Genomic DNA, 137,519 nt, shown 5'->3' on the forward strand with positions numbered 1-137,519 from the left:
GGCATGGTCCCTGGAGTGAGCCGCAGGGTCGTAGAGCAGTTCTACGCTTAACTTCCTGAGCAGCTGCCAGACTGGCTTCTAAAAACCGCGGCTTCGCCCTGGAACTCTCCTGTGGCTTTCTGACCAGGAGATGGGGAGATTGGGCGGGAATGCGCTGGGCTGGGGGGCGAGAGTCCCAGGTTCCTTTCCCCGCGTTGCCACTCACAGCTGGGGGACCTCAGGCAAGGCGCCTCCCATCTCTGGGCGGTGTTTCCTCAAGTGAAAATCAGGGGTTGTGTTCAGCTGCATCATCCATACGTTCTCCTCCCCATCTGAGACTCGCTGGGGAAGCTGGGTTCCCGAGGGTGAGGAGGAAGAGGGTGCCTGCAGCCAACGGGGGTTGTCTGGAGACTTCTGCTGCGTGTTCAGCCCCGAGTCCAGGGACCAGTGCTGAGGCGTGGCGGGTTAAGCCGCTGCCTGGGAGACCCGGATGGAGTTCCAGGCTCCTGACTATGACCTGGCCCAGCCCCAGTCCTTGAGGCCATCTGAGGACTGAACAATAAATGGAAGATCTCTGTCTCTCCCTCATTCTCTGTTGCTCTGCCTTTCAAATAAACAAAATCTTTTTAAAAAAAATTATGAGTCCAAAAACGTCCCGAACAGTTGGACCTTCTTCCTGCCTGCGTGTTTCTGGTTCATGAATAGCTTCTGGCTTCCTGGCTCCGTCGAGATTCCCCGGCTAAAACTTCCTCCCCATGGCCGGCCCTGTGTGTCGCTCGGCAGCTCCTGAGCAAAACATGGCGATGGTGGAGCCAAGACTGGGGCCGTCTCCGTCGCCCCCGCTGGAGGAGTGCAGAGCTCTCCCCTAGCCCAGGCCCCCTGCGTGCTAACTTCTGCTGGGTGATCCCAGTCTGGCCTTTGGAGATAAAGAAGCCTAGAAGAGCACCCGAGGGCTCTGGCTGGGTCAGCGTGAGGGATGTCTTGGAGAGTTAGGACGAAGAACCAAAACCCTCCTGTGATGTCTTGGCCAATGGGTCCCTTCCGGGAAGTTGTCTGCTCTCCCATTAACCCTCTTCCCGCCGCGTGGTTTCCTGGCCAGAGGGCAGTGTCAGCACCAAGGGAGTCCTCCAGCACCTGGCACTGCCCCAGGGCCACGGCATGTGCTCTCCTGCGCCCCCTGGTGGTTGTCAAGGACACCATGAGGAGTCCAAGAACTTGGGATCCAAGTGGGTTTTTCTGTGTGTGTGTGTGTGTGTTTTAAGGATTTTATTTATTTATTTGAGAGGCAGAGTTACAGAAGAGAGAAGGAGAGACAAAGGTTTTCCATCCGCTGGTTCACTCCCCAAATGGAGCTAGGCCTCTCCAGAGCCAGGAGCCAGGAGCTTCTTCCAGGTCTCCCATGTGGGTGCAGGGACCCAAGGACTTGGGCCATCTTCGGACCCAAGGACTTGGGCCATCTTCTACTGCTTTCCCAGGCCATAGCAGAGAGCTGGATCGGAAGTGGAGCAGCCGGGACTAGAACCGGGGCCCATATGGGATGCTGGTGCCACAGGTGGGAGCTTAGCCTGTGCCACAGCGCTGGTCCCCAACTGGTTTCTTCATCCATCCATTCATTCATTTGCTGAGTTTCTCATGAATCCATCACATGTTCTCAAGAGTCTGCTGTTCAGTTACTGTGGTCAGTTCTGAGAGTGGGGCAGTCAACACGACCGGGCACTTTCCCTGTGGAACCTTCATTTCTGTGGGGCAGGCAGTGACGTGGTATTGGCACGAATACCAAGGGCACGGACCATCGTGGGGTAGGTGCAGGTGCTGAGGAGCAGAGCTGAGGGGCACAGTCACGCTCAGCAAATCCCCGCCGGAGAGGACGCACCCGAAGAGTGGCCTGGACAGGCTTGTGCAGAAGCCAGCAAGACAGAGCAGCGCGCACGAGACCTGGTGGAAGGCAGCACCGGTCACGCGGGAGGGCCGGCGACTGCGATGAGAGCCGAGACTGCAGGGGGCGCAGGGCCAAGGGCGTGGCATTGGTAGGGAGACATTCACACTTGAGCTGGGCGTGGCCTGTTGCCTCTGCTCTTCTGAAATGTCCATGGTCAGGGGCAGAGAAGCAGAGGCAACACGGGGTGGCACGGGGAGACCACTTGGGGAGCTGCTGCAGCAGCCCTGGCGGGGGAAGATGGTGCTCCAAACCACAGTGGTGGCAGCAGGAGGGGGCAAGTGGGTAAAATCCAGAAATAGACATGAGGCAGCTGCAGGGGGCGGGGGGGTGTGCGGTGTGGAACCCGGTGCCCAGGAAGGAAGCTGCTGTCGGAAGGCGAGTCGTTCGCTCGCCCCACCTCCACCTCCACCTCCTGGCACAGGGAGCTGCTTTCTGCTCCAGGTCTCAAAGGGGGACCCTGTCTCCCAGGAGCTTGCCCCGCCTCACCCCTGCCCCTCCCCGTCAGTCAGGTGGAGAGGAGCAGGGGCTCTGTGGGCTGTGGGCTTCCGGCTGCTGGGAGAGCAAGTGCAGAACTTGGAGTCCCTTTGAGAGGCAGCCGTTGGTCCAGACAGCTCAGGAGCCACCTCCTGCCTTCCACGTGCACTCAGGCCCCTGGGGGAGCAGCAGCTGGACCGCTTTTTAGGACCCCGTGGTTCAGAGCCTCACGCAGGCTTCAAGAGCCGTATTTCAGTCTCTATTGCAGACCCTTCTTGCTCTTCCCTCTCGGGAACAGGGGAATAAGTTTGTCCCAGCCCGTGCTGGGCTCCATGGACAGCCATGTGTCGCATCCCTGAGACCTTGGAGCGATTCCTGGTGCTGGAGACGGTGGTCATTGGGCTGGCGGAACGCTGCTTGTTCTGCTGACCCCCGGCATCCTGCCTCTGATCACCGTCTCAGCACTGCCGTTGGGTTAGAGGCGCATCAGGGACCCACCCCACCCCGTAGCTGCACAAAATACTCGCCAAGATCCTTCATCAAGAAGAGGTGGCCGGCGTTGTGGCGCAGCCACATTAAGCCACCACCTGGGACACCTGTGTGCCTTGTTGGAGCACAGTTCAAGTCCTGGCCCTCTGCTTCCTCTCTGCCTTCCTCGTGATGCAGCTTGGGAAATTGGCAGGTGATGGCTGAAGTACTTGAGCCTTCTCCCGCCTGCTACTCACATGGGAGACCTGGGTGGAGTTCCTGGTTCCCAGCTTTTGGCCTGACGCAGCCCTGGCTGTTGTGGGCATTTTGGGCATGAGTCAGCAGATGGAAGATTTCTCTCTCTCTCTCTCTCTCTCTCTCTCTCTCTCACACACACACACACACACACACACACTGCATTTCAAATAAAAAATTTTTTAAAAAGGCCATTGGACAGCCAAGTTTTTCCCTGACTAACCTGTGATGTGCCACCAGACTGCAGGACATCAAGGTGGTCTCAGCTCTGCGCCCCACGCCGTACGCCCTCAGCCCCAGGCACACTGGGCGCACGTCCAGAGCAGCTAAGAGACAAGAGTGTTTCTTCCACCCTGGGGCGTGGCGTCTCGAGGCTGGGCCCGTGTCTGCTTCCCTGACTGTTCTACACAGCCTCGTCCTTCCATCTAGAACTGTGGTTCTTGACAGGACACAGGTGGCAATGCCTGGAGCCATGTTTGAGGGGTGGCAGGGCTACAGCACCTGGTGGGTAAGGCGGGGGGTTGCTAAGCATTCTGCAGTGCCCAGGATGTCCCCCCTCCCCCAATGGTTCGGTCCCAGATGTCTCAGGAAATCCTGTTTTAGGACCAAGGGGACCTTGAGAGGCCTCCCAGCCCTTGTAGCATGACTACAGCAAAGCACAAGTTCAGGGGAAGCTCACCTGCTGTTGTGTCTCTTTCCACAGCTGAGCTCTGTCCAGGAGGCCCAGCTGGAGCGGCTCAAGGCAGCAAGACCCCGAGGGCCGGGGAGCAGGGAGCGGGGCCTGGTGCCGAGGATGGCCAGGCCGCAGCCGCCGCCCTGGGTCCACGCAGCCTTCGTCCTCTGCGTCCTTGGACTTGGTGGAGCCATCGAGATTCCCATGGACCGTGAGTCCCGCTCACCTTTGTCTCTCTTTCTACCGGTTGTAGGCAGAGTTGCTGGAGAGGAGGCCAGCGGAGAGGGGAGCAGTGGGCTCTGCCATTCAGAGCTGGGTTTCTCACCAAAGCGGCAGCACAGGCTTTGAGTCTGAAATCCCGCACACTAAGGGGCAGGGCTGCTGCCTCGGGACTGGTGAGCTGGGGCCTGCAGAGTCGGGGATGTGGAGCGCTGCTTGGAGTCCCGCCCTCTGCTCCCCTCCCCGGTCCCCTTTGGTCTCGAGCAGTTTTGGGGTCCAAGGTGGGTAGACTGTTCTTATTTACCTTTCGAAAGTCTTGGATAGCCAAAGCTGGACGTGTCAGGCCCTGTTGGCTGGGGTGAGCAGGTGGACGGATGGCCTGGGGTGGGTCAGGAAGGGAACATATCTTCATAGACATGGCTGAGCGAGACATTAAAATAGAGGCATCATGCCACTGGAAGAGACCCAGGCACAGGTGGCTTTTGCTGGTTTCCAGCTCCCCCACGGGAAGTGTGCATCATCCTCTTCTCGGGGGGTGGGGCTAAGATTCGACCGTGATGCCATAAGGATGTGAGCTGCTGTGCGCACCACGGGGTCCCCAGCGGCTATAGCCACTGCCACGTTCAAGAACGCCTGCAGGTCGGCAGCCAGGCTCCTTGGCCCCGCCTGTAGGCGTGTGCTGCCTGTGCCACAGCTCCGACACTTAGCGCTAAGGTGGGGACGTGACACTGCAACCTCTGGTCCCTGCTCCAGGGAAGGGAAGGGACCCATGGTGCCAGCCGACTTGGGCTCTCTCCAGGTGACAGACGTCTGGGGAGGAAGCGCAAGAGTGACACAGCCTGCAGGAAGCCCCCACCGAGCCCTCCACCGCCAGCCCCTTCTCCCTCCCAGGGGCACCAACCAAGGCTGCCCCAGAGATGCGCATCCAGCTGCAAGCAGGATGGGCAGGGCCAGCCAGTAGCCCCAAGTGTGTGTGCTTGCCTGGGGACACGTGTGCGTGTGTGTGCACCGTGCTGTGTGTGTTGTGAGGAGGGGAAGGCGGGGCAAGGAAGTGTTGCCGGAGCTACCGTCTGCGTAACTGGCTCAAGGCGACTCTCCCAAGGTTCCCAGGAGCAGTGAACAGTCCCAGGCAGACGACCCTAATCAGGAGTGTGTTAGGCCGCGTCCTGGAGCAGGTGCGGAGGAGTGTGGGTTATTGCTGCGTGGGGAAGGCGTGTGCTCTGCTGCTTCTCGCTCGTTCCCCTGACACTTTGATCCCGGGGCCAGTGTGGGAGGGGCCCCCAGGGCGAGGTGCACCCACAGAGAGAGCTTTGGCATCTGTGTGGGAGTCTGGGTTCCTGAAGCCCTCCTGGAGACAGACACACAGCAGGTGTCACATCTTTCCAAAGACCCATCTGTGGCCCGAGGGCTGAGAGGGCCGTGACCTCCCCTCCAGCCTCTCCCCATCCCAGTGTCCCTGAGGAGGGGCTGGGAGGAACCCCCTTCCCTTTCCACGTGTGTTCAGGGAAACGCAAGCCCTTTCTTGCTCAGTCAGGCAGAAAACGGGCGACAGCATCAGAAAAGAACCCGGGTCTTCGTCCCTGCCACCGAGGCGCTCAGCACGCCCACTCCTCCTCCCTTTATTCCTCTTGGAACTCACGGGCATCGCAGCTCGCCATAGCGGGCAAAGGTGCTGCCCACGTCCCCTCTCCTGTGGGTCTCACAGCTGATCCACCTGGAAATCCAGCCACTGTCGCCAGCTCACCAGCAACTAAGTGGCACGCCCAGCATGTTACCATAGCGCTTCCCCAATGGAGGGGTGACCCAGGCTGTGCCCAGGCAGGAGACTGGGCTGTGCCCAGGAAGGAGGCCCTGGGTGCGGCGGGGCTACCACAGCATCTCCTGGCTGAATCTGTGGAAGCCGAATGCGGGAAGGCAGGCCCTTCTCGGAGGCCCCGGGGGTCCTGGGAAGAGGGTCTCCTCCGACAGGTTTCTCCCTCCCCATATCAGCTGAGCCCCACCGTCCACTCACCCTGGGCTGGGCAGAGCTCAGGCCTCCTTGGCTTTCCCTGTTTGCCGAGGGGTTCGGGTGGGAGGCCGTGTGACCCTTCAGGGGACAGCGTCTGAGCTTGAGATGGGCACTGCATCCTGTCTGGGTGGCTTGGGGGCAGCAGAGCCCTGGGCCGCTGCACAGTCCCTCCAGCCCTGCGCCTGCCAGTGCAGTCACACGCACCCCACCTCCCCGGCCCGAGGAGAACAGCCTGACCTGAGAAAAGTGCCCGGGGCGGCCACAGTGGGTTTGCCAGCAGCCAGTCTGCTGGAAGCTGGCCCTCCATCTCCTCCCAGTGTCAAGGGCACTCAGTTCTCTCCTGGGAACCTAGAGGAGGGCAGTGGAGGGGGGAGTCACTTCCTCCCAGCCGCGTTCTGAGCAGCACTGTGGGATGCCGGGCTGCACGTGCACACGCACACGCATGCACACCTCACTCTCCATCCTCCCAGGGGTGTGCCCGAGGGCGCAGGTACCAGAGCCAGGCTGGGGAAAGAGGCCGGAAGCAGCAGCCCTGGTCACCCCGGCTGGCTGGCATCTGCCACCGCCTGCAGAGCCCAGCCACCGGCATTTCCTCCCCCTTGGAACCGGAAGAGCACATTCACTGCCCGGCCAGAAGTCCCCAGACCGCGCGTTCCGCAGGAGAGAGGGCAGGTGGTGTGACGCTGGACGGGAGCCGGTGTCCTTGTGCCCAGACAGGCTGTCCCCACTGCTGTCCCCTGGCAGCTCGTCTTCTGGGTTGATGCTGTCCCTGTAATAAATTCCTTGGAGCTCAGTGGTGGCTGCAGTTGTCATTGTCCCTTTAGGCAAACAAAGTCTCACGAGGCCCCGGGCCGGAGAAGTCGCTGTGGGCTGGGGACGATACCCAGCCTGCTCTGCAGCCCTCAGAGTCCCCAGCCCACCCTCTCCCTGCTCACTCACCGTGTCCAGAGTGTCGAGAACGTAGTGCTGAGGCCTCGCCAGACGAACCCACTCCTCCCCACCCCCCCGGCTCGGGATCCACCCGCAGCAGGATTCCCTCCTGTGTGACCTTCACCAAGTGGCTTCCGGCCTCGGGATTGAGGGTCCCGGACAGGGTCCAGGGTGCTCCCCAGGGAGCCAGGCTTTGAATCTACGAGAGAGCAGCCTGCAGCCCGTGCGCACAGGGACGTCCTGCATCAGGCTTCCCAGCGCCGTGAGGCCAGGGCCTCGATTGGATGTGAGGACCCCGGGGACCTCGGCTATGTGTCTCGAAATGAAGAAGCCAGGGGCCCGGGCTGTGGTCACAAGGAATGGGCTCAGGGCCAGCGGGTGTGGCATAGTGGGCTCAGCTGCCACTTGGAGCACCCACATCCTGTTTTAGAGTCCCAGCTGCTCCTCTTCCCGTCCAGCTCCCTGCTAATGCTCCTGGGAAGCAGGGGATGGTGGCTCAAGTCCTTGGGGCTCTGCCACCCATGTGGGAGACGCAGATGAAGTTCTGGGCTCCTGGCTTCAGCCTGGCTGAGCCCTGGCTACTGCAGCTATTTGGGGACTGAACCAGCAGATGGAGGATCTCCCTCTCTCCCTCTTTCTCTCTCTCCCCCGCTGTGTGTGTGTGTGTGTGCGCCTGTCAAATAAATCTTAAAAGGAGTGGGCTGAGACGTCAGCCATGCTCTCCTGGGAACGGCCCCTACTATGCCCCCCCACCCCCCCACGCCAACTCTGCTGGCTTCCGTCTTTCCAGAATTGCCTTATTTGGCCCAGGCGGGAAGATCACAGGCGAGCGCGGAGGCCGCGGTGGGGAGCCCCGGGGAGCACACGTGCAGCCCCTCACCGCTGGCTGCCCCTGCACCTTGCCTTCCTTTGTCTGCTGCCCAGGCAGCGCCAGGCAGGCGGTGAAGCCAGACCCCTCCTCCGTGCCCCCACGGCCACACAGCCGGGCCCCTGGGGAGAACCAGTTCGAGGCACTGCCGGTCTCCCCTGTGGGGTGCTCCCTCTTGCCTTCCTTAGCACCCTGCACCGTGTGTCTCTCCTCCTTCTCCTGTGGCTCCTTCTGCACCTCTTGGGCCCAGCTGTGGCCGCCCTCTCTGCGCCCCAAGGTCCTCTTCACATCTCCCTGCAGTCAGAGCAGGAGGCGTCGAGGTCACGATGGCTCTGCATGGCCTCCTGTCCCCCTAGAAGCACCTGCTCTGAACAGGTCAGCCTGGGATGCCTGCCCAGGACCTGAGAGTGCCGTGACATTCCGACCACGAGGAGGAAACACGCGTTCTCTTCCCTGCAGATGGGGTGCAACCAAGACTGCACCCCCACCCCACAAAGAACACACCAGCTAAATCCTTGCTATGCAGGGGTGGGCATTTAGCCTCGCAGGTCAGACATCTGTGTCCCACAGAGTACCTGGGTTCGATCCCCAGCTCCAGCTCAGGACTCCAGCTTCCTGCCAACACAGATCCTAGGAGGCAGCAAGTGATGGCTCAAGTCATCGGGCACCTGGCTCAGCACCAGCTGAGCTTTCTCTTCCTCTCAAATAAAAGTTTTTTTTAAAAAAAATGAGTAAAACCTTGGTATCCAGAGTGTGGTGTACACACCACCAGCATGGGCGTGGCCTGGGCACTTGTCAGAAATGCAGAGTCCCAGGCCCCGCCCAGACCACGGACTGAGAACCTGCATTTTAGTCAGATCCCAGGTGATTCATGGGCCTGGTAAAGCTTGAGACGCTGGACCTCGCCCACGTGCACCTGTGTGGAGCACGCCTGTAAGGAGCTCGTGCACATCTGACATGAGAGCTGCAGAAGATCTGTGCCCCCTGCCTCTCTACGACCTTCGTGGAAAGCACAGAGGGGGAGGGGCTGGCGCTGTGGCGTAGTGGGTAAAGCCGCCACCTGCCGTGCCAGCATCCCATATAGGCGCTGGTTTGAGTCTCGGCTACTCCACTTCCGACCCAGCTCTCTGCTATGGCCTGGGAAAGCACTAGAAAATGGCCTGAGTCCTTGGGCCCCCTGCACCTGTGTGGGAGACCTGGAGGAAGCTCCAGGCTCCTGGCTTCGGATCAGCTCAGCTCTGGCCGTTGCTGCCAATTGAGGAGTGAACCAGCAGAAGGAAGACCTCTCTCTTGCTCTCTCTAGGTCTCTCTGCCTCTGCCTCTCTGTAAATCTGCCTTTCCAATAAGTAAATAAATCTTAACAAAAAAGAAAAAAAGCAAACAAAGCCCAGAAGGGAACCGTAGGCTCTGCCACGTCCCCCAGAGTCTTGCTGAGAAGCACGGTTCTACAAGGTGGGGACCCTCTGCCAGAGACAGGGCAGCAGTGGCGCGTCTGCCCTCATTTCCCAAAGGGGGGGGAGAGGGAGGAGGAGAGGAGCGGAGAGGGGGGATGGGGGGAGAGGGGGGAGAGGAGAGGAGGGAAAGGGGGAGGAGGGGAGGGGAGAGGAGGAGAGTGTCTTTTCCCATCCTGAAGGAGGGAAGGAGAGCAGTGAGGCCTGGGCCCTCAGGGCTTCCATAGCGGGTTCAAATCCCCCTCCCAGCCTCTCAGTCTGCCTCCCCGTCTCCCCCTGCACTGTTGGCCTGGAGCCCACGTCCCTCAGTGGTGTGCGGTGGCCTTTCGGGCAGCACTCTTTGGTCAGAAGCTGCTCCCCTGGCTCCGCTGTGTGGTTTCTGTCTCCCAGGGGAGGCATTGCACCTCCCCTGAGCACTCATTGAGCCTGTTCCTGAGCCCTGCTCTCGAGGACTTGAGCCACCCTGCAGCTGGGTGCACAGTGCCCCCCCCCCGCCCCGCCTCACCCTACCCTGCCTGCTGCCGGGAGAGAACGCCTGGGCGGGGATGTTCCTATGCAATAACCATCTTCTCTTCTCCTCACCCCATGCTAACCCATCGGAACTAACAGCAAGCATTCAGAATGAGCGTAAGTCCCCCGTGTGCCTCTGGCAGGTGGGAGGGAGGAGGGGGTGGCAGGGAGAAGGCCAGGTGAGGAGAGACTGGGACAGTGGCTGCCCCCCTGGGCCTGCAGAGACTTCTCCCAGGGCTTCTCAATGCTAGGACCCCTGTAGCCGGGTCCTTACGCCAGGGAGCAGCCTGTTCCTGGGAAGGGCAGAGGAGCAGGTGCAGGGAGGTCTTTGGGTCAGAGCTGACCAACCTGCAGACCGGTGGCTGGTGCCTGTCCCGATGTGAAACTCTGGGGCTCGGGACCCAGCGTGAGAGGATCCAGGCCCTTGGCATGCAGACAAGTCCCGGGGAGCATCTCTGGGATGCTCAGAGCCCAGAGCCATCAAGGCGTGTAAGCTTGGAAGTCTGGCTGCTTTCGTTCCTGCCTTCATTCAACAAACATTTACTGAAAACCTGTGCAGTGCGCAGGGCACTGGGCTAAGAATGGCAGAAACAGAGGCCAGGCTTCCAGTTTCTCCTGGGGATCTTAAAGGGAGCCCTCTTACACCGGGACGTGGACACCTGCGCCCTGTGCTGCAGCCCCCCGAGCTGGGTCTCTAGAATGGGGCACTGTTGCTCCCCCACAAGCCTTCCTGTCCACGTGGCTCCTGAAGCTCCTAATTTCCGCCATTCCCCAAGCCAGGGCCCATGGGGGTCCCCGCCTCCCTGACCGCCCGTGGTGTGCCCTGTTACAGTGACCCAGCCTCCGACCATCACCAAGCAGTCAGTGAAGGACCACATCGTGGACCCCCGGGACAACATCCTGATCGAGTGTGAAGCCAAGGGCAACCCCGCCCCCAGGTGAGTGGCAAGGAGGGGAGCGAATAGGAGGGCACCCCCCCCCACCACCAGCAGCTTTGTCTCTCGCCTGGTGGTGCTTGAGGCCGGTGCGGCAACTGAGAAGTTAGGGCCACTCACTCCAGAAGTGGCCCCCGGGAGCCCACCTGATGGAAGGTGATGGGGAAATTTAGCTGATAAGGCTCTGGGGGCCGAGGAAACATCAGGGGCTCGTGTACATCCATGGCGACCATGCAGGACTTGGAGTTCAGGCTTCTGACTTTCAGTGTCACACCGCTGCCCGGTGTCCCCTCTTCTACCCGCGTTCAGCTGCCAGGAAGTGCCTCCCAGCTACCTCGGGTCTTCCTTTTTTAAAAGATTTATTTATTATTTGAAAGAGTTACAGAGGAGAGGCAAAGAGAGACAGATCTTCCATCCTTTGGTTCACTCTCCAAATGGCCACAATGGCCAGAGCTGGGCCAAGCTGAAGCCAGGAGCTTCTCCCAGGTCTCCTGCTGCTTTCCCTGGTGCATCAGCAGGGAACTGGATGGGAAGTGGAGCAGCCGGGACTGGAACTGGTGCCCATATGGGATGCTGGCTCTGCAGGTGGGGGCTTCACTCCTACGCCACGGCACCGGCCCCAGGTCTTCCCTTCTGAGTGTGTGGCTCATCAGGACCCAGTGAGAGGTCAGCAGCCATGTGTGGAGAGCCCGCTCTGTGCAGGCTGTGGGAGGCGTTGTGACTCACGTCTCGCCCCCTCCCCTCACCGCCCTCTGTGGCAGGACCCATGTCCTCCCCGGGGTGCATGGGCTTTAAGGGCCTTTTCCCAGTCCCAGCGTGAAGGGTGCAGATCCAGGGTATGCCCCAATCTCTGTTTGCATGGCGTGATAAGCATCACAGGTAGGGCAGGTGTGAGTTATCTGTCTCCCTCATTCAAAGCAGCACCCGGCAGAACTCGGGAGCAGCGAGGCGGGGTGCAGGCTCACAGGTTGGAGACACCTTATTCTGGCCTTGGGGCTTGCCTGAGCCAGTTCAGCGCTGAGCTGTGAGCCCAGGGGCCTGCAGGGACCCACTTACCCTAAGTGGAGGCCTGAGGGATCACTGACCTTGCCCTGAGACTTGGTCTTTCCCCCCAGTGTTGCTTTGTAGGGGCAGTGACTGACACTGAGCAGCCTGCGTGGCTCCCCCTCCCCCTGCTGCCTTTCCTGGTTCTGTCACGGGCAGGGCAGCCAAGGATGCATCTCCTGTGGCAGGTGCACATCCGCCCAGGAGAGGCGGGGAACATCCCCACTCTTCACCCAGCACTCAGTTCTAGGAGGGCTGAAAAGTTTCTGGAGAAGTAGAATTAAGAGAGAAGCTTGGGGGGCCGGCGCCGTGGCTCACCTGGTTAATCCTCCACCTGCAGCGCCAGCATCCCTATGGGCACTGGGTTCTAGTCCCAGTTGCTCTTCTTCCAGTCCAGCTCTCTGCTGTGGCCTAGGGAAGGCAGTGGAGGATGGTGCAAGTGCTTGAGCCCCTGCACCCGCATGGGAAACCAGGAGGAAGCACCTGGCTCCTGGCTTCAGATTGGCGCAGTTGCAGCCGTGGCAGCCATTGGGGGGTGAACCAACAGAAGGAAGACCTTTCTCTCTGTCTCTCTCTCTCACTGTCTAACTCTACCTGTCAAAAAAAAAAAAAGAGAGAGAGAGAGAGAAGCTTGGGGTGGGTGCTGTGGCTCAGTGGGTTAACACCTGCCTGAAGCGCCAGCATCCCATGTGGGATCCAGTTCGAAACTCGGCGCTCCACTTCCGATCCAGCTCTCTGTTATGGCCTGGGAAAGCAGTAGAAGATGGCCCAAGTCCTTGGGCCCCTGTACCCACGTGGGAGACCCAGAAGAAGCTCCTGGTTCCTGGCTTTGGATCGGTGCAGCTCCAGCCATTGCAGCCAACTGAGGAGTGGACGATCGGATGAAAGACCTCTCTCTCTCTCTTTGCCTCTCCTCTCTCTGTGTAACTCTGACTTTCAAATAGATAAATAAATCAGAGAGAGAGAGAGAGAGAGAGAGAGAGAGCTTATTTGGATGCAAAAAACCTTAGAAATCCATGCAGAGTTTTTCCCAGAACGTGTATTTTCCATGAACTTTTTGGAGACCCTCATGTTAGGCTGAGGTTCCTTTCAAAACCTCTGTCTGCTCCCAGGCCTCTGAGCGTGGCCTCTGCTTTACCCTCCACAATCCCTGAGCAGGGCGCACGCAGCCTGCAAATTCGGGAGGTGGGAGGAGCAGAGCCGGCTCGCCAGGGCGCTGGACTAGGGTGAACTGGGACTTCTGACTGCAAGAAGGGAAGGAGCTGCTGATTCTGGATTCCCGCCGGTCAAAATCCCAGCCTGCTGCCCACCTGTGCACTTAGCATAGCCCTCAGGGACCACCTGAGCCCTGGCCCCCGCCCACCACAGGCACCTGGTGGGACCTGGGACGTGGTGTTCTGCCTGCTGCTCAGCCAGGGTGGGGCCGTCAGTCTGGAGGTGCGGGGTGGGGCTGGAACCCGGGGTTTGGTGCTGAGTCGGGGCCTGTGGGTCTGGGGTTGGCCCGGAGGATGGGGGTGTCCCATCCGTCTTGGTTGCTCCTGCTCCCTCTTGGTCCACAGCTTCCACTGGACGCGCAACAGCAGGTTCTTCAACATTGCCAAGGACCCCCGTGTGTCCATGCGGCGGCGGTCGGGGACTCTGGTGATCGACTTCCGCAGCGGGGGGCGGCCCGAGGAGTACGAGGGCGAGTACCAGTGCTTTGCCCGAAACAAATTCGGCACGGCTCTGTCCAACAGGATCCGCCTACAGGTCTCCAGTGAGTGGCAGGGGCGGGGCTGGGTGGCCTGGCCTGGGGAGATGGGCGGTTTGGTGGATCATTCTAGAAGATCTGGCCCTGCCGCTGGGGGCTGGGAGCTTTGGTGCCCTCCGTCTGTGCATCTTTACCAACTCAGAAAGTCCACTGGCATGGAAACTTCCAGGCCAAAGTGTGCAACAGCCTCCCTGGCCGCTCTGTGCATAGGAGGAGGGATGGGGGAGGCGGCTTTGCAGGGGGCGTCCATGCCCAGAAAAGGCCCCTCCTCCGCCTCTCCAGGGCCGCCCCACCCCCACCTCCTTCATTCTCCTTCCCCTCCTGGAGCCCCTATCCCTGCCCCTTGGCCTCACTTCTTCCTCCTCTGCCTCTTTCTCCCCAGAATCTCCTCTGTGGCCCAAGGAAAACCTGGACCCCGTTGTGGTTCAAGAAGGCGCCCCCCTGACGCTCCAGTGCAACCCCCCGCCCGGACTTCCGTCCCCGGTCATCTTCTGGATGAGCAGCTGTGAGTCTTGGGGGCCTGGCGTTTTATTTCTGTTTTTTTTTTTTTTTTTTTTTTTATTGTTTGACAGGTAGAGTCATAGACAGTGAGAGAGAGACAGAGAAAGGTCTTCCCTACGTTGGTTCACCCCTCCAAATGGCCACCATGGCCAGAACTGCGCCAATCTGAAGCCAGGAGCCAGGTGCTTCCTCCTGGTCTCCCATGTGGGTGCAGGGCCCCAAGCACTTGGCCCATCCTCCACTGCCCTCCCAGGCCACAGCAGAGAGCTGGACTGGAAGAGGAGCAGCCGGAACTAGAATCCAGTGCCCATATGGGATGCCGGCGCTGCAGGTGGAGGATTAACCAAGTGAGCCACGGCGCTGGCCCCTTATTTCTGTTTTAGTCTCGGGGACCTGGGGGGACTGAAAAGGGAGGGGGGCTCCCAGAGCTAGCAGTCCTTGACCTGTGAGAGGCAGGTGCAGGGCGGCCACGGGGCTCCTGGGCTCATGTCCCAGCCCCACTGTGGTTGCCAGGCGGCCTCGAGAGGCACTTCACATCTCCAGGCCTCAGTCTTCTCTTCTGGGGAAAAAAAAAAAAAAAAAAAACAGTGCTGATGATTGTGCTGCTCTGATGGGATCCTGGCAGGGGTGAGTGGGCTCGTCTGTGCAGTGCTGAGCACGGGGCCAGGCACCCGGTGAGCACTTGGCGAGGGCTGTGATGATGAAGAGATGTGAGAGGGAAGGCTTGAGGAGCAAGAGCAGTCGCCCCACTTCTCAGCTGGCCACGCCCTGGCACTTGCTACCAGGCCTGCTCTTGTGGTCCACGGCTGACTGGGTCTCCTCTGATTGGCTCCTCAAGAGGTCAGAGGATAGAGGGAGCTGGGGTGTTTGGAGCAGGACCGGGTAACCACATTCAGAAACTGTTCTGGCTGAAGGGGGACTGGGGCTTGTTCAGCCTCTCTGTTTCAGTTAAAGGGAGGAGGGGGCTTCCGAAGGTAGGCGGAGGCCCACCGTCTCTCCATCTGTCTGCCTCCTGCTGCTGTCCCTCCCTTGCCGTGTAGCCATCCACCTGTCGGTCTGTGGGCCACCTCCCCCCCCCCCCGGCCCCGTTCTCACCGACGCTGAATCCTCACCAGCCGGCTGCCTCCTTCCGTCAGGAGGCGGCAGCAGGGCCAGATCTCTGGGCTCAGTCACTGTCCTGCCCTTCCCTCATCCCAGGGCAGATCTGCAGGGGAGGCTCTCAGGCCGCAGGCTGGGGCTGGTTTGTTCCTTCATGGTCCGGACCCTCCTCCCACACCCACCACGTCCCCTCCGCCGCCGAGTTGTGTCCTGCACAGATCTCGAGGCCTCCTCACCGCTCCACCTCCGTGGACGTCTCCCCGGCCCAGGCCACACTTATCCATCCCCAGTCTCCCCGATCTTTCTAAAAATCTTGAACCTGGTGATTGCATTCATGGGCTTGAAGGTCCTCATGGGCTCCCCTGTCACCCTGGGGAAGTCCGGGCTCCTCCCCGCGGTACATGGTCCCCTTCCTGCCCTGGTCCCCCTGCCCCTGTAACGTCCCCCCACCTCCCTGCAGCACCCCTGAAAGGGCTCTGTACACTCGGCCCTGCTGCCTGCGAGCCTCTGGGCTCCTGTGTCTTTTTCGCCTGGGTCAAGGCTCAGCTTGGGACCCCCTACAAAGGATCGGGGCTTTTCCGCGGCCCACCCCCTCCCTGCCGGCTGCATTCCACGTGCCGCCTCATGCCACGGTAACTTGTTTATTTGTTGTCTCTTCTGCTGGAGCCTGGAAGCTCTTAGAAAGACAGGCTCTTCCTTGGTCATCTCTCACCAGCACCTAGCACTGTGGCCGGCCCCGTGCTGGCCTCGAAGAAGCCCTTGGGGAATGATTCGAAAGACGACCCCACCCCCCGTGGGCACATTGGCATCAGTGACCTTGTGCTTTAAGCACTGGTGACTTGGGGCCAGCGCTGTGGTGCAGTGGGTTAAGCCACTGCCCACAACACCAGCCTCCCACGTGGGTGCTGGTTCAAGTCCCGGCTGCTTCACTTCTGATCCAGCTCCCTGCTAATGGCCTGGGAAAGCAGGGGAAGATGGCCCAAGTGTTTGGGCTCCTACACCCATGAGGGATACCTGGAAGAAGCTCCTGGGTCCTGGCTTTGGCCTGACCCAATCCTGGCCATTGTGGCTATTTGGAGAGTGAGCCAGTAGCTGGAAGATCTCAATCTCTCTCCCTCCCTCTCTTTCTGCTGTAATTCTGCCTTTCAAATAAATAACTCAATCTTTAAAAAAAAAAAAAATGGTAGTCATGGTAGCTACTAACCAGCCTCTGGCCCTCTGCCTCCCCATAGCCATGGAGCCCATCACCCAAGACAAGCGTGTGTCCCAGGGCCACAATGGAGACCTGTATTTCTCTAACGTGATACTGCAGGACATGCAAACCGACTACAGCTGCAACGCCCGCTTCCACTTCACCCACACCATCCAGCAGAAGAACCCCTTCACCCTCAAGGTCCTCACCAGTAAGTGAGACCCCTGCCCAGGGCTGGGGCCAGGGAGGCCGCCCACTGACCCCGAGCAGCTCACCTGGACACCTGTCCAGCTCGCGGTACCCGAGCTGCCCCAGCCATCCTGACACCACGTCCCCTGCTTCTGAAGCCACGAGGCCAACTTGATCACATCCAAGTCAGTGCTTCTCCTACTGTGGTGGGGTCAGAGCCGCTGGGGACCTGGCAGCTAGACCGAGGCCCAGCACCTGTGCCGGGGAGGTGGGTGCCCACCAGAGTTTGAGACCTGCTGCTTTAAGGGGTTGTCTGGTGTCCCGCCCCTGCACCTGTTTGTTTTATTTCTAGCCGTTGCTTAGTTATCTTTGTTTCTAAAAGAAAGCTATAGCATTGACCGTTACGGTTAGTGCACACCTCAAAGTAAAGGTCGCTGGATTCTGAGGCACGTGCGCGTGGAACCGCATGGAACTGCTGTGTTTGCAACTTGCAGGTGTACATTTGAGTTCTGATTGTTTTAGCTTTTTATCCCCTGATGCTGTGTGACTGGAACACAGGCCAAGAAGCATCTCCTGGCCCAGCTGCGTATTGGTGGCCTCTGCAGGGGAGACGGCAGCTTCGTCACCAGCACCCTCCGGGGTGGGGACAGGCCAGCCTAGGGCGTTTGTGCAAAGCCCTCGCCCGCTCGGGGTGCTGGAAGTCACTTAGGCAGGTTTTCACAGTGGATGTGGGGGTGTGCCGTCCAGAAGATCCCCCACCCCCCCCACACAGAGTCCTTTGTGTCCCTCGTTCTTGCTGCGAGTGCGGTTTCCCACGCTGTGGACGGCGAGGGCTGTGGGGGAGGCTGGGTGGAGAGCACCACGTGGGTGCTGGCAGCACCCTCAGGTCCGAGAAAAGAGGCTGAACCTTGGCTCGCCACTGCCCACGGGCAGGTGCAGGCGGGGAGCAGCCCAGGTGAGAGGGGTCCTGACCCCCACCCCTCTGTCCCCTTCAGTCCCTGCTTCAGGCCCTTCGAGTCCACCCAGCCCACAGGGGCTCCCACGGCAGTGAGATCAACCCCTCAGGCGGCTTCCCTCTCTGCTCTCTTGCTGGGTTCCTCCTTTCGTCTTTTTCTCTCGCTCCCTTCACCCCTTCCCCTGCTTTCTTGGCCCTCTCTCTGTTCTCCTTGCTTTCTTGGAACTCGGCTGTCCCCTCCTCTGGTCGCCGCCTCCTGCCTCCATGGCGTCCCCACACACTGTGACGAGCAGGCAGTGAGCTGCCCGTGATGCAATGGCCCCTGAGCCCTGCGTGTTCCCGGAGGGTGACCCCGCCTCCTCCCGCTTGCCCCTCTCCAGGCCGGCCAGCCGGGCTGGGTAGGACGGCGTGGCCCACGCAGGCCCTCTTGGTGGCTTCCATGGCCAGGACCAGGATATCAGAGCAAGCTGCTCACTGAGCAGACCCTGGGTCCTTGGCTCCTTGTCAGGGGCAGTGCTGGGAGTCAGCCTGGTACCCTTGGCCTTCCAGGGCAGAGGCCGGAAGGTGCAGGTGAGCCAGAGGCTGCCCTAAGCAGTTAGAGATGTCAACAGCATTTGCAAGCAGGGCTTTATAGAAATATCCTTTTCACCAGCAGAGGAGTCGAGGGCTGTCTGTTTTTGCTTCATTTCTGGGCCCTTTGTTCCATTGAAGACTCTTTCCTCTCAGCGACAAGAAACCCTCTAGGTGACCGAACACAACCCTACCGCTCCCTGGAGTTCTTCCAGGGGCAGCTTTGGCTGGAAGCAAGTCCTAGGCGTCCGAGCCAGCTGAGAATTGGGCACAGTTGCTGAAAATAGCGCGGGAGTGCTCTCTGCACCTCCCTGGCTGCCAAGGACACAGGCTTCCTTGTGCACTCGTTACAAGGTCCGGGCTGGGAGCTGGGGCAGAGCAGCGGGGGCAGCGGCAGGTGCTCCGGCCGTGTCTGCCCACCTGGGAGGCGGTCCCTCTCAGCACGCCCCATTTGCATCACCGGTGGGGAGACAGGCATTCACACAAGCCAGGGAAACTTACAAGGCTTTGCAAAACCAGCTGGAGATGCACCCAAAGATACACAGAGGCACCCGGCCCACTCTGCGGGCGCTGTGGCCGGCACCGAGACCCTCTCGGGGCCCTGCTGCAGTAAGAGGCGACCGTGGTGTGGAGCAAGGCTGTCCCTGGGCAGACGCTGCAACACTGCCCCTGCTTCCTTCTCACGTCCAAGTGATGCTCTTAGAGAAGCCTGAACGTCGCCCTGCAGTTCTCCTCTGTCCCCAGAATCCACAGTCAGCTCGGTCCTGGTCCTGGCTCAGCTCCCGGGTAAGAGACAGGCCTTGTTGCATCTGGTGGTTGGGAGCCTGGAAGAAGGGCCCTTTGCCCTGAGTGTGCTCTGCTCCCTCCACCCCTACACTGAGAGGGGTGGAGCAATCTCTCCCGAGCCCACCTGCCCCTGCACACCTGCCTCCTCCTTCCGCAAGGGATGGGCTCCCACCTGGAGCTCCAGATCTTCCCAGCCCGACTCCCCCCCACCCCAGCCTGTCCTCAGAGATGCTTCCAAATCATGAAGCGCTCCTCCCACCCGGGTGCGAAGCAGACTTGGGAGCACACAGTGCCAGTCCCAGAAAAGAACTCGCGCCCCCCCTTGTAGTTGGCTGTGAGGGGATCTGATCACTCTTCAAATATGCAAATGTCTTGGCGCGGCACCTGGCCTCCCTCGGGCAGTTGGAGTGCGTCCTGGGCTCCTCCGCCTGGCTGCCAGTCAGCCTCACAGCCGCCTGTGGGTGCTGCCAGCACTCGAGCCCTGCAGCTGAAGGGTGCTCGTGGCAGAGGGCGAGAAACTGCTCGGGACGGTGGCGTGATACTGTCCCTTCTCAGCAAGGAGGACACCCTGCCTGTGGGTCTTGATTACCCACGCTGGCAGCGAGGCCACCGGCCCCACCCCTGTGGGAATGCCATCGTCCCAGCACGGCCTGGGGAGCCCAGGAGGTCCCTCGTAGTAGGCGGAACTGTCTTGGTCCAGAGTGTGGACCTCACAGCTCCTCTCTCCCCTGTCTCGAGCTACCGTTCTAAATCCTAAAGCCCTAACCTCCACCAAGCTCTCCAGCCTCACTGGGCCGCTCCCAGCATCCTCACCAGGCGGCCTCAGAGACTCTGAGGGTGCCCCCTGGTTGGGAGGGTGCTGGTCGCCAGGCACCGCTAGGGGTCGCTCTCCTCGCTGTCCTCATCCACGATTGTCTCCTCCCTCACCCACTGCAGCTTAGCCTGTGTTCAGCGGGACCTTGCTCTCCCCCGGGGCTCACTAACGCTCCCTCTCCTCGAGCCGCCCCCAGAGCTCGCCTGGTGCAGAGTCCCAGGCACTAGGCCCCCGAGGAGGAGGCAGCCCGAATCTGCCGCCGCCGCCACTAATCCGAGTCTCGTCCGTGCCACACCGCAGTGGGACCAAGCGAGTCAAGTTGGAGCCTAATTTCTTTCATTTCTGTTTTACTGTTGCCTTCTTTTGCAGGATTTAACCTCTTCTTCCCTTATTTTGGGCTGTTTTGTGTTGCTCGTCCCTCACCAAGCGTGCCACGTCTTTCCTTTGCGCCCGGACCCTGGGGCTGCCCTGGTTTGTGTGTGGCTTCGCCTCCGTGACTCCTCCGTGGCCCCCGTGTGCTCACCCTCTTTTGTTTATTGCAGACCACCCCTATAACGACTCGTCCTTACGAAACCACCCTGACATGTACAGTGGTGAGTCGCAGCGGTAACCTGGGAGCAGCCCTGCCTGTCCTAACCCCACTTTGCCTAACCGGACTGATAACCGCGTCACTAACTCCTGTGGGGTGGCAGCTCTGACGCCTCCGGGACGCGTTTGCCGTGGCTCACGTGGCACAGATGGGTCCTAGCACACCAGCCTCGAGCTGCTGGGGTCTCGACCAGTTGTTCGGACCCCGGGTAGGGTTTCAGGAGAGCTCCGTGAGGATTCGGTAGAGCTTAGGAGCCAGTGGGACGGGTGGGTGTGGGGACAGGGTCTGAGGATGGCTAGTGCCCACGGCGAGCGAGACAGGAAGTGTGGTTCCTGCCGGTGGTTTAAGGAGCTCAGAGAGCCTGGCGGTGTGGGTTGCGGATAAACAGCCTTGGTTGCTGTTTATCATTTCACAGCTAGTCCTTGTCACTCTAAAGTCTCCCCTGGAGATAGGCGTGAGGGTCCTGCTCTGAGTCCCCTTCAAGGTGAGTATACAGGCAGTGGGACATCCGTGGTCCTCCATCACCTGTGCCACTTCTCTCCCAGCGGGACGTGCAAGTCCCAGGCTCACCAGCCCACGCCTGTAGGACGCGGAGGCATGGGTGTCACTCATCGCTCGAGTGGTTGTAGGGTCATTGGCCATTTCCACACCTGAGTGACCCCTCGCCGGGACTCAGGCACACCTGGATTTCCTTGAGCAGCCGGCGGAAGCGGAGGCTCTGACAGGCAGCGCCTGTCCTGTGCTGTGCTAATGGAAGCAAGGACTGGTGTCGGCGTGGGGGACGGGACGAGGGAGCCAGGGCCGCTGCCGCCAGCTTGGCACCAAGCAGCTGGAATCGCATTGAGTCTTCCAGAGAGGTCGGCCCCCCAGGGAGTGGGGGCCTCTGTTGGATTGTGGGTATCTCTCCACTGGCGTGGACTCTGCCTTCCTCTGCCCTGGGTTCCAGGCGCTGTGTAAGAGGAAGCATTCTAGCAGCCAGAGCGGCTCAGACCCAGAAGGTCCCTGGAGCCCCGTGTGACCCCAGCCCACCTTGTGTGAGATCAGCCGTGCCAGGGAGCAGGCTCGCGGCGTTGTTTTATCAACAGAGGGAGTTTGAGGGATTCCAGCCCGCTAAGGCGGCTGGTGACCAGTGGTCGACGTCCTCACAAGAGGCCAAGTGGCACTTAGAGCTCACAAGCTCCCCCATGGGGACTGGGCCCTTGTCCCCTGTCCAGCAAGGACAGGGCTGACCCAAGTTAGGCAGCCGCTGCAAAGGATGTAAAACCAGAATGAGGCGCGCGTTGAACAGGAGACAGCTGGGCTGGTGCTTCGAGAAGGAAATAGAAAATGAGCAGGGAGGAAGCAGGAAGATTCTCTCCGGAGTGCAGGAGCTGGGCGCAGTGAGAACGCCCAGCGCGCCTGCGTGTTGGCTTTGAACTATGGTCTCCACTGAGACAGCAACTTGAGATGCGCCCGGTCCACTCTGGGCCGACCGCCCAGGTGAGACCCAGGCTCCAGGACGTACCGTGGAGTGACGCGAGGCGAGTCCTCTGGGGTCTCAGAGCTCGCGTTCCTGGTCGGCCAGGTGGATGTACAGGTGCCTGACTCCTGGGGCTAGAGCGAGGCGGCAGGATCAAGTGGCTCTGGGTCCAGTGCTGCACACGTCATTCGTGCTTAGTAAATGATCAGGAACAGCTTAGCATTGCCCGGCTCGTGCGGTTCATCTGAGCGTCTGACGTGAAGGGAAGATGAGGGGAAGAGGGCAGGTGCAGCTAGAGGGAGAATTCGGAGAAAGCTCAGGGCAGGCTAGAGGAAGAAGCTGCCCAAGTCCTCGCTGTGCTGAAAGCAGGGTGAGGAGAAAGGCTCGGCTCTGCTGGAGAGAGAAAGGTGAGAAACTCCCAGACGGCGAGGTAGCCTCTTTGCTACAGAGTTCTCATCTCCGGGGATGGTTTGGTCGGCCATTCTCCACGCCAGAGAGGTAGGCGGGAGGCTGGGAGCCCAGCCCCATGCGTCTCTGGTTCTCGGTTCTGAGAGCTGAAAGCTGCCGTGCGGTCTGGACGGAGTGTTCTCGGCAGAGGTTCTTGGATGTAGCTGATGCGCGAGGCCCTGTGTCCTGACAACGAGTGCCTGGCAGGGGGAGCCCCTGAGGCTGCCAGCACACTTCCGGGCAGCAGCGGATGATGGACAGGCGTCTCCCACGGTGTGGTGGAGGGATGCCACGCCCTGAGGGCCTCAGCATCTGGCTGTGGGTGTGACCAGGTGTTAGGTCAGCCCCACCCTGAAGATCAGAACAACAGGCTCCCATGAGGGCGGGGCCAGATCCCCTGGGCTCCCTGCGTGCTCTGGCCTTGGGGCGACACTGTAGCAATCACCTTTGTCTGGGAGACTCTGCCTCGGGGACCTTCTCCAGGGAAGGCCTTAGGCCTGGCCCCTTCCTGTGGGAACAGGGGCTCCCAAAGCCACAACTGGATAATCCGTCCTAAATTCTCGCAGTCATTCCCCTGGCTGCAGCTGACCACACTCCTATTGGGCCAGCCTTAGTGGCGTTGCTGCCGGCCCCAGCCCCGATGCACCTGCAAGCTTCCTGTGCACTCCAGGTGCCCCTGGGGCCTGCCTTCTCCTCCGTGGCTGGGTCTGAGTGTGTTTGTTCGTGGCTGGGGAGAGGTGGGCTCTTGAGCCGGGCCTGGGATCTGATGGAACGCAGTGGGGAGTTCAGCAGCTCGCGAAGACAGCGTCTTTTGCCTTTGGAGTTTGGTTTAAGATGGCGCGTGCTGACTGTCAGAGTGGGGACAAGCGGAAGATCCTCGCTTAGGGGAGGCACCGAGGAGGCATGGAGCAGAGGCTTCCGTGCCCGGTGCAGAATCCAGAACAGCTCTCTGTGACACTGGGCGAGCCCGATGACCTCACAGGAACTGTGTCCCCTGCTGGACCTGGGGGCACCCTCCCCAGGCCTGCTGCGAGGACTCCCCAGGACAGCGAGCCACCCACCAGTGCTTCACCCGTAACACCTGCTCACCAAATGGTGGCCCCGTTGTTACCAGTGACTTCTAGAATGTTCTTTGCTTTTAAATTTTTTTTTTTTTTTTACCTTTGGCTTGTTTCCCAGCAGCTTCTCGTGCTTCGGGATGAATCCGTGGCTGCTAGCCCACTTCCTACAAGAGGAGACTGGCTGTAACCTTTCATAGCCTCAGCTCCAGCGGGCCACAGCACCCCCAGCTGGAGTCTCTGCTAATCTCCCTCCTCCCCCTTCTCGCTGCTTTGCTGCTCGTGTGCGCTTGTGGTGCTGCACCTATGTGTGAATTGAATGTCCACAGGGCCGCAGATGGGGCTCCGCGTGGAGCGCCGACGCCTTCCACATCAGCACAGGCTCCCAACACTTGACAGCTTCCCCAGGCTGACGCGAGAGCCTCCCGCCCTGGAATCGCCACCTCCTCCTCCTCCTCCTCCTCGTGTCCTTGACCCCCTGTTACCTTGAGTGTCTCGGTGACTCCCTGACGGTGGGAGGAAGCTATGGTTGGGGTCAGGCTTCCGTATACCGAGAGCTGGGTGCTGCAAAAACTATAGATGTAGACGGTAACCGATTAACCACATAATGGATTAACCCCTTCAGTAGCCTCTGTGTGTGTGTGCGTGTGCGTGTGTGTACATGCATGTGCGCTGTGGGGGAGGTGAGGACGCCTTTACAGAAAGAGAAATGTCGAATGGGGTAATGGCTGTCTTCTCTTTTGTTTCCCTGTCCCCTTGTAATCTGTTCACCCCACATTCGTTCAGCCCCTGCTGTGTGCCGTGTTTCCTGCCAGCAGCCCCATCCCCTATGTGTGTCCCATCTCTCCCTCCCCTGCGCCATGCACCCCTCCCCAGGGCCCCCCAACAGGAGCCCCCAGCCCGCCAGGCAGCAGCTCAGCAAGCTCCCGTAGGAGACACCAGCTGCCCGGAGACGGAAGTCCTCACTTTGCCAGCACTGACCAGGCCCCTGGGGACGCCTTTGTGCTCCCCCAGGCATCCTGAGGGCTCCCTGCCTCACCAGCTCCGCCCGGCTCGCTGGGCTGTCTCAGACCCACGGAACCCAGGCTCAGCTGATTGTCACTTGTGATTGTCACAGAGCTGTGGGGTTCCCTTTTGCCTGGGCTCCTGGTTAGAAAACCCTAGCTCCTGCCCCTTCCAGCTCACGGGTTGCTGCAGAGCCGCGTGAAGAGCTGTGGCAAGAGGGGGCTCGGGCAAGGTGGGGTCCGTCCTGCCGAGGGTGTCCGCAGACAGGCAAGACCCTGCCCACGGGGACGTCTTTCCTGACGTGAGCCTGACACCATCAGTCCCTGGGGACCACCTGGCCTTTGCAACCTGGTTGAGGGGTACACCACCTCCTCCATCTTGGCTGCCACTGTCACTCCCCTCCCCCACCTATCCCCCATCTCACATGCAATTAACACCTCCCCAGCTCCCTCCCCAAGTCATTAGTTAGGAGGCAGACCGTGCCTGGCCCCCAGTGATTTCTTGTCATCTCTACTCTCTTTCTCTCCGAGTCTTTGCTCAGCCATTCGTAACCCTCTGCGTGGCTGACAGTTTCTCTGGGGCTCTGGGGCTGCTTGTCTGCAGGTCCCAGGGAGCCAGCCGTCTGTCCTGCAGCCCTGTGTACCCCTGCTCTGTCTCCCACGTCCCTGTCTGGGGAGGAAGGACCACAGTGAAATGGCCTGGCCAGAGGCCACCCCAGGGACTGCTGGGAGCCCAGCCCAGGATGCTCAGGGGGTCAACTTCTCATCACTCAGCTCAACCCCTGCTCCAGGGAAGGGGGGGTGGGAGGAATCCCTGAACCCTCAGGGAAGCCAGGCTCCTCTCGGCAGATCCTTCCAGAACCTGGAACTGCTAGCACACATGTGCAGTGGGGCCGAGGCACCCGAGCGACCCCACCCAGCTCTCAGGGACGCCCAGGCCCTTTGGGTGAGGGGCTTTTCACCTGGTGGGATCCACCAGGCAACGGCTCTCTCTGGACGCCAGCTTTGGCCTGGTCCGCCTGGGGTGGTGGGCTCAGGCACGCTCCCTCTGTCCTGTTGCAGCCCGAGGAGTCGCGGAAAGAACCCCCAGCTTCATGTACCCCCAGGGCACCTCGAGCAGCCAGATGGTGCTGCGCGGCATGGACCTGCTACTGGAGTGCATCGCCTCCGGGGTGTAGGTATCGCCCGCGCCCCAGCCGCCCTCCGGGGTGGAGGTATCGCCCGCGCCCCAGCCGCCCTCTGGGGTGGAGGTATCGCCCGTGCCCCAGCCACCTCCGGGGTGTAGGTATCACTCATGCCCCCAGCCACCCTCTGGCAGCGTGGGGTGTAGGTATCGCCTGCGCCCCAGCCACCTCCGGGGTGGAGGTATCGCCCGCGCCCCAGCCGCCCTCCGGGGTGGAGGTATCGCCCGCGCCCCAGCCACCCTCCGGGGTGGAGGTATCGCCCGCACCCCAGCCGCCCTCCGGGGTGTAGGTATCGCCTGCGCCCCAGCCACCTCCGGGGTGGAGGTATCGCCCGCGCCCCAGCCGCCCTCCGGGGTGGAGGTATCGCCCGCGCCCCAGCCACCTCCGGGGTGGAGGTATCGCCCGCGCCCCAGCCACCATCTGGAGTGCAGGTATCACCCGCGCCCCCAGTCACCCTCCGGCAGCACAGGGTGTAGGTATCAGCCACCCTCTGGGGTGTAGGTATCGCCCGCGCCCCCAGCCACCCTCCGGCAGCACAGGGTGTAGGTATGGCCTGCGCCCCCAGCCACCTCCGGGGTGGAGGTATCACCCATGCCCCCACTCACCCTCCAGCACACAGGGTGTAGGTATTGCCCATGCCCCAGCCGCCCTCTGGCAGCACGGGGTGTAGGTATTGCCCACACCCCAGCCACCCTCCGGCAGCACAGGGCGTAGGTATCACCTGCGCCCCAGCCGCCCTCCGGGGTGGAGGTATCGCCCGCGCCCCCACTCACCCTCCAGCAGCACAGGGTATAGGTATTGCCCATGCCCCAGCCGCCCTCCGGCAGCACGGGGTGTAGGTATGGCCTGCGCCCCCAGCTGCCCTCTGGCAGCACGGGGTGTAGGTATCGCCCGCGCCCCCAGTCACCCTCTGGCAGCACAGGGTGTAGGTATGGCCTGCGCCCCCAGCCACCTCCGGGGTGGAGGTATCACCCACGCCCCCACTCACCCTCCAGCAGCACAGGGTATAGGTATTGCCCATGCCCCAGCCGCCCTCTGGCAGCACGGGGTGTCGGTATCGCCCACACCCCAGCCACCCTCCGGCAGCACAGGGTGTAGGTATCGCCCACGCCCCCAGCCGCCCTGCAGCAGCACGGTGTACGGTGGATGTGCTGTGTTCTCCCCGCGTGGGTGCCCACAGCAGCACAGCAGAAAGAGATGCCGGCAGCAGGGCTTCGCAGATTCTGGCCATCTCTGCCTGAGATGAGAAGGGAGACAGTCGGGCATCCTGTGTGCACGTGCAGGAGGACCCCCGGGGGTCTTAGCTAGGCCCGCCAGGCTCTCTGTGGACCAGTGTCCTGTCTCACAGGACAAGTGTGCCAGGCTCCGAGATGTGGCGAGCGGCCATGTGTAGCACTAAGGCTTGTGTTTCCTGCTAGCCCCACACCAGACATTGCATGGTACAAGAAAGGCGGGGACCTCCCCTCGGACAAGGCCAAGTTTGAGAACTTTAACAAGGCCCTGCGCATCACCAACGTCTCCGAGGAAGACTCCGGCGAGTATTTCTGCCTGGCCTCCAACAAGATGGGCAGCATCCGGCACACGATCTCGGTGAGAGTAAAGGGTACGTTGTGTGTATTTCTCATTATGATCCCTGGGCCGCCCTGAGCACCAGGCCCGCCCTGCCCCGGGGGAGGCCGCAACACAGCGGTTAGTGGCCAGCAGTGACCTGCCGTGGGTGGGAGGGAGGGAGTGCACCTGGGAGAGGGGGCGGCTGAGGGGAGGAGCCCACCCTGCCCACCGCCGGGTACTGCTCGGTGCTGGGGCCCCCTCGGCAGGTGCATTTCTTCCCGTGGCCCGTCGGGAGCCCACCCGCCTTTCCCGTGTTTCATTTTGCATCGCTGTTTGCGACGTGTCGTCCTAGCCCCGTGCCGTCTGCGTGCTCGTACGTGCTGCTGTGCTGCTTTTAGAAATGGGGAGTCCTCTTGGCCGAGGGACTTCCCTAGATGCCCGCCCCCAGCTGTGGGTGGTGGGACGGTGGGGGTCAGAGAGCAGAGAACGAGCGTCTCCTCGGCGCCCCCTGGTGGATCTCACGGCCGTGGTTTCACACTCAACCCAGGGGATTCTTGGCCTTTGAGGAAACTGACCCAAAGACTTCTCAGAAAAAAATTCCAGCTATTCCCAGAATTTTCCAGACTGTCAGAAGGGCTGCCCTGCTAGGAACTGTCTCCCCAAGGTTCTGGGGCTAACAGGATGAAACGAGGCCGCTTCTGGGTGGGCTGATGGTGGCTGGAGTGGCCGAGACCCGCAGGGACTGACCAGCCCCCGAGCCCTCCACCAGCCTGGGCTGTCAGCGGGCCCTGGCAGCAGGAGCTTCCAGGGTGTTCCAGGGGCTCTGCCGAGCAGCCCCACGGAGGGCTCTGTGACGCAGTCAGCATCCGCGCTGCCAGGCCAGCCACGCGCAGGCTGGGCCGAGCCTTCCCGTGAGGACGAGCCCGGCCTGGCGGGGAGGCCTGGGCTGCGACTTGGGGCTCCCAGCCGTCCCGGCACAAGCCTGCCTGACACCCCTGCCTGCCCCCTCCTTGTCTTCCAGCTGCTCCCTACTGGCTGGATGAACCCAAGAACTTGGTCCTGGCTCCTGGCGAGGATGGGAGGCTGGTGTGTCGAGCCAATGGGAACCCCAAGCCCACTGTGCAGTGGATGGTGAACGGGGAGCCCTTGCAGTGTGAGTCACGAGCCGCCCCCCCCCCCAGGCCCCTTGTCAAAGACTGCAGACCCCCGCACTGCCAGCCCTGGCTGGAAGCGGAGGGAACGAGGGTCCCAGTGGCTGCTGCTTCTCCGAGCCCAGCTCCTGGGGCCTCTCCAGCACTAAGATCCCTGCCTCTTGTTTGTGTGAGAGCTGGGGGCCGGCAGGCACTGGCTGTGTGTCCAGGCTTCGAGAATCTGCAGAGCCCAGTTCGGGTCTGTGGCTGCCTCTCCCAGGGTTTGGGCTCTGAGTGCTGGCTGAGCCCCGAGAGGTAGAAGAGAGCTCAGTGACTCCTTGTCATGAGTTAACCGAGTCCTGCTGTCTGCCGAGGTGGGGCTGGATAGGAAGAAGAGCTTCCCAGGAGCACAGAGGTACACAGGCGCCATGATCGAGCAGGTGCAGATGTGGGAAGGCCTGGGCCTGCCCACGTGCATGGGGTGGAGACTCTGTGGGCCCTCGCAGCCAGGGTCTCGGTCACGTTTTCACGTCGAAGTCTCTCCTGCGTGTCCTACCATGTCTTTCTCTGAGGGCTCAGAGGGGAGGTAACAGGACGCCGATGAAAATTCAGGAGCTGACTTGCGAGCGGTGCAGAGGTGGGCGCAGGCAGAGGGATGCCTGGGAACATGCCTTTTGTTGGTTTTTTAAAAGATTTATTTATTTGAACAGCAGAGTTACACAGAGAGAGGGAGAGACAGAGAGAGAGATCTTCCACCCACTGCCTCAATCCTCAGATGGCAGCACAGCCAGGGCTGGGGCAGACCGAGCCAGGGACCAGGAGCTTCCTTTGGGTTTCCTACGTGGGTGCAGGGGCCCAAGGACTTGGGCCATCTTCTGCTGCTTTCCCAGGCACCTGAGCAGGGAGCCGGACCAGAAGTGGAGCAGCCAGGACTCAAACCGGCACCCATATGGGATGCTGGTGCCACACGTGGTGGCTTTACCTGCTACAACACAGCACCCAGCCCTAAGAATGTACCAGGGAGACATTCACCGTGTGCCTAGCACCAGAGCCCTGTCGTCTCAAATCTCAGACGTTCACAGTGAGAAACAGGGCTGCGATTGGCACAGCGAGTCCCAAGAGCACACAGCTGCTAAGTGATGACGCCACGGACCCCCAGCCCCGTCCCCAGGAAATACAGCGACCCTGGCTGCAGGTGGAAATGGGGACACAGCCTGCCCCGTGCAGGTCCCTCTGGCCCCGGGGCACTCTCAGAGTCAGACAGTGGTGCCAGCTACACTGCGACATTGTTAAGTCAGCGCAGCCCAGGACTCGAAGCCGAGAGCCGTGGTCCGGAAGGATCGCCTGTCTGCCACTCTGCAGCAGCCCGTGAGGGAGCGCCCGCCGGGAGAGCTGGCTCCCTGCGAACTGGGCCAGGAGGCGCTGAGGTGCTGGCCTGGCTTTTCGCGGCACCTTTCTGCTGAGCGGGCCCGGGGAGGGGTGACGACACAGATGCTGATCTTGTCTTCGTTTGTCCTCTGCTGCTTTCGCAGTTCCTGGCCCAGACCCGCTGTCTGTGGAGTGGCGCCCGCAGGGCCAGACTCCTGCCCCCTCCTGCACCCTCCCCACTGCGGGTCTGAGCGAGCCATCTCAGCCTCAGCTGGAGCGCCTGGGGCAGAAGTCGCCTGCTGGCGGTTCTAGATGGAGAACGTGGCCGTTCTTTAGCGTTCTGGAAAGCTGTGTCGACGGCTCCTTGTCATTCCTGTCTCTGAGCCCTCCTTGGGTGGCAGTGGGCACAGGTGGGGGTGATTCTTCCCTGTTTCGTGGACAATGGAGCTGAGATTCCTGGCTTGCCCCAGTGCCAGAGTGGGCAGGAGGGCAGGCCCGAGACCCCACAGCCAGCGGCCCCAGAGAACTGAGAGAGAGTGACGTCCTCACGGGGTCCAGGTACATTGCCTGGGGAGATTTGAGCTTAGGCAGGTAGGAGGACCCTTGGGGCTGGCGTTGTGGTGCAGCAGGTTAAGCCACCACTTACAACACCAGCACCCCACATCGGAGCACTGGTTCGAGTCCCAGCCGCTCTGCTTCTGACCCGGCTCCCTGCTAATGTTCCTGGGAAAGCAGCAGAAGTTGGCCCACTTGCTTGGGTCTCGTGGGAGACCTGGATGGAGCTCCTGGGCTTCTGACTTCAGCCTGGCTCAGCCCTGGCCATTAAGGCAATTTGGGGAGTGAGCCAGTGGGTAGGACGATCTGTGTGTGTGTGTGTGTGTGTCACTCTGCCTTTCAGATAAATAAAATATTAAAAAAAAATTTTAGGAGGACCCTTTCTGTTTCCAGAAGGCCCTGGCTCCCAGGTCTAACTCTGAATGTCTGCAGAGGGTGGGGGAGGGGGTCGATCTTGTCCATTTGTCTGTTGCACTATGCAGAACATTGAAATAAGTGCACGCTGGATTAAAAGGGCAATAGCAGTGACTGTCAGTGCTACCGCACCTCCTGCTGAGCATTTTACATATGACAAACTCCCAAGTTACCTTCACCCAAACCGCTTGGGCGTCCTGCTCTGCCGACAAGGAGCCTGAAGCCGAGGTCTCAGAGATGGCCGTAGGTGTTGGGACCAGAATTCGACCCCCGTCCGCTTCCGGAGCCTCCGCTCTCCCCCGCGTGTGGGTCGAGCAGGGCTTCGCGTTCCCTGGGACAGAAGGAGAAACGGGCTCCAGGAGGGCTCTGCAAGGGCCCACATTCAGCAGTGGTGAGGCCAGGTCTTCGGGAACCGGCCAGCGCCAGCTTTCTAATGGTATCTGGGAGATCCATCCACAGCCCCTCCTGTCTCCCGCCCACCTGGCCTGCTGCTCACGAGGAGTGTCTCTGTCCAACCTGTAGCGGCACCACCCAACCCGAACCGCGAGGTGGCCGGTGACACCATCATCTTCCGGGACACGCAGATCAGCAGCAGGGCCGTGTACCAGTGCAACACCTCCAACGAGCACGGCTACCTGCTGGCCAACGCCTTCGTCAGCGTGCTGGGTGAGCGCCCCCACAGCGGTCTGCCCGGGGCTGCATGAGGGTCTGCCTCCCGGCCATGGGCAGGGCAAGCAAGAGGCTGGCAGGATGGGGAACTCGCCCTTACCCTCAGGGTGTCGGGTGGGAGGTGGCTCCAGGTACTTGACTGCCTTGCTGAGCCAGGAGAGGGCTATGTAGGGGCAGCTCGAGGACCTGCTGGGTAAGTTGGGGAAGCCCCTTGCAGAAGCTGGGGGGTGGGGCAAACAGGTGAGCCTCCTCCTTCCTCGCCTCCTCGGAGGACTCTTGTAGAGGGGAGGGGAGATGCTGTGAGGAGGAAGCATGTAGGCGCCAGGCCCAGGGGGAAGCAGCAGGAGAGGTAGACCCCGCAGCCAGCACCGGTTCTCACCGCAGATGTGCCGCCGCGGATGCTGTCACCCCGGAACCAGCTCATCAGAGTGATCCTGTACAACCGCACCCGGCTGGACTGCCCGTTCTTCGGGTCTCCCATCCCCACGCTCCGATGGTAAGTCCCAGGGGGCCAGGCCTCCCCCGGCAGGGCCATGGGTCTCACCTTGCTCCGCCCCAACTGGCCCATCGTGGGTATTCAGCGAGACCTGGGAGCCCCGAAGGGCCAAAACTAAGCAGAGCGCAGTAGACCACCTGGGTCAGCCCCTCCGTGTGCAGAGCGGGAAACTGAGGCCCCGGAGAGGCCCTGAGAGGCTCGGGGCTGCGGCCTCCTGGCCCGGGGCTCCCGCGGCAGCCCCCTCTCAGTACACCGTGTGTTCTGCTGCTCCGTCGTGAGGTTTAAGAATGGGCAGGGGAGCAACCTGGACGGCGGCAACTACCACGTGCACGAGAACGGCAGCCTGGAGATCAAGATGATTCGCAAGGAGGACCAGGGCATCTACACCTGCGTCGCCACCAACATCCTGGGCAAAGCCGAGAACCAGGTCCGCCTGGAGGTCAAAGGTGAGGGCCTGGCTTCCCAGGCACAGCCAGGACCACGTGTGGTGTTCACGCGGGAAACACTGCCTCCCGTTGACCCCACATGGGCCCTCAGCACCTGCACATCCTTCCAGGCTCCCAGCTGGCCCCGGGGCAGGGTCTTCGATTCACTCTACCACCAGCCCACCAGCCTGCCCCAAGGGGGAGGGGGAGGGAAACTGCTGCCGCACCGACTCCCACTGCCACCCCAGAAGCCCCAGCCTGTGCTCCTGAGCCATATGGAAAGATCTGGAAACTCCTCCCTGTGACCCCCCGCCAGCCCCGCCCCCGGTTCCCACCAGCTCCCAGCGTTGGTCCAGGGCCTCGGGATCACCCTCCATGGTCATATGGGGGTGCTGGGCAGAGACAAGACCCCTGGTGAGCTCCTTGGGCTTTCTGCAGACCCCACCAGGATCTACCGGATGCCAGAGGACCAGGTGGCCAAACGGGGCACCACGGTACAGCTGGAGTGCCGTGTGAAACACGACCCCTCCCTGAAACTCACCGTGTCCTGGCTGAAGGACGAGGAGCCGCTCTACATCAGCAACAGGTCTGGTGCTGGGGCATCACTCTTGGTGCCGGACACCTGTTCCCTCTTCCCCTCTCTTCCCCCAAGCTCCCCTTGCTCCAGGTACCACTGCTGGCAGCCCAGCTTGCAGTACTCGTGTTCTCCAGCAGAGGGCAGGGTTGGCCACTCCCAGCTAGCTTTGGGCCTCAGGCTGGCTGCTGAACCCCTCGCCCCACACTAGGACCCAGGTGTTAAAAGTAGGTCAAAGGCCCTGGCCTGCAGGCAGGGTTGAGAACCCCTGGTTCTCTCTGGGGCCCCCTCTCCTGGGGCTGGTGTCGGGCCTGGGCTCCCACAGTTCCCAGCCACATCTGAGCATGGCTGGGGTGGGCAGCCCTCCGCTGGTGCACACAGTGATGTCGCTGGCTCACCCTGCTCCCCTGGGAGACAGTCCAGGGGGCCTGAGACAGGCTCCCCTGAGCCTGGTGACGGAGGGGAGCCACTGGGCTGAAGACGGGCAGAGCCACGAGGGAGGCAGGGGAGAGGCCCCGATCCGCTCCTGCCTGGAGGTGCCCTTGTTTGGGGCGGGGTGCGGGGAGGGAGCACAGAGCCCAGGAAAGCCACGGAGGCAGGCACAGGCCAGGGCACCGCTCCGGGCCACATGAGCTCTGCCCCTCAAGCCTGGAAGTGCCTGTGGTGACAGTAAAGGCCCGGCCTGTCTCAGAGCACAGCGCTGGCCTCGGCCCCCTGCCTGGGAGAAAGCAGCACCCTGCCCCCACCTGCCCCCACCCGCCCCCACCCGCCGTCCTCCTCTCATCCCCACGGCATCTTCATCTTCGCAGGATGAAGAAGGAGGACGACTCGCTGACCATCTTTGGGGTGGCCGAGAAGGACCAGGGCAGTTACACGTGCGTCGCCAGCACGGAGCTGGACCAGGACCTGGCCAAGGCCTACCTCACCGTGCTAGGTGACTGCCGCCCACGCTGGCCCTGACCTCCTTCCAGCCTCAGGCGTCCCGCAGGCAGCACCTGCCCCGGGCTGGCCCGGCCAGGAGACCTCTGGCCCCTTGACCTCAGGGTCAGGAAGCTGCCTCTTTGAGCAGACAGTGCTGGAGCCGCTGACACCCCCACATCCCAGCTTCGGGGTGCCCCAGCGATGGGGACAGTGGAGGGAGACTGCGTTCCTGCTTCACGCCTGGCTCCGCCCCCCTGAGCCGGCTCAGCCCTCCCAGCGTTAAAGCACAGGGGGGTTGCACACAGCAGGTTTGGGATCCTGCTTCAGTCCCCTCCCTCCATCCCCCCTTCCTCCCCACACCCCCCACCCTGCTGGCCTTCCTCCCCCTGCCCCCACTCTGGTGCCATTTCCCAGTTCTCTGCTCACTGAGCGAGACGATGGCACTGTCCTTGTGCCCCGCCAGACGCCCCACCAGGCCGTCCCAGACCCAGGAAGGAAGCAGAGCCCCTCCCGCCCCCCTCCTCCGCCCTCTGCCCCACACCTGCCGCTGTCAGCTGCGGGTGCGCTGCACCCCTGCCCCCCATCCCCTCGCAGTGGAGGCGCTGTGGCTGATGGCCGTGGTGTGGATCAGGGCAGGAGGGAAGCGGAGCTCCTGCCCCAGCCGTGGAGGCGCCATGGAGGCCTCTGTGAGGGCGGGGCCTGTGGAAGGGAGGGGGAAGCCGGGCCTGGAACGCCTCCTTCCCGGCTACCTAGGGCCCCCGTTCCAGATCCTTCTAACCTGCCTAACCTGCTAACCTGGATAACCCGTCTTACCTTTGCAGCTGATCAGGCCACTCCAACTAACCGTTTGGCTGCCCTGCCCAAAGGTAATTTGTACTAATCACCGCCAGGCACCGGGGGTGGGCCCAGGAGGAGGAAGGCGCTGAGGAAGGGCCGCCTGGGTGCTCGCATCCGCCCTCCGAGCCAGCGTGCCCGGCCCCTGCTGCAGGTGGAGCCAGGTGGAGCCTGGATGCCTTCCCTGCACCCGTCCCCTCCCGGCCTGGCCCCAGCCGTGCTCAGGTCACCCCATCATCGGCGGCCGCCCCTGTGGCAGCCTGACCATGCTGCACCCTCTGTCCACGCAGGGTCTGCCCTGCACCTGCTCACACGCGTACGGGGCTGGTCCTTCAGGTGCCTCTGGTCACCCACATGGGAACAGCCGGTTCAGGGAGCAGGAGGAAGGCACAGCTCTTGCCTCCCATCTCTCCTCCCCCACCAGCCAGTGGCCATCTGGCTTTATTTTATTTTATTTTATTTTTTTAAGATTTATTTATTTGAAAGAGTTACACAGAGAGAAAAGGAGAGGCAGAGAGAGAGGTCTTCCATCCACTGGTTCACTCCCCAATTGGCCGCAACAGCCAGAGCTGCGCTGATCCGAAGTCGGGAGCGAGGAGCTTCTTCCAGGTCTCCCATGCAGGTGCAGAGGCCCAAGAACTTGGGCCATCTTCTACTGCTTTCCCTGGCCACAGCAGAGAGCTGGATCAGAAGTGGAGCAGCTGGGACTCAAACCAGAACCCATATGGGATGCCAGCACTGCAGGCAGTGGCTTTATCCCCTATGCCACAGCACCGGCCCTGGCCATGTGGCTTTATACCTGGGCCGGGACAGCCCTCTGCCCTGTAAAGCAATCCCAGTGGGGCTAGAGCCCCCCAAGGTGCTGCCCCCACCCCATTTGGAAGCCTACTGGGGCTCCCAAGCACTGTACCCACGGCTGACACTCACCCCTCCCTGGTCTGGCCCTCCCTGTCCGCCCTGCCCCGGGCATACACCTCAGGCAATGATTGTCACAAGAGTGGAGACAGAAGTCCAGGCTCCCTGGCCAGCTCGTGCGACACCCTCGGGACGCCCACCCTCGACTGCTTCTCCCCAGGCCCCGCGTGCCCCGTCTCCTGCCCCCCACCCTTTGATGTTCTTTTTGGGTTTATGCTGAAATGTGGGGTCTCCTCTTTGTTCTTCCTTGGCCCCAGAGGGAAGGGTCCCCGCACCGACCCCCATGGCCTGCCAGGGGCCAGGCCCTGCTGTAGTGCAGACCTGGGCCTGGCGGGGCCGTGCGGGGCGGGCGCTGGCTCGGGAAGTGCCGCCTCACTCAGGACTTCCTCTGGTGTGTCCTCCCTCTGCTGCCAGGGCGGCCAGACCGGCCCCGAGACCTGGAGCTCACCGACCTGGCCGAGCGGAGCGTGAGGCTGACCTGGATCCCGGGGGACGCCAACAACAGCCCCATCACAGGTCAGCCCGCACCCCATGCCCCAGAGCCCAGAAAGAAGGCTGAGAGGAGCTGCCCTGGCTCCAGGCCCCGCCTTGCTACTGTGGTCCCTGGGACACCTGGAGCCCAGGTCTCCCTTCTGGGGGGGTGGGGGGAGCCGGCCCTGTGCCCCTGTCACCGGCTGAGGGCTCTGGCATGGAGGGGCTGGAGCCAGAAGCCCCCCACAGCTACTCTGTCTCCCTTGCTCACTCAGACTACGTGGTCCAGTTTGAAGAGGACCAGTTCCAGCCAGGGGTCTGGCACGACCACTCCAAATTCCCAGGCAATGTCAACTCGGCTGTCCTGCAGCTGTCCCCGTACGTCAACTACCAGTTCCGGGTCATCGCCATCAACGAGGTCGGCAGCAGCCACCCCAGCCTCCCGTCCGAGCGCTACCGAACCAGTGGGGCACGTGAGTACCAGAGGGCTCCCAGAGAAAGTTCTGGAAGCCGCGTGAACGTGGGCAGGTCACCATCCCGAGGTTCAGCTTCTTCAAAGGAACGCTGGCCACCCCTGCATCACAGGGTCAGTACCTCTTGTCACTCATGGCCTTGATCCTTGGTTTTCTGCTTGGGGGGGGGGGGGCCCGCGGGGAAGTGTGGCAGGACTCGGTGACGGGATCTCACATCAGAACTCAAGCACGTCAAGTTGTGAGCTTGGGTGGTGTGCACCAGTTCCTAGACGTTCCCCCGGGTACTAACCACCAGGGAGGAGCCGGTCTGAGTTGAGACACAGCGACAGAAGGCGTGGTCCACCTGTTGGCCGTCCTCAGCGTGGAAAACCTTGTGATGGACGCTCTCTGCCAAGGGAGTTCAGCTGAAGAGAAATCAGCTGTGCTTTGGGGGGTTAACTTCTAGCTGGGGAGGTGGGCTTTGGACCTGATGTGTTGAGACACCCGCATCCCATAGGGGAGCGCCTGGGTTTTAGCTGTGGCCCCACTTCCAACCTCAGCTTCCTGCTAATGTGCACCCTATGAGGCAGTGGATGGCGATGGCTCAAGTACTCGGGGTCCTGCCCCCAGGAGACCTGGCTCCCAGCTTTGGTCTGGCTGTTGTGGCTATCTGGGGAATGAGCCAGCAGATGGAAGAGATCTCTCTCTGTCTGTCCCTCCCTCCCTCTCTCTTTCTCTTTCCCTCTCTCTCTCGCTCTCGCTCTTGCTCTGAATCTCTCTCTTCCTTTCAAATCTCGGGACTGGTGTTGTGGCACAGCCGGCTAAGCCACCACCTGCAACACCAGATCCCATGTAGCACCAGTTTATGTCCCGGGGCTCCGCTTCTGATCCAGCTCCCTGCTAATGGCCTGAGAAAGCACCAGAGGAGGGCCCAAGTCCTTGAGCCCCCGTCACTCATGTGGGAGACCAGGAGAGAATTCCTGTCTCCTGGCTGCAGCCTGGATCAGCCCAGGCCATTGCTGACATTGTGGAGAGTGAACCAGCAGATGGAAGATTCTGCTCTCTCTCTAACTCTGTCTTTCAAATTCATCTTTTAAAAAAGAAGCGAGTTCTAGTGAGAAAGGTGATTGAGAAGGGAGTTGAACCGTTCTCGGGACAGAGCGTGTGTATAGATGCTAAGAGGAGGCAGAGTGGACCCGTCAGCCGGGAGGGCGGTGGGTTGTGTGCTGTGCTCTGGAAAGACATGAATTGGACTTGAACTTTGCATTGGTTTGGGTTCCAGCCCCTGAGTCCAACCCCGGCGATGTGAAGGGAGAGGGGACCAGGAAGAACAACATGGAGATCACGTGGACGGTGAGTCCCCCACCCCCGGGCCTTGCAGCTGGCCGCCCTCTGCCCCTGCACCCCCAAGACCCCGAGGCCACCCAGTGGTCCAGGCCGTCCGCTGGCTTGGGCGGTCACTCTTCTCTGAGAAGCCAGGCTCCTCTTGAGCTGGACAGCCGGGAAGCACACAGGGCAGGTGTCTAGGAACCAGATGGGGGCGAGGACACAGAAGCAGCCGTGCCGTAGACTGCCAGTGTAGCAGAGGTCGGAGAGGGCGCCAGCGAAGCGAAACGGGCATCGGGGCAGGCCGCGGGACCGGATCCAGGGGATCCGCCTCGGAGACCTGCCTGGCCTGCTCCTTCCTTGTAGCCAGGGAGTGCGGTGCGGGGCGCGGAAGTCTCCCTCCAGGACAGGTGTAGAATCCCATCTTTGTCCTGGCTCACTGGCTGCATTTTCCAAACCCAAGCTGGAAGGGGTGGTCTCAAAATGACATGTTTTTCCAAACCACGTCCAAGTCTGAGTGAGGCAAACCTGGCCACAGTCACACTTCCGAGCTGCTGCCAGCAGTGACGAAGCAAGGAGACGCAGCACTCGGGTGCCTGCCCGTCCCCGGCTTCCTGTGGGCCTGGACTCAGACGCCTGCCCTGCAGGCTCCCGGGACCGCATCCTGGCCCTGGCCTTAGGGAAGGGGACAGGACCACGCCCACCCTTAGGGAGCCTGTGGGAGGGGCAGGATGGACACAGGTGGGCTTGGCAGAATCCGGTCAGCTCTGGAAGTTTGAGTTCACTGGCAGCAGGGACGCTGTGGCTCCGCCCAGACTCGCACTCTCTGGTTTTGGAGAAGATTCTGCCGTCCTTGCCCGAGCCTGGTTTCAGTGTGGCCTCTGGCACAGGAAGAGTTCTGATGCAAATAAAAGCGCTGCTCCCTTTGCATCTGCAGATGTGGGTGGCTCTTGGGGTCCGAGTGACTAAGTCCCAGGGAAGGTTTCGTCGCAGGAAATCTACTCTCCACCAAGTTGATGGGGCTCTGGACTTGGCGGGCACTCAGCAGGGAAGGGGGCTGGCCAGCCCGTCGTGGCTGGAGACAGCCTGCTCTCCCGCACCTTCTCCACCCTGTCCGTCTGTCTGTCTGTCACCCCGCGCAGCCCATGAACGCCACCTCCGCCTTTGGCCCCAACCTGCGCTACATCGTGAAGTGGCGGCGGAGAGAGACGCGCGACGCCTGGAACAACGCCACCGTGTGGGGCTCTCGCTACGTGGTGGGGCAGACCCCGGTCTACGTGCCCTACGAGATCCGAGTGCAGGCCGAGAATGACTTTGGGAAGGCCCCCGAGCCGGAGACGGTCATCGGTTACTCCGGGGAGGACTGTGAGTACCCTCCCCTCGGCCCTGGCCGGGCCCCTCGGCCGCTCGTGGGCCAGAAACCTGGAGGCGGGTGGTGGGAAGGCAGCCGCTCCCAGGAGAGAGAGACGCCCCAGCTGCCGATGCCAGGAGTGGATCCGGGTTAGAGCCACTGTGCCACGTCGCTCAGCCACTGCTGACGTCGCACAGACGTGGAAAATGAGACCCCAAAAGAAGCAGCCCTGGCCAGTGTCGTAGACTAGCAGATGCCAGGCTCAGAAGCAGAACCCGGGTCTTCGGATCCATGGGCAGGCGACAGCACTGCCCAGCCAGGCAAGCTTGAGGGAGACTTGGGGACCGGCCCTCCCCTGCGAGCCCTGCCCCTGGGTTCCCCTTCCAGGGGAAGTCCTGAGGGACGCAGGCCAGCCAGCATTGCTAGTGCTGCCCGAGCCCTTGGAATTGGCCCTAAAAAGGAAGCTGGCACCGGGCAAACCAGCAAGATTCTGGAAGTGTGGGAAGACGGATGCTGCCTGCTTCCTGGAGGTGGGCTCTGTCCCTGGCACCTCCATGCTCCAGGCTCCTGAGAAAAGCAGGCGCATCCATGGGGTCCCCTCCCGGCTCAGGGTGACCCCTGCCCTGCTGGCCCTGGGTTTGATCTAAGCAGCAGCCATGGAAGTCGGTGGGGGGAGCAGAAGAAGGAGCGAGGCGAGCCCTGCAGAGGGGTGACCTCAGGAGCAGTACAGGGTCCAGAGGCCAGTGGTCTCCCCTCGGGGAGCTGGAGGGAAGGGAGGCGGGGCCCTGGAGGTGATTATGGGCTGGACCCACAAGGGAGATGAGCAGGGTGGGTTCCAGGCCCTCCCTCATCTCCACGGCGGCAGCCACTTCGGGGTTGGGAGCCCGCCGGGGATTCTGGATGGTGAGCGTGGTCCCGGGCTCACGCACCACCAGTTTCCCTTACTCCTGCCTGCCCGGCCACCTGTGCGGTGAGGGGTCAGCAGGCCGGAGCAGACTTGGCAGGAATGAGGCAGGAGTCCAGGGAGTCCAGGAGCCGTGAGACTGGAGCCCTTCTGAACTGGCTCAGGCAGTTCGTCCGCGGGTTCCCCGCGGGCAGAGAGCAGATGTATGGCACATAATGTGTGGACAGGGCTAGAGAGCCAGTGGCAGGGCCCGAGAGCCACCTCACGGCCAGCAACAGCAGGAGGCCCTGGCGCCATCCTGAGCCTTGGTGGAGCAGGGGACAGTGAGTCACCACGACTTCACCCCCAGCCATGGCCTTGGGTGGAAGAGGGCGATGCTGGGAACCTGTAGCCTCTCACAGAGGAGCCAGGGGAGCTCACACCCACCCTCCCTGTCCTGCTGCCCTGGGGACTCGTTGGCACCTGCTGCTGGCCAGGCCCAGCTGGAAGCCTGAGACAAGGGAGCAGCCCTCCCAGGTCGCTGTGGGGGTGAGGAAGGGTGGGGCTGGGAGGGCTGTACCCAGACAAATACGTGACTCTCGTCGTCATGCCCAGAGCGTGTAGGGGGAATCCCTACTCCTGGACTGTGCCTTCCACCACTCCCCCCAAGAACAGCCTGAGGGAGGACCCAGCGCACAGTGGAGGGGAGGCCCGGGGCAGGGCCAGGGGCCAGCCCTGCTGCATAACCAGCTCTCTGTGCCAACGCCTTGCAGATCCCCGGGCTGCACCCACCGACGTCAAGGTCCGAGTCATGAACAGCACAGCCATCAGCCTGCAGTGGAACCGTGTCTACTCAGACACGGTGCAGGGCCAGCTCAGGGAGTACCGAGTGAGGAAGCCAGCTCCCGACCCCTCCTAACTGCCCAGCTCACTAACCAGGGTCGGGGGAGCGGACCGGGCCGCAGAGATTCCCAGGAGGCCTGGGGATAGTTGCTACATAATGAGTTAATTCAGGAAGGGGTAGCAGTGCAAAAACACATCCCGAAGAAGGGGTGTGTGTGTGTGTGTACACACCCACTTGGGCCGCCGTGTCTGTGGCTCCCACACCCACAGGTGACTGTCCACCCGGCACCTGTGTCACATGCGGTATCATTAGTAACCCAGAGCTGATGCAAAGTGGGCAGGAAGGGGTGCTGGGTGAAAGCAGGTGCCACGCCCTTTATCTAAGGGACCTGAGCGTCCACGCCCCCTCTGGGATCTGGAGGGCCCGGAAGCAGTGTGGACCCCGTGTCCTGTGACCGATGGGCTGCGCACTGCAGGAAGCACTGTGGAGGCTCCGGGTTGGGTGACACAGCACAGCGTGCGTGCACACACACCCATCTCAGGCACCACTCGGCGACTCCTCCTCCCCTCCCCCCGCCTCCCCCATCCTACAGCCCCTTCTGGGCCGCTGCCCCCCGACCCTGCGCAGCCTCACAAAGCCACCACTGACAGGCAAAGCCCCCGGAAGGTGCACACGCCCTCCCTGTCGCCACAGCCAACTCTGGGGCACCCAGGCCCTGGGCCCCCCTCCCTGCCCTTGGGCGATTTTCTGCTCAGCCTCTCTGCGGAGCTGAGCTCTCTGCTGTCTTTGTAAAGACAAGGGGGAGCAGAGGCGGGACGAGGGGAGCACAAAACACGGGCGCCCGAGGGGCCTGCAGCCCAGGAAAGAGGAAGCCACGGAGCAGCTCTGTGGGAACGCGGCTGCACGGGAAGGGGGCTATGGCCCGGGCCTGGGACCTCTGAGATTTTTGCCAAGAGTTGGCTGAAGACTGGTGTGGGCAGAACAGAGCGGGGAGTCAGTGGAAGGGACAGCAGTGCGTTCGCCTGGCTGTCCTGCACCCTTGACCTTGCCTGGAGGTGTTTCTGGCTAAAGCTCCCATCAACGCCCCCTCTAAAGCTGGACTCCTGACCTTGCTGTGGGTGGCCTGGGTGACGCTGGTGTGGCAGCCTGACCTGTGGCCTCCCACCCACTGCTAACTGGACCTCACGCTGCCCACTCACGCCATGGTGCCCCGTGGCACCACTGTCCCATCCTCGCTCTGCCACCGCACAGCCTGGCACCCCGCTGGCTCGGGCGCCTGTCCGTCCCCGGACCCCATCCTTCAAGGTCTGCCAACAGAGTGAAAGGAAACCGCTTGACCTCGAAGGATGAAAGCTGCCCTGTCTCACGTCAGACACCCGCCTCCTGCCTGCCACCCACCTAAACCCTACTAATCCCACCCGAGGGGGCGTGGCCTGGGAGCCTGGCCCGTCCTCGTGGTCCTGGCACAGACTCTGGGCAACCTGCTACCCAGCTCGGAAACCAGTCTCCTACCGGAGCGGCTCAGATGTCACTCGCGTGTTCCCAAAGACGCGGCATCACCGGCCGCCTGGCGCTCGGAGCCTGTGGCAAGCCCACGGACGCGCGGGTACTGCCACCACCACTAACGGCTAACCCGGCTCGGCTGCCGGCCCCTCACCAGCCCGCCTCTGTCCCAAAGGCCTACTACTGGAGGGAGAGCAGCTTGCTGAAGAACCTGTGGGTGTCTCAGAAGAGACAGCAAGCCAGCTTCCCCGGGGACCGCCCCCGGGGCGTGGTGTCCCAACTCTTCCCCTACAGCAACTACAAGCTGGAGATGGTGGTGGTCAATGGCAGAGGCGATGGGCCTCGCAGTGAGACCAAGGAGTTCACCACCCCGGAGGGAGGTAGGTGTGACCCCGGCGCCGAAGCTGAGGACCCACAGGCTGCGCGCTCGCGGCCCAGGTGCCCTGCCTGACGGGAGTGAGCGGCGCCAACTGCTGACTTCACCACGGACGGACGCCCAGGGGTGTGGTGGGAGCCGCGGATCTGTTGAGCAGAGCCTTAGGCTTCCGCGGCCTTGGCCAGCAGCTTTCATGGAGACACCTGTGCAGGATATGGGGGCTCCCCTGGGAGCTGCCCAGGCCGGGGTGCAGGCACCCGCGAGATTCCTGGTGTGCACCGGGCCAGGGTGCAGGCGCCTGCGAGGTTCCTGGGGTGCCCCGGGCCTCCTCCCACTCTGGCCAACTTTGCCCTCTCGTTTCTACCCCTGCCCCCCATTTTCCTTCCTCCCTCCTCTCCTCTCCTCTGGCCGTCCCTCTCGCCTGTCTCCCTCCCTATCTGGTTTTTGTCGTGAGCCTCTTCCCAGGGCCTCCGCCCTGCCTGTCCTCCCCGGGCATTCCCTCCTGGATTTCTTCTCTCCCTTGAACCTTGCAGTCCCAGCCCAGGCGCCTGGGCCCCTGGTGTAGGTCCGCGTGTGTGGGCTGGGGTCCGGGGCCTCTCTCGGAGCAGCCAGGAGTGGCTCTGCTGGGAGGCGTCTGCAGGAGCAAAGCCTGGCGGGCTGAATCCTGGGCAGCCACTAAACTGGGTTTGCTTCTCCCCTCGTAAGCAGCAGAGTCTGACCTGGGCACAATGACACTGTGTCTGGGGCAGTGGCTGCGGCCCCCCACGGGCTCTGCCAGGTTCTGGGCTGGCGGCTCCTGGCATGGGGGCTGCCCGGAGGTCCTGGCTCTCACACCTGTGCTTTGTTTTCTGTCTCTCCTCTCCTCTCCTGCCCTCCCCTCCCCCCCCTCCCCCAAGTTCCCAGCGCCCCCAGACGTTTCCGAGTCCGGCAGCCCAACCTGGAGACAATCAACCTGGAGTGGGACCACCCGGAGCACCCCAACGGCATCCTGGTTGGATACACACTCAAATACCTGCCCTGTGCGTGCCGCCCCGCCCTGGGTCCTACGTAGTCTGGGGGTCAGACCTGTTCCCTTTGCTCGTACGACAGGACCGAGGCACAGAGCCCACGGCACAGAGGGCGTTTTGGAGGGGCAGGGGCCAGGGGAGGCTCCCCAGGACTTGGGGAGATGGCTGAGGCCCCCTCCCCAGCGTTGCCTGCAGGGAGCTAGGCTGGCGGCGAGGCCAAGGGCGCTCCGGTCTAACGCGGGACGCTGCCCAGCCCGCACTTGCATACCTGTGGTTCCATGCCTCATTTTTCAGCATTTGCAAAATCCGCCAGCTTTCCGGTGGCCACTCACGTGTATGAATTTCAAACGTTTTTGCACCAACATAAACTTAGCTTTTCACTTCCTTTCCGTGAACCTTTCCAAGTCCCTTCATTCCAGTCTGGGAGAGAAAGTTCCTAACCTAACGGCACTCCCATCAGTGGGGCAGGCAGTACCTGCACAGGAGCCCACACCAGGAGACACCTTAACATTTTCTTCAACAATTTATTTCTTTAATTGAAATATGACAGGAAGAGAGAGAGAGCGAGCATGTGCTTCCATCCCCTGGTTCATTCCAAATGGCTACAACAGCCCGGGCTGGGCCATGCTGAAGCCAAGAGCCAGGAACTCCATCGTGATCGCCCACGCGGGTGGCAGGGGCCCACAGACCTGGGCTGTCATCCACTGCTTTCCAGGACTCATTACTGGGGAGCTGAATCAGAAGTATATTAGCCGGGACTCACAAACCTACACTCTGATGTGGGGTGCAGCGGCTTAGCCTGCCGCACCAGAACACCAGGCCCCAAAAAGTGTCATTTCAGTAAGGCCGCTGCGAGTGACTGAAATGACCCAGATCAGAAGGCTAGGTGGGCTTGGCACAGGGAGCTAAGCTGCCACGTGGGATGCCCGTCTCCCTTGTCAGTGTGCCTGGGATCGAGTCCCGGCTGCTCTGTTTCCAACCCAGCTTCCTGCTAATGTGCCTGGGAGGTAGCTAAGCATGGCCCAAGTGCTTGGGTTCCTGCCACCCACAGGGAGTGGCAGAAGCTCCTGACTTCAGCCTGGCCAGGGCCAGCCCCCAATTCTGTAGGCATCTGGGGAGGGAACCAGTGAATGAAAGGTTCTCTTTCTCTCACTGCATTTCAAGTAAGTAAATCCTTTGTTAAAAACCACCATACACACACACATTTTTAAAAACATCCTGAGCCAGGCACCTGCCTCAGGTGCTTGGCGCCACCTTGTGGCAGGCAGTGCCACCGCACACTGGCAGGTGCGGAGGCCGGGGTGGGGCCGTAGCCAGCCTTGTGCTTGTGTGCCGGGCTGACTCCATCACTTGGCCTGACCTCTTTACCCTCTGTGGTATATTAAACAAGCCATGTACAAAGGGACGTGAGCATCAAAAGCCCAAGTGATTTTGCCCTAGTTCTGTTTGAAAAGAAGGAAAGAACTCGAGATGTGTCCTTGTTGAAAGGGCTTGGGAGCTATAAACGGAGTCTTCCAGCATCAGCCGCACCGCCTTGCAGTGAGCTGGAGACCGTGCCGTGCGTGGAGACCTTGATCCTGGCGGGAGGGGGTTCTTGCCCAGCGTGCTAAGCTTTGAACCAAGACTTTAAGGCTACCGGGCAGGTGCGCCGGTTCCCTGCCCAGCACTGTCAGAACCGTGGCTTCCAGCTGCAGGTTGTGTAACCCATGCGGTAAGCACTGCTGATGTTCCAACCCCCTCACCTGTCTCTCCCCAGTTAATGGAACCAAACTGGGGAAGCAGATAGTGGAAAACTTCTCTCCGAACCAGACCAAGTTCACGGTGCAGAGGGCGGATCCCGTGTCACGTTACCGTTTCACGCTCAGCGCCAGGACGCAGGTGGGCTCTGGGGAAGCAGTCACAGAGGAGTCACCTGCACCCCCGAACGAAGGTAGGCACACGGCACAGTCCCTGGGGTGAAAGGTGCCAGCTCTTCCAACACCTAGGGAAATGCTGAGAGCTGAGCCGGGCTTTCTGGTCTCCGGGGGAGGAGAGGGAAGAAATCCTCAGGCCCTGAGCAGGAGAGAACCGTGCGAGACAGGTCTCCGGAGAGTTGTGGTCAGACGTGAGCCCGTGCTTGGCCTTGACCCGCATGGCCATTGTCCTCTTTCCTTCCATTGGTGGAGACCAGAAGAGAGCAAGCATTAACTGAGAGAGGAGGAAGCGCCAGGGAAGTAAAGAGATAGCCCCCTGTCTGTCGAGGGAGGCAAGGGGTGCTCCAGAGGGCTCCTCGATGGCCCTCCTTCCCCAGGGACAGGCAGGGGAAACACCGTGATGGAAGCTGCTTGCCTGGCCTCCTTGCAGCCTGAAATGGCTGAGTCACCAGGCCACCAACAGCAGCCCCTGCCAGAGCTGCACCTACCTGAGGACGCCACCTGAGGGCGCTCCGGGCTCAGCCACGCTGCGCTGGCTTCTGGTGATGGCAGTTCCGGGCCCTCTGGGACACCCAGTGGGAAGGCAGGCCTCTGCCTCTCCTGAGGCCCCATGACCTGTTCAGGGGCCTCTCCCACACCCTCAAGTGCACAGCGCCATCCACGTGCCACAGAGCCAATGAGAAGCCTGTGCAGTCTGGGAGGGGAGGTCTGGGGTGCAGGGAGTTCCACAAGGGAAGACCCCAGAAGAAAGGGCATAAGGGGGCAGCCTGAGGACCATGGCGAGCTTCCCTGTCCACCGCTTTCCCGGGCAGGCTCAGGGTCAGGGACTGACCTTGACCCAGAGGGGGTCTCCTGTGCCACCCCAACCTCCACCCCCACCCCACCCTCATCCCAGAGAGCACCGGTGCTTCCCACACCCAGCTCCTGGGCAGGAACTGGAACAAGGCCAGCCATCCTCTCTGGTCCTGGGAGCTCCCTCTCCCTGGCCCTCGGCACGTTTAGTGGGGCTGGGGCTGCAGGCAAGTGGCTGACGTAGGCGGTTGACAAAGGCCAGCCCAGGCCATGCCGCGCCCTGGGTTCCATCAGTGCAAACACGAAGACGGCCTCATCCTCTCCCCGCCTCCAGCCAGTACAGAGAGAAACAGAGCCTCGTTGTCTGGTGCCCGCGGCCACCACAGGGCAGTCCTGCAAGGGCCAAGGGAACAGAGAGAGATCTCTTCTCCGCTTCAAGATCGGCAGGGAATTCGGGAGTTCCTCTGGGGCGTCCGTCCACACTGGAGGTTTTCAGTCCCTGGAGTCCAAGTGGTGGGAAGGAGTTGGGTCAGTAAGACGCCAGGCCGGGGGCTTCAGTGGCCCTGGCCTGGCAGGACTGGCATGCTGGGGGGATGTGCTGAACACGCTCCCCCACCCCTAGGCTGCCCAGTGTCTTGCCCCAAAGACCCAGGAACCATCCCTCAGCTGGGATGGTGTGCGGACACCCCCACTCCTGGTATCAGGGAAGTTCCCCAACCTCCATAAGGGCCAGGTCACCCTTGGGGAGAGAGTTGCAGGTGTCACAGCTGCTACCTAAGGCGGAGTGACAGAGATCTGCTGGTTTACTCCCCAAATGGCTGCAATGGCCAGGGCTGGGCCAGGCCAAAGTTAGGAGCCTGGAACTCCATCCGGGTCTCGCATGTGGGTGGCAGGGACCCAAGCACGTGGCCCAACTTGGCACTGTCTTCCCAGGTGCGTTAGCAGGGAGCTGCATCGGAAGTGGAGCAGCCAGGCTCAAACCAGCACTCTGAGATAGGATGCCAGCGTCGCAGGTGCAGCTTAACCCGCTGCGCCATGGTGCTGGCCCCAGGGGGAAGGTTTTTAGGAACAGGCGTGACCCCCACATGCACACTGAGGGGCGTCCTCAGGGCGGCCACCGCTCTGGGTCAGGTCTGAGCCGGCCCCTTTGCTTGCCGGCCCCGTGGTTTCGCCTTTCACCCGTGCTCTCTTTTCTCTCTCCTCTCCCATCCTTTCCTCTTCTCTGTGGCCATGTTGGGTGCTGTGGTCTGAAGCTACTCCAACGGCAGGTACCGTACTGGTGGCGGAGGTAACGGGCATGGCATGGGGCGACGCAGGTGGAGCCCAGGCAGAGGCAGAGGGAGCGGCTCGGGCTGCAGCGCGCTCCAGCCTCACCCTTTCAGGGGCTCCTTAGCCTGGGACCCGGAGAGCAAGGCGAGGCCCCCCTCCCCTTGGTGTTTGCCGGCGTGGAGGCGGCCCCCCCGCTCAGGGCTCCTGACCTGCTCCCAGAGCTGCGACTTTGTGTGAAGCTCGGTGGGTGCTTCCTGTGAACCACCTGCCCAGGCCTGACAGCTCGGAGTGTCCGGAGCCCTTGGGCGGGAGGCGGTGGCTCCTGGGCAGGCTGCCGGGCCCCGAGAGGGTGAGCGCTGTGCATGCTGGCTTTGCATGCTGCATGGGGGCCCAGCCCCGGCTTTGGCAGCCGCCTAGGGAGCTAATCGGTGAGAATGAGCGGCGTGTCCTCCAGGGGGCCAGGGGCTCCAGGACCTAGAGTCTCAGTGGGCGCTGGGGGCTCATGGTCCCCTCAGCTCCAAGTCTGCAGCCTTGAGAACCGTCTCTGCTCTCGGGGCTGGGAGGGAGACCCCAGCAGGACCCAGGAGCTGGGCGGGCAGGTGCAGGCATAGGAGGCCTGTCCCCACATTGGGGACACTGGGCAGGGACTCCCCTGAGCCGCGGGTGGGAGACGAGAGCAGGACTCGCTGGCGGCACTATTTAGGCTGTGAGCAAGGGCCTAGGGGCAGAGTAGCCTTCAGCTCTGGGCAGCTGGGGCAGAGCGGAACCAGGCCAGGATCCAGGGCTTGGCTTAGGAATTTCACTCCACTTGGTTTCCTCCCCAGCCTGCCACCCCCCTTCTAGGTTGGTTCTGTTTCTGTTGCACACCCTGCTTCCTTCAGTTTGCCAGTGTTTTGTCAGACCTCGCAGGTGATGAGCAGACCTCAGCCCTCCCCCAACCCTCCCTACCACCCGCACCCCAGGAACGCAGTGCAGCCGAGCCTCGTGCCTCCCCACAGGGTCTGAGGCCCGCTGCAGATGTGGGAGGCCCAGAGGTGGCCCTGGACCCCGGGGACCAGGGGCAGAGCCATGCTTGCCATGCGGGGGTGTCCCAGGCCTCCTGATTACATGGGTCTTTCTCCCCGTGACGTCTGTAGCAGGTGCTCGGGCAGCATAAGGCAAGGTGCAGGTAGGGCAGTGGGTGAGACGCTCGCTGGCAAAGCCGCTCCCCGCCCATCTCCCTCCCTGCTCCTGGCAGGACCCGAGGCAGGTAGACCCAGCAGCAGGGAGCCTGCCTTGTGCAGGGGGCGTCTCTGCCTGTCTGCGCCGCCCCTCTCAGGAGTGGCAGTGTGCAAGGGGGAGGGAGGGGTGCCATTCCCCACACCCCACTTCCGCTTCCCATTTAGGGAAGATCCAGGTCATCATGTTGTATCTGTAGAACAAGCCGAGCATCCATCCGTCTGTCAGATGGTTTCCTGGGCTCCGGCACGCGCGTGGCACAGTCCTCGAGGCCGCTGGCACGTCTTTGCCAATGAGATGCACTGATTTCATCGGCCGCACTCGGCTCACACATGGACGGGCCTTCTGCACAGGCGCAGGTGCCAAGCCGCACAGCTCAGGTTCTGCGTTCTTGACGTGGGCCTGGCACCCGGCCCGTCAGCCCCTTGCCTCTCCTCTCCAGACCTGGGTGCTTCTCCCCCCGAGCCGATCTGTCGGTGGCTCAGGCAGTGGAGATAATCCCTCCCATCCACCTGTATCTGCAGCCTCTTAGGACCACTGCCCATCTGCCTGGCCATCTGTGGCTTGGCCAGGCTAGTCCGTGTGCCGTGTGGACATTTTTGGACTCAACGTTCCCCCTTGGAATGTCTGCAAATGCCGTGCTTGTCTTCGACTCAGCTCGGGTTGGCAAATGGCTGGGCTCCTGATCGGTGCTCGCTCAAGAGGGATGAGTGAGACCTGTCACCTTTCCTCACCCATCTACAAATGCCCCCCAAAACCCTGGGGCAAACCCTCAGGCCTGAGCAGGGTGCCTTTTGGGGTACAGTAGGGCCAGCCGTGATGTTGACACTGCCTTCTGTTTGGGTGGGGTCTGTGCTGCCCAGGCTGGGGTCCCGGCCAACTCCTCTTGGTCGCCAGTGGTCTCTGCTGAGCACCTGTTGGGACTGTTTGCACACCTACAGCTCTTGATGTCGCCCTAAGGGGCATCCCCACCCAGCCGGCTTCCCTGCCCCACTCCTGTCTCCCTGCTCGGCTGCAGGGCTGGAAACAGCTTGAGCCCCTTGGCCCTGAGCCCTTCTCGCCACTCTGCCCTTGGCCACCTGTGCCAGTCCTGGCCACTCACCTGCCGCCGTGTCCTGGGCCTTCCCGCAGAGCCTGCTCTCGCTGTCCAGCCTTGGGACAACGATGCAGCTCACGAATGGGTCAGATGGAAGTGACTTCACCCAGCTGAGGTGACGTCCTCCAGAGTGATGCACGCCAGGCACTGTGGGAGGCTGTCCTCTGCCCCATCCCTCTCACCACTGCCCTGAGGCTGTGTGGGAGGGAGGGGAGCACAGCCGGGTCACCATTGTGGCGGAAGTGACCGTCGGAGGGGACAGACTCAGAGCGGTTTCTCCTCCTTGTCCCACCCCTTGGCATCTCCAGGGCTGCTCACCAGAGCACCCTGGGAAGCACGTGTCCCCCTGGGAGTGTGGCGGGGACATCTCTGCCTGCACGAGGCCCGAGCAGCCACGTGACAGTGTGTGCAGCTTCGGGAAGGCTGCCTTGGCGACAGGGGCCTGGGAGATGGCGCGAGCGTGGGACCTGCTGGGAGGGGCGCCGTGCAGTGCGGTGGCTCACGTTCAGAGGAAGTGAGCCCTAGTGACGTCTTTTTCACAGTCGTGGACAGGGGCCACGTGCACAGTTTGTTTGCTGGAAGCGATTAGAAAATAGGCCATGATAAGGACCTGAATCGGAGCGGTCCTCCCAGATGGAGCGCAGAGCCGCGGGGCGGGCCGGTGTGTGTCCAGTCTGGGACGGAGTTTGCCTCAGGGTCTCCCTGGCTGTGGGTCTCGCTGTGAGGAGTGGAGGAGGGGAACTCCCTCGTGCAGGGCTGGGTTGGTCACTCGTCAGCTTGGAACTTGCTCGGGCACCTCTGGACCATTAAGGCTGCCCGCAGAGACTTCGGGGCCCAGTCGCGCTTCAGATCTCACAAGCAGGGCAGCCAGTGGGGCCCCGGGGACAGTCCTTCCTTCTCTGGGTGGGGTGTGTAACGTTGGAGACCCAGGTTGTTGGTCAGGCTTGTTCTGCCCTGAGAGAAGCTCCCATGGTTCTCCCTGGCTGCCTGCCCAGCCTCCTTCCTGCAGGGGAGACAGCCAGCAGGACCGTTTGCAAAACTGCTGTAGGCTTGAGGCAAGACGTTACCTGCCTGTATCTAAGGGCCCCCCTGGTGCCCCATCGGGGTCTGCAGTAGATGGTGGACCCATCATAGCCAGATCCCAGGAGATGGAGCGCAAGGAGGAGGAGTCGCCCCCTCACACTTGCCACATCTCTTTCCTCTCGCTCTCAGCTGCCGCAGATACAGGCTCTGTGAGAGTCAGGGCAGGGCAGCCCTCTCTTAGCGTCCATGTCCTGCAGGACAGGAGGCCTTGCAAAAGTGTTGCCTCCAGAGACTGGGTCCCTAGGACTGAGCTGTGTCAGAGGTAGCTTCGGATGGGAGGTGGGGGCTATGGGAGAGTCACCGGGACCTCAGCCCCCTGTGCCGCAACTGGAGGTCTGCACACAGACACCCCACCTGTGTCTGGCTCACGGCCTGGGATTTCTTTTTCTCTTTTTAAGATTTATTTATTTATTTATTTGGAAGGCAGAGATAGAAGACAGAGAGTCAGAGGCAGAGACAGAGAGAGATCTTCCATTCACTGGTTCACTCGCCAAATGGCCACAATGGCTGGAGCTGGGCCAATCTGAAGCCAGAAGCCAGGAGCTTCCTCCAGGTCACCCATACAGGTTCAGGGGCCCCAGCACATGGGCCATGTTCCACTGCTTTCCCAGATGCCCTGGGGTTTCTGTGTCTACCTGTGGGCTGGGAGCATGGTGCTGTGAGCACAGGCCATGCTGTGGTCACTGCCCTCGCCCACATCCCTACCTGAACAGGAAGCACTTGGAGCACCTGCACCATGCCAGTGGGCATCTGGGGGCGCTGGAGCCATTGCAGGAAGGACCACCAAGGGCAGAGAAGGGAGGGGGAGAGGAAAGGTAGAAGGTGGGGGCCTGGCAGGCTGGAGTGCGTCCTGTATCTGGTGCAGGGTGTGGGGGGCTCCTTGAAGCCACACAGCGATGGCACAGGGTGATTCTGGAGAGCAGGGTTGGGAATGGCGGCTGCTCTGTGCCCCGGAAGGACAGGGCCCTGCCACCTGCCCGCTTCGTGAGGCTGGAGCTCCAGGGCTGGACCCAACTGGTGCTGCTTGAGCCTGTGTCTGGGGGCACGCGGCCTGGGGCCCCACGTATCCCTGGGGGTCTGCGGTGTTCGGCGTGTTCCCCTCCCATCCTCATCCTCCCCTTGGCTGGGTGCATGCCGGCTGCTTGGAGCCACACAGACCATGAGAAGAAAATGAAACACACAGCGGGCTTCATTCTCTTCCTCTGCCATGGTTGTGTTTCCTTCCACTGCGATCCGTCTGAGCCACTCCGTTCGCTTGTGGTGGCTTCTGGTCACCCAACCGCATCACCTCACCAGCCACTGCCGTGCACGCAGCCACATGTGTGTCCGGGCCCGCCCAACCAAACCAACTGGACTCGGCTGTTTTACATTTCCCCCCCAGCTCCTCCCACGTTGCCCCCGACTACCGCAGGTGCCACGGGCGCCGTGAGCGGTACTGACGCTACTGCCATTGGCACCACCACCGAAGCCACAGAAGCCCCCACCGTCCCAACTGCCACACCTACCACCATCGCCACCACCACCACTGTCGCCACAACTACTACAACCACCGTCGCCACCACCACGGAGAGTCCTCCTGCCACCACCACCAGGACTAAGATCCAGGAATCCGGTACTGCGCGAGGCCCGCGCTCCCCGCCTGCGTCCCACAGGCCACCCCAGAGGGGAGGTGGTGCCGAGGTGGTGCCTCTGTCGCCTCCCTTAGCTCCCACTTCACACACCCACACGTGTGTGGACTCCCAGCCAGGCCCAGGGCCCCCACGGCACACGCCGCTCAGGACCCCTCGTCCCAGCCTCCGAGCCCTGTGCTTTCACAGAAGGCTTGGCTCCTGGGACAGGGACCCCCAAGACTGTAGGGCTGCTTCTAGCTCAGGGCTGGCCCTGTCGGGGGACAGAATGAGGAAGGAAAAGCTGGCTTCAGGGCTCCCCGCTCCAGCCATGTCGCATCCAGCCTTGTGGGCAGAGGCTGGGGAACTTGTGTCCCTTCCCTGCCTCGATTCTCCCCAGGAACACTTGCAAACTTGTAAATTGTCAGAGCTCCCAGAGGCCCGCTGTGCCTGGGCTGCTCCCTCGCTCGGCCCACTGATATTCCCTGAGCCCCCACGCGTGTGCGTGTGGGAGAGCTGCAGCTGTCTCCGGGCCCCTGGTAGAAGTTGATCCAGTATCAGCCTGCTGAGCCAGGAGAGTACGCCATCCCTGTGTGGGCAGCCAGGCCAGGCAGCTCTGCTCTCCCAGCCTGAGGAGACCCCCAGGGTAGTTGGTGACACTTCCAGGCACTGGATATCATCAGTTTGTACCCTGCACGGGGCAGGGTCTCTAGCCTCCCATGTGCCTGGGCAGCTGCAAAGTCCATGTGAGGCAGCCGGGCAGGCTGGCAGGGAGTACCTGGAGCTCTGTTCCAGCATTGGTAGAATTTAGGCCTCTCCCCATCACTGCCTGTTTCCTGGGCAGGTCCCTCCACCCTCCAAGGGCTCAGTGTCATCCCCTCCCAGCCACCTGGGCCAGGGTGGAGACTTGGTGCCACGCAGGTGCCTCATTAACCCAACAGCATGGAGTTAAGTGAGCGGTCAGGAGAGGCAGGTGATCCACAGCTGACGTCCTGCCCCCCGAGACGTCACAAACCCCGCTTTGCTGCAGAGGTACAACAGCTGGAAGTTAAACAACGTGCATTTTAGGGACGTGCCAGCCCAGGAGAAGCCTGCTCTCCTGTTAGGAGCTGCCGTCGGCCGCTTGGTGGATGGCACTCTGGGGCCACAGTGAGGCGGCTTTTCCGGAAGGTTGGGCTCTGTGCCCTAAGACCACCGTGAGCTCTTTGCAGCCGTGCACCAAGAGTGAGAACAGGGAGTCGGTCCGGCCTCCCCTGCAGAGTCTCTGAGCTTCCAGGAAGGTGGCCCTAGCTGCCACTCAGAGCTAACCCCAGGGAGACTCCCACCCCAGCTGTGCCCCACACTACAGAGGCCCTGGCCATGGTCCTGAACTTAGAGAGCCTGGAGGGGGAGAGTCCTCTAGCATCCTCGCTTCTCTTGACGATGCAGAATGGCTCTGCCATCCAGGAACCATTGCTTGGACATGGATTTCCATGTTTCCCAGGTCTGACGTCTCAGGACGGAATGTCTCCCGAGTTCATGTTACTCAGGGTGGAACGGGCCCTTCTCTCTGTGCCGGCCGTGTTTGGGTGAAGCCGTGCCTGCCTGGCTCTTGCTTTTGTTCTGAGTTACTGACAGTTCACCTTCCTGGTCCTTTTCTTGAAGCTTTCTGGTTCTTTGGGGCCACCGTCTTGGTCTCTGCGTGGGGCAATGCTTCCTGCACGGCCTCCTCTGAGCCATTCCGACCTCTCCTAACAGAGCCCCGATCCTTGTCCACAGCATGGGTCTGTGTTACGTTGCCTGACCCCTGCTGCCACACAGGTCCTCTGGCTGGGTTAGGGGACAGAGCTGAGGAGGAAAGAGACTCGAGTCCCCAGATCCTGGCCAATCGTAATTCCCTCCCAGCAGCGAGAGCCATGGAATTCCAAAGGGCTGGGGTCTGAGCAGCCAGCTGGGAACACCTGGCAGATAAGAAGCCCCCCCGAGCCCCTCCCCACCCCAGAGAATGCTCTGTGGGGCCATCAGCGCAGCCGCTTTCTCTCACCCAACATGAATCACAGTCACGGGGCACCCCGCACCTGTCGAGGCTGTAGTAGGAGAGGCCGTTCTTTGAAGTGAAGGCCAGGAGATCTTTCATCATTTCCCCAGCCCGGCAGATTCACTCACACGTCACATAGACAATGCATCAATGCCTCACCAACGTACTCTGTTCATTTATTTTTGACAAGTGAGCTGGTGACAGTGCCCCTTGCATGCAAATAAAATACCCAGGAGCCGTACTTGTGCAGTCGTGGAAACACGAGGCTCCGTATTAGTCCTCTACTATTAAATCTTTGCTGGGGAATAGGGTAATCAGACCGCCGGGACTCCTGAAATGCGTACGTTTGAAGATCAGTGCCATTCGCCCATGCACAGGCTGTGGTTTCAGACAGCGCCACGGCTTCCGTTCTGTAACGCGGCAGCTGGCTCATCCAAATGAGATCATCGGTGTTCTCTGCGATGCCCGGTCGGCTGGCCTTTAAGGCTGAGGGCTCTTCTGGGGGCGGGACCAGTGAAGGCTGAGTGGCGGCAGGGAGCTGTCCTCTCTGTAACCCCCAGAGGGAGAGGCGGGTTCTTGCTGTCCGCACTGGGGACCCTGGGGTTCTGATGTGAGGCCGTCGGCTAGGCTCTCCCTGACCAAGCACAGCCCCAGAGGCACCTTGCTGGATTTCTGCTCCCTCCTCCAGTCTCAGGAACCCAGGAAGGGTCCCCAGATTTGCCCCCACCCCATCTTCCCTGCAAGACCCCCACTTGGCATTCAGAGATAACCTCCCTCCTTCCTGCAGAGCTTCCACGGGGGAGGGGAAAGGCTAGCGTGTCCCCCTTCTGTCGCCCTGGCCATGGGCCTCTTTGCTGGCCCTTTTCAACCCCCTGACAAGGGCTCCCGAAGCCCGGGGGAGAGCCTCAAAGGGTGTAGAGTTGAAACGCCCTCTTCCGTTTGTAATCTCACCTGTGTGGGTACACGGCGGCCAGCTTCCTCTGTGTACCTGCTCGTCCTTGGACAGTGACTTCTGGCCTGGCCACCGAGGCTGCAGCTCGGAGCGCTGTCGGGGCTGTGCACAGCCACTTCGGCTCTGCCCTTCCCTCGCTGACTGTGTGCCTGTGTGCATGTGCGTGTCTCCCCCATGACTCCGCTTCTGCCTCCCTCCTCATCACTAACTCCTCTTCTAGCCCATCCGCCAGCCCCCGACGAGCAGTCCATATGGAACGTCACAGTGCTCCCCAACAGTAAATGGGCCAACATCACCTGGAAGCACAATTTCGGGCCCGGAACTGACTTTGTGGTTGAGTACATTGACAGTAAGCATTGCTGTGCGGGTGGTGGCGTGGTGGCGGCGGCAGCGGCAGCACCGGGTAGTGGGAGATGCCGTTCCAGAGATCCTGTGGACTCCCCCAGGCTCAGCGAGGCCTTTTGCCTTGGCTTCATTGTGGCTTAATGAAACTGATAGGTTCCCCGGGCGGCAGCGAGATGGGAGGAGGAGCCTGCAGAAGGAAGGGGCTCGCGGAGCCATCAGCAAAGGGCTCGCGTTGCATGCGTGGGGCAGGACTTTGTCCATCTGAGAAGCCCCCACCTGAGCCGAATCCCACCTCAGACCCCATCTATTCCGACGTCTCCACCAGAGACGGAGCCCACCCACCCATGCGGGCTGTAACCACTCTGTTTGCAGAGAACGCGGGTGGCCCATGGTGGGAGACGCCCTCCGAGCCGTCTGCCCGTTGAGCTGCCTGTTGGCTCCTTGGGAGATCTTGGGAGTCAGGGAGGAGGGTCCGACTGCACTCTGGTCAGGTGCTCTGCCCCCTCTCCCAGAAGTCCCCTGCTCCGTGGGGTCAGCCCCACGCCGCCGGGCCCCTGTGGCCTGTGTGCTCCAAGCCGACTCACCCAGGCAGAAGTCCCGGGGAAGCTGGCCTAGGGAAGAGCAAGGTCAGCTCCCAGCTGTCCGTGTCCGGAGGAGGGATTCACACCCACAGAACCTGGAGTGCCTGAGGTGGGGGGCTGCCCTTTCTCCACTGCTGTACCCCATTCACCCGCAGCCCAGACACATGGGCACCTGCTTCTCCTGGTGGTGACAAATGAGAGGGCCAGGTCCCAGGAAGGATGCTGCCTGGCACTCCGACCCTCCCCGGGGAAGATCCCAGGCAGTTAACCGCCTCCAGGGCCCCAGCGTGTGGGCTGGCAGGCTGGGAGCGCAGGAAGTGGGTCAGCGTTTAGGGCCAACACTGCGGCGAGGAACGGGCGCTTTGGGAGAGCGAGTCATGCATGGAGGGGTGTGAGGGAGCTGCCTGTGTGCGCGTGTGATGGACTGGACCCGCGGTCCCCTGGCCATTCCCCCACCCTCTCTGCCGACCACAGGTGACCGGGGACCTAAGTACTGTCTCTCCAGCTCCTGGGGCCTGGCTCTGGGCTGACTGAGGTTTCTGTTCCCCAGGCAACCATACGAAAAAAACTGTCCCTGTTAAGGCCCAGGCCCAGCCCATACAGCTGACAGACCTCTATCCCGGGATGACGTACACGTTGCGGGTCTATTCCCGGGACCACGAGGGCATCAGCAGTACCGTCATCACCTTTATGACCAGTACAGGTGAGAGGGGAGCTGGCTGGCCACCCCCTACGAGCATGGGGCATCTCATTCTCCTCCTTGGCCGCCCCACTCCCCACCTTGCATGGTGCATCCCGGCTCTCGTGGTCCATCAGCCAGAGGCGGCCAGGAAGCCGGGGGAGCTGCTGTGCTTGCACTGTGGAGAGGAAACCTCGGTTTTGACCCCACGGGGCGGAGTGGAGGTCAGGTGCAGACAGAGGATCGCGTGGTGAGGATGACAGCATTTGAAACAGAAGGACTTGGCATCCCTGCACGCTTGGGTGCTATGTGTGGGCCCAGGGCGGCTGTAGGGGAGTGCAGCAGCCTATGCATGAACAGGGGCTTGCTTCCTCCCTGTGGGATCGGGAGGTGGACATCCCAGGGTCTCCACGCAGAAAGCTCCCAAGAGCCAAACCAGTGGCGTGGTGCTGCCTCTCCCCCATGACCTTTCACCTCCCCAGTGGGCAACACAACTTGTTGGGAGCTTTGTTTTTGATCGAGTTTTGGTCCTGAGTTTCTCTTGGCCAGGAAGCGGGTGGCGTTTGTGGCGCTGGGAGAGAGGGGCCACTGTGGTCAGAACTGTTGCGGGCCTGGGGGCAGGACTGCTGCTCCCAGCTTCCCCTGGTGATGGAAAAGCATTTCCAGGGGCCCCAGCGAACCGGCCATCGGGACTCCTGGAAGGGAACAAGGCTTGGATGTCTCTGCTGCCCGGGGTAGCCGGCTGCCTGGAGCCCGCGAGGGCACTAGCTTGTCTGAGCGAGTGTGGACGGCTTTGAAACCAGCCAGGCAGTTGCCAAGTTGCCCTATGTGCTGAGCCCTGGGGCCCAGAGTAGGGTGGGGGAAAGAGATTAAGAGGGAAAAGGATGAGCCTGGGGCCGGATGCCCTAATCAGATGCAGGTTATTAGTCATGCAGGATGGGGGAGGGGACCTGCAGTGATTTATATGAACTCTGAGTGTGGCTTAAATATTCATGATTCTTCTCGTGCCTTGTGCCTGGTTTGGCAAGGCTGCTCCTTGGGAATTGGTCCCCATCTGCATAAATGGCTCTCCCGCCCCTTCCTGCCTGCTCTCTTGTGGTCCACTTCCTTATGCCTCCGCCTACCCTGTACATTTCCGTGCCCTAGAGACCCCGGGGTCTCTGGCTGCCTGCGTGCAGCTGGCGAGGCCAATTCCAGCAGCGTGTCTGAGTGAGTGGTCAGACCGTGCAGTTCCAAGGAGAGCCAAGCAAAGGAACCGGACAGGTGACTGGCAGGGCGGAGCAGGTGGCGGGACGCCCTCTGACCCAGTTGGAGTCCCAAGCCCTTGCGCATCAGTGCCTGCGTTCGTTTGTGCTTTGTTACAAACTTGAGCCTCGCCCAGGGGCAGGCAGCAGCGATGTTTGACAGTGGAGTTCCATCCTGGGGAATGCTGCCAACACAGTCTGCTTTGAGACTTGGGCTTGTCCAGATGCCAAGCCCCAGGGCTATGGGTGCAAATGAGCGACAGAGAGCCAGAGAGGAGAGGACCTGCTTCGAGGTGTTAGGCACACAGTGTACGACTGATACATGCTTTGTCTCTTTTTTCCTGTGCTGGGTCTGGGGAGCCTCTCTGAGCCTCTGCACGCATGGGTCTCCCCAGACGCCTCCCAATACAAGCAGGACTGGGCAGGCTTCTGCCCCTGGCTCTGAGAACACCTCATTTCCTCCCAGGGTAGCTGGAAATTGCTGCACAAACCACATAGAGAAACCAGAGGTTTTCACGTTCTGAGGTGTGCGAGCGCCCGTGAGTGGGGTCCGCGTACTGTGAAGAGGCACCATTTCCTGTGGGCGGACTGTAGCGCCAGGGCTGCAGTCTCCCGGGTCCCTGGGTCTCATCAGAGCAGGGATTTCTGAGCATCCCTGGGCTCCAGCCACCAGTCACTTGGGCAGCCTCAGGCCATCACTTAGTCTGCAGACTCAAACCAGCCGCGGCTGTGCAGGGAGGAAATGGAAAGAAACTGCTGGCAGCGCCTGGCCCTCCCCAGAAAGATCCCAGCAGAAAGCGCATCACCTCCTTGAAGCTTTGGAAGCCAAAGAGTCCTGAGGGGGCTGCAGACACATAACCCTGGACCCCGAGGGCCCCTCCGCTCTTGCACACTGGGGTGAGGCAGCAATGGGGCAGGGGCGGGGACTGCGGTCAGCCTTGTTGCTGGGTGTGGGGGAGACACCCTTCCATCAGGCCAGGGTGAGCTGGGATGAGAGAGGTGGGGAATGGTCTTCAGTGAGAGCAGTCAGGCCAAACTGCATCTGAAGAACCTCCAGCCCTGTTAAGCTCTTCCGCCATCCCTGTTTCTAGAATATTCTTCTCCAGACTCCTGAGCCTCTTCCATGCTCACACCAAATGCCCCCAGTTAGCACCAGAGGCGTCAAGCTGTCTGCTTTGCTGGTGGCGTGTCGGGTTGGGGCGGCAGCCTGTCTGGTCTGCGGTGAGAGGCATTTGGACCTGCGTTTGCCAGGCCCATGGGCCCGGTGAGAGGATGCTGTCTGGCCCCGGTCCACTCAGCTGAAAGCCCTGATCCACACATGTCGGTCGTTGAGTGCCGATGTGCCGGGACCCGCAGGGATCTTTAAGGAAATTTGCGGATCGATCGAGAGTGGTGTTGGCAGTCAGATGTAATCGCCTTCCTCTTGGAGCCCATGCCGTGGGGTCGCGCGATCAGTGACATCACTGTTCCCTGAGTCTTGGTTCTCGGGATGCTAAGGGGGTGTGGGTGAGTCCACCTCACCCCCAGCCCCATAGCCGTCTGCATCCCAACTCCTGGGCGTTTCCATTAGAGGTGGAGGGGGTGACAGCTGACCTCCACCTGGTGCCATTAGGGACAGAAAGCTGCACTTCCTCTCAGTTCCCTGGGGTCACAGCTTTCTCCCCCAGAAGGCGGGTCTTGGGGAGACGCTGCCGGAGGCCGACAGAAGCAGCGTCAAGAAGGTGGTGGTGCAACGGGCACCGCCCCTCTCTGTGCACACACAAGGGAGCTCGGTCGCACACCCCAGTGCGCAGGCATGGTGCACGGCGTGGGCACACCCAGAGTGGATCCCGGGCTAACCACGTTCTCAGGATCAGGTTGCTCCATTCATCGGTAAGTAGTCTGACTACCTGTTTTTGTTTTTAAAGATTTATTATTTATTTTATTTTACTTAAAAATCAGAGTTACAGAGAGGCAGAGAGAGAAAGAGAGGTCTTCCATCTGCTGATTCACTCCCCAAATGGCCACAGTGGCTGGAGCTGGGCCAACCCGAAGCCAGGAGCTTCTTCTTGGTCTCCCACGTGGGCGCAGGGGCCCGAGAGCTTGGGCCATCTTCTACTGCTTTCCCAGGCCATAGCAGAGAGCTAGATTGGAAGTGGAGCAGCCAGGACTCGAACCCGTGTGCATATGGGATGCCAGCACTGCAGGCGGCAGCTTTACTCACTATGCCACAGCGCTGGCCCCTGACTACCTGTTTTAGGGCCAGCATCATACGGAGTCCTGGGAGGTTCAGAGAGATGTCTGGTCTCAAGGCTTTAGTTGTATTCAGTTGTCCCTCAGTTATCAGTGGGTGTGGGTTCCAGGACCCCCCATGGATGCCAAAATCCACAGATGCCCGAGTCCCAGGTGTAAAATGGCACAGTATTTACGTGTAACCTGTGCACATCCTCCTGTGTCCTTTCAATCATCCCTGGACGACACCAGCACAAGGTAGACACTGTTGACACAGTTGTACTGTAGCGCTCAGGGCACGATAACGAGGAAAGCATCCATGCTCCGTGCAGATAGGACCGTCAAGGGCCTGATGGTCCGTGGTGGTTGAATTCACAGCAGTGGCCTCCTGGGAAACATAGGGCTGAGTGGGACTGCACACTAGGACCGGGAAACATGGTTAACGTTAGGGCTATGTGGAGCCGTTGGGAATGGAATCGAAGGTGAGAGAAGGCATGAGCTGGAGCGCCCTGAGACTGAGGAAGGGGGAGGGGAGAATGTGGGAAGAGCTGAGCATGAGGGTGTGGTGCAGGGTGCCTGGGCAGGAAGCGAGAGGCACAGAGACAGCACGTGGAGCACCCAGAAGGCCCAGCTGAGGACCCAAACCCAGCGTGGAAAGGACCGAGAGGCAGTGGCGTGTTCCTAAGTGGGGTGAGGTGAAGGCGTCCTCGGGCTGTAACAACATAAAGTCTAGGGGTCCATGGACACCAAGGGGAACGAGTGAGGGGACCCCTCCAGAACGAAGGGGAGCCTGAGCACGCGGGGGCTGGGCGGCGGCTTGTTGGAGTGAGGACAGGGTAGGCAGGGAGTGGACGCCATGCGCGGTGAAGGAGGCTGCTGTGGAAGGACAGCGCGTGAGCCGGAGCCGAGGAGAGCCTGGAAGGTGCCTCGGGTTGGTTTGAAGACGTAGGAGCCCTCCACGTGTTTAACAGCAAAGAGGAAGAAGATGCTAGGGAGGCCAGAGATCTGTATGGGGCCAAGAGGCTGAGGAAGGGGTGCTGGGTCCCCCGTAGGAGGGAGGAGCATCTCTGGAGGGGGAAGGAGAGCCCCTGTTGGACACAGGAGGAGGAGACCAGACAGAGCTGTCCGAGGTCATTGCTGATGGAGGGGAACAGGCGCTTGGGGGCAGCCTTAGGGACGGAGAGGAATGACAGGCTCCCGTCTAGGGCCTGGGTCTGCTTCCTGCCCCAGCAGAGCTCCCCGGTGAGAGCAGAAAAGATGCAGGACCGGCCAAGGAGCCCCACTCGGAGAACTGCGCTGAGTTCAAGTGGGTGGTGTGAGAGGCGGGACCAGGTCAAGGTCAAAGCAAGCGGTGGCCCCACAGGCCGGGCTGGGGTGGGGCGTGCGCTGCATGGAGGGGAGGAAGATGAGGGCTCCTTGAGCAGGGGATAAATTGAGCACCTCTGACACCCGGGCTCTGCCTCCAGCCCCAGGGAGCCACCGGGGAACCTGGCCGCCCCTCCCTCCAGGAGCCAACCTTTGCGTGGGGGACGAGTAGGGTGGCCTGTAGCACAGATACTCCAGAGTCACATCCCAGTGCTGCCCTGCGCTCACCCTGTGACCTTCAGCAAGTCACTCGACCTCTCTGGGCCTCGGTTTCGTCATCTGTAAACTGGGAACGAAAGGGAAACCCCGCCAGGTGGGGTTGTGATAAGATTAGGCTGGCTGATGTGTGGGAAGGTACCTAAGGCAGTGCCTGGTCCACAGGAAGTGCTTGTCGGCGTGAACTGTTAGTAGCGATAAACCAAGTAGGTACGGGTGCTATGGGAAAGGTAAATCAGAGTGCTCCGGTACAGTGCTCCTCCCCTCAGGGGCAGGAGGAGGGACTTGCTTAGACTGGGAGGTTCTGAGGAGGTGGCACCTGCTGGCAGCAGCGGCAGGAGTGACAGCGGCCCAGTCTGGCGGGCACATTGAGGGTGCGGTGAGCGTGGTGGGAGGTGGGCTGGAGGGGTGGCCAGGGCCGGCTCCGGCAGCGTGGCGTGTTGGGCTGAGGTATGCAGCGTTTCCTCCATGGTGATGGGAAGTCTTGGGGGTTGCAGCAAGGAGTGGTCGGAACCCGGGAGACTCCGGGAGGGGGCTCTGACCACCAGGGGGATGGGGGGTGTTTACTCCATGGCAGACACACATCAGGGTGGTCTTTGGGATTCCGCTGCTTCTGAGGCCTGGGGGCAGCCCTGTTGTGCAGAGAGCACAGAAGTGCTCGCTTGTCCATGCTTGCCATCCACGGAGAGCTGTCTTGGTGCAATGCCATGGGTTAAGGAGATGGTCTCTGCCCCCAGGCAAACAGAGACCCCTCCCGTCCCCACAGAATGGCAAATGACGAGGGTCTGGGAGTGCGGGGGCTGGGGTGGCCCCCACAGTGATTGTCGTGCTTGTTCGCAAGTAGGGGTGGCCCGCTGCCTCGGCTCGTGGGGCTCCAGCTGCCGTGTGGCTGTCACCAGGCAGAACTGCTGGAGTGGGTTCTGCTCCTCTGACCTCCCTCCCCATTGTGGCATTTTAGGAGCTGCCCCTTTGTTCTGTAGCCATAACCTCAGCCCCCCCCCCCCCCACTGGCCCAGAGGAGACACCTGTGTCATCTGACGCCTGAGGTCCAGTTCTCCGGGCCCACCCATCTGTGCCCCATAAAACAACCGGGCTCTGCCCCCTTGAAACAGGTCTGCACACAGGCAGGGACTGAGGGGGCCTCGCTGCCATGGGGCCAGGCGGGGGTAAGTCTGCTTGTCACAGGCCCCAGGTGAGGGTCTCCCTGCGTGCAAGGTGTCTGGCAGTGTCCTGGGGCGGGAAGGAAGGTACAACTCCGATAGTGCTGAGCCCGTGGGCCTGTCTGGGGTGCCCGCACCAGCACTGCCTTTGCTGCCAGGGAGCGTATAACCTGGCTGGGGAGACAGAAGCCCCTTGGACCTGCCCCCAGCCCGGGACTCAGTGCCAGGAAGCCTCCAGGCCACGTGGGCACCTGCACAGGCACACGGAGGTGTTCTTAGAGCCCCTGCTCTCTGAAGAACAGCGCGTGGGCCCTGTCTCCACTGTGGCTCACTTGAGGGGACTCGTCCCTCCATGCCATCTCCACCCACCCGTGGGTCTGCAGGATCCGTGCCTGGTCCTTAGGGGACATTTCCCTCCCACGGGCACCTGCACAGCTTTCTGCTGCTTATCCGCTGCCCCGCCCCCTTTCCTTTGCTTCTTTGCTGATCTTTTAACCTTGGCTCCTGAATGATTTTCTTTCTGCCCCTTTCCTGGGATAGTTTGGGCCAGAGGGCTGCCAGGTGGAGCGCTAGGCTCCAGGAGAAAGACCACGTGAAAGTCGCTGCAGCCCCCCCCCCAACTCTCCCTCCTCACCTTGTCCCCCACGAAATCACTCATGGCTCTTCTTCTGGCCTCCCCCACCCCCCAGCCTACACCAACAACCAGGCCGACATCGCCACGCAGGGCTGGTTCATTGGGCTCATGTGCGCCATCGCCCTCCTGGTGCTGATCCTGCTTATCGTCTGTTTCATCAAGAGGAGTCGTGGTGGCAAGTACCCAGGTGAGCTGGGACAGAACCCGGGTGAGCCGGGACAGAACCCGGGTGAGCCGGGACAGAACCCGGGTGAGCCGGGACAGGACCCGGGTGAGCTGGGGACAGGACCCAGGTGAGCTGGGGACAGGACCCAGGTGAGCCGGGACAGGACCCAGGTGAGCCAGGGATAGGACCCAGGTGAGCCAGGGACAGGACTCAGGTGAGATGGGGGTCAGGCACCCAGGTGAGCTGGGGGACAGGACCCGGGGGGACAGACACTCAGATGAGCTACAGACAGCTCTCGGGATGCGGAGCCTTCCCAGCCAGGTGCTGGGACTCTGTTCTCTCCCTTGCCAAGCTAGCAGCACAGCCCTCCGCCTGCTCTGGGCATCTTAGGGCTTTTGGGTGAGCTCAGTTTGCCTGAGGTGGTGGGGTTGGCGTCACCCAGGCAGCTCCAAGGGCGTGGAAGGAAGCCGGGTTTGGTGAGGAGTGAGCTTCCCTCTCTGGGCCCTGCCAGCCATCTGCTCACCGCCTTGGCTTTTCCAGCCTGGATCTCATTCGGCTCTTGTGTCCCAGGAAGGGAGGAAGGAGAAGAGGCGTTTTCTCTAATGTGTCAGAGCAGAGAAAGGAGGCGCCTCGGGAGAGAGGCTGCCTGGCGAGGAGGGTGGGGGTGCAGGCGGAGACCAGGCGGGGCTCCCCCTTAAAGGGCTTTGTCCTCCCCTAGAGTCCCAGGGAGGCGTTTCTCTTCCATAGGCCTCGAGAGCCTTCCAGCTCAGGCACGCCAGGGCCAAGGCCGGGGACCTCTGGCCTCCGGTTTCTGGAAAGACTGATAGCTTTTCAGACAGGGGCAAGCAAGCCATCTTCTGTGGCAGGTGGGGAGGGTGACGGGAGACAGGATAATGGATCACCCTGAGAGTGCACGAAGCTGCTCCCCTCCCCCCAGCCCCCATCTCCAAATGTGCCCCAGGGCCCCTTAGAACTCAGCACAAAGGAATTGAAGGGAGAGAGGGTCTGCTTTGTGTCCACAGCCGCAGACCCTGCCGTTCTGAAGGGTTCTGAAGTTAAGGCCTCTGCCAACGGGAGGGAGCAGAATTAGAATCCTGGCTGGCCGGTGATGTTTGCCTTTGCCTCATTTGCTGGTTTCTCCGTAAGAGAGAAGGCCAGGGTCCGGGAAGGCGGCCTTTCATTGCCGCTGGGTCTGGGGCAGACTCACTGAGTTCCTCCCCGATCCATTGCATCCAGGGGTGCCGATGAGCCCTGAGCCTTCCTTTGCCCATGCAGAAAATGCCCCATTCCAGAAACTTCTTCACAGCTGAGTTCCCTCCCCGCAGCTGCAGGTTAAGCCCTGGTGCACTACAAAGACGAGGAGCCAGGAGTCCTGGGCTCTGAGCCTCACTCAGTTGCCAATTAGTCATGGCTGTGTCCTTACCTCTGAAAGCCTCAGTTTCCCTCACCTAAAACTGGCCTGATTATCCTGCCCTGCGCCTCAGAAAGGACACACGGAGTCCTTCATGCCAGTGCTCGCCACATACCAGCCCCTGGGACTCGGGGGGAGGGGTCTTGCTCCCCCAGGGACACAGCAGCCAACACAGCACAGCAGACAGGGCTTCCTCTGGGCGTCGACACACCAGGGGGTCCCGGATAGGCGGGCACGTGCCACCCACGGATGGGCATGGAGGGCGCTCCGCTGGGAGCTCTGAGGAAACACCCGGGCCCCACCGTCGGCAGAGCGCCAGCCTCCGTTAGAGGCCTGCGAAGTGTGCACAGCTCCCTGCTGTGGAGAGCTGAGGGAAAGGTGTGCACAGCGGAGGGTTTGCCTTTGGATCACATCTACTGGGGGCTCGGGGGAGGCCCTGAGAGGGGGTGGTTCCAGCTGTGAATGGAGCTACGAACGCCCCACCCCGGGCGAAGAGGAGAAGGGGCAGCTCGGGCATGGCAGCTGGTTGAGTGCAGACAGCGTGGCGGGCGCCCTGGAGTGCGGGGCCTCCTGCTCACTCATCGTCCTGTGTGTCTGCTCCTCCCACCAAGTGCGAGAGAAGAAAGACGTTCCCCTTGGCCCCGAGGACCCCAAAGAAGAGGACGGATCCTTTGACTACAGGTGCGTGAGCTCCCCTGCCCAGAGCAGCTGCTGCGGCTGCGTGCCTCCGTGTCCCAGCCCACCGGGCTGCCCCTTCTGCCCCTCTGGTGGATGGAGCTATGGCAGGGGCTGCAAGCTGCCTAGGGTGCACACAGAGGGGGCTCCCCGACACTGTTCATTTGCTCCATGCCATTCATTCGACCCACTGCCCAGCTCAAACGGTGAGCTCCCAGTTTGCAGTTTTATACATTTTTATTCTGAAAACCAGCCCTGGGTCCCCTTGCTGCAACTCATTCAGCCTCGTCCCCCCCCCCCCCCCGTGCCCAGCAGCAGCCCGGCAAGCAGGATCAGAGGAGTGGGTCATGGCACCGTGGCCCACCCAGGAGCACCTCTGGCAGCCTAGGGAACCATGACTCTCCACCCAGTCCCATGTCCCCCACAGACCTCCCAAAGGGCAAGCCCAGAGTTCCCGCCCCTTTTCCGCGGGCTGTCCCCAGCTTCCCCGTGGGCTAAGAGCCAACCCCTGGCCTTCAGCTCCATAGGCCACAGGGCCTTCCCTGGCCCAGGCCCCGGGGCAGCCAGAGAGCAGGCTGAGGAGCTCCTCCAGGACAGGGCCCTGCAGCCTGCACCGGGAGACGCTGCTTCCTCGTGCACTTCTTCCCCAGACACAAAGCCACGGGGCCAGTGCACGTGCCTGCTCCCCTGAGACCTGGAGGCTGGATGTGTGTGCACGGGAGCCGGCCGGCCTGCACACCACACGGCAGCCATCCTGGGACCTCCACTTGGATGGGTCTGGGGAAAGGTTGAGACCAAGATGGACTCAGCATCCAGGGGGACCGGCGTGGCTCATCTCTCCACCCTGTGGCTCAGGGGCCAAGCACCTTTCTCCTTGGAGCCTTTCTGCCCCCTCCCCCATGTATGCCCACAGGACCCGGAAGCTTGCTTGGAGCCAAAGCTGACAGGTGGCTAGACCAGGGCACCCTGGATCATTCAGGTTCATTTAGGAGAGGCCTGTTCCTTCCAGACTCCCAGCTCCCCCAAGAGCCTGGCTGGACCCCTCCCCTGGCTGAGCCATCCCTGCCCAGTGATTGCAACTTGGCTTAGTGAGCTCCACCTCACTCTCTGTGCACAAGTTCAGCACAGCCCTGGTTCCAGCCATGCCTCTCACCGCACTGCCCGGCAGAGAGCACCTCTGGGCTGGTTAATGGGGCCCCACCACTCCATGCACTGGGCCAGGGGGACCGGGCTAATAGCTTTCCATCCTCTAGCACCCAGCGGCCCTCCCCCGACAGCCACCTTTACCGACCCTGCTATTAAGTGGAGAGCACACTGCCCGCCGTAATGGCCATCCAGTCGCCCGGAAGAACTGAGTGTGAGCAGGGGAGGGTGGGGCACGTCTGCTCAGACTGCCTGGCACCGCTGTGGGCCCACCCTCAGGGATCCAGACTCCCGCTGCTGGTCGGGGCTGCCTCCTGCCTGGGGGTGTGCTCCCCTCTGAAGTGCAGCCCGCAGCACCTATTCCCCTCTGAGCCTAAAGGCAGCCCCGGGGAGGAATGGGGTACCTGAGCAGATGATGGTGCAGGGGGCAGCCCCTCACCTCCCGGCTGACATGCCGACGGGTGTCCGTGCCCAAGGGCCGATGCCACCTGACCCACCAGGCCTCCCTGCTCACTCCACTTTGGAGTGTTGCCGAACAACACTCTAAATTGGTTGGAGGTATTGCTCTAGGACCCGCAAACGGGTCGGCTTGCCCAACGGGCAGAAAGCCAGTCACTGACATCAGGGTGGTGGGAGGAAGTAGTTGTTTATTGCAAAGCGCAGAGCAAGGAGCTGGGCGGCTGCTGTTCAATTCCCAGGCTCCCCGAGGAGCCGGGGTGGAGGTTCTTACAGATTGAAATTGAAACTGGGGCGGCAGGTGCATGATCTGCCCGTGTGCAAGTTCCTAGTCAGTCCGTGGTGCTCATAACCCTCCCTTGGTCGGTGATGCTGTACTCTGTAGGGAATTTATGATGGCCAGGTGGGCGCCAGTGGTCTGGAGGGATGTGGGGGGATACGTGTAGTGGTATTGAGACCTGGAATTGCCCTGCCTGGACCTCGAATTCCCTAAACAAACCCCTTTGGACCGAGCTGGCCAGCAGGGTTTTACTCATTGGAGAAGCAAATGACTTCTTGCATCCATTGATTAGACCCTTCTGGGGCCAGCTGGGTCACTCCCGCAAGTCAGAGAATTCCTTTTGGTAAAGGCCAGGCAAGGACTCCTTGGGCTAAGGGGGACAGCCAAGAGGCTGGGCAGTGCCTTTCCACTGTAGGGGTTCCATCTCAGGAGGGGCTTGAGGAAGGGCCTGGCACTGCTCTGGGTCCCTCCCTCCTGCCATCACACACTCGTTCACCTGCTCGGCCCCAGCAGCAGCGTCTGCAGACCCAGCAGGTGTCGGAGGAACAGCAGGGAGGTGGGGAGGCGGGGGCAGGTTTACCCGTCAACGGCAGAGCCTTTTCCTATGAGTCCCAGGTCGCAGTAGGTCACAGCCAATCCAGGCCCTCCTTGATGGACAGGTCATCAGAGTACACGGTGACACACTTGGGATTAGAACCCCCCAGCTTGGCCGTGGCTCAGTCTGTGGCCATGCTCCCCTGCCTGCTCCCACTCCTGATGGTAGCCCAGTCTCATGGAGGGGACCCCTGACCAGCAGCCCAGAAGTGTGGGCTCCAGGTCCTGCTCTGAGTGACCCAGCACTTCACCTTAGAGAAGATGCTGGGCTCTCTAGGCCTCAGTTCCCCTTTGGCAGGCCCTGCCGGCAAGGGAGGGTGAAGCGGACTGTTCAGTGCACTCTGCGGGCGCCTGTCCCCTCCAGCTGTGCAGGGCACACACCCAGCCAGAGGCGGCTACCCTGCCCCTCCCTGCCAGGGTATATGGGCAGCCCCTGACTCTCTGTCTCTCTGTGGCCAGTGACGAGGACAACAAGCCTCTGCAAGGCAGCCAGACGTCGTTGGACGGCACCATCAAGCAGCAGGAGAGCGACGACAGCCTGGTGGACTACGGCGAGGGCGGGGAGGGCCAGTTCAATGAGGACGGCTCCTTCATTGGGCAGTACACGGTCAAGAAGGACAAGGAGGAGACAGAGGGCAACGAGAGTTCGGAGGCCACGTCCCCCGTCAACGCCATCTACTCCCTGGCCTAACCGAGCCCGCCGGGGCTCCGCCACTACTTTGCGAGTGGGAGGAGGGGAGGGGGAGACGAAGCCGCTGCAGACCCTGCCACACAGCCGCCGCCACCTTCAGGGACATGGGTACAGCATGGGGGTCTCAGAGACCCCCCCAGCCACCCACAAGCCCCCTCCCAATGACCCCCCCACACCCCCGGGTGCCACCAGTGTGGGAGCGCTCGAGCCATGGCTAAGCTCGCTGAAGGGAGCCCTGGCCCCTTGCCCGTCTCCCAGCCACCCTGGACCCTGGCACCGGCGCACACCGAGTCTGCTGGCTGTGGTACTTCTCACCGTGTTTATTTGGGCTTTGTGCTTCTTCCCCTTGGACCCAGTGTCTCCATTTCCTTTTCCTTTTTGAAGAAGTGTCCTTGGGAAAGAGGGCCTGGGTGGCTCCTGCCCCAGGAAACCACCACGGTAGGCGAAAAGGAGTGACCCGAGAGTGGACGGCCGGACGGGAGAGCCACAGTGTGGACACGGCCGCAGGGCGAGCCTTCTTCCCAAGGATGCCTTTCTCGCCGCGCGCCTCCCTCGCTCCCAGCCCCTGCGCCTCGGGCCTGGCAGTCACTGAGCTGGGCTCAGCTCCGTTCTGGGAAACAACAGTATTTTTGGCAGGAGCAGCTGGGCAGGCCTCCTTGCCTCTCTGTGGTTCGCTTGGGAGACGAGTTTACCTCTAGCTCCTCCATCTTCCCCCCCAGGGAAGTCAGGATGCGAGCTGCACAGACCGTACAGGTGTGAGGAGCAGGAGTGGGCTCTGGTGGAGAGGATGCCAGCCCCGGGGAACGAGCCTCAGGCAGGAGCAGACCCGTGTCGGTGCTGGGGGAACTGTGCTCCCCTGTAGAGAGAAGAACAAGGCTGGTTCGGACCTCCCTCCTCTGCCTGTGCCGGCAGTGAAACCAGGACGCAGGGGAGGGGAGTAGATGGCGCCCGCCCACCTGCCAGGTGTCTTCGCTGCTACCCTCGAGGCGATGGCGCCCTGTGTTTGGGGGTGTAAGGCACTGCCCCCCCCCCACTAGCTCTAGCAGATTTCCTTGCCTTGGTCAGCTCTGAATGACACTAAGACTCCCATTCAACATGGTGCGTGCATGGGGACCTGCCGCCGAGACGGAGGGTAGACACGTACGGGGACCCTGAGGTGGCACCATTCTGGCCGTGCTGTGATGCCCCTGCCTGGGCTCGCAATGCTCTTTGTATGCCTTATGCAGTTCTAATCTGTCGTTGGAGCTCCCAGGGGCCCAGCCCACCCTGCAAGCCTCGCAGCCTCCAGTGACCTGTGTCTGTCTCAAGTTGTTGGGGGCAGCCCCTGCAGTGCCCCAGCAGGACTGAAGCAGCCACTCACGGGCCCTCAGCCTGGGCCCCTGGAAGAGACCCTCGCAGACCTGCAGTTCCCAGAGGAAGGTGCTGCCTTCTCCCTCCCCACCTAATCCTCTTTGAAACCAAAGGTACCTGGCGTCCCCGGTGAGAGCCAGGGGGAGGTCGGGAGCCTATGACGGGCCCTCAGCTCTTGCTGCAGCCCGAGTTGGTCCCAGGAGGATGAAGCTGTCCCCAAGAAGGGGCCTCCAGCTGCTGGCCCAGGGGCCCAAGCAGGTCCAGGCCGGTGTCCCTCAGTGGCTTTGTGAAAGCATCGTTTGCCATGTATTGAAGCCGCAACGGTATTAGCAAGGCTTGCATCCCTTCGGAATCATTCAATGAAGGCAAGCCCAGAGACGCAGGCGTTCTAGCCGCAGGAAAAGGCGCTGTCGCCCAGCGCCGAGCCGGGGCGGGCTGTGAACCTGAGAGGAGTGCATGGTGGCCCTGGGGCCCGGGCCACGCCCAGGTGTGCAGCACCCAGGTGTGCACTGGGAAGCCCCAGGGGCCGCTCTCGTGCTGAAAGGGGACAGGGTAAAGAGCTCAGGACCCTCTCCTCCGGCTCTCTTCCAACACCTGCCACCCCAGCCCAGTGTCGCTGAGGGGGGCATCAGGGAAGCGAGGGTGGGGGCCGAGTGAAGGACTGGCCTTTCCGGAAGCAGTCTGGGTGTACACACAGTGGCCGGGTTTCTCAGGCATCTGTCCGTGCTGCACGGCCATCTAGTGAGCCCCTCACCAAAGGCAGGCTGCGGGCAGGAAGGGCTGATGGTGCCATCGTAGCTGTCTCCCTGCCTCTTCTGTCTGCAGGGTCCTGGGAGAGGTGAGTCTACTGCTCTGTGCACCCTGTTCCAGTGCCCTGCTGGGCTCTGAACCGTCCTCCATGTGTGTTTCAAGAGAATAGAATACTGCTGCCCTCCTCTCTCTCTCTCTCTCTCTCTCTCTCTCTCTCTCTCTCTCTCTCTCTCGGGCTATTGTTCTGTGGCTGCCAAGAGCTGCCCCACCCCCACCACAACTGCCACACAACCACAGCCCTCCAGGCAGGAGCAGACTGGGGACTGGAGAGCTGAGTGTTCTCCCCACCCCAAGATGGTGCAGCAAGATCAGAGCCCAAAGTAGGTGGCTTGCAAGGTTAACCTAAGAGGCTGCCCCTCCCAGGAATGGGTGAGGCCTTTTGCTATGGATCCCATGCCAGAGTTGCCCCAGCTCAGCAAGAAAGCAGTATTGCCCAGCCTTCCCTGCCAGCTGTGTGTCTCGAAGTGTACCAACAGCCATGCCAGGAGTGAGCGATAACTCTAGTGCTTCAGCTTGCCTGGCGGGGGAGGAGGTGTAGTTGTAGTGACTGTGGAAGCTGCATTAAGCGGGCCGCAGACCCAGCTCTGTGCTCTCGTCTGAGCCAGGGCCTGAGCTCTGGGTACCATGGTGACTGAGTCAGGTGTGGTGCCTGCCCTCCTGGGCTGGCCGATCTGGGACCTGAGTCTTGAGACACTGGCCCCTGAGTTGCTGAAGCTGCTGATGGCTCCACGCAAGCAGAGAGAGGCTGCAGAGGCAGAACTTGGCCTATGTGGCCAACAGGACTTGTCAGAGCTGGGCGGTCACAGCCCACAGGGTGGGGTTGAGAATGGCACTGCTTCTGTAGCCTTTTTGTTCTGCCTCTTGGGGCCACTGCTTAACCTGTCTGTATTCAGTGCCTCCCCAGTTAGGTTCCTCTTTTGAATACCTCCCCCTGCAGAGGGGCACGGGCCCACCTGAGGGGCAAGGGAGGCCAGAGTTTGGAAGTACACCACCACAGGAGGGGACAGCCACCTCCTGCCTTGCCTGGGTTATGGTGGCAGGGCCCCATCTGTTTCTTTGAGGGCATGGTTGAGTCTCAGCTCTCTCCCTTGCTCATCTCCCTGGCCTGGAGAGGTTGCAGACATCTGGTCCTCCCTCTTGCTGGCACATGCTGAGGTCTGGAGAAGTGACCGCCTGTCTGAGAGCCAGCCAGTGCCAACAGCATCCCTGCAAGGTGCACCTGCCGCCTGGGCCCGGAGATCCTGTTCTGACCACAGTTGGCCTTTGGAAGAGGGGGAGAGAGATGTGAGGGTGTTTGTGGGTTTTCCAGCTAAGGGACAAGTGTCCCTGCCACACCCAGCACCTACACAGAGACGCAGACCCCAGCACCACTGCAGAGCAGCAGTTCAGGGACAGGACTGACGGTCTGGATGATGTTGTCTTGGTGCCTTTGAGCCTGCATGAGAAGTGATGTAGAAGGTGTTGCATGGGTTCGGTGCACAACGTGGACCCTACTCAGGTGGCTCCAGGAACAGTCTAGAGACAGAATGGCCTGCAGGGGAGAGAAACCCCCCAGGGGCAGCACGGACAGTGGCTGATTATGGTCCCTGCTAAGCCCCAGAGCTGGAGCTAGGCCAAGTCCCCGGGCATCCCCGGTGTGGATGGAGCAGGGCTATGACCAGGCTGTCTCTGTGGGCTGCTTGGCTAACACCTTGAAAGGGTGCGGGTTCGTGGGCTGCGCCCTGGCTGGGCTGCTCAGAGAAAGGACAGCCCACAGTCTGGCCCTCATGACACCTTGGTGCCACTGCAGCCAGCCCCTGCGAGACGCGCCCAAGCCCATGGTGGGGTCAGGCCCAGCAGAGCGTCCTGCACGGGGGCTTAGGAGTAGATGGAGGAGGTCCCCAGCTTAAAATAAAGGAAAGCTAGAGAGGACTTGGTCCAAGGGAGCGAAGAACTTGGAAGTGTTGAGAGGAGACGCCGTGCGCTGGGAGACTTCTGCAGCCCCTCCTGTGAACTGCAGGGACCACCCTGTGTGTCTCCCCCCTGCATGGCCCACGCCCAGGACCTGCCCTTTCTTCCCCTATACTAGGAAGGAACCGCCCTGAACCCACGGTGAGGACTCCCAGCAGGGCCTCCCACTGGTGTCTCAAGCCAGAGCCGAAGCCGGTGCTCCTCCTGTGGGGGCGTGGGTATTAAGTGGGCGGTCCACAGCGACGGGAATGGAAATGAGTGTGTGAAGGTGTCCAGCTGAGGATGGAATCGGACGTCAGCAGGTGCTGATGGAACCGACAAGGAGAGGAGGTGGCAGGGAGCTTCTTAAGCACGAGGCTGGTCAGCTAAGGTCAGGGTGGGGCCTGACCTTGGCCTTCTGCTCCTTGTCCAGTGTTCTTTCATTTCACTGCCGCTGCCTCGTTTGCACGGAGGTGTGACTGCGGAGCCGTTGTTGTCCAGGTCCGCCCTTGGGCACCTCTCCCATGTCTCCCACATCCCTGTGCGCCTCCCACAATGGGATCAGCCAGCGTGGGACAGCCTGTGGTTGCCCGAGCCGTGCAGCGTAGGAGTGACCGGGACTAAGGCCGAGAGTGACAGGCTGATTGATGGGTGGCATTACTGTGAAGCCGAGACTGCGCCCCCTCGGGTGGTGTCTCCCGTGCGGTGACACCAGAGCCCTCAGCTTGCTGCGATCCGCAGAGGGAGGGCACAGAGGGTCTGTGTCTGTCCTGCCAGCCTGGCAGTCGCCGGGCTGGCGTTCAGCAGATGAAAGACTAACGTGAAGCAATAAACACAAAAGTCTGGGAGAAGCTCTCCGGAGTTTTGTGTACGACTCTGTTTTCTTTTGTTCAAAGCGCTGCAGATCAGCTGACCCTGACCTGCTGTTTGTTCTGACTCCCAAACGCCATGTCCCCAGGCAGTGTTGTCCCTCTGCCCGGCTCCCCACCCTCCGCCGGCTTCCTCACACCCCTCGTTGAGCTGAGCGTCCGTCTGTCCGTCTATCGCCTGTGCCGCCTTCTGTCCTGGTCCCACCCCCACCCCACGTGCACCTGGAGGACCTCCTACCCTGCCCCTCCCCAACACACATCCCCCCACCATTCCAGTTTGCTCTTTTCAGTGGGAAAAGGTTTTCCCAGGGCCTCCATCCCTCCCCACGGCCCCACATGCCCACTGGCTGGCCTGATTTCTTTCTGTTGGTGACACAGTTAACTCTCCGCGGGCAGACCTCGACTTAACCCTTCTCACAGCGCGTTCTTTCCTTTGGGCACGATATTTCGCATTAACCCACTTCGTCAGCGACAGGTGCGTGTCAGGGCGCTGGGGCCTTCGGCAGGGAGGACTTGTGGCCACGGAGGACCATCTAATACCCGGACTTATGAACTGACTGCATGAGCAACGAAAAGGCCAAATTATTCAGAGTTTTTTTCCGAATCACTGTAAAAACTGATTTCTTTTGTATAGAGAACACTAAACGTATAATCAAAATTGTTCAAAGTGGATTCCAGCCGTGTGATTTGTTCATTTTGCCTCGGTTAATGTGTGGGAGAGGAGTGCGAAGGGGTGGCAGAAATGAATCCGAGGTCTTTCTGGAGTGGGGGTGTGGACTGGCAGTTAAGACACTGGCTAGGGCTCCCGCGTCGCCCATCAGTGTGCCTGGGTCCAATTCCCAGCTTTGGCTCCGGACCCCAGCTTCCTGCCAGCGTAGACCCTGGGAGGCGGCAGTGCTGGACCATGTGGTTAGGCTCCTGCCACCCTTGCGGGCGATCTGGATTGAGTCCCCACAGCTGCTGCTGGCATTTGGGGGAGTGAACCAGCCACAGTGAGCTTGCTCTGTCTCTCTGCCTCTCAATACACAAATACGTTCTAAAGATAAAAGGCTTTCCATGGGCACCAGCGTCGTACCCTCGGAAGTTCTGCCAGAGCTGCCCCTTTCTGGAAGATGGTTCTGTTGGACAAGCTCGTTCGCACGATTTGTGTTTTAGACTTAGAGGGACTGCTATAGGGAGGCGCTCAGTCCTGGAGACCCTCCCCGTCCAGCATGGCCGTGCGTGCACACGCGCAAGCAGACATGCTGTGCAACGCCCAGACAGGACTGGTGGTGAGGGAGCCCCGGACGTCGTGACCCCCTCCCTGTCTTCAGGGTAGGGTGAAGGTGGGAGGGAGGGCAGGGCTGGGAGGCAGTTCCACTCTTGCAGAAAAATCACTGGGACTTTGTGGGTAGTAACAGAAATACAGGCAAAGGCACTCCCCCGAAATGCAGACCCAGCTCTGTCGGACAGAGAACCGTGTGTGGGGGCAGGCACGGAGATCTTATTTCCAAGTGCGGCTCCTCCGGGATTCTTGGGCAGCTCACAGTACGTCGTGCAACACCCTGAACCTCTCTGCTGGCTCCTAGGAATATCAGAAATATCCCTTCGAGGCCAGTGTTGTAGTGCCGTGGGTTAGGCCACCGCTTTCATCCCCTACCGGAGCGCTGGTTGGAGTCCTGGATGCTTCACTTTGGATCCAACTCCCTGCTACTGCACTAAGGGAGCAGCAGGTGATGGCTCAAGTGCTTGGGCCCCTGGATGCATTTTCAGCCTCATAGTTTTGACCTGGCCCAACCCCAAGCTGTTGCAGGCATTTGGGGAGTGAACAAGTGAATGGAAGATCAATTTTCTCTCTCTCTCTCTCTCTCTCTCTCTCTCTCTCTCTATCCCTCTCATAGATGAAAATAAATAAATAATGAACATTTTTTAAAAAGTCCTTTCTCATCACTCTCAAGTCCCCAGGCTGTCTCTGAAATCCGACCCCCGTGTCCTTGTGCACATTTTCCCCCTTGGTCCCAGCCCTCGTGGTCTGACCTGCCAGTGTCCTTGCTCCTGTGCTCCTGCTCCAGGGTGACATTGCAGCCAGAGTGTTCTAGAAGGCACCCAAACCTTCCTTTGCTGCAGTGGGACAGAATCCAGACCTGGGCTCGGTGGGTCAGACCTTCCACAGCTGACAGCTCTCCAGTTCTGCTCCCACCACACCCCGCGCACACCCTAAATCCCAGCCGCTCCTAGCTATTTCCAGCTCCCCGTGACATGCACAACTTTCTCACATTTCCCAGGTTTGGCAGTTCAATTAAGAAGGATGTATTAATAACCTACTCCGTGCCAGTTAGTGACGTAAGAAGGGAGGGTAGCATTGCAGGCCCAGGGACAGGGACAGGCCTCAGGGACAGGCCAAGCTAGCAAGAGTGAGTGGCATGGGCAGGCAGCTTGGTGCGCAGCCCAGCGCCCGGAGCTGGCTCTGTTCAGAATGGCGCCCTCCTCACCGTCCACTCCACTGCTCTGGACACTGGAGCTGATGCTCACAGCAGCCTTGCCGCGCCCGAGCCCACACGCTCTGTCCCTCTGCTCCTTAGAGCCCAGCCCTCCCCACTTCCTGGAAGACAGGCTGTGGGCTCTGTGCTGGCTGACACATGCTCACTGTCAGCTCAGGGGCCGCTGTCTCAGGGCGTGTACAGACACACACATACACGTCTTCTCTGACCCCCTGTGCATGTACACACACACACACATGCACACATCTTTCCTGACCCCCTGTGCATGTACACACACACACACACATGCACACATCTTCCCACCCCCTGTGCATGTACACACACACACACATGCACACATCTTTCCTGACCCCCTGTGCATGTACACGCACACACACACATGCACACATCTTTTCTGACCCCCTGTGCATGTACACACACACACATGCATACATCTTTCCTGACCCCCTGTGCATGTATACACACACACATGCACACATCTTTCCTGACCCCCTGTGCATGTACACACACACACATGCACACATCTTTCCTGACCCCCTGTGCATGTACACACACACACATGCACACATCTTCCTGACCCCCTGTGCATGTACACACACACACATCTTTCCTGACCCCCTGTGCATGTACACACACACACAAATGCACACATCTTCCTGACCCCCTGTGCATGTACACACACACACATGCACACATCTTCCTGACCCCCTGTGCATGTACACACACACATGCACACATCTTTCCTGACCCCCTGTGCATGTACACACACACACACATGCACACATCTTCCTGACCCCCTGTGCATGTACACACACACATGCACACATCTTTCCTGACCCCCTGTGCATGTACACACACACACATGCACACATCTTTCCTGACCCCCTGTGCATGTACACACACACACACATGCACACATCTTCCTGACCCCCTGTGCATGTACACACACACACACATGCACACATCTTCCTGACCCCCTGTGCATGTACACACACACATGCACACATCTTTCCTGACCCCCTGTGCATGTACACACACACACACATGCACACATCTTTCCTGACCCCCTGTGCATGTACACACACACATGCACACATCTTTCCTGACCCCCTGTGCATGTACACACACACATGCACACATCTTTCCTGACCTCCTGTTCATGTACACACACACACACATGCACACATCTTTCCTGACCCCCTGTGCATGTACACACACACACATGCACACATCTTCCTGACCCCCTGTGCATGTACACACACACATGCACACATCTTCCTGACCCCCTGTGCACACACACGCACACACTGGCACGGTCTCCTTTGGGTCCCCTCACTGTGCCTGACAGCACTGGTTTTATGCCTCAAGGGTCCTGGTAGATGACAGTTGTTGTCTACGTCCTTCTGTGAATCGCGAGCGTCCTGGGTGCACTGCTGCGTTCAGAGCCCTGTGCCAGGCACCTAGCAAGCCCAGCCGGAGGACCAAGTGCGTGAGCGAGGCAGCCACTCGTGGCCAGGCGGATTCAGCTCTTTCACGTCGTTGCATGTGGATCCTGAACTTGGGTCTGACATGTCAGGGTCAGGGTCCACCTGCCCAGGTCTGGGAGCAGAAGCCCCCACCCTAGGGGACAGAGGTAGAGGGAGCGAGTATCTCGAGTATCTCATGTGAAGAAAGCCAGCCCCAGTTCAGCCTTGGCCAGACAAAGCCACTGCCTCTCGGGGGACCCCCAGACTATCTGTCTCCTGAAGACTGCGCCTCCCGGCCCATTAGAAATGCTAATCTTCGGCGTGGCGCTGGATTAAGGGACCCAGTGGGGAGGCGACAAGTCATCTTCCTGTCTTTATTAAGAGTGAAGCCTGCGCCCTTCTTGCCCAGCTGCCCCCAAAGGGCCAGGATGTGGAGTCGTTCTCGCCCCTCTCATCAAGGCAGCCATCATTATATCAGGTGGGGGTGGGCTCAGCCCCCCCCCTTCATGCATCAGAGCCCATTTGTTTGATGTCAGTTCCTGCTGGAGCGGGACCAGGCAGTGGGCCTTGGAGCAATTTGGAGCCACAGCTGCGGCCCGGCAGCCCGGCCCCGCCCCAGAGCTGGCGGCTGATTAGCCTGAGACCCCAGTTCAGAGAAGCCTGGCTTTGTGCTGAGCCTGATGGGGTCCGCACACCCGCCCCCCTGAGCCCCAATAGGAGTTCTTAGCTCTCAGCGTCACCCTGGCAGCCACGGCAGAGAGCCAGGGCAGGGGACTGTCTCACACTGAAACCAAGTTCCACGCTAGGTATTTAAAATCCAAATTGCCCGTGTGAAGACCGAATCCCATCCAGGGTGGGCCCAGGGTGGCTGTGAGAGGGGATTCTGCAGCAGCAGCAGCAGCGAATCCTACGCCAAAGAGGGGGCAGGTTTCAGAGCCCAGACACAGGTCAGAGCAGTGGTTCTCAAAGTGTGAGGTCAGAAATGCACATTCCTGCCCCCCTCCCCGCCCGCCCCGTGGTCTGCATCAGAAACCCTGGGATCCAGCATTTGAACAAACCTCCCCGGAGGTTACACCCGGCACAGGTGTAACCCTGAATCAGAGGGACACACTGAGAAAGCTGTGTTCCCTGGGAGGTGACCCTCCTCATGCCCCCAAATTGGTGCCACGTCCGCTCAGCACGCGAGCTTGCACCTGTGAGTGGATGTCTTGTGCAAACCAGCAAAGCAGGTGAATTCACATCTAACCAATGCCAGGTGAAGCTGAGATGGCTTGAGAATGTGGAGAGGGGCCAGTGCTGTGGCGTAGCAGGTAAAGCTGCCACCTGCAGTGTAGGTATCCCATATGGGCGCCGGTTTGAGTCCTGGCTGCTTCACTTCCCATCCAGCTCTCTGCTATGGTCTGGGAAAGCAGTAGAAGTCGTCCAAGTCCTTGGGCCCCTGCACCTGCGTGGGAGACCTGGAAGAAGCTCCTGGCTTCAGATCTGCTTAGCTCTGGCCATTGCGGCCATTTGGGGGGTAAACCCTCTCTCTCTCTCTCTCTCTCTCTCTCTCTCTGCCTCTCCTTCTCTATGTAACTCTGACTTTCAAATAAATAAAACAATCTTAAAAAATAAAAGAACGTAGGGACCAGAGAGTAAGTCCCCAACCCCCGGGAACCAGCGTGGGAGGGGCCCGGCTTTCACACACTGGGGAGGGGCGGGGGCCTGAGCCGTCTGTAATGCCGATGTCGCTGAGGCAAGAGGGCACCAGATGGTGTTTGGGTCACACTGCATTTACATCAAGTCATTGCGGAGGAGAAGAGGAACTAACAATGCTGACACCGACTGCGGGACGCACAGTGATGAGCACTTGACGCAAACCACCAGCCCTGGGAGGCAGGTAGCTTTGAGTCCCCATTCGCAGAATAAGTCAGTGACAAAGCTGAGCTACAGCCAGGCCTGTCTGATTCAGACCTCCCAGCTTCCCCTGCCGCCCCTGGGATGCGTGAGCACCTGCCTGCAGGCCTCTCCTCCTCCCTCCTCCCGGCTCTGCTCAGATCCCACCTTTCGTAAGCACCGTGGCCCAGCGTGGGCTCCCTGATGTTGCTGGCACTTGGCTCTCCCCTGCCGGGCCACGCTGCCGATCTCCAGAGGCCAGGGCCAGTGCCCCCTGCCCCGTGCACCGCTGTGCCACCCCGCCCTGCAGCTCATACACAGGGATGGGTCCATTAACACAAGTCGCCTGGAACTTTGGGCCCCAGAGGCCCCTGCAGGGACCCAATGTGTACCAGAGCAGTTCCTGGAAAGCAGAATTAAAAGACACACTTATTCTGGTGCCAAAAAAAAATGTGAAATCCACGCAGTTTTTTCATAGCACACATTTCCATGCGCTTTTGAAGCCAAGGTTTCTGCACTACAGCTGTTACTGCCCAGCTGGGGGTGTCGGGGTCGGCGGGCAGGGCAGCGTCTGTCCTCCTGAAAGCACAGCTTACCAGGTTCCAAGAGGCTGGAGGTGCGGGCTGGTGGGACAAGTGCTGAGAGCCACACGGCCACTCCACAGCTCTGTTAGTTGATTTCCCTAGTGCCCCCTAAGCTCTCTGCGCTCTCTTCAGGGCCTGGGCGTCCACTCTCCGTTCTCAGAGGCATCGTCCATCCCTCACTTCCCTCCCTCCTGCTCCTCCGAGCTCCAGCCTGGCTGGCAGGATACAGCACGGCCCTCCAGCCCTGCCCCGCCCCGAGACAGAAGGCCTGGGTTTGCCCCCAGAGAGAACAACCACAGTCAAGGACTCAGCAAGTGTCCTGGGGCCCTTTGATACTGAGCCTTAGGGGCTGAGCTCCCAAGCTCAGGGCCCCTTCCAGGCCACGGAAGTGAGACCCAGGCCTCCTTCCTGGTCAGCACTGACCGTGCCTGTTCCCAGGCGAGGGGAGTTTGCACACCAGCGTCAGTGCCACCAGCTCTGAGGGCCACAGGACCAAGAATCCGCCACCCCTCCCTCTCCCAAGGCCCATATCAGTCTCCGGGAAAAGCAAAAATGCCTGCCCCGACGTGGACATTATGGCACAGCGGGTGGAGTCGCTGTGGACACTCACTTCCCATACTGGAGTGCCTGGTTCGAGTCCCAGCTCCTACTCCGTTTCCAATCCAGCTGTTTGCGAACGTGCACTCTGGGAGGCAGCAAGTGATGGCTCAAGTATTTGAGTCCCTGCCACCCAAGAGGAGACCCAGACGGAGTTCCTGGCTCCTGGCTTCACCCTGTCGCTGCCCAGCCGTTTCGGGCCCCAGATCTGAATCTTGGTTTCTCTCCACCACGCCCTCCATCGTGCCGCCTTTCAAATAAGTAAATCTTTGTTTTACACAAAGTCCTTCCTTAGGAGCCACGGTGCCAGCCTTCTGCGTGCATTTCCTACAGGCCCATGTCCTGGCGTGGCCGGCTGTGTGGTCCAGGCCGCAGGCTTCCTCCAGGGAGAGAACACAGCTGGGCTGGGGGGGCCCAGAGGCCATGCTCCTTGGAAAGGCCCCAGGGCCCTCCCAGTTCTGTGCGTGGGACTCAGACCCCCTGCATATCAAGGCTGCAGCGAGCCCAGGCCACGGCCCTCTATCTGTAGGTCCCCACAGCAAACACCAGGCCCAGAAGAGGCTCGCCCCTCCTGACCGCCTCAGCTGGTGCGACCTCGGGGGAAGCAGGTTCCCATTTCAAACCAGGGCCAGCCAGACCACACCTGAAGAAAGGAGGGGATACACAGAGAGCCCCAGCTGCTGCCACTCCCCCAGCCCTGTGGCCTGGGATCAGAGCTCCGCCCGGGGTTCCCGGAAGCTGGGGGCAGGAAGAGGCCCCCGGGGTTACTCTCAGGGCCTCAATCGCTAAGCTGAGCCGAGGCGTGTGTGGGTGTAACTGAGGTATGCAGAGGCAGACCCCAGACCTAGAGGGAGCCCTGGCCCCCCCCTCCCCCAGCCCCTCCACTTCCTTCGGAACCGGCAGCCTCGCTCTCACGGGTCCATCAGGGGCTTTTCACGGAGCCCCCGGCTTTCATCCTATTAGTGAGCCTGGGAGTAATTACGACTTCATTAGCCAAATAGGTTCTGAGTTCAGAGACTCCCTCCCACAGAACCAAACACACACCCGCTTCCCTGCATCTGAAGTCGGTCCCCGGGGGCCTCTGCTAACAATGCAGCCGGCTCCGGGGAGAGCCGCAGGAAGGGGGAAGAAGCCGGGACGGCTGGCCGGTGGGGAGCAGGCACATCTGCCAGCTGGCCCCCGGGACACTGGACGGCGAGCGGACGGCCCTCCCGCAAATGAGGGCCGTGACCTCGCGTCTGTCTGCTGCTCCTTGCCCCCTGGCCCTGCTCGCCCTTGAGTCGCCAATGGACAAGACAGCCCCGGCTGGGGGCTCCCAGAGCCAGTGCCCAGGTGCCGGCCGAGCATCGGCCGTCCCTGCTGCCCCACCCTGTCTCCCATCCTCCCCTTCAGTGCTACAGCGCCAGGGACAAGGAAGCTGAGCCTGGAACCTCCTGACCGGGAGCCCCCAGACCAGGCAGGCAGATCCCCGACACCTGGGGGAGACCACGCTCCCTCTGATGGCTCATTAGCGTCTCAACCTCAGCTGAGTTTTCTTTGGGTCTGCGCTGACTCCACATTGCAGTCGGAGCTGTCCTTTTCCTGTCCCTCCTGCCTGAGCAGGACCTAGCTAACCATCTCTACCCAATAGCTTCCGGGGTGTCTGCAGCCACCAGGTGCTAACCAGGGGCTCCTGCCTGTCAGGGAGGCCAGGTAAGCAGCAGCCCGAGGAGGCACAGGCTCCCCGCGGCCCTCACGCACCTGCTCTTTGTCCTTGACGCTTCCACAGAGAGCTGGCCGCTTCTCTCGGGGGCTCTTTGAGCAGCAGCTGGTGAATCTCGTTCCTGCTGAGGGCCGCTCTGCCTGGGCCCTCCACCGGCAAGATGCCATCTGCTGGGGCTGGACCCAGGAGCAGGCAGGGGGATGCACGGAATGACCTCCAGTCAGTCAGTGCTGCCACGCGGGAGACTCCCGGCTCCGTGCAGCTGGGCCCTGGCTCTGGCTCTAACCTGATCCTGTTCTGCCCCAGGCCTGGCCACTTGGCCTCTGCCCTTGCCATCCCCACCCCAGGCCATCCCCAGCCCAGAGGCCAGACAGGAGGAGCCCTGCTCCTTGCCCTTCTAGGAAAAGGAGTCTCCAGAGGCCAGCCCAGCTGTGCATTCTGCGTCCCATGCGTGCTCCCCGAAAGCAGCCGTCCTTTTGTTAATTCTGCCATTTCCCCAAGTGCCAGGAGCGTCTCGTCTGACAGCGCGGCATCTGCTCCTCTCACTCTCCAGAAGCTGGGGTGGGAGTGCTGCCAGCCTCTCCCTGAGGCGCCCCCAGCCTCACGCTCCTTCCGCCTGCGTTTGGGCTCCCTGCTCACCTCGCCCCCCCCCCCCCCCGACCCCGGGAGCGCCTCCCGCTCCCTCGCTGCAGCCCTGGCCCTGGCCACGCTGGTCCCTGTGCCGGCCAAGCTCACCTGGCCAGCAGATGAGCACCTGCTCTGTCCCTCGGGGGACTGCGGGCACAGAGGCCCCCCTCCCATTGGAGGGCTGCCCAGGGCCCCTCGCTGGAACAGGAACCACAGGGCCTGGGCCGGGGGAGGCCTTGGGCCTGGCCCTTCCCGCCGCCCCTCCCTCTGTGTGCAGTGTCCCAGGGTGCTGGAGCTTCTGGCTGAGACTTCAGCCCTGAAGAGCGACTGGGAGATGCCCAGGGTTTGTCTCGGCGCTGCTGGCATTTGGGGCCGGCTGCCTCTTAGGTGTGTGGGTCTGGCCGGGGCCTGTAGGATGCTTGCAGCATCCTGACTTCCACCCCCGGAGGGGAGCAGCACCCCTCCCTCCACACACCACCCATCGTGGTAACCAAAACTGTCCCCTAGACTTTGCCACATGTCCCCTGGTTGAAAACCACTGAGCTAAGGCCAAAAAGCAGCCCAACTCCTGGGCCCAGCAGGCACCTCCCTCATCACCAATCCCCACGCTCCGGGTGACAGAAGGGTGGCTGAGACCAGGGCTCAGAGGAGAATCAATCTCCGTGGTATGACAGCCACGCAGCCTCCACCCCAACCGCTCACGGCGCAGGGGAGGCTTCAGAGCCGCCCAGACATCGCGGAAACCAGCAGTGTAGCCGGGTTCCCACAGTATCACTCATGAACCTGACATCTGGTGTTCACATGACTTTCATGACCATATGATTGCAAACATTTGAAAACATAGAATGCGTGGTGAGCACACGGGCTTTAAGGGACCTCGAGGGGTCAAAACACCAGGAGCCCTGTTGGCCGGCTCCTGTGAGCTTAGCAACGCCATGGGCAGAGGCCAAGGTTGGCAACAGGACCCTGCTTCTCTGGGGATGGCAGCGGGGGAACACTCACCCCAATTCTCCGTGGCCCAGTAACTCCAAAGGCTGTTTTCAGTGGAGCCAGCCCACGACCCTCAGCCAAGAGAGTGTAGCTTCAGCACCCAGAATGCTGGGTCCCCTTCTTAACAATTATTCTCAGTTTCAGGAAGTAGCAGAAGGGCACTGAGCCACATACGGGGCCTGTTGAGCACATCGTAAAGCCAGCCCCAGGCCTCGGCCTTCCCCCGGGGGAGTCTGGGCCCAGTGGGTCCTGGCACATCAGGCAGGCTCTCGGACTCTGGGGACAGTGTCTTCAAGTTCAGTCACCACATAGGATTGTGCTCTGCGTGACAACACCTGGTAGCGAGTGGGGCCTTAGACCCAGCCCACACAACCCTCACCAAGCCATGTGCACTGGGGCAGTGCTGCACCTGCCTGGAGGAGCCTGCACTGTGTGGGCTGCACTGGCCCTGCCTCCCGGGCACCCAGAGTGGAGAGAGGAGAAGCCAACCGTCCCCAGCATCGCCCCCCATCGCCATTCTGAGCCCCAGAGACCCACTCATCAGCTCATTTTTTTAAAAAGATCTATTCACTTATTTGAGAGGCAGAGCTAGAGAGAGAGAGACAGAGAAAGGGCTTCCATCCTCTGGTTCACTCCCCAAATGGCCACGAAAGCTGGAAGTGGGCTGATCCTGGTCCCCAACACAGGAGTAGGGCCCCAAGCACATGGGCCACTTTCTGCTGTTTTCCCAGGACATAAGCAGAGAGCTGGATTGGAAGAGCAGCAACCAGGACACGAACTGGTGCCCATATGGGATGCCGGCATTGCAGGCGGAGGCTTAGTCTACTACGCCACAGCGCCAACCTTCATCAGCTCATTTAACAAATCTGCATTGAGCTCCAGACACCATGCTCAGGGTGCAAACATGCAAGACACAGAGGTGGAAACCCCCAGCTCCACACAGATCAATAGGCAGGGATGGGGTAAGGGTACCACGAGGACCTCCTAATTCCCAGCGAGACTGGAGCAGGTCTGGAGGGGGTTACTGCTGGGCTGTTCTGTTATCATTATTGTTGTTGTTGTTTTGAGGAACAGAGCAAAAGATGGAGATGGAGAGCGAGCCAGGCAGGCAGAAAGAGAAAGCTTCCACCAACTGGTTCAATCCCCAGATGCCTGGAACAGTCAGGGCTGGGCCCGGCTGGGAGCTCAGCCTGGGTCTCCTACGTGAGTGGCAAGAACCCAGCTGCCTGACCCACCACCGGCTGCCTCCTAGGGTTCACGTGAGCAGGAAGCTATTCTGGAACTGGAGCTGGAATTTGAACCCAGGCGTCCTAACAGGAGTCTTAATTGCTAGGCTCAACGCCCTCCCTTGTTCAAACTTCCAGATGGCGAGAGGGGTGTAGCCAGGTGTATCTAAAGGACAAGATCGTTATTCCAAACCAGAACAGCTCAGAGAGGGTAAAGGAGAGCACCCGGGAAGGGCAAGTGCATGAGTTAGGGAAGGACGGACCAGAGTGGCCAGATCACAAGGTCACCCCCGTGTGCATGGACGTGGCCTGGGGATGGGGAGCAGAGGCCGCCAGGGCAGTGGTTGGCCGGTGGTGGGTTTGAGGGGAGGGAGGGGTCACTGAGGATGGGTTAGTCTGGAGGGTGCCACTCGGGGAGGCGGCCTGAACGTTTGTGTCCCCTAAATCCATCACACTAACACCTAAGCCCTAATGTGTTGGGACTGGGGGGTGCTGAGGTCCTGAGGGTGGAGCCCCCGTGAGTGGTACTAGTGCCACCGTCGGGACAGGAGAGCTTGCTCTCTCGGCTCTCAGCCAGACCAGGGTGAAGGAAGGAGGCAGCCGTCCCGGACCCTGGACCTGTGGCTGCCTTGATTTGGGGCTTGCCAGCCTCCAGAACCGTAAAAAAGAAAGTCCACGGCTTCATTTCAGCAGCCTGAGCCCATGAAGACAGCAGGGAGCCCAGGGGATGGAGAGGGCCAGGCGGGCAGGTGCCAGGCAGGGCGCTGCAGAGCAACACGGCCAGGGTGTGTGCGTGTGTGTATGTGTGTGTGTGAACACACCTACACAGGGTGTGCATACAGAGCTTCAAAAAGTTCAAGGACAACGTGCCTATATTTTAATTCTCTTCCCACAAACTTTTTTTTTAAAGATTTTATTTGAAAGGCTGAGTGACAGGAGAGAGATAGGGAGAGAGAGAGAGAACACGCCAGGGCTGAGCTAGGCTGGGGGTGGAACTCTATCCAGCTCTCCCAAGTACAACGTTCCGATGTGGGATGCCAGTGTCCCCGCGTCACAGTGATGGCTTACCCCGCTGTGCCCCACGCCAGCCCCTCCCACAGACTTTTTGAATCCCCTCCTGGGTGTACTTTGAGAGCTGACTTGCACCCACGGGGCCTGGCCAGTGCGCTGTCTGTGGGGCACCCAGCAGCCAGGAGCTCTCTGGCGAGTTTCTCCTTGCTCAGTGACACCTCAATTTGTGCTCCCAAGGCTTTTGAGCGCTGGGAGGGGGGAGGGAACCACCCACATGCTGAGAGTCATCTCCTTGTTTAGTCGGCTGATGGCCACATCTCCAGCCTGCTCTGCACGCCCTGGATTAGTGTCCGAGTCACGGGGTCCTAGAGCCTGGCCATGCCGATCCACAAAACCCACCAGCACAGCTGGGCTTCAGGGGCCCTGGGGTGATGGGAGAGACCCGTGGGCATCCAAGGGAAGACTTCTGGGGCCAGCGCAGTCTGAGCTCCATGCCGGAGGGCCCCTCCCCCCAGGTCCCCATCACCTTGCCTCTGACCGTCGGCAGTGGCTGGCCCACAGCTCCCAGCCTCCCCACCGCCCCAAAGCTAGCTTCCCATCTCTTCCAAACTCCGATTCCTCCGACAATTCCCACTGTTCTCAGAGAAAGTCCCGGAGGGCGTATACGGCCCGTTATGGATCAGGCCCAGCTGAACCCTCTGGCCCTGACCCTTAACTCCAGACATGCTGACCAACCCCCTCCCCAAACACATCATGCGCTGCCCTGTGGCCACCTTTACAGCTGTACTTCTTCCCCCTGCCGCCTCCCAGCCTGCACCACCATGTACACCTGGTCTACCCCGTGTACAAAGGGTTTCCTGGGCTCAGTTCAAATGCTCCCTCTGTGCCTGCGCCTCACTGGGCCAAGGCAGGTACCCTCCCATGATCCTTTGTGCAAACTTCAGTTAGGCACTTGCCAGATTGCATTTTGATTTTTGTTTTTAAAATTTAATTTTGTTTATATGAAAGATAGAGAGAGGACTCTCATCTGCTGGTTCAACAACCCCCAAATGCCTGTAACAGCCAGGGCTGGGCAGGCTGAAGCCAGGAGCCAGAAACTCCATCTGTGCCTTGCACACAGATGGCAGGGAACAAGTACTTGGGCCGTCCCCAGGTGCCTCCCAGCATGCACATTAGCAGGAAGCTAGAACGGAGAGCAGGGCTGGGGCTGGAGCAGGCACTCCGCTATGGAATGCGAGCATCCCAGAGGCAGCCTAACTGCTGTGCCCCACAGCCACCCATTTACACATTAGTCCCATCGTGGGATGGCGAGTGCCTCAAGAGTCCACGTGATGTCCTGCTCTCATCAGTGTGCCCTGCGTTTGGAACAAAACTTGAGGCAGGAGGCACTCATGGTTTCTTGTTACATGGACAGGCGGGTGGATGGATGCAGTATTTTCTAACCATCTCCAGCTACCATTTTAAGCACTTCTTTTGTGCTAGGCACGGTGCTAGGAGCTGCAGCTCCGGAATCGATCCAGGGTCTTGGTTGCAGACAGCAGAACCGGACCGTGGCCATCACAAGCAGAACAAGGACTCATCAGAAGATACCAGGCGGCACCGAATCAACGGGAAGACTGAAGATGTTGACTCAGGGCCGGCGCCGTGGCTCAACAGGCTAATCCTCCGCCTTGCGGCGCTGGCACACCGGGTTCTAGTCCCGGTCGGGTCACCGATCCTGTCCCGGTTGCCCCTCTTCCAGGCCAGCTCTCTGCTGTGGCCAGGGAGTGCAGTGGAGGATGGCCCAAGTGTTTGGGCTCTGCACCCCATGGGAGACCAGGAGAAGCACCTGGCTCCTGCCATCGGATCAGCGCGGTGCGCCGGCCGCAGCGCGCTACCGCGGCAGCCATTAGAGGGTGAACCAACGGCAAAGGAAGACCTTTCTCTCTGTCTCTCTCTCTCTCTCACTGTCCACTCTGCCTGTCAAAAATAAAAAAGAAAAAAAAAAAAGAAAGAAAAAGAAGATGTTGACTCAGAAATGGGAAGGCATGGAAGGAGGCTCCGTCAGCAGAGACACTCAGAAGTCAGGCACATCCTGGGGACAGTCCGGTGGGGACGCCACCGCTGGCATCATCTGCACCAGACACTACTGCCGAAGCCAGGGCCTGGAGACTCCCGCTGTACCCCCACACACGCACACACGCACACACGCAGCTTCCCGGAGGTTGTCCGTGAGACAGCTGGGATCCTGGAACACGGGGCACTTGGCTGAGGCTCAGGGAGTCCTGCAGAATCTGATAGACCAGCGCTCCTGTCCCACGCCCTTGGCTATCATTAGCCACCGAGGTGGACTTAATCAAGAATGCCCCAGAAGCACCTGCTCTGCAGCCCAGTGCGGTCTCGGGGTCACAGGCGTCCCCCCACCAGGGATGACCCCCTCAGACCCAGATGCTCTGGGGAGCAGAGGGCAGAGCTGCAGGCAGGGAACGGAGCACCCAGCCCTGGTCCCAGATCTGCTCCCGCTGCCCTGTGACCTTGGCACCATTGTTTCACCTTGCTGAGCTCAGCTTTCCCCGTGACCCGATCCTTCTCGCCCGACCTGGCCACCACCCTCCCACACCAGCCAAATCATTTCAGAAAAGAAAAAAAAAAAAAAAAAAAAAAACAGGCTTCTGTGAGCTCTTCAGAGGCCACAGAAACGCAGGGCATTATTAGCATCATTACTATTAAATATTAATAATGACATTAGCATTGTCTATTATAAGCCTGAAAAAGAAGCTGCAAGAGCCCTGGGTTGAAATGGCAGAGAGAATAATGAGGCCCCTCTGGGCCGAGGCCCCTCCAGGCCCTCCCGAGAAATTAGGAAGGGAAGGCAGGCTGCCGAGATCTCCCTCGGGCACCCCTTGCTCAGGCCCCAAACAGATCAGGTTCTTCCCGGGCCTGGAGTTTTAGCTCCTGCCACACCCCATACCCCAGGCCAGCAATGCCTCCCTCACCTCCTCTCTGTCTCCTCTGTGCACCTCTACCCCCTCCGATACCCAGCACCCTCTCTCCCCATCCCTGCAACTGTCGCCATGGTTCCCCTCCTCCACTCACTGCTATGGTGTCCAGGCACCTGCTGTGCAGCAGGGGTGGGGGCTGCGGGGCATGGACCAGGAGAACACAGGCACTGGGAGGGGGTCCCTGGTCCCAAGACCACACTGCTTGGGGAGCAACACTCACTGTGCAGCTCCTGGTCTCTCACTGTGTGCTTTCCAAACCCGCTGCCTTCACTCCACCTACCCTCACCAGCATCCTCAGGCGGGGGGCCTGGTCCCATCTTACTGATGAAGAAGTGGACTCTGGCGCAATTAAGTTCATTCAGGGATCTGCCCAGTGTCACCCAGCTACGAGGGACAGAGCTGGATGGAGCCCAGCTATCCTGACTGCAAATCCAGAGCCACTCCAACCAGCGCAGCTGAGAGGGGTGGGGCAGGAAGGCCGCAGCCCTCTCTCCACCTGGATGTACAGATGCGGAGCCCCATAAAGGCCACAGGGAAACACTGCATTTATTGAGCACCTAGTGTGTGCGATTCTCCACGTGCACCTTGGTCGCTCTGTGTGGTGTGGGTCTTCATCCACCCTCTCCTGCGGCCACGGGACTCCTCACGGCACGACTGGGTGCCACGGGCGGGGCGTCCCACTGCTGCCCCCAGAGCTCATCCAGAAAGGGAGCAGCCGCCCCCTTGCTCTTGACTTCCCCACCCTCCCAGGCAGGGAAGTTGCTCCAGGAATGTGTCTCCCCCACAACGCAGTGTACAGTCTGTGATCAGAGGCAGAGACGCTGGTGGGTGCAGAGGGGTGACGTTAGGGGGGGCGAGCCTGGCCGCCAGCACCCTCCCCACATGCACCCTGGGCCTGGGCCCCGTGGCCACCCCCTGACCGCTCCGACATCCTATGTACTCCGTCACTGTTGACCTGGGTGGGGGCTACAGCAGGGGCAGCAGATGGTCTGGGAAGGGCTGGGTGGCCCCCAGAATGCCCTCTGAGTACCCCAGGGGTGCCATGTGCTCATAGCAATCTTTGGCCATCTTTGGCCGGCCCTTCCTTGCCCTGGTGGGAGTCGGTGAGGATCAACTTGGAGAGCAAGTGCCCCCACTCTGGCCAGCAGGAGTCACCCCCACGAGCCACAGAGAGGAAAATTGCCCCGAGGGTCACTCCAGGCTCGGGCAGACACCAAAAAAAGAGGAAACTGTCCAGTCTGCGGCTCTGCACCCCAGAAGAGCCACGGCACTAGAGTCCCCAGCACAGCGGCTGCCCCTGCCCCAGGGAGCACAGCAGGTGAAGCAGTTAGCACGGGCCCTGGAAGCCCCGGAAATGGCATTGTTTCTGTTATTAGCAAAGACCTCGAAGCACCCACCCCCCTTCCTCCTTAGGAGCGGGAGCATCTAAGAGGCTGGCACTGAGGGCCCCCATCACCCCCAAAACACCTCTCTAGCGGGCTCAGCTGACGGGGTCAGAGCAGGGAGAAGAAACCTAGGGAACTATCTCCCGAATCCAGGTGCAGGCTCAGTAAACACCCTTGTTTCCAGTTAGCGCTCCTGGGAGCCCACCTGAGGTGGGGCTGGCTGGGAGCATTGGGATCCCGGTGTTTGAGACTCGAGTCACCTGTGCTAATGGCCCTCCGCCAGGACCCAGCCCGTAGCCCCCACAAGGGCAGCAGCTGTCCCAAATAGATCCACAAAGACAGCTGGCTCCAACTAAAGCAGTCCGTGCAACTGCTTCCAGACCCCGGGCTCCCCCGGCCAGCCCATCTCCTGGCCGGCCTGTCCCGCAGCTGCCGGCCGGCAGACGCATGATCCCTGCTCTCGGCAAGGATCTGCACCTGCTTGGAAAGAACACGCGGGGCCTCTCCTCGGGGCCCGGGCTGATTGGGCGGCGTCAGGGGGCAAGGTTCATTTCAGGGGCTCAGGGCCTACGCGCAGGCACGCAGAGGGACAGAGAGGCGAAGTCAATGCTGGCAGGGCAGAGGGGAAGGACATCCTGGACGTTGTCCGTGTGCCTGTCTCTGTCCAGCACCACCCCAAGTGGCCCCCGGCATCTCCCGCAGGGACAAAGAGGACCGGCTGGGGAAGCCCTGAGAGGGGGAGCAGAAGGAAGGGAGGGGAGCGCCTGTGGGGCTGGCGGCAGGGCCTCCCGCGCTCCTGCTCGAGCCTCTCACGCCAGCCACGCTCCAGGCTCGACAGGTATGGCCAGCTGAAGCTTGGAGGCCGGCCTGGCCCTGCCAGCTGCTCGGCATCTGACCGCTCCCCAGTCCTGCGTGTGCAAGCTGGACAGCAGGCGGACCAGAGCGGGGCGAGACGGCAGTGGCAGCCTGACAGGCCGACTGGTGCTGCAGATGGCTGGGCCCCACCCAGCCCCCCGCCCCCACCCCTCCAGGCCCCGGCTTCATGCGTGCATCTCCACGAGACAGGAGCAGAGCAGGAGAGACGCGCCGCTGGCCAGGGTAAGCACCTGGACTCTGACCTGCCAGGGGCCGTGGTCACCTGTAACTGCTTCAGTTTACCAGGAAGGCTCAGAGAGGGCAGGGCGCTTGGCCAAACACACACAGCCAAGCAGAGGCAGAGCCCAGAGAACTCTGTAGACATTGAGTGCCTGGTCTGGGACCTGTTCATGACGTCACATTGCTAGGGGGTTAGGAATGAACTGGCCTGGACACACATGTACTCATGGGGAGACTGATGACCCGGTTACAAAGTAGCCGGCAGATGGTGATGCACTGTGGAACCCCATGGTCACAAACCCCCCACGAATTCCGCACACCAATAGCAAACCTGGGGCGTGGGCTCCAACTTGCTCAGGGCAGTGGCTGAGGGAATTTTACTACCTATTCTAAAATTTTCCCTGACGTTGGGCTGTTCTGACCAAAACCCCAGTGCTATTTTTGAGCCCGGGAAACAATGGAGAGGAAGGTGACGCGGGGTGAGCGGCAGAGGCGGGCGCTCCGTCCCACTCGCCGCCCGCAGCAAGCTGGGGACTTCAGATTCGGATCCGTGCCTCTAACGGGCGACTGGGGGAGTCGGGGCGCCACGGGTCTCCCGGGTCGGAGGAGCAAGAGCCACTTTCCGCCTCTTCACCCCACCCCTCTGCAGCCCCCCAGCTCAGGGCTGGGGGAGGCGGAGGGGGGCTGGGCAGGGGTGCGGAGGGCGGGCGGCGCTGGCCCATGCATTATGGAAGACGGTGACAGCAGATGAGGGGAAGCCGGGAGGGTGGGGACGGGAGGGGCGGGAGGGGGCAGGAGGAAGCCATCTCCAGGGCCCGGGCGCCGCCGAGGACCGGAGCCAGCCAGTGAGCGGAGCCGGCGAGAGGGAGGAGCACATCTTGATGCGGAGATGCTGCAGTGGCTCCAGGCGCGCGCACACACTCGCACCCTCGGCCGCCGCCGCCGCCGCCGCAGCGCCCGAGCCGGCGGGCGCCCGGAGGAGCTGGCCCCACGGCTTCGAGCCCGGCCGCCGGGCTCGCCCGCTCGGACAGCGTCCACCTGCGCCAGCCCACACCCTCCTGTCACCCCAGGTAGGGGCCACCCCTTTTTGTCTCCTCCAGCCCCGGGGCTGCCCCTGGCACTGCCCACCGCGGGCAGGGGCTTCTGGAAACATCCTTCTTGTAACTTGGGAGGGGCCGGGAGGGGAACACCCAGCCGGCCAGCAGGGGCCAGTCTGACTTCTCAGCCCAGCCCCAGGGTGGCTCCCCACCCCCACCCCCACCCTGTGTGCGTGGGCGGCATCCTGCAGGGCCTTCACAGCCCGAGCTGACCAAGAGCCTGCCCCCTGCAAAGTGTCCAGGAATTCCTGCTGGCCGGCTGCTCAGGGAGAGGGCAGAGGCTCCTGGGCCATCCCCCCCGCCCCGTGGCCAGGTCCGCCAATCTCTGAGGCTGAGCCCTGGGCTCTGGCCTGCCCGGGACAAGTCCAAGCTTGGAACTGAGCTGGAGCCCCTCGGATATGGGGTCACCCAGGGCTGCCTCTGCAGGGTTGACCTCTGTCAAGTCTGGCCTCCGCTGGAGGTGGGGGTGGGGGCTGTGTGAGAGAGGAAAGAGTGGAGCGCAAGTTTGGGCGAAGGCCTGACGGGGCCCTGGGACTCCAGGAGGGGAAACTGAGGCAAGTCACATCCCCGAGGGTGAGGGGCCAGGGCTCCTTCCCTTCCCCCTCCTCTCCTCCTCGCTGGTGGGAGGGAGGGCTTTGCCTGAAGTTTGCCTTTTCAGCGAGGCAGGGGGCTGGGGCCAGACAGGTGTGTGGAGGGGGAGGGGCACGGTGGGGGGGCTCTGGAAAGAGCACCTTGGGGCTTACATAATGAGCCAGAGGTGTCCAGAACTGAGTCCTGCCACTTTCCCCAAGGGCTGGGAAGCCAGAACAGGGCTGTCGCGAGGCAGCGGCTGGGGAAGGGGAGCGTCCGGTGCTGTACCCTTCAGTCTGGGTCTCTGGGGGAGCTCTGGGTCAGGGCTGTTGGGTGGTCTGGGGATGGGGTGCCGGCAGTGCGCGCCATGGACCTCAGCTCCGGGCAGCAGTGGGTTGGAGAAGAAGGGGGCCAAACGAGCACCTGCTCTCCATGTCCGCCCGGGAGAGCCTCTCAGTCCACTTAGGCTCCGAGTCCCTCTGCTGCCTCGTCCCATGTCCCACCCAGAGGGACGGAGACCAAGGGCAGCAAGGGGTGGACACCTGTGGGAGAGGCCGGTCTGACCGCACTTCCTGGGGGTGGGGCAGGAAGACAGCTGGGAAGTCCCCGGAACAGGTGCCCGGCCTTGGGAGAAAGAAGTGCCTGCTAGTTAACCCCTTCCTAGCCAGGCTGCTGAACCTTGACAGGGCTTCCGCCACAAGGTCATGGGGAGTCCCTCACCAGTAAGAGGAAGGCAGGAGGTGAGACAGATGGGAAGGGGTCCCCTGAGCTGATGGTATCCATCACACCCAGGGAGCGAGGGAAGCAGAGGAGCACTGCCCAGGAGATGTTCCCAACCCCGCCAGCTGCACGAACACTGACTCTGCCCTCCCTCCGCCTCCCGCCTGGCCGAGCTCTTTCCTCGCACCCCTCCCCTGGTCCCAAGCCCAGCTCCGGCCGCGGCCCACACGCCCCACATTGTCCCCGCCAGATCTCACTCCCTTATGCAACTCCATTCCAGCACCTTCTCTCCAGCCCTCATTCAAATAGACTCCCGTGGGAAGGGCTCGCGGGCATTGTGCTTGTGGGATGGCGGGAACTGTGGCCGACCACGCACCCCACGGCATCCTCTCCGGTTCTGAGCCCATTGGGGGGGGGGACCACACAGGTGGGATGGGGTGGAGGGTGTGGGTTCCCCGCCAGGAGCCTCCTCCTGAGCCAGTGTTGTAGAGAAGGTGAATTTCTGGGCGATCTGTGAGCCTGGGTATGGGTGGTATTTGTGTTCTTGGAGGGACTCCTAGGGCAAAACTAGGAGAGCGGTAAAGAGGTGGTGGATAAAGAAGGCAGAAGCAAAGCTGCCGTGAAGCAAGGTGCATTTGAGTTAGACTGCAGGAGACGCCTCCTGGGCAGTGGCCATGGGTGGGGGGGCACTCTCCTTCAGGATGGGGTCTGGTCCAAGGTTAGAGGCAGCTGGGACAGGGCAACCTCTCCCAGCTGCCAGTGATCCTCTCTCAAATGGCAAAAGGTGGGTGAGCCTAAGGACCCCCTGAGAAGCCAGGCACATTTCCGCCCCTCCAGCTGGCTACCTCTCCCCTGGACCAAACCCCCAGGGCTGTGGCCAAACCTGCAGCACTGCAGGGTGTTCTGGCCTGCTCTGCGGCCTGGTGGTCACCATCCAGAGCCAAGAGGTCCTTTCTTTGGTTTGCTAAGTTCTGGCTACAGAATTCACCCATTTGCTCTGTCTCCAAAGAGGAAGCAAGCAAGCAGGCACAAGGGCAGGTCACGTTCTCCAAAGCCCAGTAGCCCACCCCGGGATATACTGGAGCCCCGTTGCACCCCGTGGGAGTCCTTCCTAGCTCAGAAGCCTTTTGCCTCCCATGGACGTCCATCCTCGCCCGCACTCAGGGCACCCCGAGAACTTCCCAACACACATTCCCCTACCCCTGCCAGCTGAGCACCCCAGCAGTCCCCACCCGGGCCCCTGCAGAGCCTTGGCTCCAGGGATGAGTCGGACCTTCCTGCTAGAGGCGCTGCCCAGGGTGGGTTGGCGGTTCCTGGCCTGGGCAGAGGAAGGGCGCTAAGCTCCAAGCTTAGACCCGCCCCCTGGCTGGAGGCGGCCAGCTGAGGAGTTCGTGCTTGGGTGTGGCTGGGTGAAGGGGTTGAGTGCGGCTGTGGGGCGAGGGGGGCTCCTCCTGCCCCTCTCTGAGTGGCCAGGTCTGCTGCACCTGCCCAGGCAGCCTGCGGGTTTGCGATGGTCTTAAGCGTGACGCGGTGCAGCCTGGGTGTTGTGACTGTGTGGAGGTAAGCCTGGCGCTGACAGGCACAGGGTCCCGCTGGCTCGGGCGCGGGGGCAGGAAGATGCTTGACTGGGAGCGCTGGTCTTTCCTGGGCACACATGCAGGCCCGCTGTGGGCTGGGTCCTGCTCTTCTCCCCGTCGTACGGATGCGAGACTGAGGCTCAGAGAGGTTGAGCAGTGAGCTCCATCACCAGGGTTGTGCTGGCGGGGTAGCCCCGCGTGAGCTATGAGGACCAGGCTGGTTGAGTCGGTGGCCTACCCTGTTAACTTGAATGCTATGATACCAGATGGAGGCCACGGCGGGGACGCCAGGGCCCCCGCAGCCCTTTGTGAGCAGATGATAAATCACTCCATCTCTGTCTCCCACTAGGCTTGGTGCCCCCCCCCCACCGCCACCCCCAGGAGTGGCCAGCTCAGACCCCACCATGCTCCATTCCCCATCTGTGGGGAGGAGAGAGGGAGAGGCTGGGCCAGGAACTGGGCACCCTAAGAGGCAGTATGTGGAGAGAGTGGTCTTTCGTTTTCTGGTGGGCTCTGTGCGAGACTCCTTAGCCCACAAGTCCTTGTTGTGCGCTGTGCCTCGTACCCTTTGTTTCCTGTGCCGGGCTACCCAGCCAGCTCCCCTGGTGCCTCTGCACCCCCAGGTGGCCCCGTTCCCCCATGTGCTGTGTCCCTCCCAGGCCCCGCCCCTCATGGGGACAGCCTGTGCCAGCCTGTGCCCGCCTGTCCCTGCACCCCTCACCAGGGCAGCTGGCCCGAGTGAGGCTTGGCCAGCTCAGGGTTGGCAGGGCCGGCTCTGGGCCTGGCGGAGCTCCACTGCAGACTTGGTCTGGACGAAAAGGCTGCCTCCATCCTGGGCATTCTAGAACGCGTGGGGGAGGGGTGGCTGAGCTGTGAGCGCAAGAGTGCGTTGTCAGTCGAAAGCGCCTGGTTAGGGAGCGTCAGGCAGCATCTTTGCTGTCTTCCTGTGCTTGGCGCGGTGCTCAGTGTATGGTCAACAAAGACTGTGATGGAAACAGGTGCCAGGCCTGGCAGGGGGCTGATTGCCTCACCTTCAAGGGGGCTGTCAGCTCTGACCCTTTGCCCAGAATCGTGTGCGTGTACCCAAGGCCCTGGTGCACAGTGGAGCTCAGCGTGCACCTGTTCAGGTGCATCTGAGGGCAGCCCCTCCCTCACACATCTCTGTCCTCAGAGTGTACCCAGGGCCCTTGGGCTGGGGAGTTCACTGATTTTTTTTTTTTTTTAATCGGGATTGCACTGGAGTTTAGGAAGAGCAGTAGGATTGGATTGTCTGTGACCTATGGTAATGACCTCCAGTAATAGAAGTAACAGAATTCTGACCATGGTGGGAGTCGGGGTGGGGGGCGACCATGCGGACGTCTGTCTCTACCTCATCCCAGCACACTCTGGGTAATGCCAGCAGCCCCATGCTCCCAGGCTGGTGCCTGGCCCCGCACTGAGCTGCCAGGATAGGCAGGCTGGCAAGGGGCAGAGAGCAAGGCCAGACACTCCGGGGCAGCACAGCAGTGCCCAGGGCGTGGTTCTCAACTTCCTGGAGGAGGCTTCCTGTGTGGCTACCTCGTGGCAAAGTCCACGGTATCGGTGAGATGCCTGGGCTGGAGCCCCCTCCTCTCTCCACAGCTCCCCACTGCGGTCCCCAGACCAGTGCAGCAGCCCTGAGGCTGCACAGCTTCGAAAGCCCTGCTGGGCGCTCCGTGCCTCCTTCACCCTCAGGGCAGCTCTGCCAAGCGTCCTACGCTCTCGACTTTGCAGACAGGAAAACGGAGGCTTCACGGGGGAAGACGCTGTCCGAGCTCACGGGGCTGTGTGGAGAGGAAATCGGTGCTGGAAGTCCTGTCTGTTAGATTTCATGTCCCGGGGGCCCCGCGGTGCCCCAGCGCCTTGCTGCTCCGCGGAGAACACCTGGCATGCACAGGGGTGTGCTTTTAGGGTTTCCTACGACCCACGCCCTGCTGAGTGGCCTGGGCGTGTGCTGCCAGTTTGCCTGGGTTACCTCTAGGGAGCGCTGGAGATCTGTTGGCCTTGCGTGTGAGCATGCGTGTGCATGAACATGTGTGCGTGTGCCCCCCCCCCGGGGGGGGGAATAGCCACACTTGTTCCCAGTTGGTTCAAGTCATACCATGTATGCGCCAGGTACTTCGCTGAAGCAGGTGCCATGGTCAAGCCCCTCTGGGAGCCCACGGCCTTCTCGTGCAGGCAGACGCGGCTCTGTGGGTGGGGCCTCCAGGTTGTGGTCAAGAACAGAGCTGAGCGTGTGCCCCAGGGGTGCCTAAGGGCTTCCTGGCAGGGGCAGGGGTGACCAGGGCCTTTGACTCGGTCTGTCAGCAGTGCCAGGATTTCACCAGGGCCCTCTTCGTCCCTGTGCCCTGTCTGGTCAGGATCATTGCTAATGGGGGCCGAGGTCATGACCCCGTCATTCAGTGCCCCTAAGGTACCTGGGAGAGTTGGGGGGGTGAATCAGCGAGGCCCCTCTCGCTGTCAGGAAAACCAGGCTGGCCCCCGGAGACTTAGTGCAGCTCCCAGAGGGGCTTATCAGCCCCCACGCAGGCTGCGGGGATACAGTGGGAGGAGGAGAGTGGGTGCCAGAGGAAGATGTTATGGCTCCCCACGACAGCTCCCGGCCCCATTCTCTTTTGGATCCTATATCAAGAGCGCGCACTAGTGCGGGCAGGTGGATTCTTGCTTCCCAATTAGTCACTGCCTTTGCTTCCAGAGTGGCCCCCCTGCTGGCTGGAGGAGGGCCGGGTGGGGTACAGGGTAGACCCAGACTCCCAGGGGGCCCGTAGGAGGCACTCAGCCGGGGGAAGAGCTCCCGGGTAATGGCCAAGCCCCCTCCCCTGGGGCCCTGGGAGGATTAGCACTCCGGCAGCTAGCTCCCCCTGCGTCCCCCCCCCCCCCCCCGCTCTCCGCCACCGCTCTAGTCGAGGTGAAAGCATGACGGCCCCAGATGTGCCTGGGGCTGGGAGGGGTGCTCTCGGCTCACCACCAGCTGGCTGCCTCCCCAGGTCCTTCTCAGCCTCCAGCCAGACGCTGCCCGAGCTCGGCTGAGACTCCGGCTCTCAGGGCCGCACCTCTGCCTGCAGCGCCCACCATGGGGACACCTGCCAGGAGGAAGCCCCACCTGCTGCTGCTGGCCACCGTGGCCCTGGTCTCCTCTCCAGGTAAGAGGGTCCCTGGGCTCGAAAGCCCAGTGGGACCGATTAAGTTGTCGCGTCGTCACCATGGTTTTGGTGTGCTTTTAGGGATAATAGCAGTGTTGCTGTAGCACCGCTGGGGGCATTTCCTTTGGAACATACGTGTGGGTCTTCCCTTCCCTTGGAGGGAGGCACAGGAGGAAAGCGCTTCTGTGCTGCTCACTGTAAATGGAGGAAGAGAGGTGGAGAGGTGCGTGGCTCACCACGGCCACACAGTGAGATTCTGGTACTGCCGGGTCTCCACCCTCTGGGCCCGGGTTGGCACCCCCAAGGCCACCTCTGCAATGTGGGGCCACTGAGACTGAGCCACACTTATACCTTTGTTTTGTTTTAAAGATTTATTTATTTATTTGAAAGTCAGAATTACACAGAGATAAGGAGAGGCAGAGAGGTCTTCCATCTGCTGGTTCACTCCCCAGATGGCTGCAATGGCCGGAGCTGCACTGATACAAAGCCAGGAACTAGGAGCTTCTTCTGGGTCTCCCATGCAGGTGCAGGGGCCCAAGGACTTGGGCTATCTTCCACTATTTTCCCAGGCCATTGCAGAGAGCTGGATTGGAAGTGGAGCAGCCGGGACTTGAACCGGCGTCCATAAGGGGATGACAGCACTGCAGGCGGCAGCTTTATCTGCTATGCCACAGTGCCGGCCCCTTCACTTATAGCTTTAAAATGATCTCGGATGCACTGGCCACATTTGTTCTGGGCCATCCTTGCACAGACTCTAGAACATTCCATCAAATCCAGAAAGTTCTCCTGGGTAGAGCATCCTTGCAGAGGGACTGACTGGAGCAGGAGATGGGGCATAGCAGGGAGGTCAGGCAGAGGGTCTCATCCCAGAGGAGGCCGGAGAAGGTGAGGGAAGGGGGCTCTGGGGGCCCCCGTGTCCTGGAACAGGAGGGAGGTGTCCGGCGCCTGCTCTCTGAGGGCTCTGCTGGGACCCCAGCCCGATCGACGGGCGTCTCTTTCTGCCCTAAAGGAGGAGGAGCATGCTCTGTGGTCCTCTGGAGTGCCACCCGCCTGGTACCCCACCTCTTCCCCTCAGTCCTGGCAGGGCCCCAGCCGCCGTTCTCACTGGGGGCTGCCACGGGTGTCCACCCAGACCTCCTTGTCTGTCGGAGCTGCCTCCTGACCCTGCTGGGAAATGGGTGGAGTGGGGAGCCCTGGTGCACCAAGAGGGCACAGGAGAGGTGCACAGGCCTCTCACACGCCCTAAGTCGGGGACAGAGCAGTGCTGGCCCCACCCCATCAAAGGCAGGGTCCTGGGCAGCCCCCAGGGTCCTCAGATCCAGAGGTACAGAAAGGCGACCCCCAGGGGCCAGGGCCCGCTTGGCCACCTCCCAGAAGTCAGGGAAAGACAAAAGGACCGAATGCCGGCACTCGTCCCCTACACCTGCCGGCAAGGGGCCGCTGCTCTCGGTTTCCTTGCAGACTTTCCCTAGGGACATAGCTGTGGATCCCAGCACTGCAGTGCTGGGTGGGGCGGCCAGGAGTCCCCCCCCCTCAGCTCTGTAGCCCCTCCCTCAGCAAGGCCTCTGACTCCGTGTTTGGGAAGAGTGTTACCCGCACAGGGAACCGGGGAGTCGGAGGATGCGGAACAAGGACGGCGGGGAAGGGCTGGTCTTGCCTGGGTGTGCGCGTGTGTGCATATATGGGGAGAGAGCACGTGCGGGGGTGAGTGCCATGGGATAAAGTGGAGGGCCGTGCGTGTGCAGAAGTGCACACGTGGGGAAGGTGCGTGTGCAGGTGAGTGTGAGTCGTTGTGGAGGACGTGGGGGCGAGGGTGAGTGTGAGAGGGCGGAGGGGGAGGCACTGCATGGGGCTGCTCCATGGGTGGTGGCGGCCATCTGGAGGGCCTTCAGCCCCGTGGCCCTGCACAGGCCCCGAGGCCGTTTTTCCCGTGTGGATCCCAGGGCCTCACTGTGAGTGACTCTGACCCCGCACTTCTGAGCTGCAGAAGGGCCTGGCGTGGTTCTGATGGGAAAGTGAAGTCGAGAATCCTGGATGCCAGGCGAAGAACGCTGGGGAGCGGTGGCGTTGGGCTCGGTGGGTGAGACACCCTCGTCCACATTGGGGCATCTGCATTTGATGCCCAGCCCCAGCTTCCTGCTAACGTTGACCCTGGGAGGCAGCAGATGATGGCTCGAGTACTCTGCTCCCTGCCACCCCCGTGAGAGACCTGGGTGGGGTTCTTGACTCCTGACTTCCACCTGGCCCAGCCCCAGCTGTTGTGGCTATTTGGGGAATGAACCAGCGGATGAAAGAGCTTTATCTCTTTCAAAACAAATTTTTTTAAAGATTTATTTATTTATTTGAAAGGCAGAGTTACAGAGAGGCAGAGGCAGAGAGAAGTCTGCTGGTCCACTCCCCAAATGGCCACAATGGCTGGAGCTGCACTGATTGGAAGCCAGGAGCCAGAGCTTCTCCCAGGTCTTCCATGCAGGGGCAGGGGCCCAAGGCCCTGGGCCATCTTCTATTGCTTTCCCAGGCCATAGCAGAGAGCTGGATCAGATGTAGAGCAGCCAGGACTTGAACCAACTCCCATATGGGATGCTGGCCCTGTGGGAGGCAGCTTTACTCGCTACGCCACAGCGCCAGCCCCACAAATAAATTTTTAAGAAGTTTTTTAAGCAGGATGCAGGCTGCAAGGTGAGGCTACCGAGGCCAAACCCCCGTGCCTGCTCCATCTTGCCGTGAGACTTGGGGTGCATTACTTTAACGTTTCTAGATCTCAGCTTCTACATCAGTAAAGTAAGAAAATGGCAGCATCTTGTGGAGGGGTCTTGACAGACCTGGAGCCCGGTGTCCGACACAGGCAGGAAGCTTAGCTCGCACAGTAGCAGCGATGCTGTCTGTTACTGCCTTTGCTCTTATGTGATGATTATGAATAATGGCACCTGCTTATGATTGCATGTCCACACACGTCTGTGAAGATACACAGGGCCGTGGATAATGTGTGTGCATGGGGGACGGGCGTGTGTGTGTCCCTTGGAGTAGCATAAGGAGGGCCATGTGCACCTGAGGGTGATGCTGTGTGCAGGTGTCGGCTGAGTGCACAGGAGAAAGCTTTTCCAGAAAGATAGACGACCTTGATGCATCCGTGCCCCCAGCCCACTCAATGCCCCCCCACCCCCGAGCTGCTGGTGCTGCTGTTGTACAGGGTGATTCCCGGCAGCCTGGCTGCCTCCCTCCCCTCCCAGCAGGCTCAGCTGGGGCAGGGGTCCCTTCCCTCGGCCACCATCATTAACTTGGGATTAAGCTGGGCTCTCCAACAGAGATGAGGCAGCCTGGGGCGGCAGCGAGCGGGGGGCTGCCCGCACTGGGCCATTTCAGGGAGCCCTGCCTCCTCCCTCATTCTGAGAGCTGCTAAACAGCTGCCCCCTCCCCCAGGGGGCTGAGGGCTGGGCCTCAGCTGCAGCCTGGCTGCCCCCCGCCCCCCACCCCTGGAAGAGAGCTGATAGCTGGATGCTCTGAGACAGGAGGCACTAATTGGTTGGGGGGAGCCCTCCACCCACAACCCACCAAGGAGGGCAGACAGGCAGCTTCACAGAGAGGTAGGAGCCAATTATAGGGGCCTGTGCCCACCCAGTGCCACAGCAGCCAAGTGAACTGGTCCCGCCAGTCTGCAGACTGAGCCACCCTGCCCCGGTGATGTAGGACAATGGTGCATGCAAAGAGAAGCCCGGGGCTCCGTCTGCACGCGGGCTGCCCATCTGTTCAGCACTCAGGAGACCCGGGGTCTGGACCGACCGTGCCAGACCTGCCAAAGCACCGTGGGCAAGTCACTCCCTCTCCTGGGCGTCCCTTCCTTGATTTGCAACACTGGGATTTTGTAAGAGGGCCACCCGCCCAGCCTCCTCCCGGCCTCCATCCCCCTCCCGGGCTTCAGCTCAGCCCGCTGGTGGGCGTCTCCTCTCAGGGCCCTGGAGGTGAATCTGGAGGTGGGTGGAGACTTCTGCTACTTGCCCAAGGTCAAGCCTGGCTCCAGCCGAGCACTGTTGGCTGGGCCTCGTTGAGGGACATTGGATTCCGGGAACACACAGGTGCACCTGCCACGCACCCCCTGCCCTGCGGATTTTCTCTGGAGCTCCCCAACAGCTCCCCCAGGGCGGTGGCCACTGCCTCCACTCTGAGGACCCCAGCATATTCTTGACCCTAAATGCCACCGCGCCACTTGCCACTTCATACTCTCGGCACGGTGTCTCCCTCCCTGGACTCGAGCTCCTGGGGGATGAAGGACTGTGTCTCGGTCATTTTTGCAGCTGGTCTCTAGCCCAGTGCCAGGTACACAGCAGGTGTCCCATACCCGCAGGTGTAGGATGGGTAATTGAACTAACGTGACCAGATGAGGCCTGTCCAACCCATTTAAGTCCAGTGTTAAATTCATTAAAATAAAACACACAGCTGGGCCTCTCTGCCTCACTAGTCCCAAGGGCCCGGGGGCTCCCGCTCTGAGCTGTGCAGGACACGGGACACCCTAGCCATTGCTTTGATGCAAGCCCAGGCCAGCTCGAGCGGGGCCCCAGGCGCTGAGGCGGTCTCTGTCTGTGTCCCCCTCTGCAGCCTGGACCGCGGCCCCGGGATCGCCCGCCACCTTTGGGCCCGTCTTCGAAGAGCAGCCCCTTGGCCTGCTGTTCCCTGAGGAGTCCACAGAAGAGCAGGTGATGCTGGCGTGCCGCGCCCGGGCCAGCCCCCCGGCCACCTACAGGTGAGGACCTGTGGTGGCTGCGGGCAGCAGTCTGGTTCTCCCTCCCCCCGGCCCAGCCGCGGACACACAGGTTCCGCTGCCTGTCCCCTGCTGCAGGTGGAAGATGAATGGTACCGACATGAAGCTGGCGCCCGGCTCCCGTCACCAGCTGATGGGGGGCAACCTGGTCATCATGAACCCCACCAAGGCCCAGGACGCCGGCGTCTACCAGTGCCTGGCCTCCAACCCAGTGGGCACCGTCGTCAGCAGAGAGGCTGTGCTCCGCTTTGGCTGTGAGATCCGGGGCGGGGCGTGGGAGTGCAGGGCCATGATACGGAGGGAAGAGGGGCTCTCCCGCCCTCCCGCCACGTGTCCTGGTGAACTGCCACTTCCCAGTGGAGGATGCCTTGGGGAGGGGGTGCCCAGGCTTGGGGGAAGATGCCTGAGCCCCTGCTGCCCCCACCCCCCCTCCAGTCCTGCAGGAGTTCTCTAAGGAGGAGCGGGACCCGGTGAAGACCCACGCGGGCTGGGGGGTGATGTTGCCCTGTAACCCACCTGCCCACTACCCAGGTGAGTCGGGGCCCTGGGTTGGGTTAGGCGGAGGGCACAAGAGGGCCTCTGGCTGCTCAGTGGAGGATGGGCTGACAGGTGGAGAGTGGCCCCGCGGAGGGTAACAGACCCCGGCCCTGGGTGAGTCTGTTTCCAGCTCCATCCCTGCTTCCCCCTTCAGCCTGGAAGTCCCTGAGGGCTGTGCTCCCTGGGGACATCTTCCTCCCAGGTGTCCCCTTAATTCAGAGCACCGGGGGCTCTCAGCACTGGGTCTGCAGGTCCCACTGGCACACTGGGGTCCCCCTGCGCCGTCCCGTGAGCCCAGCAGCCCCTGGTTTCCTCACCCTCCCACCATTGCCACCCAGGCTTGTCCTACCGCTGGCTCCTCAACGAGTTCCCCAACTTCATCCCCACGGATGGGCGTCACTTCGTGTCCCAGACCACCGGGAACCTGTACATCGCCCGCACCAATGCCTCAGACCTGGGCAACTACTCCTGCCTGGCCACCAGCCACATGGACTTCTCCACCAAGAGCGTCTTCAGCAAGTTTGCGCAGCTCAACCTGGCGGCTGAAGGTCAGGAGGCAGCGCGGGCGGGGAGCCAGGGAGCTGGGGGCAGCTGGACACAGGGTCCAGGCCTGGCCCCCAGTCCTCCTGCCACACAGGGCTGGAGACTCCCCAGCCGTCCAGACACTGTGGGTGCTGATGGATGCTGAGGTCCTAGGCGCAGGTGCACCTGCCCTGGCAGCATTGGTGCTTGGTGAGCAAAATCCCTCTCTTCCCCAGACCCCCGGCTCTTTGCGCCCAGCATCAAGGCCCGGTTCCCTGCAGAGACCTACGCACTGGCAGGGCAGCAGGTCACCCTGGAGTGCTTCGCCTTTGGCAAGTGAGTGGAGGAGGAGGCAGTCCCTGAGGTTGGGCACAGTGATGCCCAGGCTGAGGTCAGGCTCAGTGCTCGGCCATCCTGGTGCCTCTGGCAGGCTCCTGGGGCGTGCTGGACACACAGTGGGTCTGGCCCACACTCGCCAATGCTCTGGCTAAGGCATCACATGTCAGGGGCCTGATCCCGATTAGAAGACCTGGCCCCTAGCAATGATGCAGGCTCAGATGGCTGGGGTAGCGCCTGCAGGCTCCCACCCACCCAGCCTGCCCGGTTCACACCCCAGCTCTGCCACGGGCTGGCCGCTGGCCGGGCCACTGTGGGTAAGCTGCCTTGGGCTCCTTGCTTGCAAATGTTGCTAGCAGGACGCACCTCCCAGCACTGGGATGAGCAGTGAGTGAGCCCATGTGGGTGGGTGCTGAGGCGAGTGCCGGCATTTACCGAGTGTCCTGTGGCTGCTAATGGGGACTTGCTGGGGTTTTAGCCCAGAAAGTTCTCTGTCTTGCTTTCTGAGGGATGGGATTGATTGGCACGCATGTGCTCCGTGAGGGTTTGTCGAATGAGCGAAAGAGCAGAAAGTGTAGCTTGGCCCACTGTTCTTCCAAGCATCTCGGGATGGCCACTGCTTTGTGGATGGTCATGGGAAAAGCACACAGAAGGACAACACAGTAGCCCCTTGCCACTCACTGATGCCTCAGTCCCTGGCAGTACCCTGATAACTCATAAGAAAGTCTCTTTGAAAAGTGGGGTGAGGGGAAGAGGGTCCCAGGAAGACCTAGGCACGGGGCACCGCTGGCAGGTGCCGGGTGTGGGCTGGCCCGCTGCAGGGCACCGACCCCGCCATGGGCCTGCGACATCATTGCCGCAGCAGGTGGGTACAGGAGCCATTTCTGGCCCCTTTCCTACTCGTGTTCGGTGGGTGTCCTCTGCCCCCGACTCCCCAGCCCAGACACTTGCCCTGATGCATCTCAGGAGGGTCCAAAAGTGTGGGTCCCAGGAGCAGCAGTGCTCAGCCCATCCCCTCTGGCTTTGTCTCCCCTACCAGCCCTGTCCCCAGGATCAAGTGGCGCAAAGTGGATGGCTCCTTGTCCCCGCAGTGGGCCACCGCTGAGCCCACCCTGCAGATCCCCAGCGTCAGCTTTGAGGACGAGGGCACCTACGAGTGTGAGGCGGAAAACTCCAAGGGCCGTGATACTGTCCAGGGACGCATCATCGTGCAGGGTACAGGGCCAGGACATCCCCCCCTGCCTCCCCTGTCCCTGAGAAGGGACCCCAAGGGCTTCACTGGGTGTGGGAACAGAGGCTGGCGCACGGCTGGCTCGGAGCACCTGTCGGGTGCAGCACTAGTGGGTACTAGTGATTGATGGCCCTAGAGGGCCACCATGCTTGTGCCTGCCTCCTCCTGCCCTGCCCTCCTTCCCACCCTAGAATGTACATGGCGCCCCCTGCTGTGTGGCACGAGCACTGCACCTAGTCATTCGGTTTTGTGGAGGCTCCTCCCAGCTCTACCAGGTTTTCTCTCCCCTCCTCCCCACAGCTCAGCCCGAGTGGCTCAAGGTGATCTCAGACACGGAGGCCGACATTGGCTCCAACCTACGTTGGGGCTGTGCGGCTGCCGGCAAGCCCAGGCCCACTGTACGCTGGCTGCGGAACGGGGAGCCCCTGGCCTCCCAGGTAGGAGACCCAGGGCCCCTCACCCCTGCCCCGTGGACGGCCCCTCTGGGTTCTAGGTGCCTCTTTCCCGGAGAGTCCCATGGCCACCGGCTGGAGCCGGACAGAGGCCCAGAGCCCTGGGTCCAGGTGCAGCCACAGAAAGGGCCGTGGCCCTGCGAACATCCCCTCACCCCTCTGGGAAGCCCTGGGAGTCTGAGTGCTGAGACCCAGGAGCCCACTCTGTGGGGCTGTTGAGGTCTCCCCTGCATGTGCCCCTGCCAGCCCCTCCTCCCTGATCCCGAGATCCTGATCCCCCTGCCCTGCTGGGCCGGGCTCTGCTGCACAGAACCGGGTGGAGGTGTCGGCCGGGGACCTGCGCTTCTCCAGGCTGAGCCTGGAGGACTCGGGCATGTACCAGTGCGTGGCAGAGAACAAGCACGGCACCATCTACGCCAGCGCCGAACTGGCCGTGCAAGGTGGGGCCCTGAGCACACGCGGGGGTGGGGGACGGCTCCGGTTCCCACCATGGCGGTTCTTTCTTTAAAGAAACTTTTTAGATTATCTTTTTATTTCAAAGAGTTGGGGGGGGGCGGGAGGGAGGGAGGGAAGGAGGAAGAGGAATCTTCCATCTGCCAGCTCCCAAAACGGCCACAAAGGTCGGGGCTGGGCCAGGCCAAAGCCAGGAGCTTCATCCAGGTCCATACGTGGGTGCAGGGGCCCAAGCTCTTTCCCAGGAGCGTTAGCAGGGAGCTGGATGGGAAGTGGAGCAGTTGGGACTTGAACTAGCGTCCACAGGGGATGTCGGTGCTGCAGGTCTTGGTTTTAACCCACTGCACGCCAGCCCTATGACCAAAGCACGTCTGAGCTCAAGTACACGCGCACATGCATGCCTGGAACCTTGGTTCCCATCAGCTGAGTGGGAGCCCGGCGCTGCCTTCACTGCTGCACCGAACGCCCACCCCGAGTTGCTCAACTCCTGGCTCCGTGTCTCAATGTATCTGATGTGGGCGGCACAGTTCTGTCTGGAGGTGGTTGAGAGGAGTAAACGAGACCACAAAGGATGCATAGAGGGGGAGGGGCAAATAAACACAAGATAAAAAGTAAATCAATTCAAAAGGCAAGAAAAACACAGGATGTGCAGGTGTGTGGTGCAGCAGCTGACTCCTCTTGGGATGTCGGCATTCAAGCCCCTCCACCTCCCGACTCCAGCTTCCTGCTAATGCGCTCAGGAGGCAGCAGGTGATGGCTCAAGTGCTTGGGTCCCTGCCAGCCACATGGGAGACCCGAATGGAGGGCCAGGCTCCTGGCTTCAGCCCGGCCCGGCCCTGGCTGTTGCAGGCATTTCAGGAATGAACCAGAGAAGGAAGGTGTGTCTCTCCCTTTCAAATCAATGAAAATAATTTTAAGATAATACAGCATAAAGCAAATACAGGGGAGCAGGGGGCCAGGAGGGCTAGCTGGTCAGAGAAGAGATCCCTGAGGAAGTCACGTCTGGGCTGACAGAGTGGTGAGAGCCAGTCACGTGAAGATCTAGGAATTCCTTTAGAAATAAAAAGTTTATTTATTTGAAAGGCGGAGACTGAGACCTTCCCTCTGCTGGTTCACTCCCAAAATGGCCACAATGAAGCCAGGAGCTTCATCTGGGTCTCCCATGTGGGTGCAGGGCCCCAAGCACTTGGGCCACCTTCCACTGCTTTTCCCAGGCCATAGCAGGGGCTGGCTCAGAAGCAGAGCAGCCAGGACTTGAACCTGCGCCCTGCTGTGGGGTGCTGTCATTGCACGTGGAGGCTTTACCTGCTGAGCCCCACATTTTGGGAATTTCCAGGCAAATTTTTATAGCAAGGGCGAAGGTCTCGAGGCAGAAAAAGATGTGGCAACTTCAAAGGACCAGAGAGTGGCCAGCTGGCTGAGCACAGGGAGGGAGGGCGCAACGGAGCCAGGGGTGGCTGGGCTGGGCCCTGGGGAGGAGTTGGACTTCACTCTGGGGTCCAGGATTGCACCTGCTGGGTGGACTGCAGAAGGAAAGCACAGCAACAGGAAGGCCCCTAGGGGGCGCAGGAGAGGCGGTGGCTTGGGGGTGATGAGAAGGGCTGGGTCCAGACTGGGTTCTGGAGGTGGCCGCTCCGCTGGCCTCAGGCTGTGTAGAGTGCTTAGTGTGGCAGTGAGGTCTCCATCAGCATCACGGGGTTACTCCTGGCCGGGGTACTATGCAGCTCTCCCCTTTCTTTCCAGCGCTGGCCCCTGACTTCCGGCTGAATCCTGTCAGACGCCTGATCCCGGCAGCCCGCGGGGGTGAGGTCACTATCCCCTGCCAGCCCCGGGCGGCCCCCAAGGCTGTGGTGCTGTGGAGCAAAGGCACAGAGATCCTGGCCAACAGCAGCAGGTAGCCACCACGCCCCTCCCTGAGCCCCGCCCCCTGCCTGTGGCTCCCATGAGCCCCAGGGAGGGCCAGCTCCGCTTTGTCCATGCTGCAGAGTCACCGTGACTCCAGACGGCACCCTCATCATCAGAAACATCAGCCGGTCGGACGAGGGCAAATACACCTGCTTTGCGGAGAACTTCATGGGCAAAGCCAACAGCACGGGAATCCTGTCTGTGCGCGGTGAGGGCTGTGGCTGGGCTCGGCAGGGTGCTGCCCTCGCCACCCTTCTGCCCTCGTGTCCCCATTTGACTCCTGGTTTGGTTCTGAGGCAACCCCAGCACTCAAGGTTTGCTTGGGACCGCCCACTCGCCACCATCTGGAATCTGGTGCTCCCTGCCTGCCTGGCCCACGTTCCTGGGGCTGCAGAGGGCTCGGGCCATCTGTGGTGACACTGCCTCTGCCCCGCCCTACAGCCCCCCACCCCGCCTGGGCCCTCCTACTCCCCACCCCCCACCCAGGGGACTTGTTTTTCTCGGCAGATGCAACCAAGATCACCCTAGCCCCCTCGAGTGCTGACATCAACCTGGGTGACAACCTGACCCTCCAGTGCCACGCCTCCCACGACCCCACTATGGACCTCACATTCATCTGGACCCTGGATGACTTCCCCATCGACTTCGATAAGCCCGGGGGTCACTACCGGAGGGCCAGCGCGGTGAGTCCCAGGCCCACAGCCCCCATGGAGTCCCCACTCAGAAGCCCCGCCCCAAGCCCAACAAGCCCCACCTTGGATTGATACCCCGGGGCTGGTGCCACCCACAAAACATTCACTTGGGAGAGGCTTGGGGACAAACCTAGCATTCCAAGTGCCTGAAGACTTCGCTCCCCTCTGCTGCTCTCACTGTTCCGCTCCAGTGCGAATTCACTTGGACTGGCATCAGCCCCTGTAACTTAACTTTGTGGGTCTCCAGTGCTAGTAGGCGGGGAGTAGCTGACTGCTCCCACTGAAGACAGGAACACGGAGATGCACAGGGCCCCCGGCCGTCACCGAGCAGGGCTCCCAAGCTCTGCCTCCGGTCCGCTGCTCTGACTCACGCTCCTGGCTGTCCCTGTGTACAGAAGGAAACCGTCGGGGACCTGACCATCCTCAACGCCCAGCTGCGCCATGGTGGGAAATACACGTGCATGGCCCAGACGGTGGTGGACAGCGCATCCAAGGAGGCCACGGTCCTGGTCCGAGGTGACGGGGCTCCCATTCCACCCCCACCGCAATGGCCCAGAGGCCAGCTGGGCTGCTCTCGCCTCCCTCCACGGCCCCCTCCCCCCACGGCCCTGGGGAAGGACTTCCCATGGAGCCTGCTGAGCTGGAGCCATGCCTCGATTCTTCCCAGGTTCTCAATGAATAGGAGATTTTTCTGCCAAAGCCAAACTTTACCACCACCAGAAGTTTGGCTCGGCAGCTTAGCTGCCACTTGGGAAGCCCACAGCCCTCCTCGCAGAGGGCCTGGCTTCAAGGCCCCGCACCATTCTCCATTGCAGCCTCCAGCTAACACACACCCTGGTGGGCAGCTCAAGGGGAGACCCACACCCAATTCCTGACTCCTGGCTTCCACCTGCCCAGCCTTGGTTTTTGTGGGCATTTGGGGATTGAACCTGTCTCAAATAAAGCACATTCCAAGACAGGACTCCTTTGCTGAGCACAGTGCTGAGACACTGTTCCGCCCCTCTGGGCGTGGCCTCTGTGATGCCCCAGCAGGCCCTGCCCTGCCCCATCCTCCCGCCCTGGGGTGTGCTCACTGCACCCTCTGCCGTGTTCTGTCTTACTACTGCACCAGCCTCAGTGGGGCCTGGAGGCGGGCTCAAGTTTGAAGCAGCCCAATTCTTCCTCACCGTGTTCTGACCTCTTTCTTGGTGCAGGTCCACCAGGTCCCCCAGGAGGCGTGGTGGTGAGGGACATTGGCGACACCAGCGTCCAGCTCAGTTGGAGCCGGGGCTTCGACAACCACAGTCCCATCGCCAAGTACACCCTCCAAGCACGCACTCCGCCTGCAGGGAAGTGGAAGCAGGTTCGGACCAGTAAGTAACGAGGCCCTGCTGGGGGCAGTGCTGAGAAGGCCTGGCTGCGTGTGGCAGGTGCGAGGGGCCGAGAGTCAGGGCTGAGCCACGAGCTTCAGGGCGAGGCAGTGGGGAGCTGGTCCCCAGGAAGCAAGGGGGGTGGGTCAGAGGCAGCAGTGTTGTTTGTGCCCTTGAAGAACTTGCTGGAACAGTGAAAACATCCAGGAAGGGGTGGGGGCGCACACAGCAGTAACAAAGGCACCAGGATGGGGAAGCCGCCTCCTTTGAAAAGCGGAGACGGAGATCTCCCTTCACTGGTTTACCCCCAAATGCCCACAACAGCCAGGGCTGAAACGGGGTGTAGTCAGGAGCCCAAAAACGCAATCCAGCCATCACCTGCTTCCCAGGGCGGTGTCAGCTGGAGCCCAGGTGTAACTCCCACCCCTCAAGCATTCCTGAGGTGTGTGCAGGCCCCGCAGTCGGGGCTGGGCGGAAGGGGCAGTCCAGGCCCAGTGCCTTCCTCTGCGTCCATGAGTGACTGCTGGTGCAGTGAGGCCCTGGTGCCTTGCAGATCCTGCCAACATCGAGGGCAATGCCGAGACCGCCCAGGTGCTGGGCCTCACGCCGTGGATGGACTACGAGTTCCGGGTCTTAGCCAGCAACATCCTGGGCACAGGGAAGCCCAGCGGGCCTTCCAGCAGGATCAGGACCAAGGAAGCAGGTCAGTGTCGGTGTCTCGACAAGAACCATCGCCAGAGCAGAGAACCCAGGGCCGCTTAGAGGAGTCTCGAGCAAGCAGCCGGTACCCTGAGTTCCAACTCGCACCTGACCTCAGAGTCCCTGAGAAAGCACCACGTTAGGGCCAGGGCCACCGCTAGACCATCGCGGCCAAAACCCTCGTTCTAAAACTGTCAACCTGACTGCGTGAGAATCCACAGATTTTTTTTTTTTTTTAAGCTAACTTTTTAAACTGAAAAAAGACATGAGAATGAGTCAAAGGCTGAACTTGAACCCGGGACCTCGGAAGGGCACAGGCCGCAGTAATCTGTTCCTGGGGAAGAGGAACACGAGTGTTAGACTGTTTTAGGGGAGGTCTGTGTGGACCTTTGGAACGGTCAGCCAGCAGCCTTCAGTGAAAGGTGTGCAGGGAGGCACAGGTCCCAGCAGGCACTCGCCAAGGGCTCCTGAGTGTCTCCACTGCATTTGCAGCTGGGGACCCAGAGTGCGTGCCCTGGAGCCCCGCCCCTCCTCCCGCGGACGCAGACCGCGAGGCTCTGTGCCCACGAACACGTCCAGGGAACTCTCCTGAGTCAGAAATTCCAGAGGCTGCGCTGTCTCTGGCCCTCGAGCTTCCTGGAGAGTCGAATGTGGGGTGGAGAGGGGGTCTCCTCTATGCTGGTGTCCCAGGAGTTGGTGGGCACAAGACTGCGGGGATGCACAGGTATGGCTTTCAAATCCCAGGTGCTGGGTTCAAGTTCAAGTTGTGCCACGTATCAGCTTGCTGACTGGGGCAAGCCATTTATCTGCTCTGAGCCTTGGTCTCTCCTCCCATAGAGGGCGATAATAAGGCCCGCCTCCTCACGGTGGGCGTGTTTAAGGCCTTAGGAGACAGTGCAAAGTCTCCAGTTGCTGGATTCCCTGCAGAAAGATTCTGACCCCCGCCGAGCCGCGAAAGCTCATGGAACACATCCTTGTTCTAGTACCAGCCTTGCCTAATACTGGAGACAATCAGGAAATTAAATCTGCCACTTACACAAAAAACAGTCATAAACACCCTAGGGACCAAACGACATGCATTTTTTCACTCATTTCCTGCATTAGCTGCACTTCTGAGCTATTTCTCACCCTAATTTAAAGCAAACTGGGTTGGTCCCTGGGACTCGGCTTACGTCGACAGGGGTGAGGAGGAGTCACTTTTGGGGCTGCTACTGTCAGCCAGGGCTTCTCTGATCTTCCCACGCTGGCCCTGAGGGAAACATGGCCAGAGCAACAGCTGCAGGATGAGACCAAGGCCCCAGTGACAGGGTGTCCCATCCCAGGATGCTCTGCCCGGACAGCCTTGCCACTAACAAGTCGCATCTGTGTCCCTGGCAGCCCCCTCAGTGGCACCGTCAGGACTCAGCGGAGGAGGGGGAGCCCCTGGGGAGCTCGTCGTTAACTGGACGGTAAGCTGGCAGGGACAGAGGCAGGCGCATGCCTCCTGTCCCCGTGCTGTTGGGGTCAAGGCCTTCCCTAGCTCCTGCTTTAGCGCAGCACAGAAAGGACCCCTGCCTGGTTCAAACTCAAAAGCTGACAACTTTCCTGTCCCCTCCCCTGGCACCTGCCGCAGGCACAGGCATCCTGGGCTGCCCCACCTTGAAGGGCGGGTGGAGCCAGCGGGTGGGCAGGGAAGCGCGCCCACGGCCCCGCGCCCACGCCACGCTCTTGCCCCTCAGCCCATGTCACGGGAGTACCAGAACGGAGACGGCTTCGGCTACCTGCTGTCCTTCCGCAGGCAGGGCAGCGCCAGCTGGCAGACCGCCCGGGTGTCTGGTGCCGACGCCCAGTACTTTGTCTACAGCAACGAGAGCGTCCAGCCCTACACACCCTTTGAGGTCAAGATCCGCAGCTACAACCGCCGTGGGGACGGGCCCGAGAGCCTCACCGCGCTGGTGTACTCTGCGGAGGAAGGTGGGCTGCCCCTGGAACTGCCACGTGTCCCCAGGGCTGGGCAGGGCGGCGCCACTCAAACTCCAAGCTCCATTTGCTAGGAGCTGGCGAGGCCCTGGGGTCTAAGCCCCAGGCCTCACTTCTGGCCCTTGCTACCCTGGCTCCTTGCAGGGCCAAGGCAATGGGAAGCAACGTGGGTGCTGGGGGTACTCTGAGAGCCCCCTTTGGCCTTCTTTCTGGGCCCTGGCCTCTCCTCCAAAACCCTCAGCAAAGGCTGCCCCCGGAGGGCAGTCCCAGGAGGCCCTGGGAACCCAAGCCCAAACGCATTCTGCATCCATCCCCAGAGCCCAAGGTGGTGCCTACCAAGATCTGGGCCAAAGGGGTCTCATCCTCCGAGATGAATGTGACCTGGGAACCCGTGCAGCAGGACGTGAATGGTATCCTCCTGGGGTACGAGGTGAGCAGCAGCTTGAAGCCTGGGAGGGGTACTGGGATTCAAGGCGGAGAGGGAACCCCCGCCAGCTCACTCAGGGTTCCCCCTGGACTCGCCCACTGGCTGCACACTGCATGGCCAGTCTGTGCAGTCACGCGTATGCAAACTTCACCGAGACCCCACAGCTGATGCCCACTGGGGCAGCGAGACTGGGAGGCAGCCTTGAAGTAACCACTGGGCTACAGCTAGTCCTGGAAGCCAGGAGAAGAGGAGTGGGCGTGGCCTGCCCCTTTCATGCCAAGCCCCTCCCGCTTGGCATCACCTGCACAGGGACCACCGTGATCCCCTCTGGATGCCAGTCCCGAGCCTGGACCACTCTGGGCCCCTCTGGGAGGAGACATGGTGTAAGAAGGAGGGATAGAAGGAAAAGCAAAAACTGTCAGCGCCCGAGGGAGACTCCAGGCGGGGTCCACTACTGATGGAATAAACTCATTCTAGTGAGGTCAGCTTGCCACTCACTCAGCGAGGAGATCCTTGATTTGGGAGAGTACGCGGCAGATCTACCAGTGTGGTTACTACTAAGATGGGCCTGCGTTTACAGGGCAGTCCTCATAAGCTGGCTGTGGCTGGGGGCTGCTTTCCAAGTACAAATGCGCATTCACATCCCCTAGCAGAACCCACTGGGCGGAGCCTGTGCCCCACCCCCCACCTGTGCATTAGGCACCTCGGACTGGGTACCAGGCGCTGCAGGGGGAGTCACACTGGTGTGGCCTGGCTCCCTGGGATCTCGGGATTGGGTCCCGCTTCTGAGACCTGAAACAGCCACAAGCCTCCAGGTGAGCAGGAAGGAGAACAGAAAAGCGGCAGTCAGGGTAACCCTGAGACCCTGGGCTTGACTGCTGATTCTAGGGTCCCCCTGCTCTTTCAGATCCGATACTGGAGAGTTGGGGACAAAGAAGCAGCTGCTGACCGAGTGAGGACGGCAGGGCTGGACACTAGTGCCCTGGTCACTGGCCTGCATCCCAACACCAAGTACCATGTGACCGTGCGGGCTTACAACAGGGCTGGCACTGGGCCTGCCAGCCCTTCTGCCAATGCCACCACCATGAAGCCCCGTGAGTCTGGCTGCCTGGGGAGAGGGTGGGGCCAGGGGATGAGGGAAGCGCTGCAGCGGCCAGCCCTGGGCTGCACAGAACAAGGCCGCAAGTGGAAAGAACAGAGCGAGTGGGAGCCCCGGACTCTGAAGCCCCTCTTTCCTCGCCAGCCTTTGGACCTGCATGGGCTTCGTTTCTTAGGAAGTGCAGAATTTCTGGGTACAACTGCTGTAGGCAGATACCTGGGAAAGGGCTGGCTGAAGGCAGGGGTGGGTGTGCAGAACCTCCGGAAGTCTCCCCAATGCTCCCTCCCTCCCTGGCAGCTCCACAGCGCCCTCCTGGCAACATCTCCTGGACCTTCTCCAGCTCCAGTCTTAGCATTAAGTGGGACCCTGTGGTCCCCTTCCGAAACGAGTCTGCCGTCACTGGCTACAAGGTGAGGAAGGGGATCCACCAGGCCCAGGATGGGGAGGAACAGCCCCTCTGTGGCTCCAGGGAACACGGGGAACTGCAATCTATAGCAAGAGACCTGGCTGAGACAGTGGCCCAGGGTCTGTGACTATGAGAGGCATGCGGTACATGAGTGGCTCTTGGTGGCTTGCAGCAAAAACCATGAAGGCAGGGCAGGGACAGTTTGGCGGAGCAGTTAAGGTGCTGGGTAAGACGCCTACGTCTCCTCTTGGAGTGCCTGGGATCAAATCCAAGATCCATTCCGATTCCAGCTTCCTGCTAATGTGACCCTGGGAGGAAGCTGGTGATACTCACGTACTTGGGTCTGCATGTGGATGAAGTTCCTAGCAGCCTGCTTCTGCTCCTGGCTTGCGGCCGCTGTAGGCATTTAGGGAGTGAAGCAGCAGATGGCGTCACTGAAGAGAGGCCCAGTTCATGGGGCAGCGATGGCCTGGGTGGCACCTAGGGTCCTTCTAGCTCAAGGTGCTGGCAAGCACAGGTCGGCTGCTCGCAAGCTGTCTTCCCATCAGCGGGGAGCCTGGTCAGCAGGAAACTGAGGGGGTGTGGAGGCAGGGCCTCAGAGGTCCACCCCAGTGACCAGAGCTGGGAAGAGAAGGGTCAGCCCCGATGTAAGGAGGGGCCACCTGGAGACCTCCCTCCCACAGATGCTGTACCAGAATGACCTGCACCCGGCGCCCACACTCCACCTCACCAGCAAGAACTGGATAGAGATCCCGGTGCCCGAGGGCATCGGCCACTCCCTGGTACAGATTCGGACCACAGGGCCTGGAGGGGACGGGGTCCCGGCTGAAGTCCACATTGTGAAGAATGGAGGTGCTGCCCGTCCCTAAACCTTGTCCCCAGATACCTGATGAAGGGCTCATTCCCACCCAACCTCACTCCAACCCCAAGGGGAAGGCAGGCAAGAGCCCAGTGCAAAGCAGTCCCAGCCTAGGTCCCTTCCTCCTCCCCACATCCAGATGGCCAGGGAGTGAGCGTGATCCCTTTACGGGCAAAGGCAAAAGTCCTGCCATGCACTATGCTAGCCAGACCCAAAATACCACCTGGCCACCTGCACTCCCAAGGCAAGGGCCTGTCCCGAGGGTGGGGGCTGAGGCCCAGCCAACTCAGCTCCCCCCCTCCCTGGTTTCAGGCACAAGCATGATGGTGGAGAACGCGGCTGCGCACCCAGCCCCACAGCCCAGCACCCTCCTCTCCCGCTCCGTGGTGATGCTGATGCTCTTCCACTGCCTGGAGCTCTGACCTCGGCGCCCACCTCTGAAGGACTCAGCCGCCGGCCCAGGCTCCTTCCCGGTGCCAAGGTGGCCCAACACTGTGCCCGAGAGCGGTTGGCTTTTGATCCCTACTTCAAACAGTGCCCTTCTTGTAGCAGGTGGGGTATTTCATATTCTGCCACAGGACAGAACCCACCCAGACTGTTTTCTTGAAATCATGAGGCACTGGGCCTCCCAAGATGATACTGAACCCCCTGCCCGGGCCTTGGAGGCGGTCTGGCTGGACAAACGGGCATCTTCAGATTCACAGAGCTGGCACCCTGAGGCCAGAGCCCCACGCCCAGCGGAACAGTGGACACTGAGGGCTGAAGAGGGACAATGGGTAACAGCCGACACCGGGCGCTCTCCTGCATCTTCTTGGCATGCACGGCTGGACCTCCACCACCCTCCATGACTCCCTGGAGGCCCCCGCCTGCGCGGGCAGCAGGGAACCGGTGCCTGATGCCCGGGGCTGGAGCCTGTGCCCCTTCAGTATCACGGTGGGAGCTGCAAGGATCTAGAAGCTGACACCTGATGCAAAGGGGCGCCGCCTTGGCTGGAGGCAGGGGTCAGGAGCCAAGTGACGCTGCCCTCCCAGTCAACACTGCCAACCCGCCCCGTCACCCCCAGAGTGACAGGGCCACTGCAGGTGATGAAAGGGCTTAACCCCCACCAAGACCCACCCTGCACAGCCCCTGCAGGGTTTGGGCAGAAGACAGGGATCGTGGCCCACCCTCTGCCTCCAGCTCTGCTGCCAGACCTGGGCTTCTCCCACCTGCAGGCCCCGCCATCTTGTGCCTGTGAGGCAGTGCAGCATTAACTCTGTCCTAGAGTCGGAGGCGAGGGGTCAGCGTGGCCCTGCGTGTTCCCAGGAATGCCCCGGATCACCTGGCAAGATCTGCCCCAGACTGGCCCGCTCTTGCGCATTTCTCCGGAAGAAAAAGGGTTAATAAAGGGGACCTCTCTGCTGAGCTCTGGGTACATAACCAGTCACAGACATCAGAGCTAGAAGAGGTCTTAGCTGATTCGCACGGGCACCTCACTCCAGATGAGGAAAGGGCAGCGCTGAGGGGTTGGGGACGTCTGCCATCAGCCTGGAGGTGAGCGGGCTGGGAAAGAGCGCCAGAGGAACTCCTGCCTTCGGTTCAGAGTGTCCAGAGCAAGGAGGCAGTGCTGCACGTCCAAGACCTGAGGAAGAAGGCGGTGATGGTCAGTAGCGGGAGCAAACTCTGCTTCAAGAGGTTCAGGCTGGCGGTCACCAGGCCTGGCATGGATGGGGCCAGCCCAGGACATGGCATGTTCCAAGAGCCATCAAGCCCTTCTTGCCTTGCGAGCCCAGCTTCTGCTGTGACCTCCAGGTGGCTTGAACCTTCTTTTGCCCTCACTGTTGCTCCAAGAAGAGAGGCCAAAGCACGGACAGGTCCCCCGAATCCCGCAGCAGTGGCAGCATGACCCAGAGCCCAGAGCCTGTGCTCCGACAGGTGGCCTTTCACACGAGGGAGCGGCGGGTCAGCCGTGGCCTGCACGCCCCCTGAGCCTGTTCTCTGTAGTTTACAGTTAGAGTTCTATTTTGTTATGGTTTTTTAAACTTTGAAGTCCTGCTCTTTTCCTGGGCAGGTTTATGTTTTCCCACGACGATTTTCTTAAACTGGAAGCTCCCACACCTTCTCCCTGCCACCACCAGCCCCCTTCCCTGGAGCTGTCACACACGTTCCTAATCCCTGGCGAGGGTGCTAGGGGCTCAGCTATGGGGCCTTGAACTCGGCCTGGCGTCCCTCCTGGTCCTACAGAAAGGGGACCCATGTGCAGAAAGGCACCTGGCTCCACGGTAGGGAGGTGGGGGATGAGGCCGTTTCACAAAGGACTGAACCAGACAAGTTAGAGGCTGCTGCCCTAAGCTTGCCTGAAAAACATACTTGTGATTGAGACTCTGAACTCTAACAAGGTCCACTGGGGAGGGGAGAAGGCAGCCCTGCTGGGAGGCCCACAAAGGGGGCCAGAAAAACCTAACCACTGAGCAGGTAGAATTCTGGGATATAGAACCAGATCACGGCCGCTATAATCCCCCGCAGAGGTCAGGGAGGTAGTGACTAAGGTTTAGTAAGAGGGTGGGTGACTTGGGGATGTACAAGACAGTAGAATGGAACAGCTTGACAGGGTGGCTTGGAGAAGACATGAGTAGATAGATTCCCTTCCCTCCCAAGGGTCCTCTGATTTTGTGTTTTCTGCTCAGATGGCTGGGGGAGTGGTACCCCCTGCTCCAGCCATGACTCAACTCATTCAGAGGGGACAGTGAGGGCCATCACCCATAAACCAGTACCTTGCCCTGCAGCTTAGCAGCCAGTTAATGTGAGGACTAGGGACAGATGTCCAGCCTGGGACAACTCTTCGGGCTCAGGGAGACACCACCCCCCCCCCCCCGACTCTGCACACACCTGAGTTGAGCCTACAGAGCCCTCTGCCCCTTAGTCCTTGTTGCTTTGTCAGGCAGATGTATGCCGGAGTCTCAGAGCAGCAAATGGTAACAACGGTGCTAGGTGGGGAGTGCCAGGGCCAAAGGTACAGTAGGGGAAGGAGGAGGTGTCTCTTAATAAACGGGAGACGCTGAGGCTGGACATCAGGCAGAATTTCTGCAGCTAGAATGAGTAGAAGACTTTCGAGGACCGGCGGGATTTGGGTAGCCTAGGTTGAGTGAAGTGATTAGAAGGGGGAGATGCTGTAAATGACCCTCCAAACTGAGACTCCTAGACTCAAAAGGTGCTTTGGCCAAGGAAGAGGTGTGGACTCCCCATCTGCTATGGGCCCTGTACCACGGAGGGAGAAGGCTCACCCCAGGAATTCTGGCATAGCTCAGTGCTTTCCCCAGCTCATCCTGCCCCGTGGAAGCCCAACAGCCATTGCACCTGTGCCCAGGGCAGCTCAGAATGTCGGGCTCCCTGGAGCTCCTCCCTAGCAGAAGGCGGCTTTCTTCCTGGTGTCCTCTAGGTCAGGGGGACAGCAGGGACTCTCACCTGCGCTCCCTGGCACAGGTGCGCTGCTCTGCCTCCCTAGGTCAGACCTTACCTGGGCTTCATCCTGTGTATGAAGGGAGTTGCCACGGAGGCTCCTAGAGCAGTGGCACTTCCCTAAGGGACTCCGGTGAACTCCATGGAACAGGTGCCTGGCAGCTGTGGGGTGCTCCGTGGACTTGTACATACGGTCATGGGTTTGGGGAAGGCTGGGCAATAAAGGAAAACTAGAGAGGAACAAACTGGCTCAGAGAGCTTTGCCCAGAGCCCCAGGCGGCCACAGGGGCGGAAGGCACTCAGTACCCTTCAGTGGGGTACATCCTGCCTTGGCCCCGAACTCCTCCAACTTACCCACTCCATCCGGGGCGTGCACAGCATAGAGAAGCTCACAGCCAGGCAAGTGCTAGAGCTTCGTCAGACCCCTGCCTTGACCCATTTTTGTTCACACAGAGCCATTCCCCGGCCCTGTTTTTCTCTTGTGTAACTTCTAATGGTAGTTACTTCCTGACTCTGGTAGCAGGCAGTTCTTAAATAAAGAAGGTTTCTCAACCTGCGGGGCGGCGCACACAGCTGTGGGTGCTCTTCTCATCAGGCCAAAGCCTACCTCCGCGTCCTGCTGCTTAAACCCAGATCATGTGTCCCGGTCTTCCCTCAAGGGGACCACGCTGGCTCCACGATGCTTCGGCCAAGTGTCCAGTACTGGACTAAAGTGCGACACTAACTGCCTTCCCTAACTCGAGTCCAGGACTTCACAGTCCACCGTGCACTGCCCTGTCTCAGAGGTGAGGCGGACAGGCAGGCAGCAGAGGCTGGACTAGAACTCGGGTCTGGCCGGCGCCACGGCTCACTAGGCTAATCCTCCGCCTGAGGCGCCGGCACCCCGGGTTCTAGTCCCAGTCGGGGCGCCGGATTCTGTCCCGGTTGCTCCTCTTCCGGGCCAGCTCTCTGCTATGGCCCGGGAGTGCAGTGGAGGATGGCCCAAGTCCTTGGGCCCTGCACCCGCATAGGAGACCAGGAGGCGGCACCCGGCTCCGGATCAGCACAATGCGCCAGCCGCGGCGGCCATTGGAGGGTGAACCAATGGCAAAAGGAAGACCTTTCTCTCTCACTGTCCACTCTGCCAGTCAAAAAAAAAAACCCAGGTCTGAAATCCACCTATTTCCTAGGAGGAGAGGATGTGTATAAAACTTATGATCTTTCCAAAGTAATAGCAGTGGTTAGAAGGCTCCTGTGCGTGTGTACAGGCCAGTGTTCCCCACCTTGGCTATGTATCAGATCAGCTATAAAACTTCTTTAAAAAAAAAAGATGCTTGGCCGGCACCGTGGCTTAACAGGCTAATCCTCCGCCTTGTGGTGCCGGCACACTGGGTTCTAGTCCCGGTTGGGGTGCCGGATTCTATCCTGGTTGCCCCTCTTCCAGGCCAGCTCTCTGCTATGGCCCGGGAAGGCAGTGGAGGATGGCCCAGGTCCTTGGGCCCTGCACCCGCATGGGAGACCGGGAGAAGCACCTGGCTCCTGGCTTCGGATCAGCGAGATGCGCTGGCCGCAGCGGCTATTGGAGGGTGAACCAACGGCAAAAAGGAAGACCTTTCTCTCTCTCTCTCTGTCCACTCTGCCTGTCCAAAAAAAAAAAAAAAAAGATGCTTTGAATTCATGATTTACACATATAAGTTGTCTTCAAAAATCCATGGAAAATCTGCGTATCTTTTAATCCCATTTTCCATGAACTTTTTGAAATTAAAATTATTTGAAAGGCAGAGAGAGCTTCCATCCTCTGGTTCACTCCTCCAAATGGCTGCAACAGCTGGGGCCGAGCCAGGAGCTGGGAACTCCATCCAGGTCTCCTACATAGATGACAAGAACTCAAGCACTTGTGCCATCGTCCACTGCTTCCCAGGCACGTTAGGAGGAGGCTGGATCAGAAGTGGAGCAGCTGAACTTGCACTGGTGCTCCAACATGGATGCAAGCATCCCAAGCTTACCCTGCTAAGTCACAGCACCCGTCTCTCCCATGAACTGTTCACAGCACCCGTGTCTGTAGGACACTGACAGGGCCTAGGAGCAACGACTGCCAGCAGGTGTGGCACATCCAGGGCACACACCTTGGCTTCCAAATGCTGCTCCCCACACCAAAGGAAACCAGAGTTCCTTGGAGAAATGGCAGATTCACATTTGAGGCAAGGAAAGTCCAAGTGTGGCCCTGAGATAGCTTGAACAAGAAAGCAGGAAAATGCTAGTCAAATCAGACCACACCAAAAGTACAAAACAGCTGGCTTAAGCCGGCACCGTGGCTCAACAGGCTAATCCTCCACCTTGCGGTGCCGGCACACCGGGTTCTAGTCCCGGTTGGGGCGCCGGATTATATCCTGGTTGCCCCTCTTCCAGGCCAGCTCTCTGCTATGGCCCAGGAAGGCAGTGGAGGATGGCCCAAGTCCTTGGGCCCTGCACCCGCATGGGAGACCAGAAGAAGTGCCTGGCTCCTGGCTTCGGATCGGTGTGATGCGCCGGCCGCAGCGGCCATTGGAGAGTGAACCAACGGCAAAGGAAGACCTTTCTCTCTGTCTCTCTCTCTCTCTCACTATCCACTCTGCCTGTCAAAAAACAAAAATAAATTAAAAAAAAAAACAAAACAAAACAGCTGGCTTAAAGCTAGCCAAATCAGACCACAGCAAAAGTTCAAAACAGCTGGCTTAAAGGGACTCCTACTAGGGCTGGTGTGGTGCAGTGGGTTAAGCTACCACTCTGGACACCCACATCCCATATGGGTGCCGGGAGCTCCTGGCTCCTGGCTTCAGATCAGCGTAGCTCATTTGGGGAGTGAACCAGCAGAGGGAAGACCTTTCTCTCTCTCTCACTGTAATTCTACCTGTCAAATAAATAAAAATCTTAAAAAAAAAAAATAGAATTACAGAGATCTCCCATTCTCTAGTTCATTCCCCAAATGGCTCCAATAGCTGGAGCTGGTCTGGTCCAAAGCTAGGAGTCTCTTCCAGGTCTTCCACGTGGAGGCAGGGGCCCAAGGAGTTGTTTTCTCAGGTGCATTAGCAGGGAGCTGGACAGGAAGTGGAACAGCTGTCACAGGTGGCAGCTCTACCTTCAATGTTGTAATGACAGCCCCTCTCCTCCACTTAGGATCTAGCTTCCTGCTAATGTGCCTGGGAGGGCAGGTGATGGCTCAAGTACTTGGGATCTTGCCATCCACATGGGAGACCCATATGGAGTTCCAGACTCCTGGTTTCAGCCTGGCCCAGATCCAGCTGTTGCAATATTTGGGCAGTAAACCAGCAGATGGAAGACAGCTCTCTCTCATCTCTCCCTGTCATTTTGCTTTCAAGTAACAATAGAAATGACAACAGTAATGGATTCTATACTGATTGACAAGAAAAATCAATTGAGACCTCAAAAACAGCAGGTAAAAAGCAGCAGCCTTTAAAGAGAATTATATAAGCTATCACATACAGAAACGAACTCAAAGAACCCTTTCCTTTTTTTTTTTTTTTTTTTTTTTGACAGAGTGGATAGTGAGAGAGAGAAACAGAGAGAGAGGTCTTCCTTTTTGCCGTTGGTTCATCCTCCAATGGCCGCTGCAGCCGGCGCATCTTGCTGATCCGAAGCCAGGAGCCAGGTGCTTCTCCTGGTCTCCCATGCGGGTGCAGGGCCCAAGGACTTGGGTCATCCTTCACTGCCTTCCTGGGCCATAGCAGAGAGCTGGCCTGGAAGAGGGGCAACCGGGATAGAATCCAGCGCCCCAACTGGGACTAGAACCCGGTGTGCCAGCGCCGCAAGGCAGAGGATTAGCCTGTTAAGCCACGGCGCCGGCCTACGAATTCAAATTCACAACCAATCCCCAACATGTAATAAGGCAAGGATCATCAACAAATGCCACATGGTTCATGTGAACAGTTTTTAGAAAACGAGACAATCACAAGGCATCACCCCACAGGGTGTTCTCTACCAAGAGGAAACACACATGTGCACACGCACACACACAGCCCTTAGAAGAGATCTGGCAGCTACCACCTAAGCAAGTCGGCAACCTCCCTGTCAACAAGAGAGTCACCCTAACACTGTGAGCCTCCCAAAGTGACGCAGAAAGCACGTCCCCCCATCAAAAACACTCACGAGCCGGTCTCCGTGAGTCTAATCAGGAGGAAATGACAGATCCAGACAGCCACGGTTCACTACAGCTGGGCCAGACTCTGCAGTAAAATCAAGTCATGAAAAACGAAACACAGGGGTCTGCGGGAGAAGAGAGAGAACCACCGTCAGGACCCATCCAAAGGCTCTAAGGTTTTAGAATTCAGAGAAGCTGAACGTGAGCTGACTGGAGAATCAACTTCTGAGCTGATAAAAGACAGTGCAGGTGAATGGGGGCGTGACCCCAGAGTGCAGGACCATGACGCAAGCCCAGCTGTCACGCAGCTGAGCAAAAACCAGTATGTGTTTAGAAAGCTAATTGTGACAAAATGCTCACGGGTCAATCTAGATAAAGGGTCTGTGAATGGTCACTAACCTCTCCTTCCAACTTGTCTCAGGCTTTAAAACTTTAAGTTAAAAGGAAATCATAGCCTTTTGACCATAATTTAAACTGAATTAGCATCAGCAGGGTCAGAAGCTCCCGCAGGTGACCCTGACCCAGCTTTAGAGAAACTCTGGGCTTTGGTTTCTGCTGCTGCTCCGGCAGCCGGGGGAGAGGGAGAAATGCCGTCACGCTCTCAGGGTCAGCTCAGCCGGGGGCCAACAGCCTTTCCCCTGCGGCTTCCACAAGCCAATCACCCAGAGCACGGTGCATGGCGGCCCCCGTGCCCCTAGGCTCTTAAGCCTGGATTTCTGATGGAGGACGTGCCCTCCCTTTGGGGCCTTGGCTGCTTTAGGAGACCAATACACTTGGCCTTTCCAGGAATAAGCCTCAGGGAACTCAAAAAGCAAAAATGAAAGGGGCAGCAAGCAAAGCAAGGAACTGTCTGGATGACCAGGAGAAGGACCCAGTGCTTTGCCAGGAAATTCAATTTTACACGGAACACAGGCTTCACCTGGGGAGTGCAGGGCTGTCACTTACACACCTGAGTCACAGGTCGGTCCTAACAACCTCTGCCCAACCTGGGTACACGTCCACGCAAGAAGCAATTCGAGTATCATCTATCCTGAAGGATCTGGGGAAAACAAACCAGACTGACGATTACGGGGTAGCTTAAACACCAGAATTTTAAAGAGCAAGAAAATGTTGTTTCCATACAGCTACTGTGAATTATTTTTATTGAAGAGGGAAAGTAATATTTTCACTAGAAAAGCTGTTACTAAATCCTACAGGAACGCACTGCTCAGAAGAGAAACGCAGGCGGGAGGCACACAAGTCGTAAAGCACAGACAGAAAATGAACGCGAGCAGAGGTCCCTTCTCAGGACCGGCACGATGCCTGCAGTCAGCTGCCTGGGTGCCCAAGGAGCAGGGTGTCAGGACAGAACCCATCTAGGACGGAAGTCAGAAATGACCGCTCACAGCTCCCATGAGCTTGTCCCTGCCCCACCCCCACTCATGCTCTGGGCAGTGGGGGACCTCCCTGTCGGCTGACCCATGATCAGGCCAGGCAGCCAGGACACGCCCCCTAAGGAGCTCCCGTCAGTCTTTCAGGAGCAGTCCTGGTTGGAGGTGTGCCTCAACGCCCTGCAGAGGGCGATGCTCACCAACACCCCACCAACCACTCCACCGCAGATTCCTAGGCCCAAGGCCAACGCCACCTTCTTTTTCCACTGTGGGTGGTGAGGCATGGAATGGTTGCCCGGACTGACTTCCAGGCCCTCAGCCACTAATTTCTGATCATCAGTAAGGGACTGATGGAAATTCAGGTTCACCAAGTTAGGAGGAAGGACCCTCAGCCCAAAATACAGCCTCTTGACGAGCTTCAAGTTTCTTAACAGCTGAACATCACAGCGGTAAGTCCCAGAGTCGTACTCCTGGGCAGATAAAAACCTCACAAAGTAGGAACGGGCTTGGAAGGGTCTGAAGACCTCATCGTTAGTTGAGATGATACCCCGAGCAAGTCTCCAGGTGAACCGGAAAGCTTCCTGCCCGACCTCCAGGATCTCCGGGCTCAGGCAGCTGAGCTCCAAGTGCTGGCCGACGAGCAGGGTGAAGTGGAGCATCCCGCAGATCCAGTTGGTCAGACACTCCAAGCGCTGCGATTCACACTTCCTTCTCACTCCGTCGGGGCCCACCTCACACACAGTCTCCTCCTTGTAGCCGAGGCCACAGGTGACAGTGCAGGCGGTGGCATGGACGACCACTTTCCCCACAGCTTCTCGCAGCTTCTTAGGGATGGCCAGTGTGTTGGGTGACGTCAGCACCAAAGGCAGGCAGGAGGCCAACACCAGGCTTCCAAGCAGGAAACCAGAGGCCAAAGTCTTCTGGTCTCGGCAGGCTTTCGCCAGCCTCAGCCGGCACCCTTTAGGCATCCCAGGTGAGTGCTCCCGGCTATTGTCACCTAACGCCTTCAGTGTCAGCCAGGGTGCAGCGTTGTCAATAAAACAAAAGTCCGGTCCTTGCAGTCAAGGCGAAGCCCCAAGGCAGGGGGAATCACAATGCTGTTGCTCCCTATCTACACCTGGTAGTGACCACTGACCTGTATTCATTCTTCTCACATCTTTCTAACGCATGCAAGTCCAAGTCTTGGTGAGACAAAGACGAAAAGACTTCAGAAACAGTGAATTTCCAAACTGCCTGGAATAGTTAAGTTCTATTCTTCTCACCTACATCCTGCCCCTACAGTGGGTAGGATCTTAGTCCAGGGATGGGGAATGTCTGGCCGCTGGCCACATAAGACCTGCAGAAGTCATTTGGTCTGGCCCAGTCAGGGCAAATGCAGGGGGGACTTGAGATTCTATAAATGTATAGCAGGCTAATTTCTGAGTTGATCATCTCGCATGGCCCGCAAATGATGTTATAAATATCTAAATGGGCCTTTGCAGAAAAAAGGTTCCCTATACCTAACGAGCTTCAAGACCCCAAGTTAAACTAACCGTAGGAAAAAAAGGACATTAAAGTCTAAAAACGGGAAGAATAATTTGAATTAAGTTCAGTAACTTGACTTGCTTACTTTGCTCCTAGACCTTTTATAAAAAGGATTGAGGGTGGGCAGCGCTGTGGCATAGCGGGTAAAGCCACCACTTGCAGTGCCAGCATCCCATAACGGTGCATGTTCAAGTCCCAGCTGTGCCACTTCCAATCCGGCTCCCTGCTAAAGTGCCCGGGAAAGCAGCAGAGGATGGCCAAAATCCTTGGGCCCCTGCACCCGTGTGTGAGACCCAGAAGCAGCTCCTGGCTCCTGGCTTTGGATTGGCCCAGCACCAGCTGTTGCAGCCATTTCGGGAGTGAACCAGCAGATGGAAGAGCTCTCATCTCGCTCTCACTCTCTCTCTGCCTCTGCCTCACTGTAACTCTGCCTTTCAGATATATAAATCTTTAAAAAAAAAAAAAGACTAAGGGGGCCGGCACTGTAGCACAGTGGGTTATGCCACTGTCTGCAATGCTGGCACTCTATTTTAGTTCCAGTTACTCTGCTTCCAATTCTGCTCCCTGCTAATGTGCCTGGGAAGGCAGTGGAAGATAGTCCAAGTACTTGGGCTCCAGCCACCCACATGGGAGACTCGGATGGAGTTCCTGGTTCCTGGCTTTGGCTGGACCATCTCCGGCTTTTCAGCCATTTAAAGAATGAATCAGGGAATGGAAGATCTTTCTCTGTCTCTCCCTCTGCCCCCTGTCAATCTGCTTGTCAAATAAATCTTAAAAAAATAAAGAAATCACCTCTTTGGACTGAGAGGCAAGTGACTTACCCTTCCAGAATTTGTATTTCCTTCTTTGTAAACTAAGATCTCCTTGCCCATTTCCCTACTTTGAGTAGCAAGTGATACGTTGCACACAGAAACACTATGTGAACCATGAGCCCTGCTCCTGTGTGACGAATTTTAAATAGAAATGCAAGTTCATTAAAACAAGAGCCACAGCGCCCTTTTAAAAGCGGAAGCTTCATCAGCAAGACAGGCCACGCTAAAAGCAATCACACTGTTTCAGGTGTTTTCTGGGTTGGACAATGCGCAAGGCAGCCTGACTCTGCCTATGCCTCGTCCCCACAGCATGGCGGAGCTCATCACTGGCTCAGATGGAGGTTGCTATGAAACAGCTATGATGTCAGAAGCCAGCTCTCCATCCCACAGATTAACACACAAACACTCTTCCACTGACGAACAGCAGGCTCTGATCTCTGAGACATCTTATTCTTTAGGAGACGATGAGTAGTCAATGGATTTTAAAAGTATTTAATGGGGGGGGGGGCTAATAAAGAAGACTTCATCTGTACCTGGACCAAGAAAGATCTCTTGGCATTCGTTTTTGTCACCTGCAGAACGCCTAGCACAGTGGCCACTTCAGAGAAATCTCAGAAAACCTACACGGGGTAAAGTCATCTTAACAAAGATCAATCCTACATGATTTTTGATTGGCACCAACTTTTGCTAAAATTGCTATTTATTTGTAATCCTATCTAGACATAGGAATGTCCCTTCTAGCTCTGGATTTCCACACAGAAACGTCTTAACAGCACAGTAAGCCACACTCTCTGTTGTACAAAGGCACAGTGGCTGGTGATCAGTGTTTACAAACAAACATTTACACTTGTTCTTTAATAAACATCCGATTTTATTTACAAAGCATTAAAGCTTCAGCAAGAAGTACCCAAGGCTATGTCTCATCTTGTACAAAACTACAGAACATTTTAAAAAACAAAACGGTGTTGAGCAGGGTCGGGGGGGGGGGGGGGGATGACAGACGGGAAGAAGAAAATATACAGATATTGTACAAATCAAGAAACTCAAACTGAAGTGGACAGACGGCCTTAGGAACCAGAAACACATTCCCAAAGCATTGTGAACTGTCAGGAGCTGCTCCCGGAGGCAATGTGACAGGGCGTAAGCTGACTTACTCAGGAGCCAGTTAGGAAGTAACAGAGCTTAGACATCTAAATGCCAGGTAGAGGAAACCAAGCTACTTCCCACATGGAAATAAGGCAGAAACCCTGGCACCCCGCAGTGTGCACACTACTGCAGTGCACAGCACAGGGGGAACTGGAATGGATATGAATTAGTCTGCGAGAGAGAAACATGTCTAGTGAGCCACCTACCAATTCAACCAGTCGTCTAACTTGGAGGAAATTCACAAAATGAGCAGTCAAGGAGAAAGTAGCGCAACTGAAAACAGGCATTTTGCAACTGAGGGAGTGCTCTTTCTTGTTACTGAATATCCTGGCTCTAAAAGATGGGACGGGACAAGGAGGCTCCTATGATGTGTTCTACTCTGATTTCTATCCTAAAGTCTACACAGCAATCAACATGTTTGGCTACCTACAGCAGCATCCACCAACGGACAGGGATTTCACGATTAGCCCAGGATCTGAAGTCTCCCTCGCTCCAGCGGATGCATTTCCTGCTCGGCTGAAAGCCCCACGCAGCGAGGCTACTGAGCCCTTTCCAGACCTGGCTTCCTGACTCGGATTCTCAGAAAATTCCAAACACCTAATATACACATCCATCCAATCTGCTACTTTTTATATAAAGAACAGCAAAGGGGACAGGAAGCTAAGCAACCTTTCACAGAAAGGAAGTGACTGAAAACACAGCGAGAAAAAGGGGCGTGGACATGGGCAGGGGAGACGCAATGACAGGTGGGGACAGATTTCCACAGGCAGTGGTAAACTACACACCTTGGTCTTGGATGTGAACTCTGCTGCTGCTGCTTTGATTCTGGATGGCTCTACTTTAGTCCTTGCATAGACTCCCCCACCCCAATAAAAAAGTTTGCTGAGAAATACCTTGGTTTGTTTCCATCTCCAGAAGCCAGCACAGAAAAACAATATCAACTACTGATGATTCTTTGCTAGAGATGGGTAAAATTAGCTATCTTCAAAAACCATGATTAATGAGGATGAACTGATACTTGAAGAAAACATGCAATGAACAAGGAAAAACCCTGAATCGCTTACTGCCCATCTTCTGGAGAAGAATGGGGTGTGGTAGGAGTGGGAGGAGCGGCTGCCTCCTTTATCTTCCCTTTCCAAAAATGTTAATCTTTCAAGCATTTTTCTTTCCTGCCCATCCTTTGTACCCAGTAGGAAATGCAGGAGGTGCCCGGGGAGAGAGTAAGTTATAAATGAAGGAGAATATGCGAACCACGTTCTCCTAGGCTGCAAAACCTCAGATAAGGACAAGTCACCTGGGGACATGCACTGAGGACAGAAAGCAAACAGGAGATAGAAAGTGACATGTCAGAAGGCTGCTGGGCACAACACAGCTGGATGAGCAAAACGCAGGTGTCTCTTCTCCAGCAACACAACTAAGCCTTACGGTTTAAATGACACAAAAACCCCTATTTGATGTCTTCACAAATCCTCATTCCTGAGAGCCTATTTGGACTTACGCTTGAAAGGGAAGGTAGGGGACATATATTCTTCCATAATTCACTTCTTCATTCAAACATAAACGCGCTCCTTCCACCTCCAGGATGGGTGGCAGAGGCCTTTGTTTTAAATTAAAGTCAATCTCAAATGACTGACCACACTGTCCAGAGGCCACATGATGGCAAAGGGGGCAAGCACGAAGAACTTCAGGGTCTTCACAATAGTTCTGAGATTGCTCCTCCTGCTAAAGAAATCAGACACAAAGAGCATCACTTAGTCACTGACAAAAACACCGCTGGAGGCTGGCTGATGCACTGCATGCAAACAGGCAGGGGTCAACAACTTCCCCCTTTAAGAAAAGGTCTAACCAACTCCCAAGCACTCTTTAGTGAAGCAACAGATCATCCAATCCCAGCCCCACCCCAACACACAGCTCCAGCCTGCCCCAAGAGAGGGAGGAAATGATCAGAGGTACACATTTGCCAAGCTGCAAACCATCTTCCAAGATGTTAACAAATAATGCTTTAACAATTCAGAAAGTGACAGAGGACAGGACATTCCAGGGCTCTAAGCCTTTCACGCTGCAGCCTCATCAGTTACCAAACGATCAGTGGTGAGCACGAAGCTCTTTTCCAGGCGCACCTGCTTCTTGGGTAACACCCTCACTACCCTGGAATCCCGGCAAGGGGAAATGGTAAGGAGGGCCTCCACCTGTCTCTATGCACTCAGCTGATCATCCTAGAAGGTAAAACCAAACGGACTCTTCCCTGATTACTCCACAGAAGCTGTTCAATCTGCAAGGGACATCCTTAAGTGGGCTGCTCTGAAAATTAACTAGGAAGTGTAAAAGAGAACACGGTGAAAAAATCCTCCCAGATGTCACTGGAATGGGATAGGACCTGCTGCCTGATACGTAAGGGTTAGAAAATACTGGAAAACAAGAACCCAATTATAAAATTCCTCTTTGAACTTGACTTTCAAAGTTCCAGGGCAAATGAAAACCAGCAACAAGAGTATCTTTCCATTTGCCTGAGAACAGACAGACATTACTAGGTACAGTGCTACACTGTAAAAAATCAAAGTTAAGCTTTTTATAGTTCAGCAAGATAATATAACTCAGCACCTGTTTTTCAGACCTCTCCCAACATAAAGCATAATAATGAACCTCTTGAGATTTTAAAAAAACCAATCTCTGGGCAGGCACTTGGCGCATGAGTTAAGACACCACTTGGGACGCCTGCATCTCATGGCCCAGCCTGGGTTCGGGGCTCAGTTCTGCTTCTGGTTCCAGCTTCCTGCTGATGCATACTGCAGCAGGCAGCGGGTGACGATGGCTCAAGCACCTGGGTCCCTGTCTCACTTGGGAGATCTAGATGGAGTGCCAAGCTCCTGAGTTCAGCGTGATCTAGCCCCAGCTGTTACAGCTATTCCGGGAGAGAACCGGCAGACAAAAGACAGATCTCTGGCCGGCGCCGTGGCTTAACAGGCTAATCCTCCGCCTTGCGGTGCTGGCACACCAGGTTCTAGCCCCGGTTGGGGCACCGGATTCTATCCCAGTTGCCCCTCTTCCAGGCCAGCTCTCTGCTATGGCCCGGGAAGGCAGTGGAGGATGGCCCAAGTGCTTGGGCCCTGCACCCGCATGGGAGACCAGGAGAAGCACCTGGCTCCTGGCTCCTGATCAGCGCGATGCGCCATCTGCAGCGGCCATTGGAGGGTGAACCAACGGCAAAAAGGAAGACCTTTCTGTCTCTCTCTCTATCCACTCTGCCTGTCAAAAAAAAAAAAAAAAGAAAGAAAGAAATAGAAGATGCCCTTTGGGATGCCTGCATCCCAAATCAGAATAAAAAAAAAGACAGATCTCTGTCTTACCAAAAAACAAAATCTTGACATGGAAGAACACACTCTACAAGACTCAACATTATGTTGGTGCAAGTCCTTGGGACCCTGCACCTGTGTGGGAGACCCAGAAGAAGCTCCTGGCTTCGACTGTCCCGCTTTGGCCGTTGTGGCCATTTGAGGAGTGAACCAGTGGATGGAAGACCTCTCTAACTCTGCCTTTCAAATAAATAAATAAAACTTTAAAAAAAAAAAACATGCTTTCACCACCTTCAGGCTTGTCTCACTGACTGTTTCCACAGGTACCCTGACCACATTAGTATTAACAGTTTAAAAAAGAAAACAACTTTGCCATAGTAGGCCTAAGTCGTGATGGCAGAATATGGGTGGATCATAAGCCAGCAGCTTTAATCGCGGGCACTCAAGACGACTAATGAGCGCACCATGCTGACTGAGAGCGGTCTGTGTTTCTATACATCCTCCTCCCGTGGACAAACAGGTAAGAATGGCTGTGGAGGCCTGCAGGCTGCAAGGAAGGCCTCAGATGCAGCCCTGCCCTCACCAGGGAATCACACAGACAGGCCAGGCTGCTCTGACGGCAGGGCTCCTGCCGGGCTTCCTTGGGAATCCAGGTTCACCACTCTCCCAAACATGCGGCTGCCACCAAGATCCATGCGCCACCACAGCGAGTCGGTAAAGCTGCACACAGCCCTCCCCAGGATGCCTTGCAAGCAGGCCCCCCCTGCCGCCTGAAGTTTCCTAAACGGACTTGCTCTCAGTATGCTAGAGCTCTCTGTGCTCATTTCCATCCAGGAAAAGGACCAGGAAGCACGGCCAAAGAGGAAATGGGAAGGAGGCCAATGCCAACATCACACGGGGTACGTGATGCACGCGCTCATGGCGAGCTGGGGAAATACCTGCTAACCTGGGCAGCCAGCTTTGTTCGTGTACTGTCGTAAGTGCCTCATGGTCCTGAGCCTGACAAAGTCTCCTCTCATCTTGGTGAGGGGAAAGCTCAAACCGTTCACACAGCTGCCTCTACCGCAGGGTGACCGACTGAAGTGCCCAACACAAATAACCAGCAAACAAGAGCCCGGTGTGGGGCACCCTGCTACTGCCACGAGCAAGGCTGAGCGTGCAGTGAGTCACTCCCCTGCTTAACCCTGCGGGCAACATGGGTGGAATCGTTGCGAACAGGCCCTTGGTAATGGCAGCAATCCACCGGAGAAGCTAAAATACTTGTGCAAGTACCAAACCTCGTGTCCCACATCTAGTTCAAAACCTCACTTTTTTCTGTTATTAAGAAAATAACACTACACACAGTCAGCATTTTGAGAAATTCAGAGACTAAAAAGGCCAGTCTATCAGGGTTGAGCAACCTTTCCGGTATCTGATGCTGACTCGCACTCAGACGTTACGTTTTCGCAGCAGCACAGCGCTGTGAAATCTAACACCGCACGGCACCTCTGCAGAACCCAGGCCGGGAAATGCTGACACACTGCTGTCATTAGTGACCACGCTAACTGTAAGAGGTAAACTTGACTTTTAAAAAAATGTGAAGTAGTTTGTCTACCGTTACACTTGGTATTGCAACGCTCATGATTAATTATAGACACATTTGAAGAGGCTGGAAGACTATACCCTAAAGTGCTGTGTTTTGTTTTGTTTTAAGATTTATTTTATTTATTTGAAAGGCAGAGTTAGAGAGAGAGAAGTCTTCTATCTGCTGATTCACTCCCCAAATGGACACAACAGCTGGGGCTAGGCCAGGCTGAAGCCAGGAGCTTCTCTCAGGTCTCCCACACGGGTGCAGGGGCCCAAGGACTGGGGCCATCTTCCACTGCTTTCCCACATTAGCATGAAGCTGGATTGGAAGTGGAGCAGCCAGGACTGAATTGGTACCCTTATGGGATGCCAGTGTCACAGGCGGCAGCTTTCTCCACTACGCCAAAACAGTAGCCCCTAGAGTGTTTTAATTGACTATGTTTGGCCACATTTTAAATCATCCTAAAACACTTGTCTTTTCTGTGGTGGCATCTGCTTGTATAAGCAGTGAGCCATGGGAGAACTGCTCTTCTTTATGTCTAGGCAGTCACAGAGCTGTAACCGTCACTGACCAGGCCCATGTGACTATCCTGGGCTATTTTACAATACAGACACAGCCATGGGTGGTTTGAACGTGGAGGTGGTAACTGATTATCAATGGAACACCCCAAGTGCTACCACTAGGGAAAAGTCTCAGTGCTCAGTGGTATGGTGCTGGGCTATTAAATGCTGAAGTCTAAATCTGCCAAACCTAAGGTGGAATACTCAAAATGATGAGCGGCTGAGTCTATCAGCTTCTCTGTAGAAGACAATTCACGTTCACCAACAGTAATTAACTGACATCAGCGATAAATTAAACAAGGAATCCTGGTTTGTTTTCTAGTACTTATCACATTTGGATTAACAAATTTAAGTTAAAAATTTGAAGTGGGGTGGGGAAGGGATCCAAATACAACCACTGAAATGTTATCAATCCCTCCTTGATTCTACTCAACTAGTCACAAAAAAATGAGAGCCCAGTATTAATTTTTAAAGCAGTGCTAGGATGGGCGTTTGGGGTAGCAATCAAGTTGCTGCTATGGCCTAGGAAAGCAGTAGAAGATGGCCCAAGTGCTTGGGCCCCTGTACCCATATGGAAGACCTGGAAGAAGCTCCTGGCTCCTGGTTTCAGATCAGCTTAGCTCTGGCCGTTGCAGCCATTTGGGGATTGAACCAGTGGATGGAAGACCCCCCCCCCCCCCCGCCTCTCTTTCAAATAAATAAACAAATCTTTAAAAAAAAAAAATACAGGGGTTGGCACTGTGGCGCAGAGGGTTAACGCCCTGGCCTGAAGCACCAGAATCCCATATGGGTTCCAGTTCGAGTCCGGCTGCTCCACTTCCAATCCAGCTCTCTGCTATGACCTGGGAAAGCAGTGGAAGATGGCCCAAGTCCTTGGGCCCATGCACCCACGTGGGAGACCCAGAAGAAGCTCCTGGCTTCGGATTGGCTCAGCTCCAGCTGTTTCGGCCAATTGGGAAGTTAACCAGTGGATGGAAGACCTCTCTCTCTCTCTCTCTCTCTGCCTCTCTTTGTGTAACTCTGACTTTCAAATAAATAAAAAAGTCTTAAAAAAAAAAAAAAGAGCTTCCATATATAAAAAAACTTACAAAACACACATTGAAATAGAAATAGATTCTAATCTGGTCTTTTCTAAACAAGAGATCACTTAGCCTTGGTTCACAAGTATTTGATAGGAAACTGAAATTGTTTTCCATCTCCCAATAAAAATCCCTTATCACCTAAAACTTTGTAAGTTTCAAAAGACTTAAGCATTAAGCCACACAGGTACTGTAGCTTCTTTTTGATGATATCCTATTTTCAGATATTGGGGGGGAAAAAACCTTAACGTGACACTGCCAATCACTTCCTCACTGGTTCTAGACTCCTGAGAAAGAAGATCCACCTGCCGGAGCAGAACACCTTGGAGAGAGATCCTACAGGTAAGGTGCCAGAGGCAGGCACCTGAAACAAAAGTGTATGTCTAGCTCTTCACTGGACATAAACAACCTAGAGCAAATGCAAATGAAAAAAATGAATCCATCCAGGGGTTCCTGTCCTTTTTGGATCATGGATTCCTATCATCTGATGAAAACTCTGAATGTCTTCCTCAGAAAAATGTGCAGAATGTTCTGCATACAGGACCACAGAGCACCTGAAATCTAGTTATGGACCCAAGTTTTACAGCCGTTGAATTAAGCCAATTCCAGTTTAGTTTGCCCTTAGCAGCAATTTACAGTGCAGAGAGTTTTACCGCTGGGGAAAAGGAGGGAGAAAGAAAAAACAATGCTGCAGTTAGACGGAGTTGGGGCTGTACAAAGCAAGGCCACAAAGCAAGCTGGGCAGCGCTCCCAATGTGTCCTTACCTGGCAAGGGCTGGCTGAGCTCCGCCTGCACTTTACCCTTCGCTGATCCTTCCAGAGGTAAACCTCTGTCCCCTTTGTAGAGTTTCGGTTTAAATGGAGAATCTTTCTCTTTACCTTTTGATCCTTTAGGCCGGCCTGCTTGCTTCTTCTTGGATTTGCCATCCCCCTTCACACCCAGTAGTGGATGGACTTCTGCAGAAGGACAGACAGGCATGGAAGGACCCGCACCAGCCCCGTCCCCCAGCCCGGAGCTCGTGTCCCACGTCCACTCACACAGGGGCACCAGCCCGGAGCTCGTGTCCCACGTCCACTCACACAGGGGCACCAGCCCGGAGCTCGTGTCCCACGTCCACTCACACAGGGGCACCAGCCTGGAGCTCGTGTCCCACGTCCACTCACACAGGGGCACCAGCCCCATCCCCCAGCCTGGACTCTGTGAGGAAAGCACGGAGCTCTTGTGTCCCACATCCACTCACACAGACACGGAGAGTCGCCAAAAGGCACACGGCCTGTGTGGCTGGTGCCAAGCCACAGCAACCATAAAGTGAAAAAGTAGCTGAACGAAACGACACTGAGCTGGACCAGGCGCACACACTCATGCACGCATGGCAGCAGAGAGGGCTTCTGAAACGGCCAACCTGGGCAAGACTCCTGACCCTATCACCTGCTGTTGAGCCCTGGGCATGTTATGGAATATCTCGCAAACAACCTCAGTCTCTGGTCTCTCCTTGTCAAGTAGGGGCAGTGAAGTCACAGGAGAAAAAGTCACACAACTGTGAATGGAACAGCGCCAACACCAGGGACGTGTGGCTCTGTAATCAATCTGTAGTGGCTTAAAGAAAAGGGAAAGGC

The 137,519-nt window shown here is 59.7% G+C and overlaps 4 protein-coding genes across 11 annotated transcripts in view; 2 read left to right on the forward strand and 2 right to left on the reverse strand.

The window, feature by feature from the left end:
• The first annotated feature begins 3,908 nt into the window (after positions 1 to 3,908).
• On the forward strand, positions 3,909 to 69,212 carry NFASC (neurofascin). Of its 5 annotated transcripts, XM_062211278.1 has the most exons (30): positions 3,909 to 3,999; positions 9,874 to 9,891; positions 10,607 to 10,712; positions 13,313 to 13,509; positions 13,886 to 14,008; positions 16,335 to 16,505; positions 25,228 to 25,339; positions 26,768 to 26,952; positions 27,922 to 28,053; positions 30,890 to 31,033; positions 31,421 to 31,532; positions 31,812 to 31,978; positions 32,396 to 32,543; positions 33,341 to 33,465; positions 34,274 to 34,318; positions 35,616 to 35,717; positions 35,948 to 36,145; positions 37,407 to 37,477; positions 38,593 to 38,815; positions 40,458 to 40,573; positions 42,207 to 42,411; positions 43,304 to 43,426; positions 45,171 to 45,344; positions 47,373 to 47,387; positions 52,167 to 52,397; positions 55,594 to 55,710; positions 56,838 to 56,990; positions 63,852 to 63,983; positions 65,985 to 66,054; positions 68,981 to 69,212. In XM_062211278.1, exons 1-30 carry the CDS (start codon positions 3,909 to 3,911, stop codon positions 69,210 to 69,212), a joined length of 4,038 nt encoding a protein of 1,345 aa, XP_062067262.1. The 5 variants fall into 5 exon arrangements, with proteins under 5 accessions (XP_062067262.1, XP_062067263.1, XP_062067264.1 ...); XM_062211279.1 differs by lacking the exons at positions 40,458 to 40,573; positions 42,207 to 42,411; XM_062211280.1 differs by lacking the exons at positions 9,874 to 9,891; positions 52,167 to 52,397; positions 55,594 to 55,710; positions 56,838 to 56,990 and adding an exon at positions 20,151 to 20,201.
• A 29,970-nt stretch (positions 69,213 to 99,182) lies between these two features.
• On the forward strand, positions 99,183 to 119,401 carry CNTN2 (contactin 2). Its single transcript, XM_062211283.1, has 22 exons — positions 99,183 to 99,314; positions 103,908 to 104,052; positions 104,149 to 104,324; positions 104,506 to 104,601; positions 104,946 to 105,155; positions 105,366 to 105,465; positions 106,505 to 106,680; positions 106,997 to 107,133; positions 107,459 to 107,588; positions 109,345 to 109,495; positions 109,587 to 109,714; positions 110,014 to 110,189; positions 110,594 to 110,714; positions 111,392 to 111,550; positions 112,101 to 112,250; positions 113,624 to 113,694; positions 113,965 to 114,199; positions 114,523 to 114,635; positions 115,540 to 115,726; positions 116,029 to 116,141; positions 116,821 to 116,989; positions 117,309 to 119,401. The coding sequence occupies exons 1-22, from the start codon at positions 99,245 to 99,247 to the stop codon at positions 117,416 to 117,418; spliced, it is 3,123 nt and encodes a 1,040-aa protein (XP_062067267.1). The 5' UTR covers positions 99,183 to 99,244; the 3' UTR covers positions 117,419 to 119,401.
• Positions 119,402 to 126,045: 6,644 nt separating this feature from the next.
• Positions 126,046 to 126,889, reverse strand: TMEM81 (transmembrane protein 81). The gene has a single exon (XM_062210754.1). It carries the CDS (start codon positions 126,887 to 126,889, stop codon positions 126,065 to 126,067), a length of 825 nt encoding a protein of 274 aa, XP_062066738.1. The 3' UTR covers positions 126,046 to 126,064.
• Positions 126,890 to 129,102: 2,213 nt separating this feature from the next.
• Positions 129,103 to 137,519, reverse strand: part of RBBP5 (RB binding protein 5, histone lysine methyltransferase complex subunit) — a 40,490-nt gene continuing 32,073 nt past the window's right edge. The window contains exons 13-14 of one of the 4 annotated variants that reach the window (XM_062211666.1): positions 136,782 to 136,859; positions 129,103 to 131,122 (exon numbers count right to left, since the gene is read on the reverse strand). In XM_062211666.1, the coding sequence (XP_062067650.1) occupies positions 131,097 to 131,122; positions 136,782 to 136,859 (104 nt within the window). In that variant the 3' untranslated portion in view covers positions 129,103 to 131,096. Of the gene's footprint in view, positions 131,126 to 136,667; positions 136,860 to 137,519 lie in introns of all 4 variants that reach the window. The other 3 variants (XM_062211665.1, XM_062211664.1, XM_062211663.1) reach the window with 3 other exon arrangements.

This window comes from Lepus europaeus, chromosome 14 (assembly GCF_033115175.1).
Source record: "Lepus europaeus isolate LE1 chromosome 14, mLepTim1.pri, whole genome shotgun sequence".
NCBI classification, from domain to species: Eukaryota; Metazoa; Chordata; class Mammalia; order Lagomorpha; family Leporidae; genus Lepus; species Lepus europaeus.

What these genes read in the sequence shown, in the direction of transcription:
- TMEM81 (XM_062210754.1), bottom strand. Translation starts at nt 126,889, where the DNA reads ATGCCTAAAGGGTGCCGGCTGAGGCTGGCGAAAGCCTGCCGAGACCAG.
- NFASC (XM_062211278.1), top strand. Translation starts at nt 3,909, where the DNA reads ATGGCCAGGCCGCAGCCGCCGCCCTGGGTCCACGCAGCCTTCGTCCTC. An exon ending in GATCCGCCTACAGGTCTCCA is followed by an intron (nt 13,510 to 13,885) that starts GTGAGTGGCAGG and finishes CTTTCTCCCCAG; the next exon opens with AATCTCCTCTGTGGCCCAAG. An exon ending in CCCATCCCCACGCTCCGATG is followed by an intron (nt 31,533 to 31,811) that starts GTAAGTCCCAGG and finishes CTCCGTCGTGAG; the next exon opens with GTTTAAGAATGGGCAGGGGA.
- CNTN2 (XM_062211283.1), top strand. Translation starts at nt 99,245, where the DNA reads ATGGGGACACCTGCCAGGAGGAAGCCCCACCTGCTGCTGCTGGCCACC. An exon ending in GGGAGCCCCTGGCCTCCCAG is followed by an intron (nt 107,134 to 107,458) that starts GTAGGAGACCCA and finishes TCTGCTGCACAG; the next exon opens with AACCGGGTGGAGGTGTCGGC. An exon ending in CTGCCGTCACTGGCTACAAG is followed by an intron (nt 116,142 to 116,820) that starts GTGAGGAAGGGG and finishes TCCCTCCCACAG; the next exon opens with ATGCTGTACCAGAATGACCT.